The sequence below is a fragment of the Gymnoscopelus microlampas genome (assembly GCF_963454915.1).
Source record: "Gymnoscopelus microlampas genome assembly, chromosome: 1".
NCBI classification, from domain to species: domain Eukaryota; kingdom Metazoa; phylum Chordata; class Actinopteri; order Myctophiformes; family Myctophidae; genus Gymnoscopelus; species Gymnoscopelus microlampas.
In genome coordinates this window covers 16,062,929-16,181,658 of record NC_139962.1, presented here as the reverse complement: position 1 = coordinate 16,181,658, position 118,730 = coordinate 16,062,929, and the positions used below count along the sequence as shown (strand labels likewise).

At 40.9% G+C, this 118,730-nt stretch overlaps 5 protein-coding genes and 1 long non-coding RNA gene across 9 annotated transcripts; 4 read left to right on the top strand and 2 right to left on the bottom strand.

Moving 5' to 3' along the window:
- Window positions 1-8,978: 8,978 nt before the first annotated feature.
- Window positions 8,979-17,985, top strand: vegfd (vascular endothelial growth factor D). 2 transcript variants are annotated; one of them, XM_084058931.1, is made up of 8 exons: window positions 8,979-9,519; window positions 12,281-12,518; window positions 13,356-13,476; window positions 14,353-14,422; window positions 14,599-14,729; window positions 15,153-15,268; window positions 16,880-17,036; window positions 17,683-17,985. In XM_084058931.1, exons 1-8 carry the CDS (start codon window positions 9,412-9,414, stop codon window positions 17,690-17,692), a joined length of 951 nt encoding a protein of 316 aa, XP_083915057.1. In that variant the 5' UTR covers window positions 8,979-9,411; the 3' UTR covers window positions 17,693-17,985. The 2 variants fall into 2 exon arrangements, with proteins under 2 accessions (XP_083915057.1, XP_083915056.1); XM_084058930.1 differs by having other exon boundaries at window positions 15,150-15,268.
- A 4,642-nt stretch (window positions 17,986-22,627) lies between these two features.
- Window positions 22,628-29,115, bottom strand: grpr (gastrin-releasing peptide receptor). The gene is made up of 4 exons (XM_084056194.1): window positions 28,647-29,115; window positions 25,968-26,316; window positions 25,081-25,194; window positions 22,628-24,092 (listed from the first exon to the last, which is right to left on the bottom strand). Exons 1-4 carry the CDS (start codon window positions 29,048-29,050, stop codon window positions 23,811-23,813), a joined length of 1,149 nt encoding a protein of 382 aa, XP_083912320.1. The 5' UTR covers window positions 29,051-29,115; the 3' UTR covers window positions 22,628-23,810.
- On the top strand, window positions 28,576-36,860 carry LOC311044525 (interleukin-1 receptor type 2-like). Of its 2 annotated transcripts, none has more exons than XM_084056176.1 (7): window positions 28,576-28,694; window positions 34,166-34,418; window positions 34,679-34,871; window positions 34,989-35,142; window positions 35,287-35,352; window positions 35,526-35,649; window positions 35,886-36,860. In XM_084056176.1, the coding sequence occupies exons 2-7, from the start codon at window positions 34,216-34,218 to the stop codon at window positions 36,040-36,042; spliced, it is 897 nt and encodes a 298-aa protein (XP_083912302.1). In that variant the 5' UTR covers window positions 28,576-28,694; window positions 34,166-34,215; the 3' UTR covers window positions 36,043-36,860. The 2 variants fall into 2 exon arrangements, with proteins under 2 accessions (XP_083912302.1, XP_083912301.1); XM_084056175.1 differs by lacking the exon at window positions 28,576-28,694 and adding an exon at window positions 33,240-33,396.
- Window positions 36,861-39,560: 2,700 nt separating this feature from the next.
- Window positions 39,561-47,497, top strand: LOC311061318 (BTB/POZ domain-containing protein 1-like). Of its 2 annotated transcripts, none has more exons than XM_084079915.1 (8): window positions 39,561-40,168; window positions 43,508-43,664; window positions 44,026-44,131; window positions 44,229-44,426; window positions 44,721-44,850; window positions 45,183-45,270; window positions 45,356-45,502; window positions 46,753-47,497. In XM_084079915.1, the coding sequence occupies exons 1-8, from the start codon at window positions 39,723-39,725 to the stop codon at window positions 46,909-46,911; spliced, it is 1,431 nt and encodes a 476-aa protein (XP_083936041.1). In that variant the 5' UTR covers window positions 39,561-39,722; the 3' UTR covers window positions 46,912-47,497. The 2 variants fall into 2 exon arrangements, with proteins under 2 accessions (XP_083936041.1, XP_083936040.1); XM_084079914.1 differs by having other exon boundaries at window positions 44,658-44,850.
- Window positions 47,498-56,285: 8,788 nt separating this feature from the next.
- On the bottom strand, window positions 56,286-58,890 carry LOC311044666. Its single transcript, XR_014600723.1, has 3 exons — window positions 58,824-58,890; window positions 57,919-58,077; window positions 56,286-56,331 (listed from the first exon to the last, which is right to left on the bottom strand). It is a non-coding gene; the product is annotated as an uncharacterized lncRNA (long non-coding RNA).
- Window positions 58,891-61,916: 3,026 nt separating this feature from the next.
- Window positions 61,917-111,975, top strand: homer2 (homer scaffold protein 2). Its single transcript, XM_084079616.1, has 9 exons — window positions 61,917-62,370; window positions 78,619-78,775; window positions 92,002-92,133; window positions 93,242-93,334; window positions 97,798-97,934; window positions 99,073-99,229; window positions 101,027-101,137; window positions 107,498-107,578; window positions 111,029-111,975. Exons 1-9 carry the CDS (start codon window positions 62,366-62,368, stop codon window positions 111,215-111,217), a joined length of 1,062 nt encoding a protein of 353 aa, XP_083935742.1. The 5' UTR covers window positions 61,917-62,365; the 3' UTR covers window positions 111,218-111,975.
- The last annotated feature ends 6,755 nt before the right edge of the window (window positions 111,976-118,730 follow it).

Sequence of the window (118,730 nt, the reverse complement as noted above, 5' to 3'; positions counted from 1 at the left end):
TGATAGCACAACATGGACTGTATTGTTGGAACAAGAATATGGGTTTTGCAATAAAAATAACAATTAGTAAATCGCTCACCAATAGTCTGGGAAATGAATCAAATTAAATGTAGCATACACAATAACATTACTTTTACATTTTCATAGTTAAATTAACACACAGGAATTTACTGTGTGTAATTCGTAACATGTCATTCCCCCCCCGTCCTATCCCAAGGCCACCCTAATTTATGCTCCATCACACGATGGTGTCGCACTCCTGAAATAGCAGATCTACAAGCCCACAACACATCAACACGTTCTATTCTGATAAGTAAAGGGGGAATCTCAGCCCATGAAGATGTATGTGCACACACAGAACAGATGCAACTAAGGATGCAACAGTTAATCGGACTAATTGATTTAACCGATTATACATTTTCTATTGTTAATCTAATAAAACTATCGATTAACAAACAATCCCTATTTTAGGAATGTCATTGTAGGCAGAAATCATTTCTAAAACTTTCAAAATATAGAAAATAGCAGATCTACAAGCTCAGTGTCGCAATAAACTGTTGTGCATAAGTATAGTATAAGTATAAAATAGGCCGTAAGTGGTTAATTGATTCATTGATATATAATTTGTCTTAACAAATATGAATAAATACAAAATCTAGATTATAAGATTAATCGAAAAAGTAATTGATAGAATAATTGCTAAGAAAAAGATTGATAGTTGCAGCCCTAGACGCAGGGGATTTGCAGGTACTGGTGTGTTTTTCAACAAATAAGCACTTTCAGGAAATGAGGAATTCATTAAAGAAAAGTGCAGTCCATCTTTGACATGACATCTATATAATGATAATTGGATTAAATGGAAACCCCAATTCAGTCACTGGAGTTCACACCAAAGGCTTTCCCATGCAATCAAAGGCTGTAAAAAAGAAGGTTCTCTGGCTGTATAGCCACAGACCTACACACACACACACACACACACACACACACACACACACACACACACACACACACACACACACACACACACACACACACACACACACACACACACACACACACACACACACACACACACACACACACACACACACACACACACACACACACACACACACACACACACATAGTATACTAATACTGCTATGCACTCACTCTAATTGGGCATCACGTCCTGAGGGTTGTTTCCTGTGTTTTCATCATCATAAAGTTTCACACACACACACACACACACACACACACACACACACACACACACACACACACACACACACACACACACACACACACACACACACACACACACACACACACACACACACACACACACACACACACACACACACACACACAACGTGCACAACCTGCTGACTCAGCCACAATATCCAGAAGATAATTTGTGTTCCGTCGTACGGTGGTGTCTCGCACCAAAAATAGCAGAACTACAAGCTCACAATACGATGCATCCACAACGCGTTGTGAGCTTGTAGATCGTCTCTTTCCGGTGCGTGACACCATCGTCAGCTCAATGGAGTTTTGTCCAGCCAGACATGTGGGCTCTCTGTAGGGACGTGGGCCTCATGCAGATGCTCAAGCTATCAACAAACACATGATCTGAATGCCTGTTCTGTCAGTGGAGACTATGAGAACTAGTGGCTCTCAAAGTGGTGTCTGGGGACCCCCAGGGGTCCTTGAGGGTCTTCCAGGGGGTCCCCAGCTAAATAAGTTAACAAAGCATCAAAGGTCAGTTTGACTGCTTTAACCCTATTACTATTTCTAATCAAAAATAAGTGATCTGCTATTTTCTTTTAACCCATTGAGACCTGAAGCCGATTCTACATGTCTCCTAAATCTCAACAGTTTTCTGAAAAACGTATGTTTCTATATCAGTGGTTCTCAGTCTTTTTCATGTCAAGGACCCCCAAAATTATTTGTATTTCGCCAAGGACCCCCAGCAAAATATTTTGTTCCAGGGACCCCCAGAAGCAAAGATTTGAGTTAAAATGTTCGCTTTAAAAATATATATATTCAAAGATTTGCACACATTTTCACGATTTTTCAAAAATAGCAGATCTACAACCTCGTAGCGCGGCACAGCTTGTATATCTGCTATTTTTGAATAGCCCAAAGTGTAAAATAATGCTTTTTAGCTCAAATCTAAAAATGACACAGTTCCAGGTCTTAATGGGTTGAAGAAAGAAAAAAATGATTCTTGAACAATTATGAAAATGTTGGAATATTTAATTTATACAAACTTATGGGGATCCTGGCACAAAATATTTTCAAATGTGGATCCGCAGCTATAAGTACATGTCAATGTGGGGGTCCTTGGTATGAACATGTTTGAGAACCATTGTCTTATAGGACCAGAACAGTTTCAGAACCAGAATATTTCACAACAAGTATGGTTAATTCCATCCATACTGAATGAGTAAAATTGTTTAGTTTCTAGTGAAATACTTAAACCAATCTAACCAATCTGTATGGTATAGAGTATGTTTATTCAATATAACTAACTAAACTGCTATGTTTGGAATTGTTCTCCCTGCTCTTCTATTGAGACATTCAGATCCTGTGGTCGGATAGGACCACTACTGGTTGACAAGAGGTATTGCATGAAACTACAATGGAAATAACTCGCCTTCCCGAACTTTCTGTTATACTGTTCTGTAGCTCAACAGCACAAACGTTGTCGCTTGCGCGAGAGACTTGGCTTTGAATCCTAAGACTTGAAAGTTGGATTGAAGCTTTAGGTTCAATTTAGTAACCAGAATTGTATGTAACGTGTCCACAAGCCTGAGATAATCTAGCTATTCTCCAAAGGTTAAAACTAGTGGCATTTTATTGTAATCTGCACGCTGTTAAAACTGCTGTTTAAACAACACAGTAGATACCCAAGAGTGATTTTATTACAGACTGTAATAAAAATAAAAAAGCCTAAATGGCCAAGATGTCACATGATGCAAGCTGCACCACGGTAGTGGAAATTTCCAGGCTCATAAGAGCACAGCTCATATGAGAACAGCTCCACAATGATGTATCCACTTATTTGTGTGTGTGTGTGTGTGTGTGTGTGTGTGTGTGTGTGTGTGTGTGTGTGTGTGTGTGTGTGTGTGTGTGTGTGTGTGTGTGTGTGTGTGTGTGTGTGTGTGTGTGTGTGTGTGTGTGTGTATGACTAACATACAAACACAATGGCTATTTTCACTAAAGAAAAATAAAACATTCACTTATAATGACATGCCCAAAATAGGTATTGATTCCTAATTAGTTAGACTGTTGCACACCTACAGTATACCAAAACTATAGCAAAGGAGGAGTTACGGTTTCTCTCAGAAAGAAGGCCATGGGGTCAAAGGTTTTGTGCTAGTGCATTCATGTGTGTGCACGTGCATGTGTGAGCTGAGTGGTACCCTCTCAGTTCCTATGATGTCATGTCGGAGTCCCGACTGCTCCAGACCGCCCTGAATAACTGCTAGCTTCTTCAGACTAGAACTTAAGTCTAAGATGTACAGGTGTGTCCCATCCTCAAAAGAGGATGACAGAAACTCCCACCATGCAACAGCACAAACTACTGTTAACCCAGAAGGATGCATACATTTTTGACAACAGGAATTTCCCCTTGGACTCAACCTTTCTCCGGGTGCAGTACGTTAGTCCGACAGCGCATTCCTCCGACAGCGCAGCGCTCCGACGTTTCCAATAGTAAACCCGAACCAAACCCGCACCCTAACCCTAACCGCACGCGGATGCCACATAGTCGGAGAAGGCGAGAGTCTCTGGATTTAATTTCCACAGATCATTGAAGGTCAGGTCCCGGTTTTATGTACAGCTCTACATTGTAGGCAAAGGCTGAATGAAACCAGCGTTCTTCTGGTAGAAGCTGTGCAGAAGGCATGCTCAGCCATGGCAGTTGGTCTCTGTGTCAAACACTGTGATGTTATTGTAGTGATGCCCCCAAATAAAAACATCTTTGTCCCGATGATGGCCCAGTGACCTGATGAAACAAGTGCTGGAGTGCCTCTGGTGTTAACTAAAGACCAGGCCATTGTGGTAATGTCCAACTTGTAGATGTCATTAGTTCGTCCATTCAGCAGGATGTTTCCTCCATATTTAAGGTCATGTTATTATTTTCTTCATAACCTGCAAAATGAGTTTTCATTGTGATACAGATAAATAGGAACTGAGAGTGTACTAAGTTGATCCACTGATCCACGCTGGAACACAATCAATTGATTGATTATTCAAATAAAAAATGCACACGGCCCACCCACGCGGCCCACCCATCTGACCACTTAACAAATCTTTCGAGATTTTCAAGTTGGGCGCTGGTCCAGGAAGGTTTGGGAACCTCTGGTCCAGCAGGCCTCCGTCTGTTTGAAGAGAAGGAAACAGGAAATAAAGACCAGCTTGAGCGAGCCTCTGAGGGACTGCCGCTCTGTGTTGTTACAGCATTGATATGTCTGTGGCTTTGGGTGTGTTTGTCTGCTTGTTTTATTATGCATGTGAATATCGGCGGTGACTTTACAACCTTAAAGAAAGGCTCTCCAGGAAAAAATCAGGACATTTCCGACCACAGCTTAGGGCAGTGATTCTCAACCGTCTTTTTTGTTTTCATTTCAAGGAAGCCCCAGTTTAATATGCATGGGCGTGTGTGGCGTGTGTGTGTGTGTGTGTGTGTGTGTGTGTGTGTGTGTGTGTGTGTGTGTGTGTGTGTGTGTGTGTGTGTGTGTGTGTGTGTGTGTGTGTGTGTGTGTGTGTGTGTGTGTGTGTGTGTGTGTGTGTGTGTGCTTGCGCGCACATGTTTGCATGCATGCCTGTACACTACTTTACACATGCATTTTACAATGTTGCTGAAGGGGAAGGATGGTGAAAGTTTGGGTTTGTAATTAAAAGCAGAGTGGGTTTAGCATAGTTCATTGCACGACTGTAACCTTTCTTATAACCATGAGACAGTAACAGGCCTGAACAGTAACGTGACTGAAGGAGGTGGTGAATGGACAATAAAACGTTATATTAATTTAATCTATAGATTTTATGTCTGACACCGATCACGCGTCCTACATGAAGAAGAATAATTCACAAAAAAGAAGTGTTTTAACATCTGTTGTAGGGCTAACTATCAATTATTTATTATAGTATTGATTATATAGGTAACAATGCCCTTGTTATCCATTGTGTTTAGTTATTACAGAGTCCCACGTCAGTCCCACCTGAACGTTTTACTAGCCACGGTCTCAATGAGGATATAATGGGTTCATCCCTGGGATCTAATAGGCAACTCTATTACTGGAGGCTGGGAAACACTTGGATATAAATGCTATCTTAAGACAAGTACAAACGGAAACCCTTCAGCCTTTCTCTACTGTATAGCTTGTAAAACTATTACCCTGCTTGACAGCTCAGCATTTCTCACTGCAGAGAGAGAGAGAGAGAGAGAGAGAGAGAGAGAGAGAGAGAGAGAGAGAGAGAGAGAGAGAGAGAGAGAGAGAGAGAGAGAGAGAGAGAGAGAGAGAGAGAGATTTGAATTAAATTGAATATTTTTATTGGCATCATTTAAAAGTACACAATATAATAACCATTAAAAGCACCCAAATGGATAAAATCACAGAAACGCCAAAGCTTGTTTCCATTGTGGAAACAAGCTGCACTGTGGAAACATGGAAACGAAAGAGAGAGAGTCTACATTAATTAGTGAGTTTATTTCCCACTGATCACCAGGCACAAATCAGCTTTGACTCTGACATTATGGAACTCTTTATAGAATGTTGTTAAGTTTATGTGCATCAATAAAATGTTTGTTAAACTGGAAAATAATGCGTATTAGCCACCACCAAAACGTCAGTTGGAGAAGAGGCTGTATCCTGTACTAAACTTCACAGTTCAGCAGAGAGATTGAAGTGCTCAAGTGCAGGGGTCATCAATGTGTTTGTGTTTGTCAGACTTGTCCATGTCTTGTCCAACTTGTCCAGACTTGTCCATGTCTTGTACAATTTGTCCAGACTTGTCCAACGATTATGTGATATCTACTTAATCTATTCGTTCCACATCCTCTCTATTTGCGTGTAACGTCAAAATTAAGGAGCATGTGAGTGATTTCCATCCGGCAGCAGCTGCCATCATTCATTCAGCTGCCAGATTTGATGATTTCCAGCTTACACTGTAGCTCCCTGTCAGTGCATTATAGCACCATGCACCAGCTAGTGTCTCAGCAACCTTGAACAGATCAAGTAACCTGGTACATTTACTCAAGTACTGTACTTATGTACAATTGTTAGGTACTTTTACATTACTGGAGTATGTCCAAATGGCAAAGCTTTTACTTCTACTCCACAACATCTCAGAGGCAAATATTGTACTTTTTACTCCACAACAATTATTAGAAGACTTTAGTTAGTATATTTTAATATTTTTATACTTTTACACAAGAAACGTATTGAATACAGGACTTTTACTTTTAATAACTGAGTAATTATACAGTGTGGTATTGATACTTTTACTTAAGTAACACATGTGAGTACCTTCTTCCACCTCTGCTTACATCTGAACTTTACCCTACATTGCCTGCTTTTCTATAAACACTGCACTCAGTATGGAAATATCATTAGTGTTACAAAACTGAATCTATTGAAGCCATCCTACATTTTATCTGTTTGTTTTGTTTAATTACAGTGTATATTACTAAGCTCTATCCTGTAGTTGCAATGTCATGCCTTTTTGTGAAACAATTACCGTTCTTGCATTTTTGGGATAACTGCATTGAAAAGAGAATTACTAAGTCATGAGAAGAAAATGTGAAACTGTTGATTTAGCCTTTTAACATTCTTTCTTAAAGTTGCCTTATGAATTGATTAGGCTACAATTGATTGTTGCAGCACAGAAGCTCGAGATGTTTGTAATTGCTGTCAGGCATTTATTTTTAAAAGATAATGAAAATGTGAATGGCGAGGTCTCAATGCAATACACAGTCTGGCCAAATCAGACAAAGCAGGTGTGATGAACACATCCATAGCAAATGCAAGTGTCTTGCTTTATTTTGCAATTTAGTGTGAGAGTTATAAATAATATGCAGATCATAACTTCAAGACAGCGATGTCCAGTGTTAAAGGTGATTTGACACCAGTGCACAAAGTACTGCATAACGAGGCTTTTAGCATCTTGATTTGTTTTGCGCCACTCTATATACATATACAGGAAAACTGGTATAACCCTAACCCTAACCCAGGCCTGGTTTGTACAGCCCAAAACTCATATCCCATAACTCCATATGTCTTCCTGAATGAAGCAAAAAAGAAAAGCGGTATGAAATAATACATGAAACGCTTTTAAATCTAATAGTTGTTGCATGGGTTGATCAAAAGCTGTAGGTTGGGTGGCTTCTGTGAGTAGTTCATTTAAGGCTGGTTTAATATTTAAATCTAAATGACTGCCCAGTGCCCACTGAAGCCTACCATACGGTGGTGTTTGAAAGATGAACATTTTATCCAGGTTAAAAACAAAGTGCAGGACCTCGGTTCTAACAGTCTGATTATGTTCTATCAATGTTGTTTGGGCTTAAAGATAATGAGGGATTTGCTTGTACTTATTGCCTGTCTTGGGCTTTATACTCATTGCTGATGAGACCTCAGAGTGCCTGTGGTCCAACACGGTAGGACATTAGTTTAAACAGATCACAGGATGAATCCAAATGATCATCATAGTGTAACAAAAGGTCACAAAGGTCACAAGCTGTGACATGAAGGTCACAAATGACTTCATTAAGTTTTCCTGTCGTTAGACACACCAAGACATCTAAAATTAAAGAATCATAAGCAGTTTCATTGAGTTCCTTTTTTGTGTATCATCTTATCTAAAAAATGGTTTGTCCAGGTGGACGGTGGGTTTGTGGGCATCACAAACGTAACATCCGGATTTGATTGGCCAACAAATGTCACACAAAATGTCACAAACCGTGACATCCGGATGTGATTGGCCAAACTTGGCAGATGACAGGATCTATATGACGTAGTGCTCTGATCAGCGAGACTAGATTTTTATGCTGCGGACTGAAAAGGTTACATTCGAAGGCCACGTAGCATTCTGAAACATCTAGCTAGAACCTTAAAAGATAAATTGTACAAGTTGTTGTCGTTTTGATCGTTGAAACACGTTATCCATCATGAACTGTGTCACCGCTTTAAGTTCATAGGGCTTAGTTCCGTTCTAAGCCACAGACAAATGTATACGTGTGGACAGTTACCATTTGCAAATGAATAGCGCTCTCATATTTCCTCTCATCTCGCTACGTCTGCTCTGTTCCGAGCCAAGCAAACACAGAGCCAAGTGATTAGGGATACGTGTAGTGGGTGGAGTGTGGGTATAGTGCAGGGGTGGTGTCGGCTTCTCGTTTCCCCGGCATATTACGGAGGTCTGGATCGCATTTAAAACACATGTTACTGCTGCTTCAAGGCTGTGTGCAGTTCAGGAGGCAGAGACAGAAGACAGGGGATGTTATTGGTGATATTTCATCGTTTTGAGAGATGATCAGTCACAAGCACACAAAACAGAGGCATCGTTAGGCAGGAGGCCAACAACACGTGCAGAGATTGCACGCACACAAGCATGCTTGTTGAGTGGCTGCTGTCAGAGCCTGCAGGGCCCTATAACACAACACAGACACCTCATAGTGGGTTCAGGGAAGCTGTGAACTGGCCGAGTCTAGAAGTGTCAAATACGTAGATATACCCTAATGACTGCATGAAGTAGCTTCCTCCAGTGGCTGGGGGGAGTCTGGGATCCAGACTGGAGGTGGGAGTTGGGAGTATAAAGGGGAGAGGAGAGAGAGAGATGAATAGGAGTCTTGAACGCAGAGGAGTGTCCAACATATCGTCTTAACAAAAGGCCCTGACAAGCCTCCCAAAAGCCCTGGGACACATTTGGAGTAACGTGGACGAGAGAGCGCGTCTACAAAAGACAGTCGACAAGTTGACAGGCTTGGAGGGGAATCCTGATTTACGCCTTTTTCTTTTTTTTCTTCTTCTTTTTTTCTCCCAGTCATTGCTTGGCTGCGTGCTGCCTGGTAGCTTATTTAACTGGACACCTCAGGACCAGCATCAAAGCTTCCGCAGTAAGAGGTGCATGTTTTTAATGCCTCTCTGCTCTCCATTTGGCCAGGGGGTTTGTCTGGGTGGCAGTGACAGGTTGCGTCTGGCTCAGAAACATACATAATACTCCTGTGTGCCTGGAAGATCACGTCCAGAGGACTGACTGTGTGTGGTCTGGGCCGGGGGGACTTGCCCAGCCTGGGAAAACGACCGGTCTGCAGACAGTCAGCCTGCATCGAGTACATTTTTTTATTTTTGGGGCGACGACATTGGGTTTCTGCAATTTGAGACTCTGCGCTACTCTAAGGCACAGACCAAACAGGAAGGGCTGATAATGAAGATCAAACGCACTCTGTGCAGAGTGTCCTTTATAGTGATGCTGGTGCTGGAGCTAAGCTGGCTGGAAGTGAGCCACAGCATGCACAGAGAAGGGGGGAGTGGGGTAAGTGGTCATATCAACCCTTCTGTGTGCTTGATTTAGTTTAATGCATGACAGTGCAAGTTCTGTGGTATACAATAATATGAGGTTATTCTAATCCGTGTTGCATTCTTCATTAAGGTATACAGTATTTTATACACAAAACCTGTGTAAATGTACTGCAATTCCCATTCATTGTCTGACAACGTCCAGGGAGCAGTGGTGAAAACTTTGCACTAAAGCTTTAGAAGCATTAGTTTGATTAGATTTCTTGTCAAAAGCAAAGTGTAGCCTCTCTGTTGTTTCCCTAATTCATAAAACTCACACTTGTGCAAAAGGTGGACACGCCTATACCACGTGTGCACAAGTGCACCAAAACTCCAGAGTTAACACTCTTAACACTCACACGTCACACTGTGTGGCGTGTGGTGAAGTGTGAGTGTTTACAGTATGCGTCGCTCCTTATGCAAACCTGCATGTTGAATGACGCAACACACTGTGCAGGCTGGGCCTGGGTACTTTTTTCTGCATCACAGTGCGGCTTTTGAGTGTCCACCTCTTTCACTCTCATGCCCAGTGGTAACTAAGTACAAGTACTGTAATTGAGTACAATTTTGAGGTATTTTTCTTTACTGAAGTATTTCCAATTTTCAATACTTTTCCTCTACTCCATTACATCTCAGACGCAAATAGAGTACTTTTACTCCACTACAATTATTGGACAACTTTAGTTACTAGTTAGCCTATCTTTTATATCTTAAATATTATTACAAAACAATCATTAACTTCAGCTATTTGAAAATAGCTCATATGCGACGCGTTGTGACCTTTTAGATCTGCTGTTTTCAAATGATTTTATACATTTTGAAAACATAAAATGGAAGATTTCGGCATAATGAGTACTTTTACTTTTGATACTTTAAGTACGTTTTGATGCCAAAACTTTTGTACTTTTAAGTAAATTCTGAATACCAGACCTGTACTTGTACTGAACAGAGTATTTCTGCATTGTAGTATCGATACTTTTACTCAAGGAAAAATAAATTGAGTACTTCTTCCGCCACTGCTCATGCCCCTCTGGTCTGACATGCCCCCCCCCCTTTCCACTGTTCAGTTCATGTCATGTTCTTGCTCATGATGCCCCTATTTTCTCCTCACTGCCTCTCTGTTTTATTCCACTTCCCTCTTTTCCTCGCTTACACTTGCCTGTCAGCTCTCTCTCTCTCTCTCTCTCTCTCTCTCTCTCTCTCTCTCTCTCTCTCTCTCCCTCTCTCGCCCTCTGGTTCTCATTAGCACTGCTCGTCTCCCTGGTAGAAACTGCTGGGAGGAAACCTCCCTATTTTTCTGTTGTTGTTACTTTCTTCTGATTTAAGTGGAAGCAGTCAGCCAGCCAGCCGGCCAGCCTGCTCCACCCTTTTCCCCCTAACATATTGAACACATCATAGGGCTTGACAGTGTCGTTTACAATTGTCCAGAGGAAATGAAGCAAACATTGTGCAGACAAGTGTAATCTTCTATGAGTGCCGTCCCTGCCTTGGCTTCCGCCCCAGCAGTTGAACTACAGTACAAGCCAGTCTCAGGGCTTTGGCCTTCTCTCAGCCTCATAAATGAACCGAGGAAGTCCTCATGTTCAACTCCATCCTCTCAGCCACATCACGCCCTTGGCTGCTCTGCACTACTGAGAATCCTCTTTAACTTTTTATTTGGTCAAGCAGGAGATGGCAGTAAATGTCTTGAACCAAAACACTAAGGATAGGCTTACATAGACAGAGACATGAATTATTTTGGCCTTCAGTGTTGATGTGTTTTTTTTTTCAAGGGTTAGTGAAATATGAATATAAAAACCCAAGTGTAAACAACATGAAAGACATACAACACATAATACTTGGCAAGCTGTCCATTTGACACAGCAAAATCGGCATTGTTGTTTTAACTCTGAGAATGGATGTTCACAAAAAAACAAAAAAGGCCAGTCCACACTAATGATTCACCATGCAATGGGTTGCAACTTGCAACCACTTGCAAAGAATCACAAAACTGCCCCGACCTGCAACTGGTCAATTCAAACCGCTGCCATTTCTCTCTGCAAACAATATCAAACGGTTTTGTTGCATCGCGACTCATTTGTGTGGACTGGCCTTATTAGAGTTGGATCAACACCCCAGATTTCATAAAAATATAGAAATCTGAATATGTTTGAAAAAGTAATTAAAGATGACGGTGGCACATGCCTTGTTTCATCTGGCAGGACTGAAACACCCCAAATGGCCCTCGAATACCAACACCCCAAATGGATGGATACCAACAGCTATGGTTTTTATTCAGAGCAAAGAAGCTCTGTATAGAGTTGTATCAAACTGGCTATCATTCTTGCTTTCAATTGCACACTTTGACACCCTAAATTCAAATAAAATGTAATATTGGAGACACAACCAAACGCCTTCTCTAGAATGGCCACAAAGAGGCGATGTGAGTCTAATTCAAATCTGAGGATGTTTCCCAGCAAGTGGGGTATACATTTTATTTTATTTATTTTCGTAAATATAAGCTTTAACCCATTAAAACTGGCAAAGCATCTGTGTCGTTTTAGATTTTCACGTTGGCTATTCAAAAATAGCAGATATACAAGGTCACAGCGCGTCACTTCGTGCCGGACTGCGAGCTTGAACATCTGCAGTTTTTTAACATTTTTGAAAAATCTTGAAAGTGTGAGAACTACTGATTTAGAAGGCACATGAGGAATGAGGTCATAAACTCATAATAATGATGGTTGTGTTCACGGCAGGTTGTGAGTAAGGAGCAGTGGGAGAGAGAGGTGAGGTCAGCATCCAGCCTAGATGAACTGCTGAGGCTGACCGACTTCCCCGACTGGAAGCTGTGGAAGTGTCGCCTGCAGCTGCAGCAGCCCCACACCCAGACAGAGCTCCGCTCCTCTTCCTCCTCTTCTTCCTCCTCTTCCTCAGCGGGATCTCATCGGTCGACGCGCTATGCTGCTGACTCCTACAGCCTGGAGATACTCAAAGGTCAGATCAGCGGTTCCTTTTCTGGTTCAGGGCCCAGGGTCATCAATAATGTCCGTACACGGACAAATGTGTCTGTGGCAAGACTTGGCCTCGATCGTCCGTGGCTAATTTTAGATTTTGTTTTTACACACCATCATCATAATGTTCTTATTGTGATCATAAGACCCAGTTACTCCAGGTTTTCTTCACAATATGTATGACACTGTTTTACTATGACACTACTGTATGTATGGCACATTAGGAGTCCACTGGTACAGTGGTTCTCAAACGCTTTAGCTCTGAGAGTTACAGACCTGTAATGGTCATTTACGTTTGTCTCATTTTGTATGTTCATGGCAAAATTAAAATGTTTACAAAAATGTTCACCACAAGCCAGCCCCCTGGGCCCACTTGAAAATCTCAAAAGCATTTGCAGCCCACCCATATGGCCACTTTAACAAGGGGGCCCACTTGCAATATCCTCATGGCCCACCAGTGGGCAACAGATTTAGATTAATTATGAATTGTTAATTATTAATACAAAACATACATTAACTGATACATGATGAAGCATGATTATGAGTTAAGCTACCCAGCAGTAGCACATAAAATTATCAAAAAAGTGATGAACACATTAATGCATTACTAATTACAATCCAATAATATAATATTTGTATGTTTTTACTCAAGTAAAACTTTGAATAGCCTACAGGACTTTTACTTGTAACAATATTTCTACGGTACATTGCTATTGTTACTTTTACTTAAGGAAACACTTGAATAGTTCTTCCCTTACTGACATTCTTTTTTAACAAAAATGTGATTTTGTGTGCATGTCTCATGCTGTCTCCTCTATAGCCATAGACGAGGAGTGGCAGCGGACGCAGTGCATGCCAAGGGAGACGTGTGTTGATGTGGCGAAGGAACTGGGCACCAACCCCTCCATGTTCTTCAAGCCACCTTGTGTTTCTGTACACAGGTGAGTTTTAAATTAAACTAAGATTTACACTGCAAATCCTGAGTGTTCATTTAACTCTGAGAGTGTACAGAATATGTAGCCAAATGGACCGGTTCCGAGTTACGGACCTGTAAGCGTCCATTTGAAACCCCCTCAAGGAACCCTGAGTTGTCCCCGGACCCTTGCTTTGAGAACCATTGACCTGACTGATGTCCACTGTGTTAAGAGGCTTTAGTGCTATTGACTGTGTATAAACCACATAGCTTCTGCTCAGCTTCTTTCATCAGACAATTCATCTGAAACATGACGTGTTAGATGTGGAGTCGTCACATCACACCACCATATATCCTAATTTGGTGTCTCACAGAGGAAAGAATTATGCCCCGGGTTATGAATTATACTCTACTTATAACACTGTATACATTCAAGTAGCTATAAGCACTCACAACTACTCATAATGCTAATGCAAATTATAAGAAGGTAAATGATCATAATACTACACTGCTGGTCACAGACGTTATCATTAGAATAATTGTATACTGCATTATAGTGTGATTCATATAAGTGGTCAGTGGGTGCTTTAAACCGAGAGGCAAAGAAGCAGAGACAAAAGGCTTATCATTTATTTACAGTATTATTCATACCAATGATTCTAAGTGTGTGGGTGTCCAGCAAATGTGAAGTGTTATGATACTTGACTGTATAAGTCATTTATAAAGTGTTGAGTATTGTTACAGTATAAAGCATTATCAGCACTTAAGAGTGTATGCTGAGATAAGCAGATTATAAAGCATTATACTGTAGACATGGGCTTCATAGAAAGTGTTTCCCATTTTAGTTCCATAATATATGACAGTTTTATGTATTTAAGATACGACTCGTGCACCTTCCTTGTAGGTGCAGTGGCTGCTGCAACAATGAGGGTGTGACCTGCAGGAACACAACCACTACATATGTCAATAAAACGGTGAGTGCTCAAATGTCTTTTCAGCTTGTAGTGGATATTCCATTGCCGATATACTGTAAACGGATCCGTTTTCTCACTCTTTCGCTGTGTGTGTGTGTGTGTGTGTGTGTGTGTGTGTGTGTGTGTGTGTGTGTGTGTGTGTGTGTGTGTGTGTGTCCACGTCCTCCCCCACTCAGCTACTGAGTGTGATTCCATTTAAGTTTGGACCGGAGCCCGTGCTGATAAAAGTAGCCAATCACACAGAGTGCAAGTGCATGGAGCCCTCCATAATACGACGCAATGCCCGGCCACCACACAGGAAGAGCGGGTGAGTCCCACCATGGGACATTTCACAAGAACACAAGAGAGGATATGCTACGGCAAATACCATTATTACTTTTCATACAAATGTACAGTATTACCTGGGAGTGAGTGTACCCTTTGTGGTCATTTTCACTGTGTGAGACAGAAAACCGACATGCTTACCAAGCTACTCAGACAGCTGGGTTTTATGTTACAAAGCCAGTCCTGGACAATAAACAAACAAACCAAATTCTTCAGCTAATATTATCATAATCCCTGCTTATAAATAGTTGAATAAATGTTGAAGCAAGGAATGTGCATGTGCATGCGGTTCTCAGCCTGTTCTCCAAATACAATCATGATGATCATGACACAGAATGCCATTCATATTTCTGCTTTAAAAATGATAAAACACTATTTCATTCTTCTCTTTTGGGTGGGATAGCAGGTGTTCTCCCATGCACCACCAAGCAGAGGACCCCAGGAGACTGTGTGCCAGTGGGAGTGGGCTGATCTGGGACTGCGATGCAGAGCGGTGTATACCCTACCCCTCTACCAAGCCAGGTATATACTGTCTTTTGGCTCTTTTATATACAAGAACTAAGTGCACTGTGTCATGCTGTGCAATGTATTTCATAGGTTCTGGATTTGTTTCCACATGCTACCGCTTGGTTTCAGGGTAAGGTTCTCAGGACCTAATTTCTGCCTTGATCAGGAAGTAGTTTGAACCCTGGTGATCTACAAGCTTTACAACACGTTGCGATGTGACTCGTTGTGAACTTGTAGATCTGCAATTTTTGCCTTTTTTATGAGCTTTTTTTTATGACGTACTGAAGGTTTCAGACCATGAAGGTTCTGGGTTACCCTTCATAGTCAAACAGAGCCATTTGTGTTTGTCAACAAGGGCCTTATGGGTACATTTGGTTACATTTGTACACATGTCAAATAGCGAAAATAGCAGATTTACATTTGGTTACATTTGTACACCTAACCCTAACACCTAAACCCTATACTTAATTCATTGTACGGCAAATAGCAAAAATAGCAGATCTACAAGCTGATATTTGTCAGATCTGTAATTATATTCCGAATGGTTGCCTATTTTCACCAAATGGTTGCCAATTTGTAATGGTTGCCTATTTTTGCCAAATGTTTGTTTAGAATCATATGCCCAGAATATAGGAATATAGCACAGAATTAAAGGACCACAATTGAAACAAACTTTCAGACATTCTTGTGTTTTTATCCTTTTTAATTCATTTTGTGTGCTCAATCAATCATCAATAGGGACGCTAGGGTTCATGGTTGATCAGGATTTTATCTTTGTCACACCCCAGTTTGGGTGAGGGTAGTGTGTACCCTTTTGTACTCTCACGTACAACTAGACATGTTCTTTAAAGGATGGCAAGAGGCACGCAGAAGGCAAGTTCGAACAAGTTTTATTTTCCCCAAGTGGCAAAACAAAGTGGCAAAACAAGAGAGAACAATTGTCTGCAAATAGAAAATAAAGAAAATATTCAAAACCATATAACTTCAAATAATCCATTTGTAAACCAATGTAAATTCAATTCAAGTATTATTATAATAAAAATAAAATACAATAAATGATCTAAATAATTATATATAATAGCAAACAAATAAACAGTAAATAAATACATTCACAAAATAACACACCTTCACTTCACTGCAAAGTTCAGTGTCCTGCTTTGACACAGGCAACACTCCTGATCCCAAGGCCAAATGGTTTGGTCCAATTTGGTCCCACTGAGTGGCTGCAGGTGTGTCTCCTGACACACCTATAAATTAACTGGAACCCCATCCTGACTCTTTTAGGATCCTGTGAAGAGCCATGGTGAGACAGAGAGAATGATTTGTTTGTTTGTTTGTTTGTGTTTGAATAAAGACCTTTAAACTCTGCTTTGGTAGTTTTGTTTGTCCATATGACCCTGCAAGTGTGCACCATTGCTAGGCCATGTCCAAACAGTGACAGTGTGTGTGGTCACACTGTCACAATCTTGACTGTTGTATATTTCATCTTTGTGATATTTACCTTATTCACTGGTAGTTCTTCAATCAACAATCAATGGTCATGCCACTTTCTGTCGACGCCACTACCATATATAGCTTGATATGTCTTCATTATTTGGTGTAAACCTTTGCATTCCCCTGTTTTAGAGTTTCCGCTCAATACATGGATGCCTGACTGTGAGATCGATGTGGAGCGCTGTGACTGCCTTCCTAGTACACAGCCGCCCCTGAAATCCAAACCCCTCTACTACTGTCCTCTCTTCTGTACCACCAGGAAAAAAAACTTTGACTACAGTTCCTGCAGGTACTGTACTGTAGCCTCTGTGCGTTGATTATACGGTCACATAGCATTATGATCATTTATTTAACTATTGTGGAGCACTGGGTCTCTGCTCTGTTTGTTTGATCTTTGAGTAGCCCACATGTTCCTGAGTAACGTTGAGCCCTGGCAGATATACAGGAGCCCTGGTAGATAGCATATACATGACTAAGGTATATCCCTATCACTCAAATGGGGAGATGTATAAAACATTAACACATTCTCCAAGTATTGTGTGAGCTGCTAGTATACTGGTTCTCAAAGTGGGGTCCGGGGACCCCACGGGGTCCTTGATGGGGTTCCAGGGGTCCCCAGATAAATGATTTAGTTAGAAACGAAATTAATCATTATGGTTAATCATCTGTAACTCTGAGAGTTATGGGGGGTCCATGGCCTAATGCATACCAAAGTGGGGGTCCTTGAAATTCATTTTCAATTCAATTGAAACGTTTGAGAATCACTGCTACAGTGAATGAATAAATGGAATGGATGATAACTTAATGAATGGATATCTCTAAGGTTCTACACTGTAAAAATCTATGTGTTAATTTATCCTTTATTAACTCAGAGTGTATACATTTGTATAGCACTAACACACGCTGATCAATGGTTCCTCTCTCACTCTTCACAGATGCAAGTGATACTTGTGCCAGTCAACTGTGGGAATAAAATGACAATCTGCTTGCCCGAGAAGCACAGAAGCAGAGACAAAAGGCTTATAATTTATTTACAGTATTATTTATACCAATCATTTTAACTAATTGCTTATTTTTTTCCTGAGATATTAACTCACGTGACCATGTTGATAAATAATTTAACATGTTTTTTTCTTGTTTAAATCCATGTTTAATGTTTGATTTGTACATTTGTCCCTTGTGCACTGAACAAACATTAGTTTTACGTTTGATAGAACACGAAAGATTGATATTTTTATAATGTGACCATGTAAAGGAAATGTGTATTATTGAAAAATAATAACTGTCAAAATGTCAATAATATGCTAACTGGTGGTCTTTGTGTCTTAATTTCCTGCTATGAAAAATAACAAAACATTTACAGAAACCCCTCTTTACTCTAAAGATGAGCTTCCTTCTAGAGTGTTTTACAGACACTACTTTAAACATGATATCATGGATCAATGTATAATGTGGAGTGGTGGAAGGAACTCGGATTTTTACTTAAGAGTTGTTCACCCAAAACATTACTTATTTTCTATCAATTACACACCCTATGAAGCCTTGAATTCATGAAGAGTTTTATGTTTTTGACCCATTCCGAAGCCAATAATTTCATGACTTGCAGAGTCTCCTACTGAGCCTCCTATTGACAGATGACCCGGTCATCAAATTATTGGCTTCTCCATGAACTCAAGGCTTTATGGGGTGTGTAATTGATCAAATAATGAATAATTATAAATAATTGAATAAATGCCACCATATCAAAAGGTATTCATAAATATAACCTCGGAATCTATGATGTTAGAAAAAGATGGGTGATGTCATGCAAGTACCTTTCAGTAGGTGGTGCCATTGCAGCAACTATTATGATACTTCATTATTTTTCTCATTCGTTATTATTTATTTGAATACTCAATTCACAATATGAAAATGTTTGAGATCCACTGCTTTAACAGCACCACATGGGTACTGTTAAAACGTTTTTGATTCTTTTTTTATATTTTGATTGATTAGTAAAACCTAGTGGTATGTTGTCTTTTACCATTGAAGTAAGCAGATATACTGCCAATATAAGGGAATAGGGTATGCAAAGTGTGTTATTTAACTACTTCAACCCTCAAGACTTAGCAAACTGGACAGTTGGGTCTGTGCTTGGACTGCGTTGCGATGCGTTGTGAGCTTGTAGATCTGCTATGTTGGTCTAATGTTCTCCCCAGAATATGGATAGTGGGGTTCAAGTGTTTAAAACATGTCAGCAATGAATTTAATTATGGGGCCAGGCTTCCAGCATGGACCCATATTGTTATTCGCATTATTTCCGTTTCTTCTTCTTCTGCCACTTTTGGCAGTTCTGGCTGAACCGTGCAGTCGCTTTTTATGAAACTCGGCCATATGATAGATGGTCATGAAAAACGATCAAGAAATAATTCTCACAATCTTTCGTCAAAAGGTGGCGCTATAGCACTCAATTGAAAAATGCCAACTTTGAACAGGTACAACTCATGCCGTGTTTGACCTACAGCCATGAAACTTCGATGCACACATGCGTCTCCTCATGCTGAACAACTTTCACACTCTGACTTTTGACCTCTGACCTTTAGATCTCCCACCATTTGGAATTATATGAAAAACAGTTAAAACCTATCTCCTCCTGGGATTTTTGAGTAATCTGCACGAAACTTTTTACACATGAACTTTGGACCTATACCAAAAAACGTTTGCAAAATATCTTCCATAAGTGAAAAAATGAAGCTTTAATGAGCCAATGAATATTGCAGTTTTATGACAATTATTCATCTGCCCCTAACACATACATGCAGACTTACCATTCTTTGAAACTTTGCAGAAATGTAAAGGGCCATTCCAAATATCACTGAAACCAATCTGAGTCCAATTGGTCAAACGGGGGCGCTATAGCAATTTTTTGAAAATGCAAACTTTAAACAGGCAAAAGTCATGCCTCGTTTGGCCGACAGCCATTAGACCTGCTTACACATGTGCCTTGACTAATGAGGAACACATCTATCACGTTGACCAGTAAGCACCGCCCTTAGATTGTCCGCAATCTTGAGCAGTTTGAAAAACACTTAAACCCAGGATTTTTCTGCTATTTGCGTGAAACTGTATGATCTGTGTGATCTCCTTTTTCACAGGTTCTTGTCTGTTGGTGGCTTCTCGCTTAAATGTGTGCCCCACAACCTGAAGGTCACCAGTTCAAGCCTCACTTGGTGCAGACTTCATCTGAGTTGCATTTCACACAACATGACTATCAATGAATACATCTGCAATTGTTAAAGATAACATGAAATACTTAATTGAGTGTTTTTTACATACAGCTGATCTACAATCTCACAACTTTTCAGATAGCAATGAGAGTATGTTTTTTCAATGTATAACATACTTCATTGTGAAAATAGCCAATGTACAATCTGACAACTTTTAATGGTTTGTGAGCTTGTAGATCGGCTACTTTCACTAATTTTGGTTCTGAGGAGATGTACAATTTCTTCATTGGTAAATGGTTTGTGAACGAGTGATCTTAGTGTTAGTGAAACAGGGGCTTGGGTCATGACAGAAGGCAAGAGTTTGTGATCCTCAACAGACGATATCAGCCTGGACAAAGATATAGCACTATAGGTAGTGTTGCAGCTACCTAAGAGTGCTTCATGACCGTAAGGTTGCCGGTTCAAGCCTCACTTGATGCAGACTCATTTAAGTTGAAATGCAAAAAACATGACTCAATCTATTCCGTTTCCATGGCGCTCTCTCTCTCTCTCTTCAATCTATTCCATTTCCATGTCTTTCTCTTCAATCTATTCCGTTTCCATGTCTCTCTCTCTGTCTCTTCAATCTATTCCATTTGTATCTCTCTATGTCTCTTCAATCTATTCCGTCTCTCTCTCTCTCTCTCTCTCTCTCTCTCTCTCTCTCTCTCTCTCTCTCTCTCTCTCTCTCTCTCTCTCTCTCTCTCTCTCTCTCTCTCTCTCTCTCTCTCTCTCTCTCTCTCTCTCTCTCTCTCTCTCTCTCTCTCTCTCTCTCTCTCTCTCTCTCTGAGGGGTGGCCATAGCTGAGTGGTTAGTGAGCCCGCCTAGGGAGCCAGAGACTCTGGTTGCCCCAGGTACGATTCCAGGCCAGGTCAGCAAATGTGTCGATGAAATGAAATTTGTCCCTGAGCAAGACTCTTAACCCCTAATTGCTCACAGGCACTCATTGGAAACAAGACCGCAAGGACTTTCATGAACTGACCTGTTAAAGGAATTATCATTTCTCTCTCCTGGCCCCATATTATCGCTGCTTGCAGCTATATTTGTATGTTGAGTTTCACTTCATGCTGTGATGAAACAAACATGCAAAACCAAAAGCCTGAATTATTGTGGGCAGATGATGGTGAGAAATTATTCAAAAATCACATGAGAGCCAGCTTTATCTCTAAGGCCTGGAAGGTCAGGCAAGCATTGAAGATGCACATTTATTGTAAACAGCAAACAGCAGCAATTCATAAAAATCGACACAGTTTCAGTATTCAGTGGTAATACGTACATATTTAGTTTATTGAGTCAAGAAATTATGTTTTCCGCACCATTGTTTGGCGGTATCAAATATTTCACCTTTTAAAGGCATAACAATGAGTAAGCCTTGGTGACTGTCCAACCTTTACTCCAGATAGCGCATGACTCTAAATTTGACATGTTAAGTAGATGGTTGACACCATGCAGGACAGGACAGATATTTGGCATGGTTCTTATATTACCATTAAACAAACACTGCCCCGAAGCCTGAACAGTGTGGCCACCCATCAAACCCGGGGCATAATTCTTTCCACTGTGAGACACCAAATTAGGATATATGGTGGTGGTGTGATGTGACTCCACATCTAACATGTGATGTTCCGGATTAATTGTCTGCTGAAAGACGCTGAGCAGAAGCTATGTGGTTTATACACAGTCAATATAGCACTAAAGCCTCTTAACACAGGGGACATCAGTCAGGTCAGTGGTTCTCAAAGCAAGGGTCCAGGGACAACTCAGGGTTCCTTGAGAGGGTTCCAAATGGACCCTTACAGGTCTGTAACTGAGTGTACAAATGGAACCAAATGGACCCACAAGGGTCCATCTGTACATTCTCAGATGTGTGGGGGTCTTTGAAATTAAACAGTTTGATCTACAAGCTCACAATGGGTCTGTGACGCGTTGTGAGCTGGTAGATCAGCTATTTTCGGCAATGAGGTTTGGTGAACAGGGGGAAAAAAGAGCAGACCAAGTACAGAGCCAAAGGTCAAGTTTACAACGTATTGAGGGTAAAAGTCGTTGAATGTCTGAAAATACACATTTAACATGAATCCAACATAGTAGTGGGGGGTCCCTGCTTCATCTCTCTCTCAGCTAAGGGGTCCTTGGACCGAAAATCACTGTATAGATATTCTTATGGATTGTTATTTAGCACTTATTTTTCTAGTGGTCTGTACACTGCATTGTGGTATACAATATGTAGCACAATGTCCTCACATCTACATTCTATAACGTTTTGAGCAAAGCTATTTTGTGGTATGACGAGTAAAGGGCTTCCTTTAAATATGAAATGGATGAATCCCGCAGAGAAACAAGCACACACACACACACACACACACACACACACACACACACACACACACACACACACACACACACACACACACACACACACACACACACACACACACACACACACACACACACACACACACACACACACACACACGATCTCACTCAAAACTACAACAAAATGTTTATTTCTTCAGTTCATCATTTATTTTTAATATGCAATTGAACACCTGTCACTGTTTCACAGAGTTAGGTACATAAACTTCAATACTTTGAAAACTTTGTTTTGAAAAGTGCTACATTAAGTGTTTTATTATTATAATTATACCAATAATAATAATAATAATAATAATTATTATTATAATTATTGTTACTATTACTACTATTACTACTACTACTACTACTACTGCTACTGCTACTGCTACTGCTACTACTACTACTACTACTACTACTACTACTACTACTACTACTACTACTACTACTACTGTGCTACTACTACTTGAAACTCCACATGTGAAATATAATTGCAGACACATTATTTGACATTTAGAAATAACAGTGCATAGAAATGAGTAGAATATCTATCATTATTATCAAAGACAACATACTGCAGTTAGAACAGTATGTTTTATGTACGTCTGTAGGTTATAACTATCATTTAAATTATGTATTCACAGGTGATGCTCATAAAATAAGGGATGTGGTGGTGGTGGCTATTGGTCACAGAGGTCACCTTCAATCCTTTGATCTCTCTACGCTGTCGGTAGTGTGGACAGTTGGGCAGTGGGTAGTTAGCAGCCTTGTAAACCACCCGGTCACGGAATTCAATTTCATTTTCACTCAGAATTCCACGACCGGGTGGTGTACCAGGCTAGTGGGTGGTGGCACTACAACCTAATTGTGGTGAGTTTTTGAGTCACACAGATTTGTTATAAAGATTATTTTTCCATCTGATGGGCTAACTTTACTCAGCATGATGCCTCCTACCTGAATAAGTTTAAGATCTGGTCAACAAGGCAAAACGTTCAAACAGAATCAAAGGACATTCTCACTATGACTGAACAGGTCACTAAACAACAAGTATAGATGTTTGTGTTTATAGATATGCAAAAAGAACACCATAGGTACTTTACATACTAAGAATATTATGGCAAAGAAGAAAGTATTATCTAATCATTAAAAAATCATGTGCCATCATCATGTGCCATCTTCCAAAATTAAGTTGTTGTCAAGATGTTGGAGCCAATCTTTTACTCGCATCTGCCTTAGCCAAACTGATAAGGTGCTAACTAGCGGAGTTCCATGCTTTGTCCTACCTGGTCAAAAATGTCAACTGTCAGTGTAGTGTGTCTCCAACCATGGAAAATAAGTCATTTGGCATTACAGTATTCAACGTGAACATGGTCTAAGTGGATAGAATAAATATGGTATTCATTAATAAAGAAAACCCTTTATTGGAGCTTTGCGTACCTCAGTTTGATCAAGATGTTCCGACACTTCCTCTACAGACAGTCATCTTGATAGGCCTGCTTGCCGTTGATTATGCTCAGGCTAATCGTGGAGTGATGTGTGCTGCGAATGGAGGTCATGCGTGTGTTGAATGGCGTCAGACTCTGCGAGGAGCGTTTAAGGGTCGTAGGACAGCAGCAACACAGCTGCTGGTTGAACTTCTTCTGGAAACTCTTGCTGAGCATGTAGAGAACAAAGGGGTTGAGTGATGAGTTGGTGAAGGCCAGGATTCGGGCCACCACACTGCATACAAAGTGAAGCAATGAGATGTCCACCTAGCAGGAGGAATAGACAGAGCGATATAGGACTGACACGTGTCATTTGCATGTTATATACTGTACATATGATATGTCACTGTAAATGTGTAAAAAAAAAGGGAAATGTTTCAATTTACCTGTACAATTTACCTGTAAATGTTAACATTTCCCATTGAGGTAGGAAATGTTAAAATGTCCCAGCTGATCATGAAAAAGCAAATAAGCACGCTGACACCTTCCAGAGAGAGGTCCGTCAGAATGGCAGTTGGTGCTAGACTGGGGCCATAGGAAGGGGTGTGCTATTTTTCTTTTATTATTTTTTTGACTCTGAATAAAGTATAAAGAATGGTTTTACATGGACTTTTTATGTCACAAACAAGGCATGCACGTTAGGTGAAGGAGTATGTGTGAGAGCTGATGGCCCTAGCATGTCGACGAGTACACTGTCAAAGATGGCAAGCCGTGGTGGACACAATTGGTCATCACCTGTTTCCAAATTGCACATACGCAGGAAGTTGAGTGAAACAAAGCAAACACTTCCCTGTCACTGATTCCTCCCTCCTAGTCTCCTATTCAGACCCACCACATCATCAAAACCAGCTATGGAGGTTAAATATCTATCTAATCGTCTGACCACTGCGAGACTACCTCCCTCCCCTCCTTTGATTTAGACATGATTCAGAACAAGAGAGACCTGTTTAACGAGAAGACACTTCTCTTGACAGCAAAAGTGAAACAATAGTGACCATTAGGCTAATCGTGAGACCTATAGTGGGATGCTGCATCATTTGCCAGCGGGTCAGAGTGCTGATTTGCTTCTTTTTTTTGTACACATTTCCTAATCTGCTCAAAAATATTTATTTATTGGGATAATTTACTGGGAAATGTTAACGTTTCCCACACCAATGACATTTACCTTTCTGACACATTTGCTGTAACATATATACACACAGAAACAGTTAGATTAGCAATTAAATCATTGACACATTAAAGTATAGATGTATACCTCAGAGTAGTGGTAGGAGCGATATAAATAGATAACATGGCTGGGTAGCCAGCACACTGCAAATAGACCCACAAAGACCAGGACAGTCTTAGCCAAGTGCTTTCTTGATTCCACCTGTTAGATGTGCAAAGGAACATTAAGGATTGTGTTTAAATACCAGAGCTCTGGCATGTTTAGCCCACTGACTTTTGTTACCATTCGTGAGAGTTTGGCAGGTTGTGTTCACCTTGTGAGTCTGTGTGTGTGTGTGTGTGTGTGTGTGTGTGTGTGTGTGTGTGTGTGTGTGTGTGTGTGTGTGTGTGTGTGTGTGTGTGTGTGTGTGTGTGTGTGTGTGTGTGTGTGTGTGTGTGTGTGTGTGTGTGTGTGTGTGTGTGTGTGAGTACTACCATAAAAGTGTTTTTCAGTACTTTGGATGTTGATGTTATATGTTTCCATGCAAGTTGTGCTACGAAACTTTACAGGTGTGCTTTTGAGATCACAATGAAGGCAGAGGTCGAAGATAGGTGTGGTACATGTAAGGGCGCTGGGTGTAGGGGGGTAGGCAGCAGGGCAGGGGCTATTGGCCCCTCCACTTGATGCACCTGGCCTACATCAATTTCAAGTCGCAGATCACTTTATCCCAGTTTAAATCAATCATTCCCGTCCATAGATGTAATCTAGTCCCTGGAGACAAAAGGTATTTATGAATAATATTCAAATCTGTGATTTATAAACCGTCCTGTGATGTTTAGCCAAACATGGCTATGTTTGTATATATGTCCGAAACTGGAAATAGGCAAAGACATGTACTGATGCCAGAATCGTTTTTTAACATCATCCATGTTTAAAATCACCTCTTATGATAGGCAACAACAAAAATACGTCTTTAATAAATAGTTGGGACTTGCCTGTCGCTTGGCACAAATGTTCCCTTCGGGCAGATTAGAAGTGCTTCTGAACAGACTGCGGGCGATGAGGGCATAGTAGACCGAGATGACCAACAGGGGAATAACATAGAAGATGAGAAAGGAAGCCATGGAGTGGACCATAGGGAGCAGCTCCCCAGCCAGTGGGTAAGGGGCACAGGTCACTATGGTCTCATTGGTGGAGCTGATGTTGAATGTGTTGAGGTCAGAGAAGACAGCCTCGGGCACTGCCAACGTCATGGAGAACAACCAGATCAGTGCTGCCCGCAGGACGATGCCAGAGGTAGCACTGGATCTCTGGACATTCAGGGGCTTCACAATGGCTCTGTACCTGATGCAGGTACACAGGGGAAGAGATAGACATAGAGACAGTTAGAGAGATAATGTAATCCGATGGAAAGGAAACAGAGAGAAAGGGAAAAGTAAATTATAAAGTAGCCTACTTAAAGGTAGGGTAAGTGATTTTCTTTGGTTAAAATAAGTGTTAAATAGCTCTATATTCTGATAGTACTCATTGATATAGAGTGTTTGCTCAGTAACAGGAGTCTCCATGTCTCAGTCTCCACCTCTTTATTAAACAGAAAATGCATTTTCAGGTCGGGATACCAATTTTATCCAATCAGGATGGAGAACTCAGTCAGGATACAGATTAAACAAGTGAAATTGGAACACTAAGAAATGAGCAGACAAAATTGGAACTGGAACACTATAAAAATGAAACTGATAAATGGGTACTCTCTCCTGATTGGCTGACATTTTGTCACCTACGTGAAAATGTATTTTCTGTTTATTAAAGAGCTGGAGAGACATGGAGACTCCTGTTACTGAACAAACACCCTATAGCAATGATTACTATCAAAATATAGTGCTTTAACCTTTTAATAAAAAAATATCACTCACCCTATACCTTTAAGATAATAATAATAATAACAATTGATGATGTTGTTGTTGTTGTTGTTGTTGTTGTTGTTGTTGTTGTTGTTGTTGTTGTTGTTGTTATTATTAATATTATTATTATTATTATTATTATTACCCTTATCATTATTATTATTAAAACACATTCCCCCACTAATTCAGAGTAGGGCTGCAAATTTGGGGTTGATGCTCAAGGTTATCATTTTCATTCTGACCAGCTATGTTTAACAGTTTGCATGTCCAAATATGGGTTTTCTATTGTAACTTAATAAATCTGTGTTATATGCGTCAGCTGTAATACTCATACTCAATAAGAAAGCCCCTTTCATTTCCGCTCCTTGTGTGGAATGGATCATTTCATAATATCCACAAACATTTCCCAGTGGAGTTTTGTTTTGAGACAGTTTCATTTTCTAACTCTCCTTAATGGTGCACTAGGGATATGTGGGCACCTGGATGAGTATAGGCACTTAGGGGTGGAGATAACTGGGCACCTCCACGAGTGGGCACCTGGAGGGGTGGGCACCATGACAACTGGGCACCAAAACCATCTGGGCACTTGGGACATGTGGGCACCTGGATGAGTGGGCACTTAGGGGTGGAAATAACTGGGCACCTGGGCGAGTAGGCACCTGAAGAGGTGGGCACCAGGACAACTGGGCACCAGATGGTATTCTCAGAGGGTAGCTAATGTAATGTAGGCTATGCTGTAATAATTAATGTAGCAATATATTAAATGTTATCCAGTGGCTTGGAGGCTGAGCCCTCATAAGGTCTGATCTTAGAATAACCCCTGCCAAGACCTATAGACTGAAAGGACAGTTTAGTCATAATAATCAAAAATAAGCTATGGGTATTTTCAGTGGTGGAAAGTAACTAAGTACATTTACTCAAGTACTGTACTTAAGTACAATTTTTAGGTATTTTTACTTTACTGGAGTTTTTCCAATGTTCAGCACTTTTACTTCTCCACTACATGTCAGAGGCAAATATTATACTTTTACTCCACTACAATTATTTGAAATCTTTAGTTAGTTACTTTGTAGATTTTAGCCCTATAACATTTCGGCCATTTGAATATAGCCGATCTACAAGCTCATAGATCTGCTATTTTCCAAAGATTTTTATACACTTTATACATTTGAAAACTTGTGAAACAGGACATTCTGCATAAATGAGTACTTTTACTTTTGGTACATTTTGATACCAATACTTTTACTCAAGTAGCCTACATTTTTATTTCTGGACTTTAACTTGTAACAGAGTATTTCTACATTGCAGTACTGATACTTTAACTCAAGTAACAAATTTGAGTACTTGTCTTTTTCCACCACTGGTTATGAGTCATGATCGACAAGCCTAGACAGAACAGAAGATAGATCAGGGGTTTTCAACCAGTGGTCCGGGGACCACCAGTGGTCCTTGAGGGGGTTCCAGGGGGTCCCCAACTAAATTAATAATTAGGAACCAAATTGACCCTTATATGTCTGTAACTCTGAGAGTGTACAAATGGAACCAAATGGACCAAATGAACGGGTCCATTTGGTTTCATTTGTACACTCTCAGAGTTAAATGAACACTGATGATGTAGCCCCATTTAGTACCTCATCCTCCGCTATACAGCGGAGGATGAGGTTCCGATTGGAGCTACTGATGATGATACTACAGTGTAGATTGCTATTTGGGGGTCCTTGACGCAAAAAAGGTTGAAAACCACTGAGATAGATAACAAAACATGACACCTACCTATCAGCTGACAGGGCTGTCAGAGTGAACACGGACACCCCGACCGAGGTGAGTTGAATGAAAGGGATGACTTTACAGCCCAGTCTGCCGAACAGCCAGGTCTCCGCTATGTGGAGGCTGGCGTCCACAGGCGCGCAGGTGAGCAGCAGCAACACGTCCCCCAGCGCCAGGCTGCTCAGGAACAGGTTGGGAACGTTCCGGTTCCGAACGGTAGATTTCGCAGAGCTGAACGTCTTGATGAGAGTGATGTTACCGATCAGTCCAACGGTAATGATCACGCCATAGACCGAGGCGATGGCGACGCCGGCCACATTGACCGCAGCGTTCGATTCCAGAGAAGCGCAAGAAGTGTAGTAGAGACTAGTTGAACTCGAGTTAGTTTTTTCCATTCCATAATTATGCATTTTTCATTTCATTGTGTATAGGCTATTAACGCGTAATATAATGGCCTATTTCTGTATAAAGGAAAAGTTTTTCGCTATAGCGAATGCATGTGTTGATCTGTGCATCATGCTTAGAGAGCTAGAGTGGTGGCTGGTGTTGGTGCTGTCCCCTGATAGCTATGGGCAGTGGTGGGAAAAGTACTCACGTGTATTACTTAAGTAAAAGTAGCAATACTGCAATATAGAAATACCCTGTTACAAGTAAAAGTCAGGAATTCAAACTGTATAGGCCTACTTGAGTAAAAGTTCAAAAGTATCTGGCATCAAAATGTAGGCTACTTAAAGTACCAAAAGTAAAAGTAGGCTACTCATTATGCAGAATGTCCCATTTCACAAGTTCAAAATGTATAAAAAATAAAATAAAATAGCTGATATATATGACCTTGTAGATCTGCTATTTTCAAATGGCCAAAACATATATGGCTGAAGTGGTTGGTGTGTTGTGTAAAAATATTCAAAATCTATAAACAATATAACTAAAGTTAAAGTAACTAAAGTTAAAATTGTAGTGGAGTAAAAGTACAATATTTTCCTATATGTAGAAGTAAAAGTATTGAAATTTGAAAATTTTGAAAATTTTGCCTACTGAAGAAAGTAAAAATACCTAAAAATTGTAGGCTACTTAAGTGCAGTACTTGAGTACTTAGATACATTACATCACTGGACAGTTCATGATCACTGTCTGCACCCCATTGAGAGTCACTTTACTGATCTGTTTAGTTGAAATTTTAGGGAAATCCAGAATTTTCCATTTATGTAACCTATAGTCTAATTGTTATCTATTATATTGGAGGTTTGCAAACCCAGTAGCTATATTGTCCAGACCAGTCTAGTCTATTCTACCAATATATTTGTAATCCTAAATACCTCACTCTCACACACGCACGCACGCACGCACGCACGCACGCACGCACGCACACACGTCACACACACACGCAAGAAGACAGAAACATCTGACTCATAGACTGTCACAGTCAGACTCATGGGAATCCCTCAAGGCAGAGCCTTGTATTAGAGAGTTGCAACACCTCAGGGGCAGAAAACAGCGCCGGTCACGTGGTTCATGTAAACTCGAAATAGTGACAAACGCTCCTAGACTCCAGTGTATTCCGTAAACTTCCGGTTCAGGGCTTTGTCACACTTGGCCAATAGGAGGCTCTAGAAGCACCTCTCCTTATATGACTCTGTCTCAAGGGACACTGACTGTCACAGACATGAGGAGCTTTGCCATGACACTGCATTCTCAAGAATATGGCTGCTGTTGAAGTACAGTATATGCAACATGTTTCCTAGCTTCAATCGGAACCTCTCCCTCCGATGTAGAGCGCCGAGATGAGGTTCCACAGTCTCAGGTGCCGAAAGGTGACGACACCGGCGAATATTGTCCACTATGCATGTTTCTTACCTTTTTCCGCACATCGTATCCAAAAAGTAAAGGTCAGCCCCCTTGCTTTCAGATGTTAAAATTCTCGCGACGGGTTGAAACAAGCGTTTAAATTGCTTATCCGTCCACATGCGCAGTACTGCATGCTCCCGTAAGACTGCATTGGGAAAACATGGCAACAGGCTGACTAAAAAAACGATTTAAACGCATGTTTCAACCCGTCGGTTAGATTTTCTTGATCGTTAAAATGTTAAACATCTGAAAGCAGGGAGGCCGACCTTTACGTTTTTGGATACAATGTGAGGGAAAAGGTAAGCATCATGCATAGTGGCCAATATTCGCCGGTGTCGTCACCTTTCGGCACCCGAGACTGTGGAACCTCATCTCGGAGCTATATAGCGGAGGGAGAGGTTCCAAATGAGACAACAAGTTTCGTTGTGTGTGCTTATGAGTCACAGACTCGGCTGTCACACTGTGACAGACTGTCTGTCACACAGACTCATGGGACACTGTGACTGTCACAGATTCATGTGGTAACGTTGGTTGGGCACTCACCTTTGGATCCCAAGGTTCTGGGTTCGATCCCAGTCACAGCCAATTCAGCATATGAGTGTATGAGTAACACACGCATTGGGTGCTGCCAGATGTATGGAGCTGATGGTAGGTGTTGTGCTCCACCTCAGCAATCCATCTCCCAGGGGTCTAGCTGCGCGCATTGAAAGTGGGATAGACTACTGTGTTCTTGGCTGATACCAACAAAAAGCCTCTCTGACCTACTTTCTTATTCCCACCCTGCTTCTTTTTTCTGTAGTCACACAACATCACTTGCATTCAGCGTTGGAAGAAGTACTGTAGCCCAGTCCTCTGCATAGCAGATGTTTTACTTAAAGGAGCACCTTATCTTCTTATCCTCACTAATGCTCTGTCACCATAAAGTAAAAACTAAACTGAAACTAGCAAAACCACTTTTAATCGAAATTAAACTGAAGGTAAACTGAATTCACACACACGCACGCACGCACGCACGCACGCACGCACGCACGCACGCACGCACGCACGCACACACACACACACACACACACACGTCACACACACACGTCACACACACACACACACACACACACACACACACACACAAGACTACAAGATTAGTCTCAGATTAGTCACACACTGTCTGTGACTCACTCTGTGACTCATGGGAATCCCTCAAAGCAGAGCCTTGTATTAGAGAGTTGCGACACCACCTGCAAAAGTATAAAATAAGGGGTATAGTCCACCGAAAGTCCATCCCCCCCACCTTCTGAGAGCCCGTGACGTCCCTGCATGACACTGCATTCTCAGGAATATGGCTGCTGTTGAAGTATATGCTACATGTTTCCTTGTGTGTGCTTATGAGTCACAGACGCGTCAGTCACACTGTGACAGACTGTCACACAGACTCATGGGACTCGAACATGTGACACTCTGACTGTCACAGATTCATGGTGTCTGGGTAGTTCAGCTGGTTGGACACTCACCTTTGGATCACAAGGTTCTGTGTATGATCCCAGGCACAGCCAATTCAGCGTGTGAGCATGAGAGTAGCACGTATTGGGTGCTGCCAGCCAGATGTATGGAGCTGATGGTAGGTGTTGTGCTCCACCTCAGCAATCCATCTCCCAGGGGTCTAGCGCATTGAAAGTGGGATAGACTCCTGTGTTCTTGGCTGATACCAACAATAAGCCTCTCTGACCTACTTTCTTATTCCCACCCTGCTTCTTTTTTCTGTGGTCACACAATATCACTTGCATTCAGTGTTGGAAGAAGTAGCCCAGCCCTCTGCGTAGCAGATGTTTTACTTAAAGGAGCACCTTATCTTCATATCCTCACTAATGCTCTGTCACCATTTCTGTCTACTTGCTCTGTGTCTCAGAGTTGGGCCGTGGACAGTTCAAAACCCTGCCTACAAGTGACATCAATAGCAGGTCTGGACATTTCAAACAAGATTCCAACCTTTTTTTATTTTCTTCTTCTTTTGATTAAAGAACAATAAGCTTTTATTTGTGTGCTAACCTCTCAGGATGGCTGTAGTTTCTATTAGCTGGGAATCCCCATCAACTACCTCATGTCATAGGTATTTTTAGACTTAACTGAAACCAAAACCACTTTTAATCTACATTATAACTATGAAATGAAACTGAAAGTAACTGAATTCACTCACACACACACACACACACACACACACACACACACACACACACACACACACACACAGAAAAAAGCAGATCTACAATCCTCCCACGTGTGGCCCTTGACTAATGATATATTAACTTTGGTTAAGTCTCATAGTAACTACTTCACCACCACCCGATGTACTATGAATCACCCCATTCAATGGAAAGGAATTGCATCCAAATGTTCTATTCTTTGGGGTGGAATTGTACAATCTCTGCAAATGGTTACACAAATAACTACTAAATCCCTATTTAATGGGAACTGGGAAGTCTTCTCCATTGGCTGTTCTGTCGGCCGCCGCCCACCCACCCACCTGTTTCCCATGACATGGTCCCGCCCATAGATATAGAAACCTTTAGATACCTCATTGGCCTCTGCAGTTCATTGGAGCAACCTGTATCGCAATACCCTTGTATTGCTTCCGCCCTCAGTCGCGTGCGTCACAGAAGGGAGCGTTCAGTAGGCCTCTTGGCCTACCGAACGTCCCATTCTGTGACGCACGCGACTGAGGGCGGAAGCTGGTGTGCGCCCGAGATACAGACGCCTCAGAGCCGGAGGAGGCGTCTACCTTTATATGTCTATGGTCCCGCCCAGTTGTCTTTAAAGACGGCTGTTGATTTACGTTTTCTGTGTGACGTGTCGTGACGTTAGTTGATGGATGTCACTATGGAATTCAAAATCCTAATCGTTCTGCTTGTTTCATTTAAAGGTAAGAGAAAATTAAGTTATGCACACACACACACACACACACACACACACACACACACACACACACACACACACACACACACACACAGGTGCATGTCAAAAAAATTGAATATCATGGAAAATATGTTTTTTCCCGTAATGTAATTCTAAAAAGTGAAACTTTCATATAGTCTATTTTCATTACACAAACTGGAATATTTCAAGCCTTTTTATGTTTTAATCTTGATTACGGCTACAGCTCTTGAAAAAAAATCAAAAATCCAGTATCTCAAAATATTTTAATATTACATAAAGACATAAAACGCTGCTAATTAAGATAATTTACTGTGCCTGTCTAAGACAAGTCCCTAAGTATTACTGTATAGTCCTATAGGCTAACTGTATATGTGTATATATTTTGTATTTTCTTGCTTGTATTTATTGTTTTATATGTAGCACAATCTGCAGCACAAGTCCCAACAACATTTCACTGCTTTTACCGGTATAAGTCAGTGACAAATAAAACTTCTTGAATCTTGAATCTTGAAGCCAATCAAAACAAATATCTATATTACAGAAATGTTGACATTCTGAAAACGTTAATTTATTAACTCAATAGGCTACTTATAGCTTGATTGGCCATCAATGTTTTTTCCTTGTTCTTGTATTGCTGTGTGTTGTTGTTATATCTGAACCATTGTCACAAGTCAAGTCAAATTCCTGTGTTTGTGTACCCATTGTGAATAAATTGTTTCTGATGCTGAATCAAACAAATGTGTCTTAAATTATAGCTGCAGATGCCTTGCAGACCAGCATAAAGTGGAATGTGAAAGAGGGTGAGATGATGGTGCTTAAGTGCCCTTTCCATGCAGACCATGATGCTAAACTGAAGTGGATTTATCCCGCTGCCCAGGATGGGATGGATCAGACCAATATCCAGTCTCCAACTGGAAACAGGCAAATGGATGTGTTGACTCAGGGGAAGTACCTGATTGTTCTGAATGTTTCCACTTTTCATCAGGGGAACTACTCATGTTCACTGGGGTATGGCTGTCATTTACTTTTGTGTATATTTAATAATGTTATATAAATAAATGCTATAACGTTACCACACACACAAGCCGCGCGCGCACACACACACACACACACACACACACACACACACACACACACACACACACACACACACACACACACACACACACACACACACACACACATATATATAATAGAGCTATTTAACACTTTCTTTGACAACAAATATCACTTACTGCACCTTTAATGACTTGTCGTTGTTATAACAGGAATGTCTCCGTCCATACCTGGAGTTTGACGGTATGCTCAGAACTGTTACCGACTTCACCATGTCTAGAGGAAACCTATTACCCTCAAACATGTTATCAAGGAACATCAAATTGCACATCAAATTGCACATTGAGATGCCCAGCTCATCTAAATATCACTGGACTAAGCAGAAACATTACTGCGTGGCACAAGGTATTTTGTATAAGAAGCTCCGGTGAAACAAATATAACAACATCCAATACACAAGTCTCTGCATTTTATGCTATTGTATTAATGCTTTAATACTTAGTTTTATTCTTTTTCTTGTAGGAAAATGTGTCACTGCGATCTTCATCTTACAGTTACAACTTAAGCGCAGTTGAAGAGAAGGACCGTGGTTTGTTCACTTGCACCAGGTCTTACCTGTATGATGGTCAGCTGTATAATCAGACCCATACAATTGATCTGACTGTCGATAATAACAGTAAGATTTACATTATTATTATTATTTTAATTGTGAAATTTACATGTTCACATATTGTATAGCCAATAAATGCCCATACAAACAAAATGAAATAAACTAAAAGCTTTTCTTAAAACATTTTTCTCTCTTTACCGCGTGGCACAGCAATATCAGAAGAACTTCCAACAATTATCTCACCTCAAAACGGAGATGTATTTTACAGAGATGTTGGTAAGCCTCAGCATGTTTGATTGTGTGTTGCAGAGAACTGCTTACATACTGTATGCATATATGTATGTATGTATGTATGTATGTATGTATGTATGTATGTATGTATGTATGTATGTATGTATGTATGTATGTATGTATGTATGTATATATAATATATAAACTGCTTTCTCTAGACTCAAAGCTGGTGGTTGATTGCAATGCTGTCCTGGACTCAGAGTTTGATGAGGTATACTGGATAACTGGAGACTCATTTGTGGATGATAACACCAAGCTACCTGTGTACTACAACTCTACAAGGTAAGCTCCACACACACACACACACACACACACACACACACACACACACACACACACACACACACACACACACACACACACACACACACACACACACACACACACACACACACACACACACACACACACACACACACACACACACAAACGACTGTGTGCGCACGGACCGGTGCATGACTGCAAAAGCAAACAGAATAAAGAATGAAAAATGTCCTCTCTTCTCCTCTCCTCTCCAGTGAGACAGATGGTGTAACGTTAAAAATGACAGCATCTCTAATCTTCATGAAAGTGTCAGAGGAGCACCTGTCAACCCCTTACACCTGTATACTGGACTCCACTGCTGGCTTGTACAATGTCACCATCTCACTGAGGAAAAGACGCCTGGTCTCTTAGGCTTATGGCAAATAGCTGTTTGTTGTTTTGTTTGGTTGTTTGTTTGTTGGTTATTCATTGTTTTTGATGTATGTAAAGCGTCCGTGGGTTCATGTCAAAACAGAGGTCACAGACCTGGGTGTAATCTTGGACTCCGGCCTAAATTTTAATTCCCATTTTAACAAGGTCACAAGAACACTTCATTTAAGAAACATGGCTAAGGTAAGACCTTTTTTAAATCAGAGAGATGCAGAAGTCCTTATCCATGCTTTTCTAACAAGCCGGCTGGATTACTGCAACTCTCTTTTTACAGGACTACCAAAGACATCCATTAGAAAATTACAAGTAATTAAAAATACGGCAGCTAGAATTTTAACCAACACTAGAAGAAGAGATCACATTAGGTCAGTCTTATCAACACTACACTGGCTACCTGTATCTTTTAGAATTTATTTTAAAGCACTTTTATTTGTTTACAAAGCACAAAATAACTTAGCACCTTTATACATCAAGGAGTCTATACAATTTTATGTTCCAATCAGAACACTCAGGTCCTCCTCCGCTCTCCTACTAGAGGTTCCTGATGCTTCTCATAAAAACACTGGTGAGGCTGCTTTCTGGGTCTATGGCCCTAAGTTGTGGAATACATTACCACTAGAGCTTAAAAAGGCAAGTTCTCTCAGTGTTTTTAAGAGTAAACTAAAAACCTATCTTTTTAATATGGCATTTATTTAAATTCATCTTGTGTTCACGTTTTGTTTTTATTATTTGTATTACTTTTATTTTGTAGTGCTATTTCTATTTTTGATTGTGTATAAATCTGCCCTACGTTTACTTGATTTTTAGCTTAACTACATTGTTTAGTTATGTTTCTGTTTGCCAATTCTTTTTCTGGCATTCTACTGTTTATTGTCTTGATGTGAACCCCCCGTCACCCCCCGTTCCCCCATCTTTCTCTGCTGAAGTTTTCATCACCAAAGGGTGATGATATCAGAAGCTCTTTTCTCCCAGGCATCAACTCAGCATAGCAGCAGTTGCTGCAACATGGTGTAACATGATTTTGAAATCTGCCAACAACTTATGTGGCAACACTTATTCCATACCTGGCTGCTGTAGCTCAAATCATGGGAAATACCATTAGAAACTGTACATACAGTGCTTCTACACAGTGGTGGAAAGTAACAAAGTACTTACTAGTACAAGTACACAAAACCAAATATCTCAAAAGTAACATTTTGAGGCATTTTACTTTACTTCAAAATGTTCAATACTTTTACTTCTACTCCACTACACCTCAAAGGCACTCCAATACAATTATTTGAAAACTTTAGTTACTAGTTACTTGGTAGATGTTGATTATTATTACAAAACCACTTTAGACCTATAACATACTTTGGCAATTTGAAAATAGCTGATGTAGATCTCAAATGTATAGATTTGTATACATTTGACCTTCTGCATAATGAGTACTTTTACTTTTGGTACTTTATATATATATAACACATATATATAACATATGTATGATACTTTTACTTTTACTAGAAATATTGAGTACTTCTACATCCAGAGCATACATGGGCAACTGGCGTGGCCTGGAAACCAGCTGAATCTGCCAGTGCTACCCCTAAGTTGTGGGGCACCAATCAGGGCCCAGTATGCAAATGTGGGGCGGTTTTATCACCAGAGGCATTTTTTTAAATCCGCCCCTTGGAAATGCAGGTTCCACACAGAGATTCCAGACTAATATCTACGCAGTGATATTAGTCTGGCCATACCAGGCTACAACTGGCGGCCCGGGGACCACATGCAGCCCCCACATTTGCTTAATGCAGCCCACGGGTCAATATCTCAATACTGATATATTATTGATTTCAGATGTTCTAATTCCAAAAATGCAAGTTTACATGATCTGTTTTACAGTCCATTGTCTTACATTGTAATGTATTGTTCTTAATGTCCAATGTATTTGTATTTAAGTTTATAAAGTTAATATAAGTAGGCCTATTACTAAATGCATTTGAAATTAAATACAAATGTTGCACTGGATAATAATTGTTAATATATCTTTATTGTTACATTTGTGACTAGTGTGGGCTATATGAGTGTTTAAAATGTACAGTTAGGCCTATACTACTGGAGAGAATGCAGATACGCCATGTGGCCCCAGGGAGTGAGTGTGGAAATGTAGTGGTCCTCTAAGTCGCCCACCCCTGAGGGTATATTTATGCAACATTACATGCAGAAATACAGACTGGGTGCATTTTATATAGCATGTTATTGCCATCTACTGGTCAATTGTGAATACAGCATAAAATTAACTTAGATACTGTGAAACACCCAAGAGTCAAACACGTGGGGCTAGGGCTAGTGTTAAAGCCAAAGATCTACCACTTGTATTACGCCAAGGCGGGGGAATTAGTTTTACCCTTGGGCAAGAGAGATATTAGGCTTTCTGGCTGAGCTACAGTAGGCTACTCTGCGGCATCTGCGCTACATTCACCCAAGCTGGGTGAATGTTTGGTGACCCAACCATAAACCATTCAAGTTAAATATTTTAAATGTGGTGGAAAGAAATGTGTGCAGGAGGTATATTTGTCCCACTGGCAGGCAGCGTGCACAAGACATTTGGTGCTGATCGGTTCAGCAGTTTGTGAGTTTAGCCCCAGACAGACAGACAAAAAAATAAATCTTTACACCTTGGTGGAGATAATTAACAGTCAAAATGCAATTACATAACTGTCACCTAGGGACATGGACAGGGATAGCCCAAGAATGTCTGTGATATTATAGTACATACATTTCAAATACATACAACAGGTACATCATACATATTTGGAATACATGAAATGTATGTCATTATCACAGTCATTCTAGGGCTACACACGCACGCACGCACACACACACACACACACACACACACACACACACACACACACACACACACACACACACACACACACACACACACACACACACACACACACACACACACACACACACACACACACCTTTCGTTTCGATCCTGGTCTGGGGGTCCCTTGCACAACATCTTTTCAGAAGTTGGTCCGCGGCCAAATATTTTTTTGGGGGGAGGGGCCCGAGGGGGATTGAAATTAAAATGTTTGAGAGCCCCTGTCCCCTGGGCTAAAACCTCAGTAGCTACCAGCAAGTGGCAGCGCAAGCTTAAACTCCGCCTCACTAACGAAGCTCGCTCTGTACTACTGTAGAAGAAGAAGTCCATACAGGAAGCTGTAAGCTGCGGAAGTTCAAGTCAGCTACTTCTGGACAGTGTTGCCATGTCTGCTTATTATAAGCGTTTTTTGGGGATTGTTTCTAAAGTTTGCTTGTTTCCTAATGTCGTTTAAACAAGTGGTTCCCAAACATTTTCATGGCAAGGACCCAATGATTAATATGTATTTGTCCGTGCCCCCCTAGCCCCCTAGCCCTGGTCCAGAGCGTTAGTGAGTTCTGGAGAACTCACTAACGCCTGGTTCCTTATTTCCCCCACAAAAACCTGGCAACGCTGCCAGACTCGCTAGTAGCAAGTAAACATCCAACAACAACAACACACGACGGGCCCTCCATGACGAAGCCTCCCGAAGGACCGTAAATATGGACCCGTTTGCGCCCGCATCTCTCAATTCTCGTTCGCCACAGCAGCCATAAGAGCCGAGCGAGTGGAAGACAAGTGTAGCAGGAGGATGGCGTCGGGCGGCGGCAGCCGAGGAGTGGCGTCGAATCTCGAAGGACAACAACCACAAGCATCCAATGCGGGTCGGAACAACGCCGCCGCTGCTGCTGCTGCCGCTACTCTGCCCAGCAACGTGCCTCCTGCCCCGGCAGGGTCCATCTCCCCTCCTCCCCAGCAGCAGCAGCAGGGCCTCCACCGGGAGCCCATGTACAACTGGCAGGCCACCAAGAGCTCCCTGAAGGAGCGCTTCGCCTTCCTGTTCAACAATGAGCTCCTCAGCGACGTGAGGTTCATCGTGGGCAAAGGCCGGCAGGCGCAGAGGATACCGGCCCACAGGTTCGTCCTGGCCGCCGGCAGCGCCGTGTTCGACGCCATGTTCAACGGGGGGATGGCCACCACCTCGGCGGAGATCGAGCTGCCCGACGTGGAGCCGGCGGCGTTCCTCGCCTTGCTCAGGTATGATGATTAACAGTGGTGGGAAAAAGTACCCCCATGTTCTACTTGGGTAAAAGTGTCAATACTGCAATGTAAACACTCTGTTGCAAGTAAAAGTCCGGTAATCAAAATGGACTTGAATAAAAGTACTAAAGTGTTGGTATAAAAATGTACTAAAAAAAGTACCAAAAGTTTTATGCAGAGACTTTTCAAATGTATAAAATTAATTTGTAAATAGGCAATAGCAGATCTACAAGTGATGCGAGGCATTGTGAGCTTGTAGATCGGCTATTTTCAAATGGCTGAAATGGTTAAAGGTAGGGTAAGTGATATTTTTTGGTTAAAACAAAAAGTGTTTTGTTAAAAGGTTAAAACACTATATTCTGATAGTAATCATTGCTATAGAGTGTTTTTTCAGTAACAGATGTCTCCCTGTCTCTCCAGCTCTTTAATAAACAGAAAATACATTTTCCGGTAGGTGTCAAAATCTCAGCCAATCAGGAGAAAGTACCCATTTTTAAGCTTAATTTGTATAGTGTTCCAGTTCCAATTTTGTCTGCTCATTTCTTAGTGTCATCACTTCCAATTTCACTTGTTTAATCTGTATCCTGATTGAGTTCTCTGTCCTGGTTGGATAAAATTGGAAATGAAACTGAAACGAAAATGTATTTTATAATAAAGAGGTGGAGAGACAAGGAGACTCCTGTTACTGAACAAACACTCTATAGTAATGAGTACTATCAGAATATAGAGCTATTTAACACTTATTTTAACCAACGCAAATCACTTACCCTACCTTTTAATGTATGTTTTATAATAAAAATCTACAAATAAGCTATAGTAACTAACGTTTAAAAATAATTGTAGTGGAGTAAAAGTACAATATTTGCCTCTGAAATGTAGTGCAGTAGAAGTAAAAGTATTTAAAATTGGAAGTACTCCAGTAAAGTAATAGAAAATCCTCCAAAAAGTACAGTTGAGTAAATGTACCTAGTTTCTTTACACCACTATCTAAAACGGACACGAGTTGCAACTGTACTTGAAAAGCTCTTTTTTCCACTCTACACCAAATCTCTCAAATGTACTATAGAAATAAACGTACCTTGCCTTTAGTAACATGTATTAAAATCACACCCAGTGTGAAGTGAGTGGTGCCTCAGAGTTAATTTCATTAAGCTATATATGAACTAGTGGAACACTGTTAAATCCCTGCATTCATTTCAAGGCTGCTCATCAGCACCACTTGAAGGTAGGTCATTCAGCGGTATTCAGGCGGTACTACTCTATTTGATGTGTAGGCACTGGTATTCAGGCGGTACTACTCTGTTTGATGTGTGGGCGCTGGTATTCGGGCGGTACTACTCTATTTGCACTGATTAGACTAATCAGTGCTCTGGATTAGAGCAATGGTCACTGAGTTATGGCCATTTGAAATGTTAGAAACTGCTGTTACACTGCTGTAGTGACCCATACAGTACAGTATGTGTACACTTTAGGTTTATTAAAGTATTTTTTATTGATTGTATGAACTTTTAACTCATTTAGTGCTAGAATTAATTAAGTCAGCCGGTGCCAGTGTTTTTGAGTATTTATACTAACCTTTCAACAGCCACTGAATATTTCGCTCAAGGACAATCGACACACAGAGTGCCGCAAAAGACGGAGGAGTGTCTCTGCTTCCCTCGGGGGGGGGGGGGGGGGGGGGGGAGCGTGTCACCGTGACCCTCTGTTCCTTAGTTATTGGCTGTTGAATACAGCTGGTTCTCGTCAAAAACAAGAAAGCAGAGAGAAATGGATTAGATCCGACAGGGCTGGGTTTGTTGTGGTCACATTATTTCCGGGTATACTCTTCTCCAGAAGTCATAGGATCACTTGTTGGTCGCCATCTAGCGTAAACGCTGAAAACACTGTTTTGACGTGTTACACATCATTGGCACTCTGGGCTTTGGAAAAAATGTATGTGTTATGCGTCATTGGCACTGAATGAGATAAGTAGTTATACTTAAACTAGTTACTTTTTACTTACTTCAATTACTTTTTTTATTTTTAAGTAAGTTTTACTCACTTTGATTGTGAAGTGCTTTTTTCAGTAACTGCTCAGTTACTTTTTTAATTATATTTTTGGGCGCTTTTCTGCCTTTATCGATAGTCTTAAATGGAGTTGGACAGGAAAGATGGGGAGAGACATGTTCACATGTCTGGAAGCCGACATGTCGCCTTTCAGACGGTTACTAACCCTATACCTAACCCTAACCGCACGCGGAAGCCACGTAGTCGGAGTAGTGGGATGTCGGAATTATAAGCGGTACCCGTCCGAGAGACATACAGCAAAAATCGTCAGGAACGGTACTCAAACCCTCAATGTGCTGTCAGGCTACATTAGAGTGTGCACATGTGCCAAGCCAGCTTGTGTGAGTGTGCATGTCTTTAAGTGGCGCATGTCTCCTATTTGTTTTTATTCGTGTAATCAGCCGCAGCTGTTGAGGCAGTGCTCATACATACAGACAAACACACTTGGTCACTTGCTTGAGCGGCTGTCACCGCTCAAAAACTGCCAATTACTATTAAGACTTGTGGGGTGGTGGGGAATGTCTTAAACAGCGGGGTGTGAGAGAGTACACAGTCACACCTGTTGTGCAACAAGTTAATCGATGCACACCGGGCATAACAGTCATCCTCACACAGCACACACATTGCATGATGTTACAAACCAGAAGAGCAGATTGCTGTCATGACTGGGGCTCTGGGGATGTGTGTGGGAATGACTGATTTATGTACAACAGATGTGTACTGTGTATTCACCTAGCTCTGAGTCCAATTTGTTTTTGACTCAGGCCAGGTGTGATCGCTTACAGTAAGTTATCATAGGGTTGTCATGATCATGACATTTTACTTGATTAATTGTCACACAAATTATTGCGATTAACGATTTAATTGTGTTTTGTGTTTTTGGCATTGAACAACATGTAAGTGAAAGTTACATATTTCTGTTAAGCTTTTAGGCTTCGCAAACAAAAGTAGCACAAGTTGCAAAGGTTGGCAGATATAACAAATAGCTTAAATATACAAAGAAATGACTGACATCACATTTAATAACATTATATTAAAAAATGATAATAGTGGAAATAGCCGATCTACAAGCTCACAACGCGCTGCAACACATCTGATATTTTTGATATTGTTTGAAAATGTATGAACATTTTTCAACTTGGAAACTATTCACGATTATGGTGAATGTGCAAAATAATTGTGCATATCTCAAATAATTGCAATCAAGTGATAATGTAAAAGTTGTGACAGGCCTACCATCCACCCACCCCACACTGTATATATATACATTCTTTATCTTTTTCGCCCCAGGTTTCTGTATTCTGACGAGATCCACATAGGTCCAGAGACTGTGATGACAACTCTCTACACGGCTAAGAAATATGCGGTACCTGCACTGGAGGGGCACTGTGTAGAATTCCTCACAAAACATCTCAGAGCTGACAATGCATTCATGCTCCTAACTCAGGTAAACTTCTTTCACACCTTCTAGACCAGGGTTGGGTGATCTTTTCGGCCGCTTTCCAAGGCTGGCGAGCTCTGCCACAGCTTTTACATCTTATTATAGGCTGCTAATGAGAACAATAATCCTAACATAGTTTAATGCACCTTGCCTACTGTGTTTTTAAAAAATCACCAAAACAGGCTAGCTGAGCAGTAGTCATTTCGGCGCTCAACACGGAAGAGCCGGGTTCAACATAAAGAAAGAAAACATTATCATCTGCTGAAACACTCATAAACATAAAGCAGGCTGCTTTACAAAATCTAGCACAGTATTTGACTTTAAGTTATTCTAACATTTCTTTCCCTTTTGTATTGTGTCACCACAGGCCCGGCTATTTGATGAACCTCAGCTTGCCAGCCTCTGCTTGGATACAATAGACAAAAGCACCGCTGATGCCATAAACGCAGAGGGCTTTACTGATATTGACCTGGGTATGTAAAAGGCTATCACCAGACGTTTGTCTTACTGAATAAGTACTCTCAAGTTCTTAATTGATCCACATTTTTGTTTGTTCGTTTGCATGTGCAGACACCTTGTGTGCGGTGCTGGAAAGAGACACCCTGGGCATTCGAGAGAACCGTCTGTTTGGGGCAGTGGTGCGCTGGGCAGATGCTGAATGTTACAGGCAACAGCTTCCCCTGACCTCGGAGAACAAACAAAAGGTTCTAGGAAAAGCACTCAAACTCATCCGCTTTCCACTCATGACTGTAGAGGAGTTTGCTGCAGGTAAAATTTTAAACTCAAGTGAAAACCTTTTCTTGACACTTTTTTCTCTTTTCTCTCTTTATTAAAACGTGTATATATATATATATATATATCTTGCCTTTGTAAATATCTACTTAGACATTAATTAAAGTATTCATGTGCTTTTGTTATTTTGTCATGTGTCTGATTTGTCCAAAAGAAAAGAAGACTTCAAAGAAAACAATCAGTTTGACATTTTTTCTTGTGCAACAGGGCCTGCCCAGTCTGGAATATTGTTCGATCGGGAGGTGGTAAATCTGTTTTTACACTTTACAGTAAACCCCAAACCGCGCGTAGACTACAATGACCGACCTCGCTGCTGCCTCAGGGGAAAGGAATGCAGTATAAATAGGTTCCAGCAGGTTGAGAGTCGCTGGGGGTACAGTGGTACCAGTGACAGGATCAGGTGAGACACATTGCCCTATCATGGTTAGCTCATTTTAATGCAGTGGTTAATTTCAAGGACTAATTGATATGCATCACACCATGGACCACCATGGGTATGATGCAATTTGCACTGGGACCTCCAATCTAGTGTTTATTTAACCAAATGGTTTGGTTAAATAAACACTAGATTGTACAAATCTGTACACTGTACACTCTCAGAGTTACAGACCCGTAAGAGTCCATTTGGACGCTTGGTGGTCCCAGGGCCTAATGTTGAGAACCAGTGCTTTAATGTCATTGACTGGTTAAGATGCAATAGCGCTGACAGTCTCTTCTACTTTGTCTCCGCAGATTCAATGTTAATAGAAGAATATCAATAGTGGGATTTGGCCTCTATGGTTCAATACACGGGCCCACTGACTATCAGGTCAACATACAGGTAAATTAAATGTCAAGGCGTGTTGAAGATTCATCTTCATCTTTGTTTATCCATTAATTCATCTTTTTTCCTTCTTTTTTTGTAGATCATAGAGAGTGACAAAAGCCTAACACTTGGACAGAATGACACGGGCTTCAGTTGCGACGGCTCAGCAAATACATTCAGAGTAATGTTTAAAGAACCTGTGGAGATCTTACCCAATGTCAGCTACACAGCTTGTGCCACTTTAAAGGTTAGTTTTACTCTAAGTATTTTTACTGTAGTGGTGTCTAGTGAAGTGCCATGGATGAGGACACCGGCTTCGAATGCTATCAATGCATTGAATGGGAGATTATCACGTTTTATCAGACCATTGAGTAGGCGACATACTGGCCGCGATTTATCAGCCCATTCATTGGGCATAATCAGGAGCTACTGACCTACTCGGAGGATAGCAGTCCCCACAAAATGATTTGCGATTCTGTGCCTGTCGGTACATAACTCGAACGGCGCTGAGTAGGCTCAAGTGAACGTCACAACCTTCGGGACGGCAACTCGCTCGGTGGTCCCTCACGTGGCTCCAGTTCGCTTGAGACTGCGCGCCTCCGTCATGGTCCCAAACCGAAACTGAACTTTTTAAGTCATCTCCGTCGGTAGGTCAGTATGTCTTGATAACAGCCGATGAATGGTCTGATAAATCGCGGGTAGGTCAGTATGTCGCCTACTTAGCCCATTCAATGGTCTGATAAAACGTGATAATCTCACGTTCAATGCATTGATAGCATCCGAATGGGGTGATGAGGATGCAGGGTTTCATTCAAGACCCAACACTACACTGGGTGATTTCACTAATTGCCTAGGCACACATTCAACAAGATTATAATTAAATAACCTACTGCCGTGTTTGATTGTAGGGAGGACCTGTATTGACCCTTTGCACATAATTGAACTCCAGGGATTGTTGTATACTCTGAAATGCATGAATGGCAATTACATGTTTTTACGCATGGCCAGGCTTGACCAAGTGCAGTGGAGGACATTAACGATGTACATTTACTTGAATACTGTACTTTTTATTTTTAGATACTTAATGACTTTCACTCCACTACATTTTAAAGACAAACATTGTACATTTGACTCCACAAGTACCTATACAGTATCTACACTTTGAAGTATATATAAGGGCGGCAGTGGCTCAGGGGTAGAGTGACAGGATGGGAACCGCGAGGTTCCCAGTTCGATCCCGCGCTCCCCCAGAGTTATTGTCGAAGTGTCCTTGAGCAAGACACTGAACCCCTAATTGCTACCGATGAGTTGGTGCCTTGCATGGTTTCCAACGCCATCGTTGTATGAAAGTGTATGTGAATGGATCTATATAAAGCGTTTTGGATAAAATCGCTATATAAATGCACCATTTACCAAGTACTGGGGTTGTGTACTTTCCACTGTCCACTTGTCCACCACTGACCAAGTGCAATGCATGTTTCTTGATCTTTCACGCAGGGCCCCGACTCCCATTATGGCACCAAAGGGTTGAAGAAAGTGAGCCAGGAATCAGCAACAGGGACCAAGACAACATTTTTCTTCTTCAGCTCACCTGGGAATAACAATGGTACTTCAGTGGAAGATGGGCAGATACCAGAGATCATATACTATACATAGGCCTACCTAAACAAAATGGTGTCAGCCAGGTACACTGTACAGGACGACCTCAGACTGCTGGAGAGACTCGAGTACTGGAGAGACTGTGCCTCGTGTTCGCGTGGAGTAAAGAGTGTGTGTGTGTGTGTGTATGGATCTGTGTGTGCATGAATTTGCGGGGCTGGAATCTGGCAATGCCTGAGTTTGAGGGAAATGAATTTTCTTTTGTTTAGAAAAAAGCTTTTGGGGCACACACTTTAAATTGGTTGTAAATGATCAAAATACTGGTATTCTGTCAAGAGCACCATGTCACTGACCTAGTGAAAGAGTTTAGTCTCAATATGTAAAACCATAGGCATCCACTCACTTTTGATCAATGTCATTTCATCCCATGTTTGCTAGTGTGATTACAGAAACTTCCATATTTTATTACACACTACTATTTCATTTAATCAGCAGGTGTCTTCAAGTATTTTAGTTTTTTTTGTTCCATAACTATGATGAGAATCACTGTGTACCAGTGTGAGTTGCCAGTGGTAAATTACATGCTGTAATTTTTCTTACTGTGTTGTTTGCTTAGCACTTCATTAAAGTACAAGAAAAACAACATTAAAAAACTAATGCCTAATTTATAGTTTTCATATAATGTTATTTGCCAAAAAGAACAGACTTTCCAGCTAAAATAAATGCATTGCATTGAAAATAAGTCATTTTCAGCCAGTGACACTGTTGCACAACAAATAATAATTAGGCTATAGTTGTTAGTGCATAGTTGCTATATTTGTAGCTTTTGGCAATAAAATGTCTTAAGGCCAATGTGGGGTTTGTTTCTTGGATACACTTAAAGGGGTATTTCACTTTTTTTCTGGGGTAACTTTAACATCCACTCAGGTTTTTGTGTGCACCCCAGACAGTTTTTAATATGTTAATGTATAGATATTTACTATTGAGTTTATCACACGTTCAATGTGTTTAGACTCATTGAAAAAACGTTAGACTCATTGAAAAAACACGGCTACTTCTGGTGGATGGTAATATCCTAATAATGCATGGGAGCCATGTTTTGTCGATTACTTTTTTCATTTATCTTTTTAAATTACATGTTTTCATTTTCAAATACATCAAACATATTAGTCACCAGGCATGTGTTTTCAATCAGTCTTAACATGGTTTAAATTGGGAATTTGAAGTTCAATGGGTTCATATAAAAGATGAGCGTGTCTGACAAATATCTAAATATTGAATCAAAAAACGTGTATTGTTGTACTGTTCTTTTCATTATTTCTGCTTTAGTTCAGATAGTGACAGTGAGCGAGAACATGACGTGCAAAGAGCCAGATACGAACGCAAGGCACGCACACCGGAGCACCCCTGACTGTCATCTTTAGAATTGTCAGACTACAATGCTGAAGACTTGAGGTACTACAGCATAAGACAGCTGCTGGATACTAATTTAGTGACTCATACTTTGTGTACTTCCTTTTTTGTGCACTAGAGGGTGGCAAATAGGCTTTAATATATCATGCACTCAGTTAGAAAACATGCTTGCTAAACAAATGAATCAGGAGTAGACATGAACAGTAGTCACAGTTGTCAAACTTGACATGGTAAGGATAATGAGCATTAAAAAGTCAGTTTTGCCAGTTTAAGACCACTTTAGACCTTTATTATCCATTGGCTTAAATGGGTGCTTCAAAAGAACACATGCAGCAGAATTTTAACAGGTGTCTAATGGCCGAAACGCTGGTAGAATGCAATTGTTATTGTAATTTATTATATTATTATAATTGTTATTCAAATGTAATTTCTACTCTTCAGGCATGGATTGCTTAATGTCATTAGATGGTGGACTAGTTGTGCCATGATGTCGGATGGAGCAAGTTTGCTTAAAGCTGCAATATGTAACCTTACTGTTCTACCCCGGATTTGAACCTGGGTCTCCAGTGCAAGTGTTGAATATATTACCACTACCTGCCTGTTTACTCAGGGGAGAAATTACATTCTGACCTGAGGGTCAGAATTCATGTCAAACCCGAAACGGGATTGTGTCAATGGTCGTATCTAACCTAAACACAGGATCCAAATGTCTCAATAGAAAAGCAGGGAGACCAAATACAACCACCCCAAATGTATAAGTCATATTGTATTAACATACTACAACATACTGATTGGACAAAATAACGTTTTATTCACTAAAAAAAGTACATAATACAGCTTTATGTGTTCTCAAGTGGATAGTCTACCATGGGTCTTCAACAGGGGGTATGGGACCCCTAGGGGCTCCTCAGTTACTACAGGTAGGCCACCACATTTTTGAATGATAGGAACATTTTTTTATTTTTTCAAAAACAATTCAATGTTAAAATACACATTAACATGAATCCATGTTATTAGCAAAGATAATGTGTAAACAAACAAATGCATTTCATTGACACAATACAGTAACCGATGATTATACTGTAAAACAAATCTATGAAGCCATCAAAGCTGCTGTATCACTTGGAGGCAACCCATCTTGGAGGCAACCCAAGGTCTTTCAAATCTCTCAATGTCAACAGACATTGATGAGACAAATCAGCTAAAATGGTGAGCTAGCTTTGAAAGCCTCTTATCAAGTTGAATGGAAGGCTTTCTTTTTTTTAACTACATTTTTATTGGAACAAAGGATTTTCAAAAGACAGATACACATACATGAATACAAGACAGAACATAAAAGTGGGGGGGAGAAAACAGAAACAAAAAAACAGGACAGTACAAAAACAAGAAAGAAAAAAAACCGAATAGGCTACAATTGTTAGTTATTTTTCTATTACATATTGGTTATACATTGTCCGTGGGCTGAAAGAGAGATGACCACTTTTCCCAGTATCCTACTATCCTACTATAATTCTAGTAACCTCTGTAGTGGTACGTGAGTGAAGTGGTACGTGAGTGAAGATACCCGGTTCTCCTCACTGGCTGGACCAATTGCTCTGATTTTGCACACAGCCATTGACCATTACAATCTGAACGCAACTGTGAAGCCCGTTTTTCAATTTAATCAAATCCCAGCAGCTTATTAGCGTTTTTGTGTCAAAGAATGTCGTCCCATAGCTGCGGCTGCCCAGCTATGGGACAAACTGCCTCCCGGGTTGCCAGATCATGTGCGCATATCCCCCCACGGATGCGCTGCGCCGACCGGGTATGGTCTAGTTTGTGTAATTTGTCCTCTTTGTAGTCTTGAGTATGAAAGTTAGTGTATATTTCCCTTATTATATCCATCCAATTGTTTTTGGTTGGGGGATCCTGTTGAACTCCCCCAAGGACCCCACTTTGAGAACCAATGCACTAACAGACCACCTCATGTCTGAATATGTCTCCGCCTTGCCTCGAATGTCTCTCCGACTCCGTCCTTGGTTTCCTGCCTCTCTACAGTCACTGACCTATCTGAAATAAAGCATAAAATGACCAAAATAAATATTATAAAAATAAAAGATCACGTGATCGCGTGTGACTTGAAGGACTAAAGTGATGGATGGATGCCGTCACGTGAGTCACCAGGTTCTGAGAGCCTTCTCTGCTGACTGCCCACACAAACACTTGATGAACTTGATGAAGCCCTGCATGGGCGAAAAGTTGTTGTTTGGTTATTTCTGGGGTCCAGCACCATGTTTAAAGAAACTGGGGATGTGCATATCCTGCTCCTTTTTTCACTTGCCCACACAAACACCTCACAGTGGAAGGGACTTGGAAAATCATGACTGAGGGTTTCCACCAGTGTGTACATGCTCTTGTATGCCAGGTGCAAATACAGTAGTCACTGTCGGATAAAAAACCTGTTATGTTAGTCCTACTGTATAGACTGAGGGGCCTACATATTTGAGCATTGACCTATTTTTAAAAAATATTGTCGATCGGCCCCTGGGCACTGGCCCATAATCCATCCATGTCCCCGTCCCCGCCAGGCCGACTGGCCTACCGAGGGCTGTGAAATAGGCAGAATGTGACATTGATTGCAGGGATGATGTGCGGTATCAACTGTACTAGGCATAGGCATATATGTGTTGTACATGAGGCATGCCCCATTAATATACAGTAGTTACTAGTTGTTAAGCTGTCTGATGCAGTAACACACTGTCTCTCTCTTCCTCTCTGTGTGGTTTGTGCGTTCATTGTCACATGACTCCCAAGATCATGTATACCTAATTTGGTGAAGATTGATCCCTCCAAATTGAAATGAAATCGATTTTGACTGCGTTGTTTAGAGGGCCCTCAATATATTATTAGAATTTGGTGTCGATTGGACAATGTGTTTATAGTTTTTTGTATGTTTTTTTGTAGCCAATCGGTATTACATATCACAAATCTGTACATTATCACACAGAGTTCATATGTAGGCTAATAATGTAGCAATTTGTGTGTTTTGGACACATCTGTGGCAAAAAAAAAGGGTTTTGAACAAAAGGGAAAATGACAGAAAATCTAGTTAGGCGTGCACACTCTAGAACGCAGGCGTTCTAGTGTGGTTCTAGTGTGTCAATCAAATGTCTACAGGTGCTTTCTTGACCCACACAAGCCTTACAACTAGAGTAGTGTGTGTTTCTTCTCACCCGGCTGCCCATTCTGGGTAGTGCGTGGGGGGGGGGGCCCTAAAGGATAATTGAGTCTTAATCCGTGGGGATGTGCACTATGAGTTGCGCCCCTTTCTTGTTTAGCGTTTATAATAAACATCTGGAGCAGATGGAAGCCAGCTGTGTGTGTCCCACTGTGTCCAGTTGGTGTTTGTAGGAGTTACGCTGTTCTAATGATGACTTTGTTTAATTACCATGCACAGGGCTCTGTGAGCTTCACTCCAGGGCTCCTGAATCACAGGGTGCTGAACAAAGGCGTTTTCCATTACAAATAGAAAATGGACAATTTAGAAATTCTTTGAAGTAGCTCTTCTCCAAGAGGCTCTTGTCTTGCTCTGAAAGCAGTCTGACTCTGAGCAATCTGCAACGTTCAGAGTGTTTTATATTGCTGCTAATGGAAGAAATGACACAGAGACACTGTTATGAAAATAGCTCGTCAAGTCACCACACTTCCAGAGATTATACTATGCTATTCTATAATCCACTTGAATTTGGTCATGTGTTCATGAATATTCAGCAATGTAAATAGTAGGCACATGAGTGATTATTAAATACTGATTTTCATCTGCATGGTGTTTATCGTCATACAGCTTGCAGCCTTGTCCTCTGCAGAGAGCAAACTGCTGGAAATGTGAAATTTAATTGATCAAAACAGCATTTTAGAATTGAAGAATCAATACGGATCTGACTCCATAAATCAAAGACATATTCCAGTTTTGAACATTTAACCTAAAACACAAGATCACATGATTTCAATTTAGCATCAGAAACAGATGACAGGCCAGCACAAGCCTGGAGCTGAGCATTGCTTGGGAAGATATAAATAGTGGAAGATAGACTGAACATCAGACACAACCACATCTCAAAGCAATCTGCTAATCTCATCTGCAACTATTAATGGTTGTTTTTGAAACACATAATTGTCTCTAATATATGCGTGTATAGTATGTGCATGCGCTTGCAGTATGTTGGGGTGTGTGTGTGTGTGTGTGTGTGTGTGTGTGTGTGCGCGAGTGCGTGTGCTCATGTGAGGCTATATAATTTGTACAGTTGCGTGACCCTGACAAAGCCATGGGGTTTCAGATCCTATAGAAAATGCAGTGGATGAGCACTGCTTACATCACTCATGTCACATCCTACATCAACTTGGCTGGCCTGGGCCAACCTTAGCGACTGCACTCCCTGGCACCACATGTAGGTCGGTGAGTGCTGCAGGGCATGGGGGATGTGGTCTGTATGTGTGCTCGCGTGCGTATGTGTGTTGGAGGTGGTGGTGGGGGCTAACGCTTGCTTTCAGGCGCGTGTGTGCATGCACTTAGATGGGAGACATGGAGCACTGATTGTAGAAGATGAGTTCATCATTGAGGACATGCCTGCCAGCACGCTGTCACATTGCATCATCACAAATGCACAACATGAGCTCTGACAGCCCGGCAGACCCAGCCAAGGGTACTCTCACTTGGGACAAGTCCCTCACCATACACAGCGTTGAGTGTTTATGGGTCCATTTTTACACTGATTTAAATGAACACGGAAGATATTGTAGCTCTTGTCTTTTATCTCTCTACAGCTGCACACATTTCTGTTTTACTGATTAAAAGTAAGTAGTAGTGGAATGCCCTGACATATCACTGGCTTCCCTCAAAACAGACCTGAAAATCCATCTTTCAGGAGGTAAACTCACTTTTCCCATAGAAAGGTGATGGCATTCACTGCCTACAATTTTTTTTTACTTTTCCCCCTTTTTCTACTTACATATAGTGATTTACATTTGTTGATAGTGTTTTGGTGTTATTGTTCATGCAGGATCATTGGCACAATATAACATCTGATTTAGGCTGGTTTTTATATATACAGTGGGGCAAAAAAGTATTTAGTCAGCCACCATTGTGCAAGTTCTCCCACTTAAAAAGATGAGAGAGGCCTGTAATTTTCATCATAGTTATACATCAACTATGAGAGACAATTAGGAAAAAAAATCCAGAAAATCACATTGTCTGATTTTTAAAGAATTTATTTGCAAATTATGAGGAAAATAAGTATTTGGTCAATAACAAAAGTTCATCTCAATACTTTGTTATATACCCTTTGTTGGCAATGACAGAGGTCAAACGTTTTCTGTAAGTCTTCACAAGGTTACCACACACTGTTGCTGGTATGTTGGCCCATTCCTCCATGCAGATCTCCTCTAGAGCAGTGATGTTTCGGGGCTGCGGTGTGTTTGGGATCATGGTCATGCTGAAAGACCTAGCCACGTTTCATCTTCAATGCCCTTGCTGATGGAAGGAGGTTTTCACTCAAAATCTCACGATACATGGCCCCATTCATTATTCCCTTTACACGGATCACTCGTCCTGGTCCCTTTGCAGAAAAACAGCCACAAAGCATTATGTTTCCACCCCCATGCTCCACAGTAGGTATGGTGTTCTTTGGTTGCAACTCAGCATTCTTTCTCCTCCAAACACGAGAAGTTGAGTTTCTACCAAAAAGTTCTATTTTGGTTTCATCTGACCATATGACATTCTCCCAATCCTCTTCTGGATCATCCAAATGCTCTCTAGCAAACCTCAAACGGGCCTGGACATGTACTGGCTTAAGCAGGGGGACACGTCTGGCACTACAGGATTTGAGTCCCTGGCGGCGTAGTGTGTTACTGATGGTAGCCTTTGTTACTTTGGTCCCAGCTCTCTGCAGGTCATTCACTAAGTCCCCCCGTGTGGTTCTGGGATTTTTGCTCACCGTTCTTAAAAAAAAAAAAAAAAAAAAAAAAGATCCTACGGGGTGAGATCTTGCGTGGAGGAATGGGCCAACATACCAGCAACAGTGCGTGGTAACCTTGTGAAGACTTACAGAAAACGTTTGACCTCTGTCATTGCCAACAAAGGGTATATAACAAAGTATTGAGATGAACTTTTGTTATTGACCAAATACTTATTTTCCTCATAATTTGCAAATAAATTCTTTAAAAATCAGACAATGTGATTTTCTGGATTTTCTTTCCTAATTTTGTCTCTCATAGTTGATGTATAACTATGATGAAAATTACAGGCCTCTCTGATCTTTTTAAGTGGGAGAACTTGCACAATGGTGGCTGACTAAATACTTTTTTGCCCCACTGTAAGTATGTATTTGTTTTGAACATAGCTTCATAGCTGATAGTCATAGTCATTCATTAAGACCCAACAATAGCATGTGAAACATAACTCAACATACATGGTTGTCAGATACTGTACTAGATACTAGAGTACGGTACAGTACATAGAACCCTCCTCGAGGGTATTATGTTGGTATTAAGAGAAGCAGCGGTTATCAAGTAACTTCAATTGGATTCACTGCTGTAAATAGTGCAGATGTAAGGAGGCTGCACCAGCATAAGACAATATACTGTATCATCTGATAAGGCTGTGGGCTGAACTCTTTTCTACACTAATTAGCATACAATATACAGTAGTTGACAAGCCCCCCCCCCCCGGTCATTTTGTGCTAAATATACTTCATTTGGCTGATGAGGCATCAGCTCAATAATATCACAACATGAAAATAATAGTTAAAAAAACAGGTTTGTTTTTAATCTTTTGGGAGATGACCACAAAAGTAAGTGTACAACTTTGTGACTTAAGAAAATACAGTTTACTCATTACACATTTTCTGTGGTAATTCAGATTCAACAAGTACAAACATCCAGACCTGCTGAATATCTCAAACACTGAAAAACGAATGTAAATGCACAATTTCCAACCATATATAAAATGTTTTATAACAAAAGAATCTATAGATATATCAATGCAAAACATAGCTGCAAACGATATAATGAAATAAATCAGCCAGGCTTTACTTTAACTTGTTTCTTGTGTGGTACTGTGACCATGGACACAATGATGACTGCTTTCCTGTCAAATAACGAAGCAAACTATTCTGTTATCTGTGTTCATTTGCAACAAAAAATAATTCTAGGATTAGCAGAAACAAATATTTTAAAGCTACAATCCAGGACTTATATAAATGAATACGACATTTTAACCAATCTGGTATGGTAGAGTATGTTGCTGCACATCTGCAGTGTTTGGACGTGATCTCCCTACACTTCCATCGAGACATTTCTGGTGCTGGGTAGGACATCTACTGCACTGCACTGGTTGACAAGGTCAATAGTTATTTGAAGCACATTGTATTAGACATTAGCCGTCAGATATCGTTGCAATTAACACTTTAAGTCTGGAGACAACGGACATAAATCTTATGGATTGTAGCTTTAAGAAGTTGTAAGGATCTCTAGTTGTCAAATATTTTGACAGTAACACTGAAAAAAGGTTGTGAACCTTTGAGATGAGCAATTTATGCCCTCTACAATAATCTCCCAGTGGTATCATTACACATTTATACACAACTTAGTGAATCAACAAATGATCTCTGTTAAACACTTTAGCCATGAGAGACAAGTGAATAAGAAATACATGTACAAGTTATGGAGCTGTATAGACAGTAAATACTCAAAATAGTTCAACATTGAGCCATTTCAGAGGATCAGTAGTGGCCATGAGATGGTCTCTGGTTGTAACCCTGAGGTCTTGAGTTATATCCACCTCCTCCTCCTGATGGATACCCACTACCATGCCCCTGACGCCTGTCTTTATCCTGCCAGTGTTGCTGTCGAGATTCTCCACCATAACCCCTGTCTCCACCCCCTCCACCATAACCCCTGTCTCCACCCCCTCCACCATAACTCCTGTCTCCACCCCCTCCACCATAACTCCTGTCTCCACCCCCTCCTCCCCAACCTCGTCCCCCTCCCCATCCACGGCCTCTGTGTCCACCACGCTGGTCCTGAAACCTAGAGTTAGAAACAGAAAGTACAGATAAACAACAGACCTTCTCAATGTATCGTCAACAGTGGTTTACTGTGGATTTTTTAACTACTGAAGCGATGCGTTGCGCGTACGCGAGCAGTCGCTGATTGAAATAACCTCTTTAATATGTAGGCCTATTTATTAACCCACAACATATATTGAATTTTATTCTATTTACTTGCATAATGGGGATAGCCTACTTTAGTGCTGTCATATGCATTTACCTTGCAGACTCCTGTAATTTAGTGGACCATTGATATGCATTCAGCCAGGGTCATGTTATGTTAATTCACGCTGTTGACACTCGGCTCGGCAGCTTTTTTAGAGGTGTGAACTGTGAATGGTTGTTTTTGATCGATACGCGAGGTAGACGCACTCTCGCGGGTACGCACGTGCATGTCCATGCTCCGCAACTAGTGGAGTGGTGCTCCACCTCGCCCCACCTCCAGTACACCACACTGATCGTCAATATAATAGATATGCCTGGATTGTGTTAGTGTTGTGTGTCATTGTCAGTGCAGCCACCTGGTGACAGACTATCAGGTGCTCGCACCACCCACCACCACGGCAACACTGGACCAAGAGCGAGTGCTGCGTCTGCTAACACCAAATCACCTGCTACTAGGCCTACAGTGAGGACAGATGAGTCGGGAGTGGGGGGGTAACTCTAGCACTGGAAATCAGACCCCGAGTCTGATTTCAGACCCTGAGTGGAGAAAAAAAGTAAGCGGTCCATCTCAGCCCATCCTGCCATGAGTAGATGAGTAGGCCTGACCAAAACCCTTTTCCTTTTCATCCGACTACTACAGTTTCATAGAATATAGCAAATAAGCAGATGTGTTCTTCCGTTATCCTTTGCAGGCACTTTCAGCACAGCAGTGGCACTGGCTGAATGCCACTTTTGTAACTAATGGTGTACTAATGGTGTGGATTGGAAAAACATTTAGCTAAAGTTGCAGAGACATGCCAAACTGCATGAATCCAGTGAAGGCTACCCTGGGCAGCTGTTTGTTGTGTGTAGCGGGTGTGCATGGGCTTGCACTGCATTTCTTTTTTAAAGCACTGACATAGAGCGGAGTTTGATAGAGACAGACAGAACACGTCTTTTAGCCTGCTTGTCTTCATGGATGCAAGTAGCATTTAATTACCCCGTTATATTGATTCACACACAGACTAATGAGAGACAGAGAGGGGGAGCTTTCTACATGCATCCCCCTACTGATTTGGACTGATAATTATTCATGAACATTAATTAAAGTGCTCTATTAACAAATTGATTTTGAAACAGAATAATTGTGTTATTTGGCCTTTCCTAGGCCATTTGGATGGTTATATAAGTAATTCAGGTCAATATAGTTGGTTAAATTTAGCCTTCCCAAACCTCCGGCCTGCTCGCCCACCGCCAATAGGTCAATTACATGTCCTCTAGTCTAAATACACCTGTTTGGAACCAAAACACCCCCCGTTTAAACAGTAGCCTGTGTATTTCATTCTGCAATCACACTGTACGTTAATGGGTTCATGTTTATTTTTAAATGGGTAATTCAGAAGCACAATGTGCATGTAGTCACCTATCTCTGCCTCTTCCACGCACCCAGTCGTCAACAATAGGCGGCGTGTCGGCTGGCCTTGTAAAATACTGCTGATAGTCTTTGTCGTCTGTGGTAAATCTATTGGCAAACTTCTCCTCGTAGTCACGTAGAGTTTCTGTTTCTGCGGAGTCGGCCATCCTATAGAGATAAAACGAGAATATTTATCATTATGTAGTGGTGGAAAGTAACTAAGTACATGTACTCAAGTACAGTATTGAGGTATTTTTACTTTACTGGATTACTTCAAATTTTCAATACTTTTACGCCACTACATCTCAGAGACAATTATTGCACTTTTACTACACTACAATTATTTGAAAACTTGAGTTACTAGTTACTTTGTAGATTTTTATCATGATTACAAAACATGCATTAACCACACTTTATATACTTTGGCTATTTGAAAATAGCTGAACTACAAGCTCACAACAGTCGAATTGTGAACTTGTAGATCTGCTATTTTCAAGGCATCTTTATACATTTGGAACCTTGTGAAATGGGACATGGGACATTCTCAAAATGAATACTTTCACTTTCGGTACTTAAGTATATTTTAATGCAAATACTGGGTACTTTTATTTAAGTCAATTTTGAATACCGGACGTTTACTTGTTAACAGAGTATTTCTACATTGAGGTATTGGTGCTTTTACTTAAGTACCAAATGTGAGTACTTCTTCCACCACTGTCATTATGCGATGCATGCAATGAAGGCTAGGCTAACATAGCTAGCACATAGGCTACTCTACTGTTATGCTAAATTCATCGACACAAAGTCAGTCATGATGTACTACAGTTATTCAACGACTCAAATAAAACCACACGTTCTTTATGATAACGACAACATCATTTAGTAATAATAATGTAACAACATTTAACCGTTACCTGGTCCTGAGAATGATTCAGTTTAGTTAGAAAATATCAGAGGAGGGAAGAGCATTGTCAACAGTACGTCACCGAACACTCTCCGTAGAAAACACTAAGTCATATCAATGGTTCCGGGGGGGCACCGATCTGCCCCTGGCCTGAAGCCTCCAAAATCGCAGACCACAAGCAGTGGTGTAAAGTACATTTACTCAAGTACTGTACTTAAGTACAATTTTGAGGTATTTTTACTTGACTGGAGTATTTCCAATTTTCAATACGTTTGCTTCTACTCCACTCCACCTAAAAAGGCAAATGTTATAGGCCTACTTTTACTCCACTGCAATTATTTGAAAACTTTAGTTAGCCACTTTGTATATTCTGATTATTATTACAAAAGTTAACAAAACATACATAAAGCACTTCAGTCCTGACTTTTACTTGTAACAGAGTACCACTACCACATTGCAGTATTGATACTTTAACTTAAGTTTTTTTTTTTTTTACTTTTTCCACCACTGCCTACAGCAAGCTCACACCGCGTCGCAGAAGACACTCTGTGAGCTTGTAGGTCTGCTATTTTCCACTGCTCGACACCGAGGAGCACACCTGTAAAATATTGATAGGCCTCAATTCGTATACCAAAACGCTCGCCCCTAAACACAGTCGCCCCGGGGCAAATCCAACGTAACATATGCCTAAACAAACCTAACCTTAATTATTCCTTAACGTAACCTCAGTAAACTATACCTAAACCGAGGTGGAAAGACTGGTGATGCGAGGTTACCTAAACCTAAACTTTATTCCTAAACTTAACCTCAGTACATTTATGTCTAACCCCAAACTTATTTCTAACCTTATTATATATTATCCGCTGGTCCGCGAAAAAACATGGGGGTGAGCTGTTTTGGGGCGAGTCTTCCGGTTACCCTCATTTCTTGTGGGCTCACCTGACCAGACAGAGCAATGCAGACGCCAGGTTGTTTATCGTGCAGTAGCTTATTGTCCAAATCTGTACGTTTAAAGATCATTACAACATCAGTGTTGCAGCATTGGTGCGTTTCAAATGCAGTAAGGGGTCCTTATTTTGGCTTTCCGGACTGGTTATTTTAATATATAATATTATGATATTTACTTGATTTGACTTGGAACTTTCACCATCTTGCTGACAGCCATCTGCACCTAGAAAACATGTAAGTACAGGAATTCATTAACTAAACAATAGTTTGTCCTGTGTGTTATTTTTCATTTATTTTGCTGTATTTTCTTTGCTATGTTGATGAATTGAATACATAGGACCACATGGGAAACAAGTCCTCAGGACTTTTTTTGTGTTATCCTTTTAGTCCAAGTGTATGCCTGTACCAGTGTAGGCTACTGTTTGCATTTTTGTTTAATAGAGTATTCAACCAATCAATCAATATTAAAGCTGCAATCCATAACTTTCATGTCCTAACCTTACATTACTGACCTCTTGAGACTCGTAGGAGCCCCTGCAGTAGATACCTTTTTGTTTTTACAGGATTTACAGTCTAAAAGGGCCTTATAGGAGGGCCGGGGCCCTGTTATGGTCATATAGGAGGGGCCTTGTAATGTATAGGCTGAGCGGGGCCTACATTTCCGAGCATTAACCATCAATCGAGCCTGAGGACACCATTCAAAGTAATAGGATGACAGAAAAGAGAAGGGCGGCCGAGTCCATTGAGTTCAATGGAGAAGTGGCACCATGTTATATTCGGTTCCACTTTTATTTTTCTAAATTGTCATTGAGTCTCGTGGTCCAGGGGGCCCTGGTATACAGTCTAGGGCCCCTGGACACTGCCGCACCCTAACCCTAACCGCACGCGGATGCCACATAGTCGGAGAAAAGGTCTGTCGGATTAACGCATGCCTCCCCACTGGCCGGGGGGCGCTATAACTCCATGACATGAGAGACCACATTTCTGCTACATTTCTGCCATTTTTCCAAGAAGGCATCCCTGCTGCTTGGATAGGTGAGATATTGCGCTGAGCTGTAGGCAGTAGAGTTGTCAAACAGTGGTGGAAAAAGTACTCAAATGTTTTACTTAAGAAAAAGTATCAATACTGCAATGTAGAAGTACTCTGGTACAAGTAAAAGTCCAGAATTAAAAATTGACTTGAGTAAAAGCACAAAAGTATTGGTATCAAAATGTACTTAAAGAACCAAAAGTAAAAGTACTCATTGTGCAGACTGTCCCATTTCAGTCCCAAGTTCAAAATGTATTAAAAATATTTTGAAAATAGCCGATCTACAAGCTCACTGCTATTGCTTGCTGCTATTTTCAAATGGCCGAAATATATAAAGAGCTGAAGTGGTTAAATCCTCTTGTTTTTTTTAATGATCATTTTTATCAAAAACACCACAAACTTGTCTTATGCCGGAGCTGGCATAAATATCTTTTCACATGGGGGTCCGGGTCTGTGTTCAAATAGCCCACATCAATTTGGGGGGTCCTTGACATGCTGAAAAATGTTTGAGTACCACTGTAGGAAAGTATAGTTCAATAACAAGCCTGACTACTTTGAATTGCGAGGTTTGCGTTTTTAGTGATATAGAATAATAGAGCAGTGGTTCTCAACCTTTTCTGGCCGTGACCCCCCAAAATAATCCTATTTGAACTGGGGACCCCCCACCCTGACAAGCACTTGGCATTGTAGGAGTTGAGGCTTTAGTTTGACTCGGTTCCACAGTAGATGAATATTGCGAAAATAGCTGATCTACAAGCTCACATGAGCTTGTAGATCAGCTATTTTCACAATTTTTGCCTCTTTCTTATATTATTTGACAATTTGGCCAATATTTGACCAGTTTTTATTGAATCGTTTGTTTATTACTTTTGATGCAGTAATGGTTCTTATCGCCCCTTTTTTTAGGCATTAGGTATTAAAAGTTCTTAAATTGTCACATTACTGTCATCTGGGGACCGGGGAAAAAATCATGTGGGGACCCCCTCTGGGTGCCCAGAGCCACAGGCTGAGAACCACTGATCTAGTCACAGAACAGTGTGGGTGGTTAGTAGACATGTTCCAGGTGAAAGCAGCCATCAGCCTCTCAGTGGCGCTGCTGCTCCCATAGACCATTACAACCCACAGTAACTCCGACAGACACGCAAGCAGAGAACCGCAAACACTGTAACTTAATTTGTACGCACGGCGTTGGAAAGGAAGAGAGAGAGAGAGAGAGAGCATATTGCATAGCGGGACCGTACTGTACCTAAATTATTATTTTTTTTAAAAAGGAGAAGAAACAAAACTTCCTGACATGGAGGGAGGCTCCACATGAAGCTTGACAAACCCGGTGAATCGAGTTTACGAAAGTGTTCTTCTCATATTTCAAGCCCTCTCTCTCTCCTTTAAAGCCATCAGGACTTGTTCGAAGCTGTGGATGGTTGGAGAAATGAACTCTTTGAACCGCTAAATCATCCCTGGATTTGTATTCATCGCGTTTTTTTCATTTTTGATTTTTTTTTATTATATATATTTTTTTTGTTATTCATTTAAGATCAAAGTCTAAATAGAGCGAGTTCCTGAAGTCTGTGGCAATGGGGTAAGTGATCCACACTCCGCTAGTCCATGTTTATGACACCTGCACACTGGGCTGATCAAGTCGTGTTCTATATTTACAGTGTAAACACGCTGCTTTATTTCTTCTGGCAAGCCTTTGGATTCATCATGTATTTACTGTTGTTGTCCACGACCGTGCGTGTATGAAGTGTAGTATAGTATAGTATAGTATGTATGTATGAAGTATATAGACCTAAAAAGATGCGAGCTGAAGGAGATCACTGCTGTCCAGTGCAGTCTTTGCCAGCCTAATATTATTTTTAATTGGGTCCGGCCAGGACCCCCCCCCCCCCCAATTAAAGAAATACATACAAAAACAACACAAATGTAGGCACCCATTGGGTAGGGTAGGGTATCCGTTACTTTGTCATTAGCCTATAGTGGCAGTGGTTCTCAAACCTTGAAATGTCAAGGTCTCCCCTTAACTCTGACAGTATACAAATTGAACCAAATGGACCCGTTAGGGTCCATTTGGTTCCATTTGTATACTGTCAGAGTTACAGACTTGTAAGGGTCAATTTAGACCTCCCTAAAGCAACCAAGAGAGTCCCTAGAATCCACTTTGAGAACCACTGGTATATAGGGTATTCGTTACTTTGTCCATTTTATATATATAATGACACGTTTTACAGTGGCAACATGTGGAGAAATGATAATGAAGTGGAATTGACAGCTGACTCCTTGATAACATTCGCCCCACTCCTCTGTCCATGGTACTGTGTGGGAACAGAGCTGGGGCGGGTGTGTCAGTCAGTCAACACACTGCCCACCACACACGACTCATAGCTACAAGGCATTAGAGATGGGAAGAGAGAGCGAGAGGTGTTGGTTGGTGGCAGTGGTGGAAATTAACTAAGTATATTTACTCAAGTACTGTATTTAAGTGCAATTCTGAGGTATTTATTTTTACTTTACTGGAGTATTTTCAATTGTCTGTACTTTTACTTCTACTCCACTACACATCAGAGACAAATATTGTACTTTTACTCCACTACAATTATTTCAAAACTTTAGTTACTAGTTACTTTGTAGATTTTAATTTTTATTACAAAACATACATTACCCACTTCAGCCCTTTATACATTTCGGGCATTTGAAAATAGCCGATCTACAAGCTCACAATGCGTAGCAATATTGTGAGCTTGTAGATCTGCTATTTTCAAAAGTGTTTTTATACATTTGAAGACATTCTGCATTATGAGTACTTTTACTTTTGGTAGTTTAAGTACATTTTGATGCCAAATTGCCAATACTTTTATACTTTTACTCAAGTACATTTTGAATTCCGGACTTTTACTTGTAGAGTATTTCTACATTGCAGTATTGATACTTTTACTTAAGTAAAACACTTGAGTACTTTTTCCACCACTGGTTCAAAGAGTATCAAAGCCCCTCCCACAACTGTACAGTGAACATAATTCTGATTTACAGCCTGTAGTCCATATAGGCTACATACATTCCCTGTTACGGTATTGGCCTAAATTGCTGTATTTCACAGCACAATTACCTTTGCCTCCTCTGGCTTGGCTGTTTAATGTCATGTCCAATAACAGACCTTTATTGTATTACTTAAATCAAATAACTGTCCAGTGTAGTTTTCTTTAACGCAAAGTGAATACCCCAGTCAAATGTTTTCATTTGTTTTCTTTCATAATTACAATATGAAACATGGTGATATTTTCTTAACACTAAAAGCTGGGTCTAACTCCATTAACTGCATAACAATTTAATGATTAATAATCATGATAAGAATAATTATTAATCAAGCACAGTCCTTGCCACTGTGCTTGTATTTTTCCAAGAAGTTTATGTAGGGATTAGGGAACCAGTTCAACAACCCTGACTGCTTCGACATTTGGCAGACTTACTTAGCAGGTTTGGAAAGGAAAGCAAGGAATCGATGCAGTATATTATCTCAGAGAGAGAGAGTGTCATGAAACTGCCCCACTGAACCCATACACCCACCCAAGCAGTTAACACCCACAAACACACTTCTTCTCTGCGCTCACAGGCTGCAATCTTTCCCCCAAGCTCAAGTTTCACTTGGTGGTGGTTGTTGTTGTTGTTGTTGTTTTTTTCTTATTTTTACCCATTAAGACCTGGAACGCATCTTTTTTTGATTTGAGCTAAAAAGCATTATTTTACACTTTGGCTATTCAAAAATAGCAGATCTACAAGCTCATAGCGCGGCACAAGCTTGTAGATCTGCTATTTTTTTTTAAATCGTGAAAATGTGTGCAAATCTTTGAATAATATATATATATTGTTTTAAAGCGAACATTTTTAACTCGAATCTTTACTTCTAGGGGGTCCCTGGAACAAAATATTTTGAGACGGGGGTCGGCGGCCAAATACATATAATTTTGGGGGTCCTTGACATGAAAAAGTTTGAGCACCACTGATATAGAAACATACGTTTTTCAGAAAACTGTTGGGATTTAGAAGACATTTGCAGAATCGATCTCAGGCCTTAATGGGTTAAAAGGTATTTGAAAATTGGAGTACCATGACAATCTCCTGTAATAAATAATTGAAACAATAACTAAGCTTGTGTGTGACTGTGCTAAACGGCACAACACATTGTAATTGCATTTGGTGATTATGCAATCTGTCTGCCAGTGAACGTTTGGCTGACATTGATAAAGCCATGTACTGTATAGGGAGGAGTATTGGTATTCTGTCATGTTTTTCCTGCATTTACTCGTGTCCTGAATAGGGTTATGGATTAACCATGCCATTCACCCACCACACAATTCCCTGTTTAACTCTCACGCTTGCTTACTCTCTTGTGTATCTCACACGCTCTTTCACTCCCTGTCCATCAGGAAGCTTCCAATACGCTCTCTTGTCACACATTGACAGCCACCATACACACACACACACCTATCAGTAACCTCTCCTTGACCCCGCTAGTTTGGCCATTGGTGGCTCTATCTGACGCTCGGTTCATTTACATAGATAACTCTCACATTTGCTTTGATGGATGAGGATCTTTGGTTTGACGGTAACAAAGAATGAGAACTGATTAATTTATATTGCTCCAAACCTGGCAACATGACTAGGGCTGTCACCATTACAAATTTAAGTTGGCGATTAATTATCACTCAAATAATTGCGATTAACGATTTAATTGTGTTTCTGTCGTTGAAAATGAATGGATAAAAATTACATATCTGTTTGGCTTTCGTAAACAAAAGTTGCACAGGGCAGATATGACAAATAACACATGTAATTACTTTATACTTAAAAATAAACGTTGATAGTGGAAATAGCCGATCTATAAGCTCAGTAGATCTGCTATTTCCACTATTTTTGTCATTTTTGGAAAATATATGACGTTTTTTAACATGGAATTGGTTATGACGATTGTGCAAAATTAATTGCGATTACATAAAATAATTGCGACTAGACTATTATGTAATAATTGTGACAGGCCTAAATAGGACCAGAGGCATAAGATTTACAATTTTAGTTTTTTATTTATTTTAGATTTTTCCAGTAACATCCAACGGCAGATTTATATTACAATTTACCATTTACGCATTAGGAGACGTTCTCATCCAGACTAGAGCGACTTACAACGTGCCACTTCTATAGGCTAGATGCTGGAGAAAAAGCGATGGTATTTGTATTAGCCTAGTTTTAGAGTTTAAATATTGCGTGTATTTCCCTTCCGTAATCATCCAAAATAAAGCTCAGGCTGCCCAAAACCCCTGCTGCCTGAACAAGGGCTCGGACAGCAACGCAATCAGCGTACCGCTATTTAAAGTTAAGTTGCGCTGACAGGGGCATGCAGGCCTAACACAGGGATAGGTGGTTAATCTCTTGGCTTGGCCCGTGCATGACAACTAAAGGCTTACAGGCATTGATTAGGCTATGTAATGCCACGTAGTGATGGGCGTTATCTTGGCTGCCCAGAGAGCTACTGTATATAGGTAGGCTACAGAGCAAAGGGGATTGTACTGTACAGCTAAAGCACACTTTGGCTATTCAAAAATAGCAGATATACAAGCTCATAGCGCGGCACCGAGTGCCACGCTATGAGCTTGTAGATCTGCTATTTTTGAAAAATCGTGAAAATGTGTGCAAATCTTTGAATATATATTGTTTGAAAGCGAACATTTTTAACTCAAATCTTTGCCTCTGGGGGTCCCTGGAACTAAATATTTTGAGATGGGGGTCGGCGGCCAAATAAATATAATTTTGGGGGTCCTTGACATGAAAATGTTTGAGCAGCACTGATATAGAAACATGCGTTTTTTTCAGAAAACTGTTGGGATTTAGAAGACATTCGTAGAATCGGCCTCAAGTCTTAATGGGCTAATAACACATAGGAGGGACGGTGTGAGTAGAGGGGCTCAGCAGAGCTGCAGCACTTACTGTAAAAACGGGTGAATGAAAGGGGACAGACCGATGGGGATTGGACATCACCAGATGGTTTGGCTTCTGGGAGACCATCTGCTGTGGCTTGGACCTCCCCTCTCTCTCCTTGAGGATAAGAATACTGTGTTTTCTGGTGGATCAGCAGGCTGGGGTTCCTGTCACTGTCGTTGAGGGTGTTAGTTAGAATCAAGTGTGTGGCCTTTTGACACATGTTTCCCTTTGACCCCCTGACATCAGTAGTAATAGCGGTCTATTGCATAAAAGTCCAGGTGGTGCTGGTATTAGAGAGATCCTCACATATGGACGCTGCTCATTTAGACAAACATAACGCAGCTCTCACTAATGAGACAGCTTTGTGCCCCAGCAGGCTTCTCAGATAAAATGATGGAGAGTCTTAACTCTCTCCATCCGACAGATGAGCTTGTTTAAACCGACCAATTAGAAGTAATGAAATTTACTCTTGGGGTTAATAATAATAAAAAAAAGAATGATCTAATCTTAGCCATTGCGAACTACATTTTACGCAGTGCTTTTGCTTTTCTGTGAGATTCGGGAGAAAGGATCCTCTTATTACTCAGTCCTGTAGATGAGTGAGTCTTTTTGAATGCTGTCACACCGTATTTATCAACGCAGCCAGAGGGAAAGAGCAACGGGCACTGCATACAGGTGCAAAATGCACACGTCAGCTATGGTAACAATTACTTAGAATTTTGACCTTAGGCACAGTGCTGAAACTCTGAACTCATTCAAGCTATCGTTATATTGAGACCCTGAATTAAGTTTCATTCAATTTGGACCTGAAAGGAAGGCAATGGCACTAGACTCTAGTAATGCCACTGCAAGGTCATCGTTATATTCTTGCCATTGCTCTAGTGACTAGAGCAATGGCAAGAATATAACTATGACCTTGACCTTTAACCTTGGGCACAGAATGCTGAAAGAACTCTTTAAAGCTATGTAGGTGCTGAAGCCCTGTATGGATGGATTTCATTCAAATTTGACGTCAAATGAAGGCATTGTAACGTGAGTGCAAAGTGCATACTTATTCATTAAGCACATTTAAAAACGACTTTCGTTGTACCAAAGTGCTGAACAGAACGTTTCATCAGCAACAAAACAAACAGTAGTAAACAACATACAGAGGCATACTATACTATACGGATCATTAACAACATATCGAACAGAAATGATAAGATAAAAGCCAAAACAACATATCAGGGGGATTCGAATGTTTGCAAGAAAAACTTGAGCCTGGATTTAAACGATTCAATGGAGGGGGCTATATAGTTATAGTTATAACTATAACTATACAGTTAGTTATTTAAATGTATATATTTTAAAATATATTTTTATGAACACCACGTCGTGATTGATCCAATACCCGGTCTGAAGAGCAGATGACAGCTTCATGTTCTCAACTTTTACAAGGTGGAATTACAGACTCTCTGTTGTATTCAAAAGATTGTGGAAGAGTTTGTCTGGTTTGAGAGACTACTGGCACACTGATCACATTGTAATACAAATATGATGTGTTCGCCTACTTGCATTCAACACTTTCCTTTCATGTGCTATCTTGTTACTTTGAGTAAAACTGTGCTTCCACAATACGTGTGTTGTCCTCCTAGACTTTATTACCAGGCATAACTTAAAGTGGAATAATAACCTAATAGAATACAAGAAATTTGTTGTCTTGAGCACAATGCATTATATTGATATTGTAAGGTTACCCCCATATCTCTCTCTCTCTCTCTCTCTCTCTCTCTCTCTCTCTCTCTCTCTCTCTCTCTCTCTGTCTCTGTCTCTGTCTCTGTGTTGACTGCTGGATCTGGTAAAGTCACATTCCTTTGGTATTTCTTGGTAGAAACAGAAAAGAATGTTCCTATGCACATCTGAGGCAGTTAGGATTGTCGTTTCCTATCTATTAGCAGACTTTATACCCAGTGGCCAGTTGGCCACAGTGGTTTCCTACATTGAAGTTGAACTGTTTAAAATGGAGCCCGACCGATGCCAGATTTGTCAGTGCGATTTTGAGGGTCAGAGTCCTAGACCCACCGATGACAGATGTTTTAACTAATATTTAGATTTTTGAAAAAAGTGAAAAAGTTTCTAATCTATGTGAAAAACTTCAGACCTATTAAAAAATGTGCAACAATAGTTAATCTAGAAGCTCACAAAGCGTTGTGAGCTTGTAGATTTTTTAAGAAAAATGCCTATAATGACATAAAAATAATGACCCAAAATAGGGATGCCAGTTTCAAAGTGGTTAAGAATTGGGACACATCGGGCTGCATAATTGGCGATAGTGGTGTCCTGAAAAAATGTAAATAATGACCAAAATCTGCCACATGTATATTTATATCTGGCTCTAGCTCAAAGAGATGCTCAGCTGGGGTAACGAACCTGTCCACCACTGTGGAGTCTAGGGCAGGGGTCTTCAACCTTTTCAGGCCAAGGACCCCCTAACTGAGAGAGAGATGAAGCAGGGACCCCCACTATATATTACATAAAATTGTGTTGCAGATTAAATCTTTTCATAGATGTTGGATTCATATTAATGTGTATTTTCAAACATTTAACGACTTAAACCATCAATACTTAGTGAACTTTCACTCTGTACTTAATCTGCTCTTTTTTCCCTCTTTGCCGAAAATAGCAGATCTACAAGCTCACAACGCCTCGCCCTGCGAGGCGTTGTGAGCTTGTAGATCGGCTATTTTCAGCTAAAGTTGTCCTTAGAATAGGGATGCTAGGGTTCAAGTGGTGACGTTGTGAGCTTGTAGATCGGCTATTTTCGGCTAAAGTTGTCCTTAGAATAGGGATGCTAGGGTTCAAGTGGTTAATGTAAAAAACAATGATCCTATCACAGAGATTTGGCGGACCCCCTGTAGCAACTCTGAGGACCCCCTAGGGGTCCCGGACCCCCTGTTGAAGACCCCTGGTCTAGGGGTTCAAATCCACTGCGGTGCATCCAGCTTGGCTGAGCATTTATACCAACACCCGTTGTTGAGGGAAGCTCGGGTGGGAGGGCAGTCTTTGTTGCTTTGTTAGTGACTCCTACGGACTGGGGGCAGAACGTGTCAGAGTTGAATGAGAGGAGTAGAACGGAGGCGCTATGTCCTCCCAGTGGGTCTACTCACTGGCAGATGAGCCAGTAGGGTACGATAGCAGTGGCAAAACAGAAATGTGTGGGGAGGGTTAATTGGCACAAAGGCTAAATTGGTTGAAAAAAGTGTTGAAATGTAATTGGCTACTCTAAATTAAAAAAAAAAAAAAAAAAATTATGCATAATAAAAAAAAAACAGTTTTTAAGAGCCTCTATTGTAATTTTCAGCATTATCTCTATATTTGTTGTAGGGCAAAGTTTTCATTAGTGGCCATAAGACTGAGCTTACTTATGACAAGCGATGCAACTGGAGTAAAATCCAGGAATGTAAAAGCTACAACCCTTCCTGGATTTTAGCCACTAAGCTTGGTGTATCACTGTGTTTAGATTCAACGCTCAAGAGGGTTTTAATTGCAATGCTTCAAGGCAACCGGATGCCGCGTTCATGATTACTAATAGTACAGGTTAAACCACTTTAGCAGAAATGGGAAATGGCAAAATATGGGTCTTGACTTGAGAAAATGTGACTCAGGTTGACGTAATGAAGACCATAGACCGTGTGGGTGTGGCCAGGCAGGTGCCTGCTGATGGAATGCACCATGGAAACCGTAGGAACACAGAGCCAAAGCAGACACAGACAGGGGAAATGTTTTATAGACTATGATTATCCTCAGCCGTTAACTGAAAAGCACTTACAAATATAGTATTATTATTATTATAAACGGGTGGCCATCTCCCCTATCGGCTAGCTCTCGACATTCTGATGACTTACAGCTACACAGCAGCATTCTGGACCAGCTGGAGAGTCTCTAGAGCCTTGTTGGGGCAGCCAGTGTCCTGTGTTTTATTTATATTATTGTCTTTTTGTCATGTAATTAAAGGAGTTTTTGGGCGCTTTTTAAATACTTTCAGCGAGCGTTATTATGGATCCCATCTGAGTTTTGGGCAGTGGCCGCTAAGCCAGTGGTTCTCAAAGTGGGTCCAGGGGTCTTTTGAGGGGGTTCCAGGAGGTCCCCAGCAAAAGTATTTAACATAGCATCGAAATCGGTTTTAACCACATTAATCCTATATACATAGGCTATTTGAAAATTGCAGATCTACAAGCTCACAACGCGTCGCATCACAACGCGGTGTGAGCTTGTGGATCACTTTTTTTTTTCTTGAAAAAATTGGGAATATTTTTTGAAACATTTTAACACAAATCTTGTATGGGGGTCCCTGGCACAAAATATGTTTTGGCTGCATCCGCAGCCAAATGCATGTTAATTTGGGGGTCCTTAAAAAGCACACTCCGGCTCCATATGCAGTAATTTAATTGACGTTTCGGCCCTTAGGCCTACTTTAGAATCAACAAATCTTTCATGAATTAGGTAAGTCAGCCTGGAATCTGGACCGGGCTGAGTTCACGCTTTCACACTTCACATACAATTTCCATCCAGACTTAGCACGAAATGATGGGACTCACTCTCACACTGATGCACACTTGTGCTTAGCACATGAGTTAGTCCAATGGCATCAGAATTACTCAAACCGTCTCCTTAAGTAGCAAGCGTATCTTTTTGCTTGTCGGGTGGGCTACAACTAATATTCTAGGTTCTCCCAACTAGAATATTGACATGGTTTTAGAGAGGAAGACCCAAGCAGCTTATAATAGTAGTCAGTTTAAATTTTCGTAAACACAAACCTGCTCCTCCTGTTTTCCCAGTGCATTTCATTCAACTTGAGTAATCGTGTTAATACTACTGTTGGTGCACACAGAAAAATAAGGTGGCAACAGGAACAGAAACTGGTTCTTCGGAGTGATGACATATACCAACCCGATCGCCAGAGGAAACGTTCTCATTGAACGTTTTTCAGCGTTTCTCAAAATCCGTGCATAGACTACTGGAAAACCACAAATTCCGTGCATAGCCGCCTCGCATCTCCCCCATTGTGACTAAACCATTTCGGAGCCGCGCAGTCTCAAGGGAATTGTCGCTTTGTGAAGGACCACCGAGCGCGATTTAGCGCGCGAGTTGCCGTCCTGAACATAGCGACATTCCCTTGAGCCTACTCAGCGGCGTTTGAGTTACGTACCGATAAGCACAGAATCGTAAATTTTGTTGTGGGGACTGCTCCACTTCCTGGTTTTTCCGGGTTGCGACTGGTTACGCCCACCGTGGGACTCCCCGTACATATGCACGGAATTTGGGGGTTTCTAGGCGACTATGCACGGAATGACGTGCACAAATCCGTGCAATGTATACTAATTCTCTGGCGATCAGGCTGCATATACAGTAGTAGCATAGAAGAAGAATCTTTGGTTCCAGAAAGAACCTTTCAGATAATGGTTCTATAAAAAACCCATAACCACTTAAACCCTATTTACTTCATCGGCCGGTGTTTCTCAGGGCTCTGTACTTGCTCCTTTTTTCCCTTCGGCAAAAATAGCTGATCTAAGTTCACAACACGTAACAACACTACAGTATTTATGCATATATTACTGCTGACAGATTGTAAATTATACCTGTGCCTATATTTATGTATCTAACTACTTACCTATAAGCCTGTAACTATGACATATAATTGATATAATATCAATACATATAATTGATATTATATATTATTATATATATATAATAAAATATAAATATATTTTATTTTTATTTATTTTTGGTCAGCCACTACATAATTATGCTGGGGTGTTTTCCTGCAGAAAGACACATCCCTCTGGCTGTATTTTGGTTTTGTTCCACTGTTTATGTTGACTTTAATATTATTATTAAACAAAATCTATTAAGTTATCTTTGAATCCTAGATGCAATATGACATTTTTTTGTTGTTGCTGAGGATAGATGGCATGGATAGTATGTCATTTGGGCTTCTTCTTTTCATACGCAGTAAAATTGTTAATTTATCCATAACTTTGAGACTTTGTGCAAATGTAACCGAACGGACCCTTACCGGTTCACGTGGTTACATTTGTGAACTCTCAGAGATAATTCACTGTGTCATTTGACTGTATAGGCGGACCTTCCATTGACGGGTCATTATGTTGAGGGAGCATGCCACACCATTAAAGTCGAAAATAGCCGACCTACAAGCTCCCAACGCGTTGCATCCGCAACGCGTTGGGAGCTTGTAGGTCTGCTATTTTCGACGCGCGACAGCGCACATATTTGGCTTAACAGAGCTAACTGGTTGGGTGTCTCACCATGAGCCCCCTGCGTTTTAAACCAAACAACTTGTGTATAATCAACATGGGAGAGTGGACTGACTCAGACCTCCTTCCCTTGAGAGGGGTTCACACACACACACACACACACACACACGCACCTGTAAATTATTCAGAGCACCAGATGGGGGGTGAGGGGGTGGAGGACAAATTATTCAGTGGTCTTCAAAAAGTAGTAGTTTCTGCCTAAATCAACACCTAACTTACATGTGGGGGGGGGGGGGGGGGGGTTAGATGTGTTCAGCAAAGGATTTTCCTCTCTCTTTCCTGCCACTGCAAAGGTCAACGTGTGCATCATACATACACCATACAGTATGTGGGATGATGATAATTAGCACTTATTCATCCCACAGGGGGAAATTCAGTCTTCAGCTTCACTCAGCTCAGTGCTTCTCATGTGAGCATGGAGGGGGAGGGGGGGGCAGTTAGGGGTTACGTGTCTTGCTCAGGGACACCTCGACACATTGCCACGGTCGGGAATCGAACCTGGGACCATCCTGCTTCTCAGGCGGGTTCTCTACCCATTCAGAGGTGTGTGTGTGTGTGTGTGTGTGTGTGTGTGTGTGTGTGTGGTGATCTGCAATAATGGGTTTTGCTGTCCTTTTAAAGGAGATCAGGGTTGAGATTAGGATTAAAATTAAACGGGACAAGTTAATTTATTTGGCTTTAATTTTTATGAGGATTATAATCCCAATGAAAGCAAAAGCTTTTATTAGCTTTTTGCTGCCTGTATGTAGTCTGACTCAATCAATATCACCAGTATTTCAAACTTTTTGCCTCAATTGCAATTAATAAACAATTATAAAAAAGTGAAGCTTTTAGGATTGTAGATCTACTTTTGCACGCCACCATTATACAACAAAGTATAATACAGGGGTGAGTGGTTTATCAGATTATTCAAGTTAGTCAATTATAAAAAATATGTAGCTTTATTTGACCACATGCACATGGTGGCCCTTTTGCTCTTATGTCATACTCAGACGTTCATCCGAGTATGACACGAGCGCAAAATGGAAAATTAAATAAAATCCGTTGTACTAGAATGAGATGTGCTCTATTCATTCATGAATAATATGTATGTAGTATTAATAATATGTATTATTCATGGATATACGGTGTAGGATTTTATGCTTTCAACAGGGAACAGTGTCACACTGTAAAAGTGTCAGTGTTCATTTAATACAGATTCTAAAAGTGGACTCAAATGCAGTCCACTTACACACACACATGAGTTAAATGAACACTGAGGATTTTACTGTGCAAGAGAATGGGATTTTTGGTGAAAACATTCCAGCCCCGGGGGGGTGTGTGTGTGTGTGTGTGTGTGTATAGTGTCTAGACTCTAGAGAGAGAGAGAGATGGGTTTGGTATCCTCTTTCACACGCCTTTGTGAGTGTACTGTATGCATGATGTGCAGTGTATGGATGCTTAGAGAGGAGGAACCCTTCTTCCACAGTAATTTGTCCACCTGAGATCATGAGAGTTTATCACACCCAGCATAATCTTGCTCTTTCATGTCCCAACTGCGTGTCTGTCTGTCTGTCCTTCCACCGGTGCGAGTTTGAAAGAAATGGAGCTTGGTGATAGATAGCTCAGGTAGTTATGTTAGTCAGACCGTTCCACGCACATATTCACCCCCCCCAATCTCATTGTATCGTTCATTAACCCTTTAAGACTCCCTTTAAGAAACCCTTAGATTTGAACTAAAAGCATTATTTGACACTTTGGCTATTCAAAAATAGCAGATATACAAGCTCATAGCGCGGCACCGAGTGCCGCGCTATGAGCTTGTATATCTGCTATTTTTGAAAAAATCGTGAAAATTTGTGCAAAAGTTTGAGAACCACTGACATAGTAACACAAGTTTTTTCAAAAAACTTTTAGGATTTTGAAGACATTTTGTAGAATCGGCCTCAGGTCTTAATGGGTTAATCGCGATCGAGGAAAGTTTCAATTAATCCTGATTTGATTTGAAGTCGTATCCCCTACTAGGGCGGACCACTGCTCACCCTTCTTACTCCACGCCAGTGGTGGAAGAAGTACTCACATTTTGTACTTAATTAAAAGTATCAATACCCTATTGTAGAAATAGATGAATAAATACATCCACAAAGTAACTAGTAAATAAAGTCTTCAAATAATTATAGTGGAGTAAAAGTACAATATTTGCCAATATTTGAGATGTAGTGGTGAAAATGATTTAAAATCGGAAGTACTCCAGTAAAGAAAAACATCCTCAGATTTGTACTTAAGTACAGTACTTGAGTAAATGTACTTAGTTACTTTCCACCACTGCCCCGTTGCTGCAGCTTGATTGTCAGCGATCAAACTCCATCCACCTCCCCAGCCTGCTCCTTGCAGCATTTAGTTCTTCACTATGTCTGCATGTTGTATGGAGTGTTCAAGTGTTTTGCTCCATCGCATGACTCGTTGCACACTGAAAATAGCCGATCTGCAAGCCCCACAACACATCACGGATGCGACGTGTTGTGAGCTTGTAGAGCTGCAATTTTTGGTGTGCGACGTTGCGGTACAATGACTTATAAATACGCCTCGACACATTGTGTAAATTAAATTATAACTGCCAGGAGGTACCAGACATGATACAAAACTGTGTTCACATGGTTACTCAGGTTGTAGGAAATGTAGTTGGGGAAACAGGAAAAAGCAGGTACTTGGATTTAATTGGTTTGTCTGCATTTACAAATGAAAAGCCGTTTGATGATTGGTTGCTAAGAGTGCAATAGAAACGTTGTTCAATAGTTTGTTTTATGCGTATAGTTTGTTTTATCTACTGTCCTCACCCAGTTGTGAATGATTACGGTCATGTTTTCCAATGCAGATGATTTGGATAATGAAATCCTTCTAGCCAGTATCACAAAGGGTCATTTCTTTTGTTGGAGCAAATAGGTTTATCATTTAACCCATTCAATCCGAGAAAGCATCTCTGTTAGACCCGAAACACCCGTCTACCCCAGGCTACAACACTGATAATACGTCCCAGTTGCATCCATGTGATGTTTTTCTTTATTAAAGTGAAAATTTGTCAAATATTTTGTTCCAAGGACCTCCAGAAGCAAAGATTTGAGTTACAAATGTTCGCTTTAAATAAAAGATATATATATTAAAAGATTTGCACACATTTTCACGATTTTTCAAAAATAGATGCCGCGCTATAAGCTTGTATATCTGCTATTTTTTAATAGCCAAAGTATAAATGCACGTTGTGAAGCCATTTGGATAAAAGGTTGTGTTGTTGTGAGCTGGTAGATCTGCTATTTTGGCACATTTTGTGTAGAGAGGGAAAAAGATGTGCAAAGTACATACCCCTGTAAAGGAATGACAGGGTTTAAACGGCTAAGCAATAAGCACACATAAGGACACACATACAGAAATGCATAGAGGTGTCGATGTATCCTGGCCTGTGCTCAGAGGAAAGGTGCTGATGTGTTAATGGGTGGGTTGCCATGACGGATCAGAGTTTGTATTACATTAACACCTGGTGTCCCAGGGGACAGCAGCACAATGCTACTGTAGCCATGATGGGATGGAGACAAAAAGATTCCCTGGTCACTACACACTTTGTAAGAGTGTGTGTGTGTGTGTGTGTGTGTGTGTGTGTGTGTGTGTGTGTGTGTGTGTGTGTGTGTGTGTGTGTGTGTGTGTGTGTGTGTGTGTGTGTGTGTGTGTGTGTGTGTGTGTGTGTGTGTGTGGGCTGCAACTATCGATTATTCTATTGATTACTTTTTCGATTATTCAAATAAGTGTTTTATTACTTTAGCACATAACAGAATTTATTATTATGTTTAGCCTATGACATACCCAAAATATGGTTTGATTATTAAGCGGTTATTTGATTAACTTATCGATTATAGATTTGTGTTGTTTTGGGGGAATTACTTTGGCTTTTATTGACCGTGACAGTGGAGAGAGAAAGGAAATACACAGAGAGAGAGAGAGAGAGTAGGGGGGATTTTATTTTTATTTTATTTAACCTTTATTTCACCAGAGAAATCACATTGAGACTAGTGTCTCTTTTACAAGTGTGCCCTGGCCAAGAGAAGAGGCAAATAAAATGTTACACAGCTCTGCCAGTAACGACAATACAGGACATAACAAAACAAAGACAAACATGACATCCGTAATACCAAAGACCTACTACCAATAGCACCAATACAGACTATTTAAAATACTAATAACAACAATACATCATAAAACTAATAAACTAATATAAGACTAAGATCACAGCAATTGCTACTTGTCAAAGCAGGAGCAATGGTTGGAGAATGTGCCCATGGCAATCCTCTTAAAAGACACTAGAGGGATCAATGAAGCCAATTTTAATCTGGTCTGTAGATCGTTCCATGACCAAGGCCCAAAAAACGCAAGTTTTTTTTTCCCTGCCTCAGATTTAGTAGTGGGTACGACATAGCGCATCCAGGCATTCGATCTGAGGTTAAGCGAATTTTAAAATCGGGATGAGATACAGCAAATGGTTTGGCATGCCGGGAATCGATCCAGGGACCCTTTGGTCAGAGCATTGCGCCCATGTGGTCGGGTCGCTCATAATGGTGTTTTTATAGAAGAAAAATCTGTAAGTCCATGTGGTTATATTTGTACACAGGATTTTACATTGCAATGTAGTTTGTTGATCAACAGATTGTTCTGGTGACTCATCATATTCATCTGATCTAGTCTGCTGTTGTCTCATTCCCTGGACCTGACATTTAGCTTTTATAGTCATTTCCTTTTGACATCATGTTTTCAATTTCAGTTTGATTTTATTAATTCATTTTAGTTGAGTTTGCTAGTTTAGTTTTTATTTTGTGAAAATGCTTAGTTTTAGTTTAGTGCAGGGGTCTTCAACAGGGGGTCCGGGACCCCTAGGGGGTCCTCGGAGTTACTACAGGGGGTCCGCCAAATCTTTGTGTGATATGATGTTTTCTTGAACCCAAGCATCCCTATTCTGAGGAGAACTTTAGCCAAAAATAGCAGATCTACAAGCTCACAACGCCTCGCAGCGCGAGGCGTTGTGAGCTTGTAGATCGGCTATTTTTGGCAAAGAGGTGTTTGGTGTAGAGGGGAAAAAAGAGCAGACCAAGTAAACAAAAAAAGTTGAATCTGAAACACAATTGTATACAATGTAGAGGGGGCCCCTGCTTCATCTCTCTCTCAGCTAGGGGGTCCTTGGCCTGAAAAGGTTGAAGACCCCTGGTTTAGTGTTTACGTTTTTTTTTTATTGTAGTATGGGATAGTCGGAGCGAGATTCAAAAAGCCCAGAAGAATACCTCAAATACCCGATGTATTGTAGATTGGCTTTTTGAGCTATTTTTAAAGAAAAATATTGGATTCTGACAAAGACTAAAACCAAGGACATTTTCTCTATGATTTCCGTTTGTTTTAGTTTTGGAAACACACACAAAAACATTCATTCGATCATTTTAGTTTTCCAGTTAACTAAAATGTTTTGTCAATTCTAGTTTTGGTTATTGCGTTTAGTTTAATTAACCCTCTCTTTTCTTGGTCTCTAGGGAGCAGCCTATTTTCACCACCAGGGCCCATGTCTTCCAGATCGACCCGACCACCAAGAAGAACTGGGTTCCTGCCAGCAAACAGGCTGTCACAGTCTCCTATTTTTACGACAGCACACGCAACAGCTACCGCATCATCAGCGTTGATGGATCCAAGGTGCGTGTGTGTGTGTGTGTGTGTGTGTGTGTGTGTGTGTGTGTGTGTGTGTGTGTGTGTGTGTGTGTGTGTGTGTGTGTGTGTGTGTGTGTGTGTGTGAGAGAGAGAGGATGGAATTAAAGAGGGCCAGTCAGTAGAAGTAATGAATGCATTTGCAGTGAAGCATGGTAATGTAACATCAGTCAGTATTCAGTGGATGATGATATTCCATTAGACCCACACAGACCTCTGAATCACAAACACTTCTGAGGTCTGAGGTTACGATGGCTGATCTACTTAGTGCCGCTACTGGACGTCAGTGTGTGACGGGGGGACGGGGGGGACACGAATTTAGCCGAAATAAGTGAAACTCACACTTTAACCCATTTAAGACCTGAGGCCGATTCTACAAATGCCTTCCAAATCAGTGCTTCTCAAACTTTTTTTGTGCCAAAGACCCCCAAAACGTTATGTAAAAAAAAAACACTTTCAAAGTGTTTCGAAAATTTTCAAAAATAGCAGCTGTACAAGCTCGCATTCACGCCACAAAGTGACACACTGTGAGCTCGTATATCTGCTATTTTTTGTCTGTCTGTCTAGTCTCTCAAACCACTGGACAAATCAGCACCATATTTGTTTGGTATGCTGCCGCCAGTATAGGCTCAGGCATAAAGCCCTGAATGTCTTTCACATAATGTGAAAATATGTATTTTTAGAACTTAAAATGTATACTGGAAGCCAATGGTGGTTGGATTTGGTTGACTTGAAACTCTACCCGTATACAGTATGAAGATAACTGACGTCATAGCACTGACATCACAGATGACTGACGTCATAGACTGGACATAAACTCACAGAGTTTGATTTTGGGGTTAAATTACGCATGCCATGCCATGCATGCACTAATACAACATTTGGTTTCAAGGTACGCTGTGCTCATGCCCTGTGCCATTAGCAGCAGAATAAGTGTTTCCATGGAGATATACTAGAGTCTTTTCTCAGTGGGAGGTTGGGGCGATGAGACAGCGATTCACTTCTCCGCATTCTGTGGAGATGCAGAAATCACCTCCAGATTCTTCAGGGACTGAACATTTTGGGCAAATGTTTGGATGGTTACCGCCTCACTTATGCAATTTTCCTAGGATGCCTGGCTAAAAGGATCTGTTCAGCTCATTATTATGGTTATTAAACCAGCAGTTGAGGGTGTCTTAAAAGCAAGTGCTTTTAAGACACTTTTCATACATTCGTTTTTTTATTTCCTTCTTTTTCTGCCTTTATTGCAGTGTTGACAGCAAATTTTGATTTAGTTTTAGTCGTAGTCTTTTGAATAAAATTCTATTTAGTTTTAGTCATATTTTAGTCATCTGAAATGTTTACTTTTAGTCTAGTTATAGTCGACTAAATATCATAAGATTTTAGTCGACTAAATCTACAGTTGATTTAGTCGACTAAAATGTATCTTGGCGCTGCCTTAATGGCATCGTAATGGCTGATTTTACACTTGAGCTTGTAGATCTGCTATTTTCAGCATGACTTGTCTTAGTTCTACTGGATCTCTTTTCCACTAGTCCCTCCCTAAAATGTTGGTGTAGTTTTTATTTGTTGAAGAAATTGTCAATATATTTAGTCTTAGTTTTAGTCACCATAGCTTAGTTTTTATGTAGTTTTCGTCAGTGAAAAAAGGCAGTCGACGAACATTTTTCGTCATAGTTTTAGTCGACGAAATCAACACTGCTTTATTGATAGTCAGTGAGAGAGAGAGACAGGAAACTGTGAGAGTGAATGGGATCGACATGCAACAAATGTCCACCCGGCCCGGGAGTAGAACCGGGGACTCGCTGTCGGACATTAGAGTCTCTGCGGTTTGCCCCTTGGGTGCACTTTGAAGTAGATTGTGTTATGTTTACACTGCATTTATCTTTAGACTTATATCTCTTATCTCTAGAATTATGAGCTGCTCAAAAGGTCTCTCTCAAAGCTCTGCTATAATGTCATCAAGCAACTTGTTTTTAGAGTGATACCAAAATAAGATTAGATGAACCTCTCTCTATTGATGCCCAGAGGGAGGTCCGGGTTGTCATAGCAGCAACATCTGTAGGAGAGTGAAACAGGAGAGTTACAGTACACAGGTAAGAGCAAAGGTCAAGAACCAGACCTAAGATAAATACAAATAAAAACTTCTGGCACTAGACATCTGCACAGGGTCTCTGCATGCATTAACGTACAGTCTATCAATAAGTATAAATGTACTGTACAGTTCATCAACAGTAAATATATGAATTAATGTATGTAATAATAATGAATATATATGAAGGTGAAGGATAGGGATCTGGAATAATACTGTATTTTATACATTCTCTACAAACAGTTGTGCTTAACAGGCATCTGTCAAAGTTCTGCAGTGTACATCCTAGTAGTAAATGTCATCACTGTCAGGTGGAACACTCCTATAAAGAATACATCACATGGATGCACCTGGGACGTATCATCAGTGTTGTAGCCTGGGGTCATAGGGTGTTTCGGGTCTCGCAACATACACCCTCGCCCAGGTGACCCAGCCGGGGTTGATCAAGCCCCAACTTACGTCCCAGGTAGCTACCCACGGTCAGTCCTATAGGGCAAGACAGGGCCAATCAGTCCGCTTCTCCAGAACTACTCTGCCGGAGGCTCTGGCACGTGGAGGGACTAGGCTCTGTGGGTGGCCTCCTGGCCGGGCTCCTCCTTCGTCTCACCAGGTCCAGGACCTGAGCGCTGTACCAGATCCTCTACACCATCCCCATCCAAACATTTCCTTCTGGCGTGATGGTTCCTTGCTACCACTAGATTGGGCCGTCTAATGGTATTAGCTCCACTTGCGGTTTGCTTGAATGGCCCTCCTAAAGGCCTCACCGTGGGTTTGTTGGGCTTCTTCCTCACGGAACACACAGGCTGGGGCGCTAACCCATACTGCTACTCCGGCTGTCCAAAATGTCCAAAACTGTGACTTTTCAGGAAATACCTGTGTTCCAGTGGATTCACTGTAGTTATTTAGTCACAATCTCTTAATACTTTTTGTTGGTTAAATATTTATGAAACCCACAGGCGGAGTTGTGCATTAAAACATAAAATATAAATATGGAGATACAAGGTTTCTGCCCGACAGTGACAATGCAGTAGTCAGACTGTAGTTCTTATAGTTCTCATATGGGGGTCATGTGGTGGCGAAGTAGCTTTGTGCCGTGCAGAGGAGCTGAATGTGTTCCTCATCCTCTCTAACCCACAGGAAGTTCTTGTTTAGTGTTTACTGTTACTTAGTCAGGTGTCTCATCAAAACATGGATCATGTTGCTGTGTAAATGTTTGCTCTCTGATTGGACATGTATGTTTATTTACATGACATTTCCAGGATAAGATTTGTCTTTATTAATACTAAAAACACCATTCCATTCCCCTTGTGTCTCCCCTCTAATCTATGCTGTATAATAACTGAGGCAGAGGTTATGAATTGTAATGTAAATGGATCTTGAAGCTGTGTCAAGTAGAAGTTGTTCCATTCAGGAAATCAAAGGCTGATTAAGTGAAGTGGAGCTCTGACTCCTTAAAATTCCAGTAAGGCAGGTATGATATCAGGTTTTGAAATATACAAGAAATATTTCATCATATGAGACGGGGGAACCAAACATTGTAAAAGGGCGCCAATGCTCAGTTGACTTTACCAGAACAAAAATGAAATATAAAAATAAAATAGAATAATAATAGGTAAATGAAGCTAGTTTCAATGCTAGCTTTGGAAAAGAGGTTCTGTCTAGTAGAATAGCCTTGTGCTACATACATACATTGTGACAGACTGTCACCTTATATTTGCCTGTCCCTGGCTCGGGCAACTTACATGATATGGCAAGTATCAGCAAATGCCCATCTCACTCTAACTCGACTTGAATCCCAGTGCTCCTGATGTAAGGTCATGCTACTGCAGCATTTCTAGGGCGACTTTTGCTTGCTGCACTGCATGGATTTATTATCTGCTTGTATAACCCTGATCAGATAGTTCTTTATAAACCAAATATCACAGAAGTGATATTGCAGAATGTTCTTTTGTGAGAGTTTAGTTTAGTAACTCTTGTGTTTATGTAACTCTGAGAGGTTGAAAATGAACCACATTCTTTGAACCCCAGCATCCCTATTCTGGGGGGAAAACATTCGCCAACACTAGCAGATCTACAAGCTCACAACGCTTGTGAGCTTGTAGACCAGCAATTTATGGCAAAGAGTTTTGGTGTAGACGGAAAAAAGTACAGTTGCAACTCAGGTCTGTTTTAACTCCGTTATGGCAAATTTCATACTGTCAGAGTTCAATGAACACATTGGATGTTACTGTGTACCTACTAGAATCAGAATCAAATCGCGATATCACATTGCTGGTTTACAGGTGAAATGTGTTTTTGTGTACCATGCTCTTTAAAAGAACAAGAGCTTGCACATCCACTTAAAACCAGGTGCAGGACAAACCGATCAAGGCAGGTGACAATAAAAAGACGTTTTGACCAACAAGGTTTTCTTCAGAAGAAGACCTTGTTGGTCGAAAGTAACGTTCATAAACCTTTGACTGGGAGCAAGTCATTCTACAGTGTGCGGACTCTTATTTATTTTCATCTGCCATGTTTTACCTCATCGGTATTGGTTTTAGCTTTGCTCTGACTATGCAAATTCTCTCTGCAGACATAATAATAATCCCAAGTAAGAGCGGAGGTGTCACATACTGTGTATCTACTCTGGTATAACTGCTCAACTGACCCTCAAGCTAGTTCCCTGCAGCCAAGCCTCGCTCTGCACCTCCCGTGCCAGCTGATACACGGCCAGTTTACCGCTGTTGAGAGTTGCCCTGCTGCCTGAGTTATCCTTGGTTACGCACGGGTGTCGCGCGCTGATAGCTATTTTCAGTATGCGACACTGGCTCCTCGTAACCAAGTATAAATCAGCATTTACACCTGCCCCTGTCACTCTCTCTCTCTCTCTCTCTCTCTGTCTCTGTCTCTGTCTCTGTCTCTGTCTCTGTCTCTCTCTCTCTCTCTCTCTCTCTCTCTCTCTCTCTCTCTCTCTCTCTCTCTCTCTCTCCCCTCTCCCCCCCCCCCCCCCCCCCACCCATAGTAATATATTATACACAACAGTGCTGTAATAACATAATCGGGGGACATCTGGTGGCATGCACTACTTGGACCACGTTTGAATCCTCTCATGCTGCACTCTCTCTCTGTCTACTCACCTTTATACAGATATTCAATGTTTTTACATAGACCATAGGCAAGTTCCTGTTTAGTATTACATTAAGGTCACATTGCAAAAAGCCAAACATTATAATAGCCAAAAAAGGGGACAGAAATGTTAAGATAATAACTTAAAAGTCCAACTTATTCTTTAGCATCTTGTGAACATGAATCAGTACATTTATCAAGTCAAATATGTTTTTATATAGCGCCAAATGTTGTCTCATGACGACACTTAACATGTAGAACTGGTACTCTTGCAGAGACCCAGTAATTCCCCCATGAGAAAGTACTCGGCTACAGCCAGGATAGCAAAGTACAACTCCCCTGTAAATGGAAAAAAAAAACTTGATTAGAACCAATCCCCAGTTTGGCGTCTGCCTTGACCAGTTGGATTGAGAGAGAGAGAGAGAGAGAGAGGGGAGAGAAAGAGATGGACAGCGACAGCTAGAACAATTATTACTAGAAAGGAGTGCTCCACAGAGCGAAGATCTCAGGCAGGGCCCACCCAGGGCAATGTGATGTCACCTTACCACTGCATAGTGTATTGTGTTTATGCTGCATGCACAAGCGGCATGTGTGTCACATTGTGTGTGTGTGTGTGTGTGTGTGTGGGGGGGGGGGGGGGGGGGGGGGGGTATGCACACATCACAGTTGACCGCGGTGTCTATGTGTGAGTCTGTGTTGTGTTAGTACTCAAGTTGGTAACAAAAGGTTTGGCACTGATTGATCCATTAGCTTGCTAGAATAACCAACACACACACAGACAGGCACACACACACACACACACACACACACACACACACACACACACACACACACTGGGGTGAAAAAATAATCTACGTCCCGGCCCCCGGGCTTCGGGCATCTCGTACTGTTGGTAGAATGTTAACAGCAGTCCTCACAGTCATAATCCATGGACACCCTCCATCTGCAGCCGGGGGGTGTCATCATGATCCATGGAAGGCTGTGAGACGAGAAAGCACAACAACTCTGGGGAAGAAGTTAAGTTGGTAACATGCATTGATGGGACATTAATACATAAAGATTGAGTGAGAGTGAGAGGAGGAGAGAGGAGCTTATGATCATTCCTCTGGTACTCTAGTCTAAGCCTATTGTAGTATTATACAAGCCTGGGCCCTAACTATAAAAAATTTTAAGCCTACTCTTAAACCTAGAGAGGGTTTCTGCCTCCCAGACCAACACGGGGAGATGGTTCCACATTCTACTAATGGAGAACCAGTAGGCCTGTGTTCCTCTAGTGCAGTGTTCTAGTACTACAGAGTTAATAAGGTACAATAATGATCTCCATGATATATGATTGAGTCTTTAGAGACTTGTTAGGGCCGCCAGTGTCCTGTGTAAGAAAATATTGTGTTTTTGTCATGTAAGTAAAGGAGTTTGTGGGCACTTTTTAAATGAGGAACGGATTAGTGTTAAACCGGGACCTGCAAAGTATGCTACTTTTAGCGAGCGTTATTATGGATCCCACCGGAGTTCTGGGCAGTGGCTGCTAAGCCAGTGGTTCTCAAAGTCAGTCCTTGAGGGGTCCCCAGCGAAATGAGTTAATATAGCATTGAAATCAGTTTAACCACGTTAACCGATATACGTCGGCAATTTGAAAATAGCCGATCTACAAGCTTACAGAATGCCACGATGCGGCCCGTACAGAGCTTGTAGATCTGCCGTTTTCTTTTTTGAAACATCAAAACTCAAGTCTTCTCCTTATGGGGGTCGGCTGGCACAAAAATATTTTCAGATGGCTGCAGCCAAATATCAATATGGGGGTCCTCGATATGAAAAGAGAAGCACTGTGCTGAGCATGGTGGTGAATGCTCTGTGTACTCACAGTGCTGTACTGATTAACCCATTAAGACCTGGGACGCATCTGTCATTTTAGATTTCTTTGGGCTATTCAAAAATAGCAGATCTACAAGCTCGTAGTGCGGCACCGCATTTTTTTTTTTTTTTAACACATTGACTGCCATCGGCTAATCTCAGAACGTCCATCGTAGTGCCAAGCAATTTCTTACCTTTTTTGTTTTTTTGATTCCGTCATAGGCCCCGCTAAATCCGTTTAAAATCCGCGTTAATTTGGTTCGACACAAACACGGGACCCGACCGAACAAAACGCTGAAAACCGTGCAGCGATCCGACACTGCATTCTGGAGAACGAGAGGAAAACGCTAAAATGGTGGATGCGGTGAGAAAAACAACAAGCCAGAGATAATGGCGTCCAAAGTTGACCGCTAGACAGGAAACGGAGGCGGGAGAAAAAACGGAAACAGTATTATTTCGTTTCCGGTCCGCCCACTTCGAGACCGGAAGTGCAAAAAAAATCCGGAATCTGCACCTGCACGATTTAACATGGGAAAACACCCGCCCCGTAGGACTACGGGAACGGCAGTTAACGGTTGGATTTAACGGCCCGTAGGACTACGGGCCTGGCAGTGGATTTAATCATGGATTTTTTTTTTAAGCAAACATTTTTTAACTCAAATCTTTGCTGCTGGGGATTCTACGAATGTCTTCTAAATCCTAACAAAAATCCTAAGAAAAAACGTATGTCGCTAAAATATCAATGGTTTTCAAACTTTTTCATGTCAAGGACCCCAACATTATATATTTGACCGCGGACCCCCATCTCAAAATATGTTGTTCCAGGGACCCCCCAGAAGCAAAGATTTGAGTTAAAAAAATCGCTTTAAAAAATATATATATATATATATTCAAAGATTTGCACAAATTTTCACGATTTTTCAAAAATAGCAGATCCATAAGCTCATAGCGCGGCACTCGGTGCCGCGCTATGAGCTTGTAGATCTGCTATTTTTGAATAGCCACAAAATGAAAAAATGACACAGATGCGTTCCCGGTCTTAACGCGTTAATAAGCTCTCCTGAGAGTTCCTCTGGGGCCAGACAGACAGACAGACAGAGCGGCTAGTGAGCTGGATGTTGTGTGTCGGAGCAGGAGGACACTGCTGTCACTGTGCACTGTCTGGTGTCGGGTGGCTTCATTGGGTGTAAAGTGGATTATCTTCCACCCGGGTCTTTATCCAATTACGCACCACATTACCGAGTAGGCAAAATAACCATCAGTCCTCCTATAGCTTTACACTCTCTATTTCAGACAAAGTCTGTCTGTCTGGGGGAAAAAAAAGAAATTGGCTCTGTATCGCTTTGTCTCACCTTCAGGTTACGCAATTGTTTCGGTTTGTAAAGCTCATTAACACTTGCATTTCACTTATACTTCAATACACACACACATACTCGAGAGTAACGACACCATTTATTGTTGTTCCCAGAGTAGCTACTCGAGTAGTCGATAAAATTATATATATATATATATATATATATATATAATCTCTTGCAAAGCTTGCAACTCGTCTCTGTCGCCATGTGTGATATCTATGGGCTCTGTTTGTATCTGCTTAAAACAAAAATATTCCCACAGAGACGATGGCACAGAGCTAACCTTGCCTTAAGGTGGACTGACATAGCAGCAGTTATCATTTAGTGACAATCTCAGCTGCTCCTCCCTAAATAGATGGCACTCATCAGCTGCGGAGGCTCTCCCACGTTCAATGAAGCAAAATCTATGACATTTCTCTTTATACTTTTCTCGCTGTATTGAAAAGTTATCGAACCGTGATTCCAAAATATTGTATCGAACTGAACCGTGAATTTTGTGAACAGTTTGCACCTCTAATATGTGTGCGTATATATATATACTGTATATGTGTGATGTTAAATCCCAGGAAATGGCGCGGGCACTCCCTCACCTATCGGCTCGCTCCTATCAACATGAGCGTTTCCTCCTCACTCTGAGCAATTTAACACTAATAACTGTCTCAGAGCATTCTGACATTCTGACTGCTCTCTGGTGGGTGTCTGTATGCTCTTCTCACATTTCCCGTCTGCTGGGAAATGTCCTATTTGCCTACATTTACCATGACACACACACACACACACACACACACACACACACACACACACACACACACACACACACACACACACACACACACACACACGCGTCATTTAAATCACCTTCTTTCCCCATTCTGATGCTCGGTATAAACTGCAGCATATCATCTTGACTACATGCCTAAATACAGTTGGACAGGCATACCTGATAAAGTATGAGGAACGGAATAGTGTTAAACCGGAACCTGCAAAGTATGCTACTTATTCAGTGAGCACTACTATGGATCCCACCGGAGTTCTGGGCAGTGGCCGCTAAGCCAGTGGTTCTCAAAGTGGGGTCCGAAGACCTCTAGGGGTCTTTGAGGGGGTTCAAGGGGGTCCCCAGCTAAATTGGTTGATATAGCATTGAAATCAGTTTAACCACTTTAACCGATATATGTCATTGATTAACGCCGGATGAGTGTATATATTGTATATATCACAGAGATTGCCTATACGATTCAGTGAGACTACCGTGTGTTAAGGATTAGATAGGGTGCAAACAGTTAAATACTATAAAAACCTGTCACAGATCAATCACAGATTGGAGGAAGACGGCCTTCAAAGACGCAAGAGCTGTGTTTACCAAGGGTTCATACTTAGAGCAACTAATAGAGTTTCTCTTTTTTTCATCAAGCCTCCAAATCAGTATTGTGATTCCTTAAAACTCCAGTGTTGATAAATAAGATAATATATCCTTTACTGAATAAATGCCCCACTCTGAGTGAGGATGGCCCTGGGTAAACTTTAGGAAAATGTGATCTTTAAAAAAAAAATAGACGGTGCATGTTAATGAACAATATATACGTACATGATGTAATGTAAATACACCGGATTTAGCAAGGATACACATTTCATCCCTAGTCTGTTATTATCTCTAGAGTACAAATCACATTGATTTATAGTCGACTTTGTTGCTCACTGAATATAACTTTTCAACTGAAAAAGTTTTCTTAAGTTATTGTTTGGCGAGTGATACCGTCATAATGACAAAGTATATATTGGGCTTTTAGTGGTTCTGCCTTGACTGATGTGCCTAGAAGATGAGTCTTAGACTATAACCCATTGGAATTTTGTTTGGATTGGATTTGAACCAACCAACAAGCTGTTTGTATTGATTGCAAACTTGTGTTTGTTCATCTCTGTTTGGCTAAAGCTCCACACATTCCAGCTCTGTGCTGTGTGAGGGCTGTGTGAAGAGTTAAAACAGCGAGGATGAGGAGGAAAACGGAGGCAGGCTGTTTGAGACGACATTATCCCATTCAATCCGGGAAATGGGAAATGCATCTGTGTCATTTTAGATTTGAGCTATATATTACTTTGGCTGTTGAAAAATACGAGCTTGTAGATCTACTATTTTTGAAAAATCTTGAACATTTTGTGCAAAACTTTGAATATATATCTTTTTTAAAGCGAACATTTGTAACTCAAATCTTTGCTTCTGGAGGTCCGTGGAACAAAAATATTTGACAAATGTTCGCTTAAAATATATATTCAAAGATTTGCACAAATTGTCGCGATTTTTCAAAAATAGCAGATCTACAAGCTCATAGCGCGGCACTCGGTGCCGCGCTATGAGCTTGCATATCTGCTATTTTAGCCAAAATAAATCTAAAAATGACACGGATGCGTTCCTGGATTGAACGGTTTATAGACCCGTCAGCAATTTGAACTCTGGTGTTCTGAGCCAGGTTGCTACGAGACAACGGGTGCATGGTGATTAAACTGTCTTGTGGTGTTATGTAATTATTTGGATAATTTGCACGTGCCAAGCGTCTGACCTCTGTTGTACCCCCTCTATGCATGTTAAAGTGAAGTGAAGGGCTTCTTTGGCTGTGGTTTGTCTGTTTCTCTTGTGTTCACAACAAGTTGGATTGGGCTGCAGTGGCTCAGGAAGTAAGAGTGGACGTCGGTCTATAGGAGTTTGATCCCTGGATCCTCCTGTCTTCTGTGTCAAGGTGTCCTTGAGCAAGACACTGAACCTTAAACTGCTCCCAATGAGCAGCAGGTTCGTGCCTTCTTGCATGGTTTGCCTTTGCCGCCGGTGTGTCAACGTAACGCACATTGTAAAGTGCCTTTGGAAAAAAGACGCTATAGAAACGTATCATTTAGATACGTCTGCATTTGGAGTACTATACAAGCAAGAACACACAAGCACAACTTTGCCTGTGTAGTTCGGAACAGCTGTTGCTGTCTATCAATTAAGCATCCACTATTAACATTCCATTAACACTGCTGTCAAATACACTTGAAGAAGTGACTTGATCATTTTATACAGCAGCAAATGTTTCCTGGCTGCTGATAGATACAGTATACTGCAGTGGTCCCAACAGCTGAGAGTGTAGTGTATCAGCATAGTTGCTTAGAGGTTAGTGGATCACCTCACCGGTGGGCTATATGTATGCATAGCATGTGTGTCTGTGTGTCACTGGGAGACTGCAGATACACTTCTATTTTAACCCATTAAGACCTGAGGCAGATTCTACAAATGCCTTCTAAAACAGTAGTTCTCAAACTTTCAAGATTTTTCAAAAATGTAAAAAAAATATACGTCTAAAATGACACAGATGCTTTCCCGGTTTTAATGAGTTAAAAATAGTAGATGCTCTTTGATACGTTAGGTTGTTAGGGTGTAAGAGACTTGTCAGTGCTTGAGGCCACACATCTAAAGGTGTTTTAATTACTGGCCTCTTGAAGACTTTTTTTTTTTTAAGTCACTGTCAGCAAACTATTTGAGTTTGGTTACTAAGGAATTTGTGATTTCCTTTTTATAGAGAGAATTTAGAGAATAAAGTTCATGTCACTGGCTGTGGTTGATCTTGTGGCAAATATGTTGTCTTGTGGCAAATATTTGTGTATGTATTTAAGAATTTAAATCTTTTGAAAAGGGGCATTTGTTAAGTCACTGTCAGCAAACTATTTGAGTTTGGTTACTAAGGAATTTGTGATTTCCTTTTTAGAGAGAATAAAGTTCATGTCACTGGTGTGTAGCTAGTGGTAGATCTTGTGGCAAATATGTTTGAATTTGTATGTATTTATGAATTTAAATCTTTTGAAAAGGGGCATTTGGTAAAACAACAAAGTAAGACCAACAAAGTAGTGTACAGTATAAGCGGACACAAGACCATCTATACAGTAGGTGTATGTTGCAGCTAATTCTAGGCAAACCTGTCAGTCCAAGTGTGATGATGATGAACCAGGTGTGAAATGAGCAGCTCTGTATCAGTCAGAGGATAAGGTAGCAGAGAGGCAGCTAGTAGTGGCCTTCAATCTAGGGCAGAGCAACAGCAGATTCACTCTAATGATATGAATGGAACTACAATCTGGGTTTGTCCTTTTGGTAGAACAATAGGCCTATTCACCACTGAGCCCGCCGCTGTGAGATCGCCCTCTCGAATGACGTGCACACACGCCAGTGACATCACATTTGCGAGTCGTGTCATAGGCATAATCCTTTTTTTTTTGTTGTGATTTCCAATTGAGCTTAAATCCATTCAGACCTGAGGCCAATTCTACAAATGTTTTCTGAATCCTAACATAAAAAACAGCGCCCTCTGCTGTTTTTTACTCTTTCACTTGGCTCTGGGAGGAGCTCAGCGTAGCACCCGTGCGCAAGGAAACCGGGGTTTTTGGTCTAACCTCAGCGCTCCACTTCCGGTGGTGCGCTTATGTTTTCATTCCCACTAACAATATTTCTACACGGAACACTAACACCACTTCTCCCAGAGAACATGGATCGTTTTGGTTATAAGCCCACTTGTTTCTATGATGAAAGAGCAAGTTAAAATGTGAATATCTTTCCGTGGTTTTGTCTGCTCCGAGGACGCTATTGTTAAATGAGTTTCGGTTTGTTGACAGTAAATCCCGCCCATTACATTTGATTGGGTAAAGCGCGGCCTGCTTCCTGATCTGAAGGCACGCCCACTTGTAGGCCAGTGCGTACGCGTTATGACGAACCCCCCCGACAGATTCAAGCGGAGAGCAGAATCTGTTCTTGAGAGATTAGTAATGCCTCAATGCTGTGTTTTCTGTGACAGGTGATCATCAACAGCACCATCACACCCAACATGACGTTCACCAAGACATCGCAGAAGTTCGGCCAATGGGCGGACAGCAGAGCCAACACCGTCTTTGGCCTGGGCTTTGCTTCAGAGCAGCAGCTGGCCAAGGTCAGTATAAACACCATAGGGAACGAACGGTCTCTCTAGCTGAGAGGAGACAGACATACAGTATGGGCTAATTCACTGGTTCTCAACCATGTGGGCCATGAGGGTATTGCAAGTGGGCCCCCAAATAATTGGCAAAACAGTACGATTCCAATGATGATATAACATTAATATTGAAAAGTGACGCCAGTTAATAAGAACTTAAAGTACACTACGTTTTTTTGATCCAAGGTGGAACACAATAAATGTATTGATAATTAAAATAAACATGCTCTGAAAATACTGTACAAGGCAAATGCTTTAAATATTTTCAAGTGGGCCCTGATGGCCTGATCCAGGAAAGGTTGAGAACCACTGGGCTAATTTATACTTTGAGGTACAACTGTGTCGCTCCATCGAAATAATGGATTTTCAACACACGCAGAAACGTGACGCAACAGTTGAAAATGTATTGTAAAACTTTTATAACTGGTTTTATGGAGATTTGAATGTCTTTTTGTTTTCCTTTCATTTTTAATTCAGTCAAATGCATGTTAATAAACAAAGTTATTGGGTGGTAGTTATGGACATTTGCTTCTCAACCCCTAATTACCATATAGATTTCCATCTTGTATATCGTCGTTGTCAGGCGATGTCCAAAACTGTTACTTTTCAGAAATGTAAAAAGGAATCTGTGTTCCAATGTATCCAATGTAGTTATTATCTAGTCATAAGCTCTTGTTAATACTTTTCATTGTTTAAATATTTATAAAACCAACAAACAGACAACATTTTCAAACATCTTAAAATCTGAGAAAAAAAACCCAGATCTAAGCTTGTACTACAAAAGTAGTGAAAATAGCAGATCTACAAGCCTCGTAGATCTGCTATTTTCACTGCGACACTGTCATATGACAAAGTATGAAATAGGGCCTTCATTTACCAAGGATACATGGTTTCTGCCCCGCAGCAACAATATGCCTCTATTCCTCGTCTCTCAGTTTATCATATCTGAACCAGTCTAGAAATCTTTCCAAGTTTCCAACGTTGTGAAATTTAGGCGCTCACTTAAATGTGAGCGTGTATCGTTACTAATCAAAAACCATCCATCATACATCTTGTTCATTTTCAGTTTGCTGAGAAGTTCCAGGAAGTGAAAGAAGCTGCCAAGCTAGCAAAGGACAAATCTCAGGAGAAGATGGAGACGTCAAGTAACCACTCCCAGGTAAATTCCACCTCACGCTGCTCTGGAATTCTCTGAGCAACTCCCAAATGTTTAACCTCTTTCACCCTGGCGTCCCTATTTTGAGCAGAACATTACGGGCGAAAGGTTTCAAAAAATGTTAACCATTTGCAAAACATTTCAAAAGTTGCAGATCTGCAAGTTCACAGCATGTCACAATATTTTTTGAAATACTTTGAATAGGGCTTACTGTAAGTGGTTAACCCATTAAGGCCTGAAGTTCCGATTCTACAAAATGTCTTCTAAATCCTAAAAAAAAAAACTCATGTTGCTATGTCAGTGGTTCTCAAACGTTTTCATGTCAAGGACCCCAAAATGTACATGTATTCGGCTGCGGACCCCCCCATCTCAAAATATTTTGTTCCAGGGACCCCCAGAAGCAAAGATTTCAGTTACAAATGGTCGCTTTAAAAAAGATATATTCAAAGATTTGCACAAATTTTCTTGATTTTTCAAAAATAGCAGATCTACAAGCTCAGATCTGCTATTTTTGAATAGCCAAAGTGTAAAATAATGCTTTTTAGCTCAAATCTAAAAGTGACACAGATGCGTTCCAGGTCTTAAAGGAGAATTTTGGACGAAGTTTTTCTTACCTTTTCTATGATGTCATGATATCTTAGGATGAATGGTACAGTAGAACAATTTCATAACTCCATCCTGGGTCCGCCACAGCTTAAAACGTGCGCGGATAGGCCTTGCGTTAAATCACATATTTTGATAGCTTTTATTTTTTTTGTGAGATCTGACGTTCATAGTGACAGAACACTGTCCAAAAGAAAAACAAAACAAAAAAAAGTCTCGCTTGACGAGATTGAAATCTCGAGATTTCAATCTTGTCTAGCGAGACTTGGATTTTTTTTTTGCATAGTGTTCTGTCACTATGAACGTCAGATCTAAAAAAAAAAAGCTATTAAAATATGCGATCTAGTGCAAGGCCTATCCTTGCACGTTTTAAGCTGTGGCGGACCCGGGATGGAGCTATGAAATGTTTCTACTGTACCATTCATCCTAAGATATCATAACATCATAGAAAAAGTAAGAAAGACTTAGTCCAAAATTCTCCTTTAAGTGGTTAACAGAGCAGCCATGGACGGCCACTACAGAAATGTAATGAAACATTGCCACCACAGAGAAACCAAAAAATAACAAAATATTATAAATGTGTCCCCTTTTTACCACTCCAACATGCTTGTGCCTCTTGTGTTGAACATGCACTTAGTGTTAGTGTTATTCAATGAATAAAATAAAAACTGGTCACAAAATGGGGATGGATGTGGAGCCAACCAAACAAAGCCATAACTGACCCTAACAAAGTTAAAATGATGTAAATGTGCAATGCATCTGTGTCACTTTTTGATTTGAGCTAAAAAGCATTATTTTACACATTTGGCTATTCAAAAATAGCAGATATACAAGCTCATAGCGCAGCACAGAGTGCCACGCTATGAGCTTGTAGATCTGCAATTTTTGAAAAATCCAGGAAATGTATGCAAATTAATATATTCATATTATTTTAAAGCAAAAGCTTTTGAACTCAAATCTTCGCTTCTGGGGGTCCCTGGAACAAAATATTTTGAGATGGGGGTCCGCGGCCAAATACATATAATTTTGGGGGTCCTTGACTTGAAAAAGCTTGAGAACCACTGATATAGAAACATACGTTTTTCAGAAACCTGTTGGATTTAGAAGACATTAGTAAGAATCGGCCTCAGGCTTAAAGCGTTTTTACAGTGAGGGTATTTTGGTCGGTAATGACTGATTTGGGTCAAAAGGCTGATGTATGGCGGTGTCACATTGCGACACGCTGTGAGCTTGTAGATCGCCTGTATAAATGAGGTCAAAGGTGATCCCAAGCTACTCAACACCCAGCGTGCACTGCAGACATGAATAATCACATTCTGCAGCCTAATTCACCAGCCAAAACTACCAGGGCCAGACAGCTCATTAGAATAATATCAACATAGATTAACTCCATTTTATATGAATAATGAAGGCAAGATGTACATAACATTCCGGCTCTCTGGGGAGAAAACTGTTATGCACATGCATCAATAATGAAAAAAACAATTTATGGAACTTTTAAAATACTGATAATAGCAGATGATTATTTTTCATGTGTAAATCACATTTTTGGCTAGTCCTACAGACAGATGGCAGGAAATTACTATCATGAAAAGCGCAGGACATTAGTATTGTCTGTTGACTCATCCAACTGCAGGCAGAAAGGCACACAGGTTTTGATATACTTTTTCAGTTGAGCCTCCAAGTCCTCTGAAACCCCCTCACATCTCTGTGTCCTTGTTCTAGACAGCTGAAGGCTGATGAAGCGGACCTTTATGAATGGTTCGGTCTGGGCTTTCAGATTGATCCCCAATCTAGCAAAAAAGCTTGTTGTGGAGATTGACCGGTGGATCGTAAATTCCCGGTTGCTCACCTGTGCTGTAGACAGTGTCAGGTTACAAGGCCCACTCATAGCGCCGTGCAATGTATTGATCAGGGGTTCTCAAACTTTTTTTATACCAGGACTTCGTTTTATGGGGGAAATTTGGTGGCGACCCCACACTTTATAGCACAGTATACATGTTTATAGTACAATTTAAAAGCTGATATAAAGCATATTTTAAAATAAATCATACATACATACATACGTGTAGTCTTGAATAGGAAATAGAAAAGTGTTTCTGTACACATTTCTGAAATGGAAGCATAGTATAGCCTGTATCTGTGGAAGAACTGTAATTAAAAAAAGGAAGAAAAAAAATAAACGGTGTATGCATTCACACATTCTTATTGGGAAGAATACTTTTTTCCCCTAATTTTATTCAGTTGTCATTGTGTGACCCCACCGTCACCTTCATGCGGACGCACTTGGGGTTCCGTAGGCTCTATGCACAGCAGCCATTTTGGAGAGAAATTGGGCCTCTTCTTACTTCCTTCACAGGTGTTACCAATGATACTAATGAAGGCTCTGTTCCATTCTGGTCAAACAGAGTCAGGGTGCTGATATTGTGCATTTTAAAAGGTGTGTAACTCCCAAATGGTCCCTTACGGCGTTGGTTCTCAAAGTGGGGTCCGGGGACCCCCAGGGGTACTTGAGGGGGTTCCAGGGGGTCCCCAGCTAAATGATGGACAGGAACCAAATGGACCCTTATGGGTCTGTAACTCAGAGAGTGTACAAATGGAACCAAATGGACCCTAACGGGTCCATTTGGTTCCATTTGTACACTCTCAGAGTTAAATTGACATTGGTTTTACAATGTGAATTGGGGTCCCAGAGGTATAAATGCCACTAGATGGGGGTCCGTAGCCTAATGCATGTCAAACTGGGGGGTCCTTGAAATGAAAATGGTTGAGAATCACTGCTAGAGAGCCGTAAAAACCTTCTCTTATTGGGGTCCCTGGCTTATCTTTTCAAATGGGGGTCCGCGGGGTAATAAGTGTCAATTAGGGGGTCCTTGACATGAAAAAGTTTGAGAACCACTGCCTTACGGGTCCATTTGGTTCCATTTTTACACTCTCAGAGTTATGGGGGTCCTTGAAATTAAAAGTTTGAGAACAACCGTAAAAGCCTTCATTAGCATCATTGGCAAAACCTGTGAAGGAAGTAAGAAGAGGCCCAAATTTCTTACCAATACGGCTTCTGTGCATAGAGCCAGGCCTCAGACTGCTTGCCCATATAACATGATGGATGCCAGCAACAGTCCCTCTCCACCTCCTCTCCAGTGTCACAGCTGATGTGCTGTGGGTGTGACACTGTGCCTCACATGGCAGAGCCTGTTGTTACAGCTGAAGTGAAACCCCACTTGTCTGCATTTTTTTTTATCCCAGCAGACGTAGACATTTTGAAAGAAAGCTGTTGCTAGTACTCCTACCACTGTTTCTCAATGTGGGGTCCGGGTACCACCAGGGGTACAAATGGAGCTTAACAGGTTTATAACTCTGAGAGTTAAAGAGATAAATTATCACTAAGCACACATTTTCACGATTCTTCAAAAATAGCAGATCTACAAGCTCGTAGCGCGGCACTCGGTGACGCGCTATGAGCTTGTATATCGGCTAGCCAAAGTGTAAAATAATACTTTTTAGCTCAAATCAAAAGGTGACACAGATGCGTTCCAGGTCTTAATGGGTTAATATCAAACTGGGGGTCCTTGAAATTACCACACAAAAAAATGGAGAGTCCTACGGTTCCCAAGGAGGCAAAAATCCAATGCAAAAACAATTGAGGAGGGAGACCACTGTACAATGCAAAAGAACAGTTTTAATGCCTTCAAACAGCTATATTTTACATGTTTTTTGTTTAGGCGAACGAACATACAAACAATTGACTTAAACTCTGACACACTACTCAGCAACACGTTTCGAGTACAATAACTTTTTAAGGAAGAGTCCTTGAAGGTCCTTGAAATTAAAACGGTATATTTTCTCTCTGTCCTCCGTTTCAGGAGTCTGGCCGCGACACCCCTTCATCCAACCAGGCATCCAGCATCAACGGCACGGATGATGAGAAGATCTCCCACGGTCCGGAGGCTGCCCTGCTGCAGAGCGAGAACGATCGCCTCAAGACCGCTGTGGAACAGAGGTATGGTTTCCTTTAAAAAATAATAAGCTGAACGATTACATTCAATCTGGGAACCCATCTGTCATTTTTAGATTTCTTTGGCTTTTCAAAAATAGCAGATATACAGGTTCTATGAGCTTGTAGATCTGCTATTTTTGAAAAGAAATCTTTTCAAGATTTCTTTGGCTATTAGAAAATATCAGATATACAAGCTCAATTTTTCAAAAATATCAGATCTACAAGCTCGTAGCGCGGCACTCAGTGCCGTGCTACGAGCTTGTAGATCTGATATTTTTGAAAAATTGTGAAAATGTGTGCAAATCTTTGAACATATTTTTTTCAAAGCGAACATTTGCAACTCAAATCGTTTAAAAAAGAAATGGCGGATCTACAAGCTCATAGCGTGGCACCGCTTGTATATATCTGCTATTTTTGAATAGCCAAATAAATCTAAAATGACAGAGATGCGTTCCTGGATTGAATGAGTTATATACTACAGTATTCACCTCTCCTGCCAGTACACTGAACTGGAGACAGTGTATTCGTGGCTCCATAACAGTCATTCAGAATTTGCGTGGCAATGGTGGAACGTTGGAAGGCACTCAGGTGTGCCTGGGGATGCTCTGCGTGTATTACAGTGATTTAATTAAATGTCAGTACACTGGCCAGTCTCTCCAGTTTAATGAAACATGGGCCAAGTCCAGCAGCTCGTTGTGTTTTCTGGACTTGTAAGAGCTTCCAGTGCTTTGGAATTTAGTTTTCGTGTGGAAGCGTACCAAACGCAGCTGGCTGCTCTAGAATGCTGTTGTGCAAGTCTGTCTACATTTGACAGCAAAGAGCACATTCACACAAACCCACGTATAGAAGGGAACAGTAATGCAAACTAAATAAACATCCCAGCCTCTACAAATGGTTTTGCTTGTGACACAGTGTTCTAAAGTGTCACAGTGGTGCATGTCATGTTTGCCGTGAAAATAAATGAGTCACACTCATTTATTTTCCACAGTAGCCTAAAAAGAAAACATTTCAAACTTCAATGCACATGCCACCTAATTAAAAACTGTTGTAGCCATGTGTAACAGTGTCCTGTAGAGTAAATGTTTCCTTCTCCTGCTGGACCCCCCCCCCCCCCCCCCTTTTGATCAATCGATGATGGCAGCAACACCAATGCAAAGAAGTGGGAGACAGAACTACAGACTTTAAGAGAGAATAATGCCAGGCTGGTGGATGCACTGCAGGAGTCCTCCGCCAACGTAGAAAGCTGGAAGAAACAACTCAACGCCTGCAAGGAGGAGAGTGACACACTCAGGGAAAAGGTAATGGAGTCCTCCAAACCCCACAGGGGAAATTAATGAAAGCTCAAAAGATGATGCCTCACAAACACCATTGTTAGATCTGCCAAAAAGGAACACATACTGTACTTGTAGAACAGTGATTCTCAAACCTTTTCATTTGGAGGACCCCCAAATTAATATGTGGAACTGAAAATATTTTGTGACATGGACCCCCCCTTAGAAGATTTGTGTTGTGTATGTTTCAAAAACATTCAAATCTTTTTCAAAAGATTTAAAGATTTATTTTGAAAATAGCAGATCAACAAGCTCACAACACGTTGCGAACTTGCGACACATTGTCTTGTGTGCTTGCAGATCGGCTATTTTCAAACAGTTATGTATATATTGGTAAGTAGTTCAAACTCATCTTGATGCTGTATTAACACATTCTGCTGTGGACCCCCTGGAAACCTCCTCAACGACCCCTGGGGGTCCCTGGACCCCACTTTGAGAACCACTGCAGTAGAAGTTAGAACTCCGCCAGGAAGCCTGGGCCATGGGGGTGTTGTTTACAACCACAGCACATAACAGCTAATTTAATTGCATCTCTAGCTTTGAAGTATTTACAGTGGGATGCATGACTAATGATAACTGCTAACTTTTTATTTTTCATAGTGCTCTTCTGAAGACCTCACTAACCTCATTGATCTCTAATGGCTGTGCCTCTCCTCAGAACAGTTAGAGTACTTTAGTTATCAGCACTTGTATTCTCCCAGCCCACCCCCCCCCAGGGCCATGTACGTTGATCCACTATAAATAGAATCATCTGAGTTTCATAATCAATGTGGGCTGATGCAGATACTGGGCCTGGTGGTGAAACAATACAGCTCTTTCTTCCTTTTTTTAACATCCCTACAGATAACTACTATCTCGGTTGGTCACAGAGTGGAGATCCACCTAATATGATCAAATAGCATGACGTTTTTATCTTCATCTCACCATATATCTGGAACAAACTCTCAGAAAAGTGTAGGTCTGCTACAACAATCTTTTAAAATCACAACTAAAAACATTCCTTCCTTCCTTTGCCGCAGCCTTTTATTGAGACTTCTTTACTTATTCTTTTGCACTGTAATTTTATTCTTATTTTTCTGTTTAAAATGTTCTTATTTTTAGGGCCCGAGCACTGCACAGTAGTGAGAAGCCCTATTGAAACTGCATTGATTGTTATTATTATTCCGCTTCCCGATAATGAATCGGGAAAATGAGGCCCTAAACATACTCAAAAAGTTACGCAACATTGCACACACATTACCAGTGGCAAAAGAATACGTATTTTAATCGTCTCAAAAAGGGGGGTGGCCAAATGGCTCAATATCGCCCCCTACAAAGGTTTGTGCTTCAAGCCCGACAATACGGTTTCACCTACATGCATGCAAATTGGTACACAACTGTATCATGTCCCGACTTACAAAAAACTCTTTCGGAGCCATGACCTAAACCAAACAGGAAGCCGGCCATTTTGAATTGATAGTGGCGTTTTTGTGCATTTCACGCCATTTTCACAGGTTGTACTCCTCCTGGGCGGATTGTCGGATCCGCCTCAAATTCGCTCAGCGTACACAAAAGACCTTATCAATGAAAAGTTATCAAAAGCTTGAGTTTTCGTAAAACGGCGTTACCATGGCAAAGCGTCAAACTTCAACGCCAAACAGGAAGTGAAAATAGCTTGTTTCTTTTGCTTGATGTTTTATGTAAAGCACACTGAACTGCGCCATACAAATAAACTGGCCTTGCCTTCATGACCTTCTTCTTCTTCTCTCTCTCCTCTCTCTCCAGATAGCAGAGCTAGAAGCTCAGTGCAATGAAGCCAGTCAGGAAAAAGAGAGAAATGCTCAATTGGCCATAAAAGTGCAGGAGCTGGAAGCCGAGTTACAGGACAAAGAGCAGGTAAGAGACGCTACCCTGCAGACCTGAAGTGATTCCATTGTGTGTGTAATCTGTTTACCGGGTTCAGCGCCTTAGGAATGCAATGAGGCGTATGCAAAACAAATGGAATCCAATTTCATCCCATTTGAAGCCTGTCTGTGGCAGAACAAATCCCCCGTCTGGCATTGTGACGCGTGGAAGGGGGTCATCGGTACAGACTAGTAGCGGTCCTGTTACACCAGACACGCCACTCTTTTTCTCTAATGCGACTGCGTGTGTATATGTGTATATATATTTTTTAAAGCAAACATTTGTAACTCAAATCTTTGCTTCTGGGGATTCTATAGATGTCTTCTAAATCTTAACAGTTTTCTGACAAACGTGTGTTGCTTTAAACTTTTTCACGTCGAGGACCCCCAAAATTATATGTATTTGTCCGCCGACGTCCATCTCAAAATATGGTGTTCCAGGGATTCCCAGAAGCAAAGATTTGAGTTACAAATGTTCCCTATGATTAAAAAAAAAAATAGCAGCACTCGCGCTATGAGCTTGTATATCTACTATTTTTCGAACGAAAAACGAATCAAAGCAAGCCAGCACATTTATTGCTCACATTTATCCTCACATTGAACCTATTGCATCAATAGGGTCTACGGCAGTTGTTCAAAAAGAAGGACATGCACGCTCCAAAACCGCCGCAAATTGGGCAGGTGCTGAAGAAAAAGCAATCATTCGCACACTGGTGGGCTCCATTTCAAACTATTCTTTATTGCACCCACTAAGTGCTGTGATGTTTTAAGATTGCGCTCTTCATCAGACTGAAGTGAAATAGAGAGACACCCTCCTTGGTGATCACAAAGAATGCATTGCACCCTTTGACATCAGAAGTCACTTGTGACACATAGCCATTCAGGTCATAGAAGTCGGTTGCATCGGTACATTTGAAAGATGAAACGGCACATAAAGATGTAAATGAACGCACAAAACCCCAAGATATACGTGTAGACCTTGACAGGATGACACAGTATGTAAAACGGTGAACAGCCCCACTATAAAATGAATGTGGAAACCATCACACAGCATAGTTAAAAGACCAGGATTAAAAGCGATACTCAGTAAAACACACACACCACCATCAGGCTGGCAGGCCATCATTAAGTGTGAAGAAATAAAGAGGTTCCTCTATTATTCTACAAAAGGTGCAATATAACACTGCAGTTCTCAAACATTTTCATGTCAAGGACCCCCAAATTGATGTATTTGGCCGCGGACCCCCATTTTAAAATATGTTGTGCCAGAGAAAATAGCAGATCTACAAGCTTGCAGCGCTGTGTGTGCATAACGCTGTTGAATATGGTTATAATCAGAAGCCTGCTGGTCTATAAATAATACTGAAAAATGTTAATATGAGGCTTGGCACTATTCTGTATAATTTACACAAAGAATAAGACAAAGTAGAAGCCACGTCAGCGCAATTACTTCCCACATGTTCCAAACGCATTTTTAATTCTCAACACTTTTTATTGTACCAAAAACTAATTCAGTTAAAGGAGCACTTCACCCATTTGTATCCTTATCTTCATATAATTGGTATTACTCCATCTTATAATGCTCATTACAAGATGGCAAAATCTCCGTCTGCTATTCTGTGTTTTATTGGTGGACTATGGACAGTTCAGAAAACTGCCTACGTGGGAATCTGGGATTCCAATCGAATAGAAACTAGATTCTTTCTCTTCCTGGAAAGATGGCATGCTAAAATAGAAGCCTTTGATCTTGCAGTAACAGAATACAAAATAAGTAAAACTTTTGAAATCTTTTTGAAATGACCAAACCTGGCTACTGATGATAGTCACAGGTAGTCTGGGTTTCTGAACTGTCCACAGCCCTCCTCTGAGACACAGAGCAAATAGACAGAAATGGTGCCATCTTATAATGAGCGTTTGTGAGGACCCATGAAGACAGGTTGAAAATGGGTGAAGTGGTCCTTTAAGAAACAAATGATGATCGTGAAAACATTCTTCATGATCAAATCTAATCACACACTCGTTTTGTGAATGAGGTTGAATGTGTGAGCATTGCTGCTCTGTCCATTCACACATTATGTACCATTTAACCATTCAATCCGGGAACGTATCTCTGTCACTTTAGATTTCTTTGGCTATTCAAAAATAGCAGATATACAAGCTCATAGCATGGCTGAGCTTGTAGATCTGCAAGAAAAAAATGAATCTTTGAATATATAATATATGTGTTTTCCAAATCCTAACAGTATGTTTCTATATCAGTGGTGCTCCAACGTTTCCATGTCAAGGACCCCCAAAATGATATGTATTTGGCCGCGGACCCCCTATCTCAAAATATGTTGTTCCAGGGACCTCCCAGAAGCAAAGATTTGAGTAAAAAATGTTTGCTTTAAGAAATATATATATATATATGATTTGCACAAGTTTTCACGATTTTTCAAAAATAGCAGATCTACAAGCTCAATAGCAGATCTACGGCACTCGGTGCCGCGCTACGAGCTTGTATATCTGCTATTTGTGAATAGCCAAAGAAATCTTAAAACGACACACATAGTGCGTTCCCGGTCTTAATGGTTTAATAACTGTATCCGACTCAAAGCGGTCCAAATGAAATATCCCACATTTTGTGGAATATCCTCAGCCAAGGTGGCTGTGGAAAAAGGAGGACACGACGTGCACTATGTGCACGGCTCCCCAACATGCGTACCTAGATTCACCAGCAGTAAAGTGATTATACAGAACTATAAATAAGGGTACTCAGGAGGGAAAAAGTCAGAAGAAGAACCAGTACTCCATACAAATGAGTACCGTCCTAATTCAAGCACTGGTAATATGCCTTCAAGCACTGGTAATAGGCCTGTATATGTACATATTATGTACATATTTTTTACAGTATCAACCTCAAATCACAGTACTTATTTTTACTGTATCAACCTCAAATCACAGTACTTATTTTTTACAGTATCAGCTTCAAATCACAGTACTTATTTTTTTACAGTATCAGCTTCAAATCACAGTACTTATTTTTACTGTATCAACCTCAAATCACAGTACTTATTTTTTACAGTATCGACCTCAAATCACAGTACATGTTTTTTTTCACAGTATCAGCCTCAAATCCCAGCACGAGGCCATGAAACTTCATGGCCTTCTAACTCAAACTTCCGCTGTGAAGAAACTCCCAAACCATGATGATACCAAATTGTGGGAGTGGTTAGTAGTGGGGCACGCAATCTGCACTGCACCCCAATGCCACCCTGGGTGCTGACACTGCAGTGAACTAGTGATGTCAGGATCAGGGCTCCGGTTCAATCTTGTGGATCAGGCTTGTTGTTCTTAGATTGACACGCCCACAAGTGTGACATCACTATCTAGACCAGTGGTTCTCAACCTGTGGGTCGGGTCCCCACATGATTTTGGGGGGGTCCCCAGATAACAGTGAAGTGACAATTTAAGGACTTTTAAGACCTCAAAAAAGAAAGAAAGAAAAGAAAAAGACCATTACTGCATCAAAATCCACAAACTATACAATAAAACACAAGGGTTGAGAACCACTGATCTAGACTAGAGTCTCTTGCCAGTGGTAGGTCTGACTTAAAAGTTGTATTTTCTTTTTGGGTTCACTCTCAGTCTCGTGTGTGTGTGTGTGTGTGTGTGTGTGTGTGTGTGTGTGTGTGTGTGTGTGTGTGTGTGTGTGTGTGTGTGTGTGTGTGTGTGTGTGTGTGTGTGTGTGTGTGTGTGTGTGTGTGTGTGTGTGTGTGTGTGTGTGTGTGTGTGTGTGTGTGTGTGTGTGTGCGTGCGTGCGTGCGTGCGTGCGTGTGTTTCAGTTTACTGTGCCAGGAATTCACTTCCGTCCACCCCTCAGCACCTTAATATCCTCAATTTAGAGGCATTGCTTTATCTTCCAGTGCCTATTTCCAGTCTCCACTGCAGCAGTGTATACCTCTCTCACACTCCTCTCCCCACTCAAACCCTCTCCTCTCCCTCAGGAGGTGATTAGACCCCAATAGAAAGCCATGGTATTGTTGTGGTACAGTATCTAGTGCTCTTTATGGATTTGGTTTCTGCGCTCGGTCTTCACTTACTCAGCTAAACCCTGGAATTTATATTGGCTGTCATTTTTCTTTCTCTGAAGTAACTTTCATGGTACAGAACTGTGTGTGTGTGTGTGTGTGTGTGTGTGTGTGTGTGTGTGTGTGTGTGTGTGTGTGTGTGTGTGTGTGTGTGTGTGTGTGTGTGTGTGTGTGTGTGTACGCACGCATCATACCAGTTGATTGGGGACAAACTTTGTGACTCAGTGACTCAGATTACAGATTTTGTAGATGTATTCACTCAACATTTAAATTTGAGTAACCAAATAGTGCCTTTAATTTCCATTTATTGTGGCAAGGCCATTGTATACACCCAAGCAGATATAAAAATCATGCCATGCCCTGCTAGTACAGATACCTGTGTCGCTTTCTTTTCCACAAGTGCAACTGGGGACAAACAGATGGCATATTCAGGGCAGGCAGGCAGTCTGTCATCTGATATACATCTATAACAGTGCTTGTAAATCTGTAGAATTTGAATGTACACGTTGTTTGCATAATGAGTATACAAAACATTGAAACCTGTTCAATGTATTTACATAAAGTGCCACATCGTTTCATTCTCCATAACATTTGCCACACATACAGTACACCGCGGGTATGTGTGTGTGTGTGTGTGTGTGTGTGTGTGTGTGTGTGTGTGTGTGTGTGCGCTACTTTCCCTCAAAGTGGGCTTGTTTTTTTCTCACCCTGGACCATAGAGCGCTAACACAACTTACTGAATTGAAACCTTCACACATTCCCGGAATGTGTGAAGGACGGTTTGTCTGTCATGCTGCTCTTCAGTTTGATAGCAATTAAAATCATCATGGTTGAACAGTGACACCTGGAAACCTGCCATTGTGCTTACATTTCTTGCTGAACCGGAATGAGCCGAGGGAATAAGGCTAGGGGCCAGTGTGAAAGATTGCAACACACACCATGTCTTATATTTGGCAGTATACTTTCACATTACTACACCATCAGCAGTGATACTTGTAATACTCAACCAAGGGTTGTACAGAGTGTCTTCTTGCTGATAGCCACGCAATGCTGCAGCCTACTGAGGCTGGAGGCAGGGAGGAAAAGTGACTCAACAGTCTAGAAAAGCACATGCCCAGCTCATCCATGTAACGTGATGATGAATTATTAAACATTCACCATGCACTATGGTCTCGACCTCGGCTCTGATCAGGCCCTGTGCTCACGGAATCAAGCTGCTGCTTCAGGCAAAGAGCCCAAAGAGTCAACCAATTATTATGTAGCTAAGAGGAGCTACGGAACTGGACTGTGCTTTTCTGAAGACATGCGAGGTTAATTGAGCCATAACGGATGTCTCTAATTTAAAATATCTAGGCACGTAAAAAACAAAAAAACGTAATCAAATATGGAACATTCGTTCAAACCCCTGTAATTTCTATTTATTCGTATTGCATTTATATGTAATCCAAAGACTCACCTCTTCAGACTCCACCTCACCCCCTAGCAGGGGTACCTCGCTCCCGGTACCCCTTCTTGCCGATTGATTGATGATTGATGTACTTTATTTAGTGAGACATGAGAACAACAGTACATGGAAGCACAATTCACAATACAAGGTCTACTAAACTGGATAACTCATAAAAGCACTAAGCTTGTTTAAAATGAGTTCCCATGCACACAAATCATGATGACATATAAGAGACAGACAGATATACACACTACTATACAGAACGTCATACGTCGTACGATCAGCCACATCCTCTTTCGATTGATGCTAGTGACCGACCAGGATATGGCTATACTATGCAGACATACCTTGCAGTCACTCATCCTGATACCTTTTATTTCTTAGAATAGCTTTTCTCAACCACAAATGTTAAGAACGTGATTTTGATTTCATCTTAAGAATGTGGTTTAGATGGCATGTTACTTAGACTAGGCTAGGTTTGTTGCTTACCTGGTATCTTCAATGTAAAGAATGTTCATTTAGATAGCATGTTGTTCAGCCAGATGCTACGGTAGGTTCATTGTTTCCCTGGTTTCCGAGTTTCCGGAGGCACTACACTGTTCTCTCTGCATTCTAAGCCAGATGCTACAGTAGGTTCATTGTTTACCTGGTATCCCGAGTTTCCGGAGGCACCGTACACTGTTCTCTCTGCATTCTAATTATGTAATTAATTACCTTGTTTATTGTAAGTCGCTCTGGATAAGAGCGTCTGCTTAAATGCCTGAATTGTATGTGGCGCAATCATTCTGCATTGTAGGTTTTTTGTTGAACACATTGTTGATTTTGTCTTCACCAGGAACTGGAGAACCTGAGGAAGCAAGCAGAGATAATTCCTCAGCTCGTGAGCGAGTGTGAGAGCATCACCGAGAAGCTGCAGGTACTGTCAAAGCACTGCTAAAAACCCCACAGACACATAACTGTAAGCCCCACTGACTTATATAGCAGAGGATAAAGCACCATGGATGACATTGCCATAACACCCACTCAAGCTCTGAGGCACAAGCTATGCTTTCAGATAGAGGCAGAGAAAAGAGCCGCATCCTTCATTCAGTCCCCAGGCCTGGAGACACTGTATTCCTGTCACATGTCACACAAACACACATATTACAGAGACGGTATGACAAACAATATGGCATACCGGCGGGCACACTCACGCACGCGTGTGTGCGCCCGCCGTATGCCATATTCTTTGTCATACCCATTAGGGCCCTAATACTGTATATGAGTAACCGCAAGCAGGCCATTGCTGTTACTTAAAAGGTTGTTTTTCTCCTTGCACTTGAAACTACTCTTTATTTTTCATTTTGTATGAACTTGCCTGATTGCTGAAAAGTTTATGCCGTTGGTGGGTTTTGCAGGGGCATATTAATGAGGGCAGCTTGCTTGATAGACACAGACTTATAAGATTTCATGTTTCAAATCCACGTGCGTGCCGATGTGCTTGTCCAGTGCAGGATTAAATATTGACAAAACCCCCTCAAACATTATGAATTCACATTCCTCATCTCCCACCCAGTACAGCTATAACATTTTGTTAATCTTTGTGAAACCTGAAGTGTCAGCTAGCGATGACTCTGACATGATTAATCGTGGTGCCTTTGTTTCTGACCGACTGAATTTCATCATGCAAGCTGTATGTATGAGACTAAAACCAACATCGGCATGCCTGAAGCTCTTGTGCCTAACTAAGCACCGGTTGCCAGGTTTGCTTCTGCATCAGCCAACTGCATAAAGGGCAATCACAACAGAAATGGCTGAAGCAGAAACTTATCTGGCAAACAGGCTATACCGAGGAGTGGAGTTAGATCCAACAATGGCATAGCTCAAATACCTCTTTCTGTCGACAAGGCTCCATACAGCCATCTGCCGTAGAGGTAGAAATTAATGGCTAAAATAAATACCATAAAAATTCACCCGCCAACAAGTAGTTACTGAGATTAATTTGGTATCACATTTATAAATGTGCGCCTAATGGAAAGCATGCGCAGAGCGCTCCTTTTTTGCAAAGGATTTCTTTCAGATCTGTGTGTGCTTGGAGGGTCCTGGCTTACCTCTATTTAAAGAAGACCCCCACAGAGAGATCAGGTTTCAGGAGTCAGCTGGAGAACACCATCACATTGCCACACAACACCCATTTGGAGTTCCTATTTTAACCCCTCCCTTCAGTGGTATCTCTGGAATTAATGTGTCACTAGAGTTGCCGGGCAGTCTGAAGGACTTGCTTTAAACTTCTGTTGGCCCACATTAGGGGGAGGTGGGGAGGGGGTGCATGCACGTGTGTCACGTGTACTATAAATATATACAAACGGGTCACAAATTAAAAGAAACTATGAAGGGCTCTATTTAGACGATCTTCTATTGTGCATGGTCTAAAGTGCATTTTGCAAGTGCCTTGGTGACAATAGTGAGGAAATACTGCGGCTGATTTTAGTCAAGGTTTAGCTGGTCTTAAGCTGAATCATTTTCGGACTTTTCTTTCACTCCCCCTAAGAGCGCAATGCACAACAATTAGCCTGACCACACCTCCTCTGGGTGCACAGAAAGGCGCAATTACAATTGGTACTTGCACAACGTGGGTGCTGGGCATGAACATAACTGTCAGTTGTAAACCAGTAATGACTCTTGCACTGCACTCTGTGATGTTCTTCGCCAGGTGTGATATAGGGTCCAAAGTGTCATAGTAGTGTGTAAGTGTAAGTCGGTCCTTAAGTGTTCAATTGGGTTGGGAATCTGGAGACTGCGAAGGCACAGCATATGATTCACATCATTTTAATACTCTTCAAACCATTCAGTGACCCCTCGTGCCCCTGTGGGTGGGGGGAAGAGATGGCTCCCATCAGGATAGAAATGTTTCATTATAGGATAAAGGTGAACGCTTAGAAATACATTTGTAATGAGCTGCAATGACTCTTCTTCCCTCTAAGTGAAAATGCCCCCCACAGCATAACGGAGCCACTGGACCCCCCCCTCACTGTGGGGGTCAAGCAGTCAAGCCTGTGCCATTCTCTTGGTGTGCACCACACAGATCTGCTATTTTTGAATAGCCAAAGAAATCTAAAATGACAGAGATGTGTTCCCGGATTGAATGGGTTAACTCGCAAATAATGTGAATGCCTTATTTGAGAGTAAAATGTAAAAAAAACACTCTTTCTAACGAGCGGTTTATGCACTGCAACCGTACAATAATATCCCTCTCAATGTACTGTAGTTGTTGAGGGACAGCTCTCGCTGGCCGTCTGATCACGTCCTGCATTGACATTCTCAAATCGCCGTAGGAACAGTTGCCCGTCAGTTTTTTTCGCACACACACTATAGCAGCAACGCACGAGCATCACGGTCATCCAATGTGAGCTTTCGACCACAATTTCCTCGTCTTTCCCTTCGATCGAAATGCAAATGTCACGTTAGTCAGTGACTCAAGCTCCTGTCATCCATGCCCCAGTAATGCACCGTCTTTAATAATCACAGAGCTCTTTCTCTTACCGTCTCGACCCAAACTGGGCCTGCTCAGCATGTGTGTAGTACATGCCACTGAGCATGATGGGATGTTAAACCATTAAGACCGGGAAAGCATCTGTCATTTTAACCATTATTTTATACTTTGGCTATTCAAAAATAGCAGATGAACAAGCTCATGCTATGAGCTTGTATCATGAACATTTGAAAATCATGAACATTTGGGCAAATCTTTGAATATATATATATATTTTTAAGCAAACATTTGTAACTCAAATCTTTGCTTCTGGGGGTCCCTGGAACTAAATATTTTTAGATGGGGGTCCGCGGCCAAATGCATATAATTTTGGGGGTCCTTGACATGAAAAAGTTTGAGAACCACTGATATTATAGCAACATAAGTGTTTCAGAAAACTGTGTAGGATTTAGAAGACATTTTGTAGAAGGTCTTAATGGGTTAATTGCTTTATTCTATCATGCTCAGTTCACCTGTATGGAAGCAGATGCATTTGCTATGTTTCTCCACTCAGTACAGGGTTTTCCTTTAATTTGTCCCCCGGCTGTAGACTGTGTGTGTGATAGATATATATATATACATTATATATATATATACACCCACACACACACACACACACACACACACACACACGCACACACACGCACACGCACACGCACACGCACACACACATTATATAAAAACAATATTTTATATGTTCTTTGGGCAGACATGTTTTTGTAAACTACAATGTAAATGTGCACGTGGTGTTACTTTTTATGTATGACCTGCCCTGTTTTCTGCCCATTGCAGTTCTGCTTTAATTGAGACATAAAGGGATCACTTTGAATTGCTTTCTCCTTTCTTTTTCTGTAGGCTGCAGAGTTGAAGAACAAGGGCTTGGAGGAGAGGATAGGGGGTCTCCAAACGGACGTAGCCGACAATCAGCAAAAGCAGGGCAACATGAAGGGAGAGCTGAAGAAGTTCATGGATATTCTGGACGGAAAGATAGACGAGCTGCATGAGTTCAGGCAGGGGCTCTCCAAGCTAGGTATGGATAACTGAGAGAGCGGCACTGCCGGGGTCAGATATGATGTGTTATTACTTTGTGACCTCAGGGGATGTACTATGAGGCACCCGCTCCCCCACAAAGGTGCAGTTCACCCAGAAACGATCAGTGACAGACACTGTACTTACTAACAACACTACCATGTGATTGAGAAAGGTATTTTTGAGAGCGAGAGCAACAAAAGGGGGGGATGAGTCTGAAGGGAATGCCAGAATGCTCCACCCAATGACTCCCATTTTGTGTGTTGGCATTCTGGAGCACTCACAGGTTATTTATGTTATGTATTCTGTGGAAGGGGAACGGTGTTAAACACTGGTGGTGGTGGGTTTATAGATTCTGTCTTTTTCCGATGGTTGCAGCAGTTCTACAGTGACAATCTGACATTGCGGCATGAAGACGTGGGCTTAAAAACAAAGGGCTAACACAAAGAAACCTACAAAGAAAATGCAGTTCAAACACTAAAGTAATAACTGATCTTAACTCTTCTGTCCAACTCAGAAATTTGAAGATGATAAAGTCTTTTTTGAAGCAGGCCCATACTTTTGCCACATGTCAAATCTCAGGTGTGTTTGAAGACGGTTTGTATTCATGGGAATAATATGCACATAAACGACAAATGGCCGTGACACAAAGTGCCTACAGGTGGGTTCGCCCGCACCTGGCTAGGAGAGCCGGCCAAGTGATGACCATCACCATAATAATTACTTTTATATTTTTTTGTGAGAATATGTGATATATACGATTCAGTATTTAACCCATTTAGACCTGGAACGCATCTGTGTCACTTTAGGTTTCTTTGGCTATTCAAAAATAGCAGATATACAAGCTCATAGCGCGGCACCGAGTGCCGCGCTATGAGCTTGTAGATCTGCTATTTTTGAATTTTTTGATTTTTTTTTTCAAAAATCTGTTAAGATTTAGAAAACATTTTAAGAATCGGACTCAGGCCTTAATGGGTTAAAATAAACAAAGGTGAAAAGAAACCACCTGAGGCCACCTTATAAGGATCGACGCTGCTTTTGAGAAGAGGGCAAGAAACATGAAGGACAGAACATAGAGGGCGTTGGCTCCAAACCTACTGTGCTACTGAAGATTGGAGCAAAACTTAATTTCACAAGCGTCAGGTGTTTTGAATACGCAGTAGTCCTCAAGATTGTATTTAAATGTAGGAGGAAAAATCACACCCTGTGTGAAGAGAGTGGTGCCTTTGATGAGCCCCGTATTGTCATCACCCGTGTTGTCATCAATGTTTGTTTATTGGACAGACATACATACATACGGACACACGGACAGTCAGATATAGGAGTGGTTGGCACCACTCCCCTTCAGTTGAGGCCTGTACTCACAAGGGGGAATAAATAAATTATTATATTCATCCAAAAAAGAAGAAAACATTTACAATGATCTGAGTGCAGTGTTCATTTGTGCATGTGTGGTGGCGTTTTCATCCTTTTTGTGGAATAAAGCAGTATGTCTTCACACCTTCAGACTTGTGGATGTGCTTCCCACACGTAGGTTTTCATTATGGTGGTGGTTATTTTCGGTGAGGGAACTTGTTGCTGCTATATTGGTGAATAATGTGAAAGTGTACTTCATTGGTTCAGATGACATGGGGGCTTTTGAATAAAACCTTGTGAGATCTTGATTTTCATTTTTATTTGACACATTTTTGCTTATTTTTTTTGGTGCCTATTTTCAAACGGTTATTTCCAGAGTCTACCCGGTACATGAAGAACAATATGTCAGCCTAGAATTAGTCTCTTAACAAATACATTGCACAGTATACTGTTTTTCTTTGCTTTAGATGTTTTATTAATGGATTATTTTGACCTTTTTTTTTTTTTAAAGATGAAATGTTTTGGAATACAGCAATATGCTGTGCTGAAATACTGTACAGTACTTTCACAGAAATCAAAGGGATGTGTTGTGGAATATTTGTGGGCAATCACTATCATGTTATAAGTGTATATTTTCTTGAATCTTCACTGGATCTTGTTTTTAACAAGACGGTTTTGTCTACCATGGAACTTATGATTATTGCCCTTTTGTACTGTTCCTAATAAGTCCTCTGAACTGAGAAACATAACGTACAAACTTTCCTGTCAAACAAATGCGTCTTATCCACTTTGTGTGAATCCTGTTCAATACTGTATTATAGAACGGAATTGTTAAAATATAGTTTATTTACAATGCAGTGTCTGTGTCCTCCTTTCAATCACCTTTTAACCATTGGAACCCCAGCATCCCTATTCTGGGGGCGAACTGTCGCCAAAAATAGCTGATCTACCAGCTCACAATGTGGTGTAGACGGATAGAAGTGAAGTTGCAACTCGGGTCTATTTTACTACGAATATTTTACCAAGTGGTTGACTAACCCATTAAGACCTGGAACGCATCTGTGTCACTTTTGGATATCTTTGGCTGTTCAAAAATAGCAGATATACAAGCTCATAGCGCGGCACCGAGTGCCGCGCTATGAGCTTGTAGATCTGCTATTTTTGAAAAATCTTGAAAACATTTTTTTTTCAAAAAACTGTTAGGATTTAGAAAACATTTTTAAGAATCGCCTCAGGTCTTAAGACATGGAATCGAATACGGTATACAGTACAAGTGGTTACCATGGAGCGCAGTAACAAAGTTACAGCACAGCAATGTTGGTTGCAGGGTAAAAAAAAGCACTAAATGTAATACATGGTGTTGTAACTTAACTTACTCAGCTGTAGACCAGAGGCTTTGTAATCCAAGATCATAGGTGAGGCGGATGGAGCTGATCGCTCATAACTCATAACAACCGCCTCCAAATAAGCCACCAAATGACACTCACCTGAATGAATTAAAATCCACTTGGAAGAAATGCATAAATAACTCCTGTAAACTTGACAGTGTTTAATCCTAATGCTACGTCTGAAGGGAGGGAGATAATTATGTTTGAGGAGCAGAGAAGCCTCCAGACCAATCCCCACGTAATGCAGTGGAAATCGCTGTTGCCTAGGCAACTTAATCCCACTAACTCCTTTTGTTGTAAATAGCGGTGTGGAAATTGTGAATGTGATTGACAGTGGGATACACATGTCTTAACCCTGCCTCCCTTATAAGTGATATTTAATTAAGCTAGAATCAGTCATCCCTCTCAGTCAATCAGGCTGGGGGGACGTTTTAGTCTCTGGCACGTATTTTTGCGTTCCCGCTTTCAAAGACCAACTGGATGGATTTTTAAATGCTTCAGGGTGGAATTCATTCTAATGAGCTTAAAGGAGTATTGGACAAACATTTACGCCTCTGTTTAACTGTCATCTAGAACAGGGGTTCTCAAAGTGGGGTCCAGGGACCCCCAGGGGTCCCCAGCATAATTATCAGAATCATTTTAGCTACTTTAATCTTATTCAATGGCTAAATTGAAAGTAGCCGATCTACAAGCTCACAGCGTGATGCGTGGTGTTGCAGATCTATTTACATTTTTTGTTTGAACATATTTTAAACATTTTAACAACACAAATGGTGTATGGGAGTCTGCTAATATGGCATCGAAATCAGTTTAACTACTTTAACCCTGTTTTATACTTTGGCTATTAACGATAGCCGATCGACAGTATGAGCTCACAAGGCCAAAGTGAGTTTGTAGATCTGCTATTGTTTTTAGAATTTGTTGAAAAAATTTGAGAAATGTAAATACTTTTTAATTTAATTTTATATTGAACGCCAATCTTTTATAGAGGTCTCTGGCACAATATATTTTCTGATGGGGGTCTGCGGCCAAATGCATATTATTTTGGGGGTCATTGACATGAAAATGTTTGAGAACCACTGATTTAGAGATACTGTATATGTATATATACTGGTGAAGTGCTAATTTTACAACAGAGGAGTATCTCTTTATCTATCAACCTTTTATTATGGTCCCTCTCTAAACAAGCTACGTGCTTAACTGAGCTATCCAGTTTAGTAGACCTTGTATTGCGAATTTGTACTTCCATGTACTGTTATGTACTGTCATGTACTGTTCTCATGTCTTACTAAATAAAGTACATCAATCAATCAATCTCTCTCTACCTCTATGGGCAAGAGGCTGGTTGTATGATGAGTGGGCGAAATGGTGAAACATTAAGAGAGAATGCTGCTGTTTGTGTTAGAGACACACACACACACACACACACACACACACACACACACACACACACACACACACACACACACACACACACACAAGATGACACCATGGGCCACCACCACTGAGACTTTCCTGTTACCATAGTAACAGTGGCTGCCGGAATCTCATGTTGACAGTGACTCACAGGGTGATGGGGGCTTGCCCAAAGCCTTACGTTAAGGTGCATGCAGGGCATTCTTTCACCTGAAATACTGCCAGCCCAGTACACATATGCACACAATGGTGGAGAAAGTATATACGCAAGTAAATACTCAAGTATTCAAAAGTGCAAATTTTACGAAGTACATTTTCTTTTTTATATCTTTGCATTGCTGTATTGAAATTTAGAACACTAAATGTTTTTCAAAAATAGTTCACTATATTTGAAATAGGACGTTCCTTTTTTTAAAGTTTGGGTCCCAAGTGTCCCTTCCTACAAATGTAGTGGAGTCAAAAGTACAATATTTCTATTTGGAATGGAGTGAAAGTCATGAACTTCAACAAAAAAAAAAAAGTTGTAAGTCAAGTAAATCAAGTAAATGCACTTAGTTACTGTCCACCACTGCATGCGCATGCGTACACACACACACACACACACACACACACACACACACACAGCTAACAGATATGCAATTAGATATAAGGGGGCTGGAAACAGGATGTGGCTGCCAACAGATTTTCAATTAAACAACAGGGAGTCTGGAAACACGATGTTACGGATGAGCAGCCATTATTGTACAGAGCTGCATAAACACAGTCACAACTGTCTGGGATGCTTCACCTCTAGCTGCATGATGGATATTTCACAGTGAGGATGATAAGAAAGCATATTATATTGCATCATGAGTCATGTGAGCTGTGCATCATATCATCAGAGTAAGTAGAATGTCTTTCCTTAAAAACCCCTGCGGAAACACTTGCTACGCATCCCATGTCTATAATGCATTATAAACATACTTAATGCATTATAATCTGCTTATAACACTGTATTCGAAAAATGTGCTCCTCTGAGCACAGGTCTCGGCCAGGCCAGGGCCCTATTCCACGAAAGGTGAATTAGAGCTAAAGCCTGGCTTTAACACCTATCCTGGCTTAATTTAGCCAGGATTAGGGATGAATCGGTTCCATGAAAGCTGAATTATCTTGAAGATCCACGAAAGAGAATTGAAGCAAGCCTACCTTAGTTACCATGGCAATTTAGCTGTGAAGTTAGCCTGGTCAGGAGCAGGCTAACAGCCAAGCTTACTTAATCCAGTGTTTAATCCAAGTTTTTCCACAGTTAATTCAACACATGTGTTTGTATATGGACTCATTTTAATGACCCTGCATTCAAATGAAACGAAATAAATACAATAAGATCAAATTAATTATATTACTGAAATAGTGTGTGACCATGTATCATAATTGTTTCACAATGACTCATGTGATATGTCATTGTCACTCTGTTAACACTATAGTTAGTGTGGTTGCCCTAACAGGGCAACCAGACTATTATATATCCTCCGAGGCCATAACAGTTTATTTTGAACTGCATCTCCTCCCACAATTTATTTTTCCCAATTTAGTGCCATATGTCAAAATGACCGGCTTCACCGGGAATCGTGTGCTTGTATTTTGCTAAGAGATTGGTTTCATAGTTTAATTGATATTGATTTATTAGTGCATTAAATGTCCCCATACACTTTAATGGGAAAATGAAAAAAATCCCATTCAAGTATTTATTTCTCAGAAACCGTAAGGGCTAGAGTTTCAAGACTTGGAGGGGTGGTTCATGATTTAGTCCAAAATTATTGGAAAAAAAATTACACCAGTCGGCCTCATGGTGGCGCTATAACAGCCCACTTTACGTTTTGGCCTATAACTCTTGAACCGTAGGTCGTAAATTAAAAATATTTTTTTCCCTAGATTCCTTGGGTCATGACGCATTTGTGTCAGGATAGATTTTCCGCCATTTTTAGTTTTCATCAAAACACACTTTTAGCTCCTCCTCCCACATATTTTGTCCAAATTTTCTATGTCAAAAATCGGGACACATGATCTCTGGGCCCATGCGATAAACATATCCAAACGGCATTTTGATAGTCCTTACCGTTCGTCCGTAAATGGCTTCCAAAGTTAGTGGGAGGGGCCTGTTTTACCAAAAATGCCAGAAATCACGAACGAAACGTCCGGTGAATCCCAAATTTGAATCACATGTTGAGGATGGTTTACTCAACAAATCCCCAAAAGCATTTCCATTTTGACCCATAGGGGGCGCCACAAATGCACAAAATGTAACCGAGGCAAAAACATGATTTTTGGGGGGATCAGTCCTCTCAAAATGAAATAAAAGCGATATCAGGAGTGACGTGACAATACGATTGGTCTGTTACATTTGTGGGAGGGGCCTATTTATTTAGTGGGAGGGGCCTATTTCCTAAAATCAAAACGGCACGTATCACGAAGGCAGGATCCGATCGGCACCCGATTCGAATGGCACGTCGCACGGCCTCCGACGGTATTCCTCCCGGCGTATCCCTCCAGTCGTGATACGGTCGGCGCAACCACACTTTGCAATTTCCCAGAATTGCGACGCGTCTAGTTATGGATGCTATAAATCAGTAGAGATCCCCACATTAACGTATGCTTTATGGCCACGGACCCCTAGGGACCCCCTGGCCCAGGGGCCCCCATCTGAAAAATATTTAGTGCCAGGGACCCCCAGAAGAGAAAAGTTATGTTAAGAAATTCAACATCATTCAAAATGTTCCAAACATTTTCAAGATGTTTCAAACATTTTTAAAAATATCAGATGTACAAGCTCGCTGCGCCGCCTCGAAGTGACGCGCTGTGAGCTTATAGATCTGATATTTTTGAATGGCCAAAGTATAGAATATGGATAAAGTGGTTAAGATAATTGTGATGCTGTATTTTAAATTGAATCGATTTTTTTTTGTTTTAAAACATACTGGTTTTAAATAGACAATTTATTCAAATACGTAAATATACACGATTCACATATGCAAAGTACAAAAGTATTCACATTAAAATATACTTAAGTGCTGAAAGTAGAAGTACTCATTTTGCAGAATATCCCATTTCACAAGTTTCCAAATGTGTAAAAATGCTTTGAAAACAGCAGATCTACAAGCTCACAACGCATTGTGAGCTTGTAGATTTCAAATAGCCTAAGTATGCATAGGACTGTAGTGGTTAATGCATGTTTTGTAATCATATTAAACATCTATAAAGTAACTAGTAAAGCTTTCAAGTAATTGTGGTGAAGTAAAAGTACAATATTTGCCTCTGAGATGTAGTGGAGTAGAAGTAAAAGTATTGAAAATACTCAAATAAAGTACAAATACCTCAACATTGTACGTAAG

Excerpts from the sequence above, each read along its gene's own strand:
- vegfd (XM_084058930.1), top strand. The coding sequence starts at position 9,412 with ATGAAGATCAAACGCACTCTGTGCAGAGTGTCCTTTATAGTGATGCTG. Across the intron at positions 14,730-15,149 it reads CCACCACACAGGAAGAGCGG|CAGGTGTTCTCCCATGCACC; the intron begins GTGAGTCCCACC and ends TGGGTGGGATAG. Across the intron at positions 15,269-16,879 it reads CTACCCCTCTACCAAGCCAG|AGTTTCCGCTCAATACATGG; the intron begins GTATATACTGTC and ends CCCCTGTTTTAG.
- grpr (XM_084056194.1), bottom strand. The coding sequence starts at position 29,050 with ATGCATAATTATGGAATGGAAAAAACTAACTCGAGTTCAACTAGTCTC. Across the intron at positions 26,317-28,646 it reads ACAGCCCTGTCAGCTGATAG|GTACAGAGCCATTGTGAAGC; the intron begins GTAGGTGTCATG and ends TACCTGCATCAG. Across the intron at positions 25,195-25,967 it reads ACATTTGTGCCAAGCGACAG|GTGGAATCAAGAAAGCACTT; the intron begins GCAAGTCCCAAC and ends CACATCTAACAG.
- LOC311044525 (XM_084056175.1), top strand. The coding sequence starts at position 33,342 with ATGGATGTCACTATGGAATTCAAAATCCTAATCGTTCTGCTTGTTTCA. Across the intron at positions 35,353-35,525 it reads TGTATTTTACAGAGATGTTG|ACTCAAAGCTGGTGGTTGAT; the intron begins GTAAGCCTCAGC and ends TGCTTTCTCTAG. Across the intron at positions 35,650-35,885 it reads GTGTACTACAACTCTACAAG|TGAGACAGATGGTGTAACGT; the intron begins GTAAGCTCCACA and ends TCTCCTCTCCAG.
- LOC311061318 (XM_084079914.1), top strand. The coding sequence starts at position 39,723 with ATGGCGTCGGGCGGCGGCAGCCGAGGAGTGGCGTCGAATCTCGAAGGA. Across the intron at positions 44,851-45,182 it reads GGTACCAGTGACAGGATCAG|ATTCAATGTTAATAGAAGAA; the intron begins GTGAGACACATT and ends TTGTCTCCGCAG. Across the intron at positions 45,503-46,752 it reads CAGCTTGTGCCACTTTAAAG|GGCCCCGACTCCCATTATGG; the intron begins GTTAGTTTTACT and ends TCTTTCACGCAG.
- homer2 (XM_084079616.1), top strand. Across the intron at positions 92,134-93,241 it reads CAGAGCAGCAGCTGGCCAAG|TTTGCTGAGAAGTTCCAGGA; the intron begins GTCAGTATAAAC and ends GTTCATTTTCAG. Across the intron at positions 97,935-99,072 it reads AAGACCGCTGTGGAACAGAG|CAACACCAATGCAAAGAAGT; the intron begins GTATGGTTTCCT and ends CGATGATGGCAG.